General features: G+C 37.1%; 1 non-coding gene across 1 annotated transcript; it reads left to right on the forward strand.

The window, feature by feature from the left end:
* Positions 1-114,993: 114,993 nt before the first annotated feature.
* Positions 114,994-115,100, forward strand: LOC132528319 (U6 spliceosomal RNA). Its single transcript, XR_009543193.1, has one exon. It is a non-coding gene; the product is annotated as a U6 spliceosomal RNA (small nuclear RNA).
* The last annotated feature ends 29,079 nt before the right edge of the window (positions 115,101-144,179 follow it).

The following is a 144,179-nucleotide window of genomic DNA, read 5'->3' on the forward strand; positions in this document are numbered from 1 at the left end:
AGATATCCATTATTAGATTATGAGAGTACCCAAAAAAAATTACAGGTTTCATTATTAACCTTCTAAAATATTAGGTAATTAATTTTAGAATAAATCAGACAAGCATCTGGAAAAGAATGCAACCACATATAGGTCCATTTGACACTTAGTAGTGAGTTTACTATTATTTGGTTAAATAGAAAATAGATCATAATTAAAATCTAATTAAGTTGAATCTTCAGTAGATAGTATTCTAGAAATACTTTTTAAAATGTTTTTTTATTCCACCAGAGGAGGAGGGGAAATAAAACTTGCTTTAAAGGTATTCAGGAATGAGGTATAATCAACCAACCATTCCCTACTACAAGTTAAAGTATGTTTTCTTGATAGGTCCCTCCCACAAGCTATAGTGCTGGGTATTTTTTTGGTTTTTTGATTTTGTTTTGTTTTGTTTCTGTTTTACTTTACTTCATTTATAGGAATTCTCACATTGGTAGCTAAGGCAGAGATTTTAAAAATCAGCATTTTCATGCCAAACAGTAAAATGTTTTAAACGTTTTGCATAGTTTTAAAATATACTGTATTCTCAAACCATTTCCAAGATAAAAGACACTTTTGCAGGGAGAAAGTGATTATCTAATTTGGCAAGACATAGAAATTTCCAGCTGAGGCACATTAAAACATTTTTACAATTGCCTCAAAGGCAGAAAATTTTCACCATTCCTTTGACTATAAAAATCTGTCTCTACTGAACAGAAATGACCAGTTTTCCTGAAAAAATGTTAGAGTACATACATAAATAGTTTTTGTCCATCCAAAGGCTTTATGAAATATCTTCTACCCACTTCTACAATTTGTCTAATGTTGATTCTCTTTATAATTATTATTTAGTTTTTTTTAAGTTTTACTTGTAAATTAATAATTAAAACATGACCTTTAATTATACTACTTTTAAGAAGAAAGAAGTTACAAATAGTATGCACTCAACAAACTTAATTATCCTTTTTGACAGTGCACTTAATTTCAGGTAACTTTCACATGAAACCAAAAATATAAGAATGCCTATGACAAGACAGGAAATTTCACATGGAGCTGAAACATATAACAAGAGAGTCAAATGGGAATGCGAGAAATAAAAATAAATATTAAAAATGAAAGAATCTCTCTTACAGGTTTGCCAATAGGCTGGACAGGGCAAAGGAAAGATTCAGTGAACATACAAATAGGTCAAGAGAAAATATCCAAAATGATGTAAAAAAATGTGAAATAAAAATATAAAGATGAAAGTGAAATAAAAACATATTCATAAAAGTGAGATGAAAATATAGTTTCCCCAAGTGCTCTGGAACAATAGTAAATGGTGTACATGCAAATAATTGGAGTTTCAGGATTGGAGGAGTCAAAACACATGACTGGTATTTCTGGTTTCAGTTCTAACATATAAAAAGCTTGGAAGGCACTATTCCTGTCCTTACAACAAGAAAAGCCTGGAATAACTAAAAATCACCAACTTTTCTTAGATCCATCCCAGAACTAAACAAACAGGGAAAACTGCCATTCCCAAATCAAGAAAGACAGGTGAAGCGGGAGCATCACAGCCAAGATAAGCTTACCTGGGAGAGAAATCACTGGAGTTACAAACAGGTTGGAACAGTTTTATGGTAATTTTTATGAATCATTAGGGACTGAGTTTGGATTCACTTGACAGTGAGAAATTCCTGGTGGCTGCAATTTAGGGGGAGTCCTAAACTCTTTTGTGGTTTTGACCTCAAAGAACTCCACCAAATTCTCACATTAAGAGCCAAGAAAATCACCTTTGGCAGGAGGAGGAAAAGTAAACTTTGTGAACTATGCCCAGAGTGTTCTCCATAACAAAGCTCTACTTGCCAGGGAACATGTCCTTACCTGGACCATATTCCACACGGAGGAAAGGCACTTTGTGATTCCAGTTTCCTCCCTCCTTCTTGTCTCACCTAAGGGAAGAATGGCTAAGGGAGGAATGAGTGATGGTCACAGCCCAGGGACACAGGCCCCCTAAAAGACTGAGGTTTGGTCATCAGGTTAATAGAATGCCCTCTCTCTGCAACGCCTTGCCACCACACCAACAGGGCTTTGGTATAATAACAGGGCATTGCAATGGGAAGAGCTATAAGACAGCTCTGATCTGAGTTGGGAGTACTTACAGCTTTTTCAAGGCAGCGGGAAAGACAACAGGATACTAGCAGACTCTGAAGCATTCATTAAACACAGCCCAACTCCCAGCCAGATTAACATAAAACCTCACACTCAAGCCCTATTTTCCTCAGTTCCTATTACTTGATGAATTATTTCTGACTTTAAATTAAGATTACCAGGCATGTTAAACGTAAGAAAAAAACGTGCTGAAGAGACAAGGCAAGCATCAGAACCAAACCCTGTTTTGACACACATTTTGAATTATCAGAGAAGGAATTTAAAAGAACTATGATTAGTATATTAAGGTTGCTAATGGAAAAGTGGACAACAAGCATAAACAGATGGGTAATGTAGTCAGAAGCAGTAAAAACCTATGAGAATCGAAAGGCAGTGCTAGAAATGAAACCACTATGAAGGAAGAAGGATGTCTTCAGTGAGCTCTGCAGACTGGACATGGCTGAGGAAAGAACCAGTGAGCTTGAACATAGGTCAGTAGAAATTTTACAAACTGAAATGCAAAGAAGAAATAAAATGGAAAAAGAAAAAAACAGAATATAACAGAAAAAAATATGGGAAAATTTCAAAAGATGTAATATATGTATAATTTGAATTCTAGAAACAGAGGAAAGATAGGAGACCAGAAGAAATATGTGAAGTCATAATGGCCAAGAATTGTCCAAAATTGCCAACAGACGCCAAAGCACAGATCCAGGAAGGTCGGCAAGCAACCAACAGACTAAATACCCAAAACCACATCTAGACATATCATATTCAAATTATAAAGAAAAAAAGGCAAAGAGAAAATTGTGAAAGAAGCCTAGGGTTGGGGATGAAACACCTTACCTATAGAGGAACAAGTCAACACCAACAGCAGCAGCAACAACAACAAAAATACAACACACTTCTCAGAAGCCATGCAAGCAAGAAGAGAGTGGAGTGAAACATTTAAGATGTTAAAAGGAAAAAAAACAACAACACATAAATCTAGATTTCTATATCCAGCAAAATTATCCTTCAAAATGAAGGAGAAATAAAGTCTTTCTCAGATAAATAAAACCTGGAGGAATTCAGCAGCAGGAGAACTGTCCTGCAAGAAAAGTGAAAATTAGTGATTCAGGGAGAAGGAAAATGATATAGGTCAAAAACTAAGAGCTCCATAAAGAAAGGAAGCATTGGAGAATGAATAAATGATGCTAAAATAAAATATTTTTTATTCTTGATATAAAGATCACTGTTCAAGTAATAACACTACAATATATTGAGGGATTATGGCAAATGGGTATCAGGTGAGGTTGAAAACCTGTGTTTCAGCCCTGACCATGGTAAATCACAGAGGCTCCCCTGGCAGCCCAGGCAGGGGAAAGTTGCCCTCCCCGCCCCACACCAGACTTGGTGCACAGCCGGTGTGCCACAGACTCTTAAGGGAGTTGCAGCCAAGGACTCAGGCCCCTCTCCCCAGTCATATTTTTGCATATTTGCTTTCCTAGCCCTGGTGCTTTCGTTCCTAGGTCTTTCTCTCAGAGGCCTTGGACAAAGATCTTCTACAGGCACCTTTATGGAGGCCTCCTTATGGGAGAGGAAGGAAGGGGAAACCTTTTACTACTTTGCACGCCTCTGACCCAGTACTTTTCCACTCCTACCCTTGACCCTGACCCCAGGATCCATACTGCCAGAGACCTTTGTTCAAGGCTCTCTTTTTTTTTTTTTTTTTGTGGGGGGCGGCATAGCTCATGTGTTACATTAAGAATATGCAGATTATGACCTGCAGACTAAGGAGGTATACCCCCCCAAAGGGGTCAGCAGGTTGGTCCCTCAGCATCTGAGCTCCCACTCTGGGGAAGAGTAAACCTCAGAGCAGTTTTGATTGAAGGTGCAGTTTTTATACACTCACACAAAGGAAGTAAAGTCACAAGATTGATCACTTAGACATCCCAGAAAAGGGGCGTGGGTGTACAGTGAGCCAGGGGAAGGGCAGTCCTCTATCCCAGGTCACAAGCAAGCAAGAGACATAGCTCAGGGTAGCAAGCACCTGTTACTTATAAGGTGGTTGGGGCAGAGGTCACTAACTTTTCATAGGTGGTTCTGTAAGTGTAAGCAGTTATTTTCGAAAGGTGACTCAGGAAAAGCAAAGCAAGACCTTGTGGCAGGAATCCTAAGCTCAGGTCCTTATCTAAATGTCCAGGCTCTGGGTGTGAGCAGGGCTGTCACACTGTGAAATGCTTAGGCAGTAACTCAGAATGGCTGTTTTTTCATCACATTCCCTTGACAGGAGATGAACCCACATCTGTGCTAGTCCACCTGACCGTCCACTGTTCGCAGTTCCATGGAGAAAAACGGAACAGGGGATGTCAGAGCTATCTCCAGTTGTAGCCTCTTGCTTATACCATCTCAAGTAAGTTATTAAAGGCTTAACTCATTTATCTTGAGCTTGTTGCTTTAATTGGCTACATCTGGCAGCTCAGCTTTCTCCCAGCACAGTTGAGCTCCCGGTGGATGGAAAGGATGGGTATAAAACGAATGACACAAATATCATACAGGGAAAGAGGGATGAATGGGAACATTGTGTTACAAGGTATCTTTACTACAACTGAAGAAGTAGGGTGTTTTTTGAAGTTACAATTAGATTTTACAAACTATAAGGCGGCCACTGAAAGAAATTTTTTAAGAAGTATAATGATATGCTGAGAGAAGATAAAACAATCATATAAAATGATCAATTAAAACCACAGAAAGTATAGTAAAAAGGAAGGAAGAAAAAACAAAAGCAACAAATATAAAAGAGTTACAAACATGGTAGATATTAATTTAACTATATCAACTTTACATGTGAATGATCTAAATGTATCAATTTAAAGACAGAGATAGTCACAATGAATAGAAGAAAAATAAGGACTGAACTATATGCTGTACACCAAAGCAAACAGACCAAAAAAAAAAACATTTCAAATAAAATGACAGATTCAAAGAAAAGGAAATGAGAGAGATATACTATGCTAACACTAACTGAAAGAAAAAAAAACTAAAGAGGAATATTTATTTCATACAAAACAAATTCCAGAGCAAGAAAAATTGTGAGGGATAAATAGATCCATAATGATAAAGATGTCAGTTCCCCCCAAAATAATTCAATTATCTTTAATGTGTATGCACCTAGCAGCAGAACATCAAAATATGTGAGGGAGAGGCTGATGGGACAGAAAAAAGAAATAGAAACATCAACTATTATATTTGGAGACCCTCCTTTTAGCAACTGAGAAATTAAGCAGGCAGAAAATCAGTAAGGATGGTTGACCTGAATAGCACTACCAATCAATGTAACCTAAATGACATTTATAGAATGAACGTTGTAACAGCAGAATACATATTCCTCTCAAGTTTGCATGGAACATTCGCCAAATTAAGCATCCTGAGTGATAAAACACACTTTAGCAAAATTCAACAAACAGAAATCATGCAGAGTATATTTTCAGACCACAAAGGAATTAAAGTAAAAATCGGCAACAGAATGATAATTGGAAAATCCCTAAATATTTGGAGATTGGACAACACCCTTGTAAATAATACACGAGCCAAAGAAGAAATTGCAGGAGAAATTTTAAAATATTTTGAAGTAGGGGCTTCCCTGGTGGTGCAGTGGTTGAGAGTCCGCCTGCCGATGCAGGGGACACGGGTTCATGCCCCAGTCCGGGAAGATCCCACATGCCACGGAGCAGCTGGGCCCGTGAGCCGTGGTCGCTGAGCCTGCACGTCCGGAGCCTGTGCTCCGCAACGGGAGAGGCCACAACAGTGAGAGGCCTGCGTACTACAAAAAAAAAAAAAAATTTTTGAAGTAAATAAAAATACATCTTATAACGTATGGGATGCAAAAATAGCAGTTCATAGAGGGAAATTTATAGTATTGCATGTATTCGTTAGAAAGAGAAAAGACCTGAAATCAATAACCTAAGCTTCTCCCTTAGAGAATAAGAGGAAGAAGAGCAATTAAATTGAAAACAAAAAACAATAGAGAATAGCAATAAAAATAAAAGCTGGTTCTTTGAAAGGACTGATAAATTGGATAAACCTCTAGCCAGGCAAACCAAGAAAAAGAGAAAAAAAGACACAAATTACCAATATGAGAAGTGAAATAAGGTCCAACACTGCTGATCCCAGAGACATAAAAGAATAATAAAGGAATAATATGAACAACTAATCTCAATATTTGGTAAGTTAGATGAGATGGACCAGTACCTTGAAAGACAAAAACTACGAAGTCACAAAGTGAAGTAGATTATCTAAATAGGAGCATACACATTTAAAAAATTGAATCAGTAATTAATAACTCTCTAAAAGAAAGCACCAGGCCCTGATGGTTTCAGTGGAAAATTCTACCAAACATTTAAGGAAGAAATGACAGCAATTCTCTATAATCTCTGAGAAAACACAAGCAGAGGGAACACTTCCTAACACAATCTATGTAGCCAGTAACATCCTAATAGCAAAAACAGAAAAAGATGTCCCCCACAAGGAAAACAAATCAGTTTCTTCCATGACCATAGATGCAAAAATATCAACAAGATATTAACAAATGAAATCCAGCAACATATAAAAATGACAATATACCTTGACCAAGTAAGAGTTATCCCAGGAAGGCAAAGTTGGATTAACACTAATAATTAATATAATACACCACAGTAATAGAATAAAAGGCAAATCCACATGGTGATCAAAATTGATTCAGAAAAATAAGTTGATAGAGACCAAAATCTTTTCATGATAAAAACACGCAAGAAACTGGAAGTGGATAGACCCATCTTTAACCAGATGAAGGGCATCTATACAAACTCACAGCTAACATCGTACTGAATGGTGAAAGACTGAATGCTTTATTCTTAAGATCAGAAACAATAATAAATGTGATACATTGCATTGATAGAAGGAAAGCTAAAAATCACATGATCATCTCAACAGATGCAGAAAAAACATTTGACAAAATTCACCATTGATTCATGATAAAAACTCAACAAACTAGGTAGAGAAAGAACATATTTCAACATTATAGAGTCCATATATGACAAACCCACAGCTAACATCAAACTCAGCGGTGATACCTTGAAAACTTTGCCTCTAAAATCAGTCACAAGAAAAGGGTGCCCACTTTTACCACTCTTATTCAACATAGTACTGGAATTCTTACCCAGGTCAATCAGGTAAGTTAAGTATGAATTTTCCATATGACTCAGAAATTCTTCTTCTGGGCACTTAACCAAGAGAAAGGAAAGCATATGTCTACACAAAAACATGTATGTGAATTGCCAAAGCATCATTATTTGTAACAGCTAGAATTTGGAAACAGCCCAAATGACCATCAACTGGTAAATATATTAAAAAACTGGGGGTATATTCATAAACATGAAATACTATTCCAAAATAAAAAGTAATATGATATTAACATATGTAAAGCATGATTGAATTTCACAAACATGATGCTATGTGAAAGAAGTCAAACGTAAAACATCACATACTATATAATTATCAATACATTGATATGAAGTTCTAGAAAAGGCAAAACTATACAGTGAGAAAGAAGGTAAGTCCTCACCTGGGATCAAGAGTGGAAAAGGGGGATCAAGTGCAAAGGAACAGAGGGAAACTGTAGGGTGAGGGAACTGTTCTATTCCTAATTGTGGTGGCGGTTAAGTTGTTGTACAAATTACCAAAATTCATCAAAATGTACACTTAGAATGTTGAATTTTAATATATATGCAAATGATGCATTAATAAAAAAGTGAATAAATGAAATATAAAATATATAAATATTTTCACATAAATAAATATCTCCCCATTTAATTTCACATAAATAAATATCTCCCCAGTTAATTGCATAAATTAAATATCTCCCCAGTTAATTGCACTTGCCTTCTATGTGATATAGTAGCAGATGGTCTAATTGATGAGAGACATCTCTCTGTCACTGTGTTGTAATGCTCACAGCACCACATATTCTCTTAAAGTTTAGATCTAATGTCACAAAAGAAAGCAAACTCTATCAATTATTTCTACTTCTCATACTTATTTAACTCATAGTCTCAAATTAAGAAGTCCAAGGCCAAGATGTTTATAGTTTTAAACAGCAGTAGCCAATGTAATTGATGCATTAGCAAGATAATGTGGCAGAATTTGTAAGAAATACAAATATTTAACAACTGATCTCTTATCCAAACGATCTGACAATCTACTGCTGGCAAACAGATGTGAGCATTGCTACCTATATATTGTAGTATATAATATGTATGTTAATACAATCAAGATATGGACTAATTTACAACTGTAGGGAAGATTGATGAAGTTTGAATTTTAATTGAGCCTAGAAGTGTTGGTGGGATTTAACCTAGACAAGGAAGATCATTCCAGATAGAGGAAGCATTGTGAGAAAATCCCAAAGGTTTATTTCATAATATTCGCCTAGGCAATGATGTTTTGCTTGGTGTGGGTGAAGCAGAGAAAGACAAAATTAGTACGTATGAGAAGATAGCCTAAAACCTGAAGATAAGCAGAATTTATTGTTATGGTAAGAACTTTAGAACTTTTGATGTAGGCGTTGAAACCATGTAGCTTTGGGAGAAGGGTTGGCATACTCAACATGATCAAATCCGTATTCTCAGAAAAGGAGAAGGTTAGGCATACTCAACATGATCAAGTCCGTATTCTCAGGAAAGGAGAAGGATGAATTGCAGCAAAAAAAACAAAAAAGAAGTTAGAGAAAAGAGTTAGGAGACTTGAATAAGAAGAGCTACCGTGGAAATGGGCAGTTTGGTAACTATGCTGATTAAATCTAAGGGTGCAGGCTAGGAAGAAGTTAATGGATAACACAAATATTTCTAATCTAGGTGAGAATTAATTTATCAGTTAGGACATCTTTGGTCCGATTAAAGAGATAAAGTTTACACATATGAAAAATTAAATAGCAAGGTAAGAAATGAATTTTTAATTGCATCTCATATGATCCTATAGAGTTGTAGCTCCTACCTTTAGACCCAGCTCTGACCTCAGCAAGTTCCTATTAAAATAACAATGTAGTGCCTACTTTACAGAGTGGTAATTTTAATCATTATCTTATTCTAGTAACAACCCCAAGATTAACAAAATCATGAACTTAACAAAATTGAGATACAGTACTTTTAGTTACTTTGCCAATTGATTAGACATGCACTGTGATTAAATATCTGTGATTAAAGATTTTCCTTCAGCAAAAATTATAGACTTTTGTAATAACTTACAAATCCAAAAGTTTTCTCTGTGTACACTTTCAAAATTAGATTTTCCCCTTTATATGAGAAGAATGCTAACAGCATCCTCAAATTTTCTTAAAGGTTTGAGTCCTATGTATTTTCAGATATATACACATTATGTGCTTGTAAAAAAAAAGTTATCTTCTAGAAAGGAAAAAGGATGAGGAAAACCCTCCAGAGAGAAAATTAATAGAGAAATGGTCCCACGAGTTCCAGTGGGCTCCCTCTCTTTTTGCTCTCTGATATACCTCTTAGCAGGGCAATGTTTATTCTTCTGAATCTGTAAATAAACCTATCATGTTAGATCCTGTAATTATATTGCACATTGATTAAATTTACAAAGTCATATATTTATTTCTACGTTAAAGTTTCTAAAGCACTTGTGCACTGTTATACCACTTCATTTATGTGCACACTATTAGTCTTTAAGTGATAAAACTTAGTGATTATATGGCATTGTCGATTTTTTGTATTTTCTAAAATAATCATAAACAACTTTTATAAGTATAATAAATACTATTAAAATTGAATATTTAAATATCAATTTATTAAAATTGAATATTTATTATAAATTTAAATATTTATAATAAGCACAAGTTTTTAATTAAAGCAGACTTACAACCTTTTTAATGTGAATTATTATATTTAATTGAAGCTATATTCAGCAGTTTATAGATAGAAGAAAAAGTTGAAGGAATAAATATATTACTTAACATCCCCAAATAGTAAGGTTCAAAAGAGCCAATTGAGAATGGAGTTTGCCTCTCCGTGTTGTCACAAAAAAAATAAGGAAGGAAGAAGGGAGAAAGGAAGGAAGGGGGGAGAGAGAGAGAAGAGAGAAATCAGAGACAGAAAAGAGACTGAAGAGAGAGGGAGGGAGGAAAAGGAAAGGCAGTAGGAAGAACGAAAAAAATAACTTTGAAGATAATAGTTTAGGGAATAAAAACTGTATAAATAAATAGAAAAATCAATCAGAATGGTGGCTGCAAACATAAAAGAAATCCCATCAAATTTGTAGGATATGAGTACAGTATGAATGAAATAGAAGTCACAACATAAAGAAGTCTGCGTCAGAAGATATCACATGGCAAGAATACTGGGAATCTCCAGTCTTAAAACCAGTAGAAAGAACCAGTGAGCAAGTGTGAGAAATAAGGGTGGAAACAAGAAGGTAATTAAAGGTCTATGTAAGAAAAACTGACCCCCCCCATCCTACAACAGCCCTCACCCATTCACCTACCCTGGTGTACAGAACACAAGAATGGAATTTACTCTCAGACAAGAAATTAGAAGACTCTTCTCTGAAGCTGTTGAACAAACTAAACAGAACTGTCACAGTTAGTGTGGGTGGTGGACATATTTACCACCCGTTCCCCATCTACTCACTAAGTAAAAGCCAGCCACTGGCGAAATGCTGCCCATGTTTACAGAGATCCCAAATCAGCTCTCTTACTGCCTCAATTTAAAACATGAATGGAAAATCAAGGAACTTGTCCCGTAGCAAGAAAGAGAAGGACCAAAATAAATAGAAAAACTAACAAAAATTAAACAAGTCAGAAAAATAAAGTTTTAAATCACTAATTAGTATGATCAGGGAGAGTCAAGAGGATGTTTCATTCATAAATAAAAGTAGGACGCTATCAAAAAGAAACAATAAAAGACAAGATGTTTTTGAAAATAAAATAATAAGTGTCAAAAATTTAAAAATTGAATTCAAGGATTGCAAAATAAAATTGAGAAAATCCCCAGAATATAATGCAAAAGACTAATAAAAGACATTTTGAGAGAAAAGATAAGCCATGGGAAAGGCCAGTATCTGCATAATAAGTCCAGAAATAGAGAATTTAAAAATGGAGAAAAAAAATTATCAAAGAAATAACAGCAAAAAAACCCAAAAAACAGAATTCAGAAGAATAGTAAGTAGAATCCATTGAAATCCACTAGAATTTTTTCACATCCGGGCATGTAGGACTTAGACCCTACTGCATGAACCTCCCCCAACCCCCTTGCAGACAATAACTATAAAACCTGGACTAACAGACAGTGAAGAGAGCAGATATATTCTGGCAGAAAACCCATGCTTACCAGGAGGAGGAAGGCAGAAGGTGGTACAAATAATTACCATCTTTGAGGAGCTATGCTAGTCCTTTGGGCAAACAGCAGTGGCAGGGAATGCACATGGGAAATCCCAAAATCCTTCTGGCCGGGGAAGCAGAACAATGAAACCTGGATACTATGAACATTGAAGAGTGTGGGGGAAACACCAGAAGGGAAAGAGCTGGAGCCAGAATCCCCAAACTCTGTCTTACTCACATTGCTGACTCATATCTGAACTATGCACGCATAGAACAGAATCACAGCACTTTAAACAAAGAAAAAAATGTTTGAACTATGATCTGTGTTCCTGTTCTGAAGGTTGCTATCCTGAATACTTAACATAAGCAGGCAGATTTTGGTGGAGTGGAAACTTGCTTGGAGGTGCACTGATGTGGAGCTTAGTTTCTCTCTTTGCAGTTTTTCCTTGAGGCTAAGAACAGAGAACACACAGCAAAGGCAAGAGCATACATGTGAATATTCTATTCTTCCTGGTCTGATAAACAAGAAAAGAGACGCCAAGAAACGTGAATGCTGAAGAGCGTGAGGAATCTAATAGGAAAAGAGTCGGGGGAAGGATTGCTAAAGCAGTTTAATCTCAGACATAAAAGCTACTTGCTACTATTATATATGGAATGGATAAAAAACAAGGTCCTACTGTAGAGCACAGGGAACTATATTCAATATCCTGTGATAAACCATAATGGAAAAGAATACAAAAAGAATGTATATGTATGTATAACTTAATCACTTCACTGTACAGCAGAAATTAACACAACATTGTAAATCAACAATACTCCAATAAAAAAACAAAAAAGTATTTGCTAAGACAAAAGGAAAAAAATACTTATCACAGAAAAATAACAAAATCCAGTATTCTCTTAATTTAGCATTAATGTGTATGATACAATTCAAAATTACCACAAAGTGAGAGAGTAGCAGGGACATATATACACTACCAAATGTAAACTAGATAGCTAGTGGGAAGCAGCCGCATAGCGCAGGGAGATCAGCTCGGTGATTTGTGACGACCTGGAGGGGTGGGATAGGGAGGGTGGGAGTGAGGCTCAAGAGGGAGGGGTTACAGGGATATATGTATACATACAGCTGATTCACTTTGTTGTACAGCAGAAACTAATACAACATTGTAAAGTAATTATACTCCAATAAAGATATTTAAAAAAAAATTACCCAACATGTGAAGAAATAAGAAAATAGAATACATTCCAAAGAGATAAGAAAATCATTTGAGTCCAACCCAAGATAAACCAGATGTTGCAACAAAAACTTAAAAGCAGCTACTAAAAACCAGTATGGATGTTTCTCAAAAAACTAAAAATAGAACTACCATATGACTCAGCAATTCCACTCCTGGGTATGTATCCAAAAGAAATGAAAACAGTAAGTTGAAAAGATACACCCCAGTGTTCATAGCAGCATTATTTACAATTGCCAAGGTATGGAAGCAACCTAAGTGTCCATCAACAGATGAATGAATAAAGAAGATGTGAAACACACACACACACACACACACATATATACATATATAACGGAATATTACTTAGCCATAAAAATGAATGAAATTTTGCCATTAGCAGCAACATGGATGAACTTGGAGGTCATTATGCTAAGTGAAATAAATCAGAGAGAGAAAGACAAATTCCACTTATATGTGGAATCTAAAAAAATACAACAAACTAGTGAATGCAACAAAAAAGAAGCAGACTTATATGGAGAACAAAGGGGAAGGGGAGGGGGCAATACAAGGATAAGGGTAAGGGGGGAGGGGCAAAAAAGGGTTATAGGATTATATGAAATCATGTGTGTGAAACTTTTGAAAATTGTAAAGCACTATAGAATTTAAAGACTCTTTCATTCAATGAAAGAAAAAAAAAGTATCCTCAAAGATGTAAAATAAAACATGTCTTCCATGCATGCAAATCTCAGTAGTAAGAGGTCTCAGCAGAGAAATAGAAGCAACAATAAAGAACCAAATGAAAATATCAGTAATAAGAAATAAAATTCTGAAAAAATTTACTGGATTAACTTAACGAAATGGATATGACAAAGAAAAGAGTAAGTGAACTTAAGATAGAAAAATAAACATTACCCAGAGTGAAAAAAAGAAGAAAAAAACCCAGAATAACTCAGGGGCCTGCTTGGATAATATCAGATAGTCAGATATATGTGTCATGGGAAATTCAGAAGGAGAAAAGAGAAAGAATAGAGGAAATGTTTCTCAAGAAACAATAGCTGAATATTTATATATTAAGCTGAAGGTCAACGTATTTTTTAAAGTTCTAATAAATCAATTTTTAATTCAATATCAAACAAAATCAGTCAAATCACATTAAATGATATTGCCACAAAAGGAAATAACAAACAGGAGAGTATGTTCATCCTTACTTGCAAAAGTAGAAATGCAAATAAAAACAATACTAAATACTTTTTGAAATATTTTAATATGTAAAATATCTTGGGTTGACAAGAAAAACAGGAAAACCAGCACACTCATATTGGGTTAACTTCTCTCAAGAAAATAAATGCACCATTTATTTTCTTGAGAGAAAGGATAAATAATGTCAGCAGACAATAATAAAGACTCTTTATTATGGCTACACAGCGAAACAGATTAGTTATAACTGGAGGTGGGATGTGGGTTAATTTTTCTCTGTTTAAAAAAATTATGCGATAATTGTATATTTCGTATATTTATACAATATTATGTATTGTATAATTTGTATATTTTTTGTATATAATTTGTATATATATATTTTGTTTATTTTTGTATAAAATTTGGTTTTTTGTCATACAACAAAAACAAGTGTGTTTTTTAAACAGTAAATCAATTAAGAAATCATCTATGTTTATAACATATGTAAGATAAGACGATTAACCCATAGAGATAGCACTCCTCTTGTTTCTTCAACTCACACAGACATACCTTTTGTTTTTTGTTTCTTTCTAAGCCAGTTAGGAACATAGCACGGGAAGGCAAGGGCCCCAAAGAATAGTCCATTGATATTGTAACTGATAACTCTGGAAAGTCACCTAGTACCATCCCTTTCATTAGCTCTCAGAGTCAAAGCATGTTAAACATGTTATCTCTCATGGAAAATGTAGAAACTTATTTGACCTGAAATCCTAGAGTCAGTAACAATTCCAAAAGATGTTTGCTGCTAAGGTGAAGTTAAAGGATGATTTTTGAAAGATGCAGTCTAAGCAATTTTGGAATTAATAAAGGATTAGGCTAAGACTATTTATCTGTAAACATATTTTAAAAAAATTTTATGTCTCATCTTTAATATAAGGCCTATTATTAATCTATTTTGCATTTAAATTTCTTTTAGAATAATAAAAATTATGGCTACTTTTAAAGTAAAAAAATTTGTTTCTATTTTAGATTACTTCTTGAAAACTAGACATTACCTGATTTTAGGCTTATAGACTAAACCTCACCAGGAAGACTCTATGGCTACATTCACTGAATGGTTGCAAAGAGGTTATCAAAGAGAAAGGGTCTTTATGTATCAGGGAAGTGGTTGAAAACATGCACATGAAACAGGAAACCCAAAGTATTGTTGTAGTTAGTAGTCATTCCATAGTCTGGAAAATTCTATTATATAGATAGTTTGTTGTATACGTGATTGATAACATAGTAAGCAAATTATTCATATATATGTGTCATTTTGAAATATCCTAAGATATTATAGTTAAACAAAGTTAAAGGCAAGTATAAATATAGTACTTTCAGGATTGTATACTTGTATATCAAGAAATGTGGGTGAAGGAATACAATGTTAAGAAGGCTAAACTTCTTAAGAATTGTTATCCAGCAATTCCACTTCTGGATATATATCCAAAGGAAATGAAAACAGGATATTGAAGAGATATAAGCAGTCCCATGTTTATTGCAGCATTATTCGCAAGAGCCAAGATAGGAAAACAACCTGTGCCCATCAACAGATGAATGGATGAAGAAGACATGATGTACATATATAATGAAGTATTATCAAGCCATGAGAAAGAAGGAAATCCTGCCATTTTTATCAACATGGGTGGACCTTGAAGGCATTATGCTTAGTGAGGTAAGTCAGTGAAAGACAAATACTTTATGGTATCACTTATGTGTGGAACCTAAAAAAGCCTAACTTGCAAAAACAGAGAGTAGAATGATGGCTGCCAGGGGCTAGGAGGTGGGGAAATTGGGGAAATGCTGTTTAAGGATACAAACTTGCAACCATTAGATAAATAAGTTCTGGAGATCTAATGCACAGCATAGTGATTATAGACAAGTCTATATTGTACAAACAAGTTTGTACTATAAACTTCAAAGTTGCTAAGAGACTAGATCTTAATTGTTCCCACCACAAAAAAGGTAATGACATAATAGAGGCGTGAGTTACCATTACAGTGGTAATTATAGTGCAATATATAAATATAGCAAACCAACACTTTGTACACATCAAACTTACAAAATGCACGTCAATTATGTCTCAATAAAAATAAATGTTAAAAAGTAGGCTATAGATAAATTATGAAATAATTTGCATAAAAATATTGTTCAGGATGCAGCTCAAAATATTTTAGTAAACTCTAAGATAGCTATTAGGATAAAGTATTTAAAAACTTAAATAAAAAAATAAAGATGCTATGTATAATTTATATTTAGAAAATGAGTTCCATATCAATTATTTACTTACAGAGAAACTGCTATCAAACTTCCTTATGAACTAGGCATATATATATGAACCATAGTACATTGGCTTGTTTACCCCAATGATTTTTTTTCTGTGTAATAGGATTATACATTCTCATTCATTGATGTATGACTTGCCAATTCATTCTGCGATAAAAAATATATGTACCCATCTCTTTGAGAATGACGTTACATGCTTTGCTCAATTTGGACGTGAAGTACTAGAGTTGTTTGCTGACTAATACCTAGACAGCCAGGTTCAAATGGAAACAAGTATTTCATTTTCTTATTTCAAACAATTTGGTGGACAGACTCTAAGGAGGGCCTCATGATCCCACCTTCTGGTGTCCGTTCCTTTGTGTAATCCCTCACCCCCTTAAATGTAGGCAGGACCTGTGACATGTAAAAATAAAATACAGCAAAGGTGATAGGATGTCCCTCCTATGATTGCCTTATAAGACTCCATCTTGCTAGCAGATTGGTTCTTGAGACTGTTTCTCTTGCTGGATTTGAAGAAGTTAGTGGCCAGTGTTAGGAGGCTCACGTGTCAAGAAGCCAATGCTTGACACTAATCTCTAAGGGAAGTTTCAAGCTTCCAGCCAGCAAGAGGCGAGTTCCCTCAGACTTATAGTCACAAGGAAATAAATTCCTCTTACATCAGCCTGAGTAGAGTGGAAGCAAACCCTTTCCCCAGTCAAGCTGTGAGATGAGAACTCAGCCCTGGCCAGCACTTTGATTGAAGCCTTGCAGTAGACTCCTCTAAACCATGCCTAGACTCCTGAGGTGATAAATGTGTCTGTGATTATAAGTTTCTAAGTTTGTGGTAATGTGTTATAGTGATAGAAAAATCATACACAAGAGTCAAATCTGAAATAATGTGTATGTGTGTGTGTGTGTGTGTGTGTGTGTGTGTGTGTGTAAATATGGAATATAGTACAATGGACAGGATTTTTCAAAAATTCTGTGAAACATACCTCTGTCTATTCTCTCTCTCCCTATCTACCTAGAAAAACACGCACACACCCAGAGAGAGAGAGAGAGAGAGAGAGAGAGAGAGAGAGAGAGAGAGAGAGATTAAACTTATAATCATTAGTCATTAAGATCAATGGCTTCCCACTTAGGGTTGTAGAATTTTGCAGAGTTCCCTTGGAACCCTGAGCGACTGAGTGTGAGATGGGAAACAGCAATTACAAAGAGACAAGGCTCTTGCTTTCCCCATACTATCTTTTCTGATTGAGTTACTAACAATAAAATTAAACTATTTATTTAAAAGAGTTTTATTATCTAGTATTGTTGTTAGAAAATAGTTCATAATTATAATTTTTAAATTATAAATGATGTGCCAGTAAGTTTCATTTAGATATTTTGCCTATCTTGCATAAAATCTATGTTGTACAACTTGAGATAGTCATAAAGATTTTATAAAGACCATGTACTTATAAGTGAAAACTGCTAAAACTAATCTTACATTTTATCTTATAAATTAATATGACCGTGAAAAGAGCCCTCGATAACTATAGAACAACATCTGCTTATTTGGACAGCATGTAATCATCTCGGTATTTTCACTGTGTAGTCATTGTTTACTGATAACAAAAGTTATACATCAGGAAAGTATCTTTGAAAGTCATTACTAGGGCATTTTAAGAACACACCACATTAAATGCACTTGATTTTCCATGAGTTGATATTTCTGCACTTTAAAATATTGCAGACAATAGTCTTTGATGATTTTAATCACAGAAAATCAGAGATATTTGAAGGACCATTGCTAAGGCGGAAAGGCCAGATCTGTATGTCATTAGTTCAGCCTCTAAAATAGATCAAAGAGGCATCCAAAAATGAACTGCTATTTACTGCTCTGAAGGCAGTCATGGTATTCAGCTGACCACAATGTAAACTTTTCTCCAGCTGCGTGAAATGAACGTTATAGTTACAAACAATTATTGAGTTCTAGTAAGGAAGGAAAATGCGATGAAATTTTAGTGGCACTTATTGTTATCTTTCCAAACGTAACTCTTAAGAATGAAGTCGAATTTCATAAATCAATCACTTAAAAAATAAATTCATTTAAATTTCCTCAGTTCTGTCCTTTAAGAGTGAATTTTTGACTGTTTTCCAAATCCCCCAAAATAACAATAACAACAAAAACAATTAAGGAGTGTTCTATGTTGGCACTGTTTGGTAATCCCATTAGTATCCAAAAAACCAGTGAGGTAATAAAACCACTTCCATTTATTACACTTTCTTAATGCTGTTGATTTTTGTAGGTTGAGCTTATATCTAGCATCTTGATGAACTCATACAGATTCTATACTTATCATTGATTTGTGTGTGGGGGGGTTCCCTACGTAGAAATGTCTGTCAAAAATAACAATTTTTCATTTTCCTTTCCATTCACTATACTTTTTTTTCTTTTTTTCTTTTTTAGTTTCACTGGCTAAGATCTCTAGTAGAATGATCAATGATAGGAGGGATTCGTATTGTGCTTGCCTTTAATATAGATATTTCTCAAATTCTGTCATTAAGAAAAATGATACCTACTGATGTTTACTGAATACATTTTATTCAGATGATGAAAGGTCTCTCTCTGTTTCACTTTATTGGGAGGATATTTTTATGAACAGGTATTGCATTTTATGCTTTTTATTTATTTTCTGCATCTACTGCAACTATTACTGTTGGTTTGCTGTCTTTTTAACCATTGCTGTCATTGTAAGTTGAACCATTTTAACTTTCCTGGTATAATTTCTATTAGGTCACATTTTATTATTTGAAATCACCTCTAGAATTTCCATTGATCTTATAAAATGAGGCATATAGATTTATTTATTTAGTCTATATTCTCAAATAGTCTGAATTAGGGATTGTCTGTGGCTTGAAAACATTGTACAGTTCCTCTGTAAAATCATCTGGTCACTTTTAAGGGTTTATGGGTAGGGTATTTTTCAATAGTCATTTCATTCCTTAAATATACTTGGATATTCAGTTTTTCTTCTTTTATCATTTTGAGACATTTTATTTTTCTAGAAAATTGTCATTTAATTTTTGCTTTCAAATACAATGGCATTAAGTTCTCCATAGTATTATATATATTTTCACTCTCATTTGTAATTATAGCTAATTTTATTTTCATCTTAATATATTTATTTCAACCATGTTTTTCCTTGATCAGTGTTCCCAATTTGTCTGTTTTAAGTTCTTTCAAAGATTTATCTTTTGTATTCTTGATAAGTTTTAGTATATGTTTTATGTTTCTTCTTTAATTATTATTTTACTTTAATATTATTTCAACTTATTTGAATTAATTTATTAATTTGTGCTCTTTTCACGGTTTCTTGGTATAGATGCTAGCATAATAATGTTGTCTTTCTTTGTTTTTTTAATTAAATGCATTAAGGACACAAATTCTCATATAAGTGCTTTTTTGCTTGTCTCCCACAAGTTTTGAGTTATATGCTTTTCCTGTCATTCAGTCTGAAAAATTCTATAATGTATGCAAGTTTTATTCTTAATTGTATAAATTCTTTAGAATGATGTTTTTAGTTTTAAAATATAGGGTTATATTTCAACTACCTTTTTGAAGTTAGTTTCTGAATGAGTTGTATTATGACCAGAAGGGGGATCTACATAATATAAGTCTGATTGACACTTCCTTTGTGGCCAGTCACATGACAATTGTTGTAAATGACTCCATGTGTAGTTGAAAAGGATGATTTTTTTTCTGGATATAAGAGTCTACATAGATCTATTAGAACAGGCTTTTTCAACATGATAATTGAATTTTTAAAGTATATCTCATTTAAGTTTACTTGACTTTCTGAAAGAGAAGTACTAAAATTTATCATTTTGATTAAGACCTTTGCAATTTTCTCCTGTATTTTTGTTAATTAATACTTTATATATTTTTGAGGCTATGTTGTTTGATTTATTTTAATTCCTGTATTGATGTAGTTTGGGGCCACATTTTTCCTTTTATGAGAAGAAAGATTTTCATTGGTTTCTGTATTGTTTTCCTGTAGCTACTGTAACAAATTAGCACACATTTGGTGGCTTAAGACAACAATTTATTCTCTCACAGTTCTGGAGCTCAGAAGTCCAAAATCAGTATCACTGGGTCAAATCAAGGTGTTGGCAGGGCCACACTCCCTTCAGGGGTTCTAGAAGAGAATACTTTCCTTGCAGCTTCTGGTGGCTGCCAGTAGTCCTTGGCTTGTGGCTGAATCACTCCAATCTCTGCTTCTATTTCCCCCTTGCCTCCTCCTTTTCTGTCTGTGTTAAAATCCCCTCTACATGTCTCTTATAAATACGTTCCTGATGGCATTTATGGCTCACCTGGTTAATCTAGGATAATCTCCCCATCTCAAGATCATTAACTTAATCACACAGCAAAGTCTATTTCACTATATAAAATAACATTCACAGGATTCAGGGATTAAGTCCTGGATACCTTTTAGAGAACATTTTTAGCATACTCCAGTTTCTTTTGATTTTTTAAAAAGTTCTGATTTTGTCACTTTAATATTGCTGTACCAATGTTCCTTTGATTTTTTATTTCACCGATACAGCTTTCTCATACCTTTATTTCATATTGTGTCACTTTGTTTTAGTTATAGCTCTTACAAGAGTATTTTCACTTCCGTTTATGTCTCTATATTTTAATTGCTGAGTTTTATCTGTATACATTCATTGTGATTACTATTCTTTTAGATATTTGAGTTATTTTCGTTTCTCTTCCCTCCTCCTCTCACCTCTCATTCTCACCCACTCTGGCTTGATTGATTTTTGTCTGATTTCAATTTTTCCATATTGGTTTGAAACATATATGGTGTATCTTTTTTTTCAGGGTTATATATAAGTGTTTAAACTTTTATCTTCCAATACCTAGAGTTAGTATCTACATCATTCCCAAAATTAAAAATTTCAGCATGCTTTTACTGTCCTTTTCTTATTTTTTTCTTTTTTTCTTTTCTCATTTCCTTCTCTTCTTGTCCCAAATCAGAAATTATAGTTCTAGATTATCATTAAAAAATAGATAATTTTAAAAGTAGGTATTCCACTAATTATTATTCACTATTGCATCTTCTATCTTCTTATTTTCTCCTGGATTGCTTTTCTTCTTCCTGAGAATATATTCTAGTAAACCCTCAGAGATCTGTGGGTGGTAAAGTTTCTAAATTCCTATTAGTGTGAAAATACTATTTTGCCTTTACATTAAAATGATAGTTGTATGAATAAAAATTTTACACCTCAGCTTATTGTGCTTTCTGAGTACTGTATAACTGATTTGGCAGTATTTTATTAGCATGTTTACTTCTATAATCATTCTGGAACATTGACTTTATCTTTGCAGTATGTGTCAGGCTTATGTAGCTATGAATTATGAATTAGGCAGCATTCAATTTCTTATAATTCTCTAAAATATTTAACAATGCATAGTTTATTATTCTGAAAAGATTATGGATAAAATTATTTGTGATACTTTATTCATTGTTTTATATGTTAAGATATTCAACTTTTAGTGTCAGTTTTACTGTCATATTTTCTTAAGTATCTGTGCTACTAAGATTTCAAATATACTAACATAATAATGAATATAATATTCTTAAAATTTTTTCTATATTCTATATCTGGTATACTTTCTTTTATTTTTCTTATAATTTTGAATTGAAGTATAATGTACATATGAACAAAAGCACAAATAGCAAATGCATGCCTCAAAGAATCGTCAAAAGTGAACATAAGCATGAAGTTCCCACTAGGTCACAGAATAAAATACTATCTGCACCTTATCAGGTCCCTTCATGCCAGTGCTAACCATTACTCTCTCCCTCTTCTTCATAGATGAACACTATACTGACTTCAGTCATTATAATTTGCCTGTTTTATTCATACCCATACTCAGAAATTCCATTTATAATTATACACCCAATAGAAAGATTCATTCATATGAAAAAAAGACATGTAAACAAATGGGTTTTTGTTTCTTATTTTGAAATTGTTTATTCCATTCTTTGTAAAGGCATTAAGAAGAGAGTTCATTTCTACAATTTATTTGAAAGCATTTTCTCTTATGTATGTTAGCTCTACTTATTTCTGTTTTCCATTTCTTTAATTAGTATTTTTTATATTTGTTACTTTTATTAGCTCATAGCTGGTTTTGTGGTTCTTTTTCTAATTTTCTCATTACATTTAAATAATAAAACTCTAAGTTTCTCTGTGAAGGTAGTTTTGGTCTTATCTCATTAGCTTTCATAGGTAGCATTTTTAAATTTTTTGTTTATAAATGGTGATTATAATTTTGATGAATTACTATCAGCCATTATAGCTCATAAATTTTCTTCTTTCAGAATTTACAGAGATTTTTATTTCTCCTTTAGTATAGTATTGTCTTTTAAAATGGTTATTTCCTAGTAGATAAAATATTTATTTATTTATTTAAAAAATACTTGCTACAGGACATGATGTTAATTACTAAACAAGATGAGTTATAGCTAAAAGTAGCTAGATAGAAGATAGACATAGGTAGATAGATTTGAATATAAGTATATATATATCTATTGTGATATTCCAAAGTACTTTATTTCCTTGTTTACTTGATTTCTTGAAGGCCCAAGTAGATATGTGATAGTCTCCTATAACTTTGTATTTTCTAATATTCTTTGCTTTATACTGTTTAAATTTGTGATTTTTTCCCTTAATGTTATTAAAGAAATTAAATTTAGCATATTTCAATCTTATCTTTCCTCTACCTTATCTTTGTTAACAGTATATGAATTACTGTGAATGACTTATTTAATAATTATGTATCTTCTTCTTGAGATTTATTTTGGATACTCCCACTTACAATTATTAGAGTTAAGTTTTAATTACCTAGTTGCTTTCCATTGGTCCTTTAAGAGGAAACTCTAGAATTTCTGAGAATCTAAATTATCTTTATTTCTTGATTAGCTGATATCTTTGTTCAAATTACATTTTTTATTTTCAAAATAATATGTATGTGGAATAGTTTCTGGCTCCCTGTGTGCTGAAGTATTTCTTTATGACATTTTTAAAACCATGAAATAAATCATTTCTGGACTTAAAATTGTTAGGGCATTGTCTCTTTTCCTCAAACTTCTGAAATAATTTATTATTTTTTAGCATTCATAGTTGTACAGAAGAATTATAATTCCAGTCTGTTTGTTGCTTTTTACAGGATGGGAGCTTTTTTGTTTATTTTCTTTTTCCTAAATTAAAAACTTCAGAATTTGCTCTTTAATCTTATAATTCAACATTTGTTTGACATAATATCTGCCCAATGTATGTAAATAAACATGGTGAATCTTTCAATTTTCACCTGACATTTTTAGCCCTGTTGATCTTTATTTCCTATTTTTAGGTGAGTGTGTGTCTTGCAAAACTGATATAGTTGGCCTCATCACTTTAATATTTGCCCTTTTTTTTTCATTAAGGAGATTTTCTTAGATTTGTATCTAATAGTATTTGTTTTTCTCTAGTCATTTCTTTTCTCTGCCACCTCCAATGCATATCTTGGTTCTACCATTGCAATTCTGGCTCCCTTTCCATATGTCCATATGGCTCTTCCTGTGTGAGCCCATGCCACCTCTCTTTATAACTTACTCTGTTCTGTCTCTAGCACTGTCTGCTCCAGGTATTTTTTTAAAGACATTTTGAAGAAAACTTCAAAATTTTTTTCTGGTTGATACAGTGAATCCTTTTCACATTTGCTTGTTCTTTGAGACTTTAAAATGCTGATCCCTTTTCTACAGTTTTCATTACTCTAAATTTTTTTCTTTCCAAGATGTATCCTTGCATGACAAAAAAAAACTATCAATATATAAACACATTATGTGCCATACATTCCACATGTGTCTTTTCCTTGGGTTTATTGCAGATTCATGGTGGTTGATTGAATCTTTCACAGATCTTCCACTAGAGGTATGATCGCTGTGAATAATTCCTAGTAAAAGTATCAGGTTTTAGTTCAACATTGTGGATTAGCCTGAGACCTTTTGAAACCACTATCAGGGACCCTGGGACTCTGAGTCAGTGGCTGAAGAAACAAATGACAAATAACCTGCAATCACCTTCACATACTGAGACCAGAACTCCTGTTATCTCGAAATACTCATTTGGTCAATATTTCAATTACAGAGATTAAAACTCCCAGGGGATAATCTTGCCACCTTAAGAACTACTCCTTTTAAAGTTTTCTAACAGTATTTCTCTATTACCACATGCAAAAATGGAGTGGGTTGGGCAATAATTTTCTACCCATCTCAAGAAGTGGTACGCGCGTCCAAAAACGAAAGCTTTTCTCTGTCTTTACCATGCTTTTTACGTAAAAACAGGAGGGGCTCTAGCCTCACTGAATACTTGCAGGCATAATTTCTTTTGCCTCTGAGATTCTGAATATACTGGAAAAACCTCTGTCCACCGTTACATTTACCCAAATAACTCTTAAATGTCTTTCAAATCTTTGCTTAGGTCTTACCATAACCTCCTCCAGGCAATATTTTTGAATTTCCCTTTATCAAATTAAGAAGTCCTTATTTGTTACCGTGGTAATCTATGATTATTCCTACTGTAGTCCTTAGCACAATTCATTAAACATTCCTCAGTAGCTGTCACTTTCGAATTCAGTGAAAGCACCTTAAATAGCACTGCACTACTAACAGCAATAATCTAAATTTGATAAATATGAATTAATTGAATGGATGAAAGAGCTGCTAGCCAGATTCTATTTTAAATCCCAATTTCAACCACAAATTCTCAACCCCCAAGAATGTGGGATATGATGAAGATTAGGAGCTCAGAAATTTACAAAGTCAGTGAGAGGTGGGAGGTGTGAGGGCTGGACGGGAGGATGGGGCGTGTGTGGGTGGGAAGGTCAGCTGCTTCCACTTACATCTCCTCTGTATTGAGGTCTCGCTTGCTCTTCTTTTGTCAAAGCCCCCAGACTCCACCCTTACCTTACATACGATGATAGCAAATCAGGAAAAAAGTCTGAAACTGAAAACCAAGACACCAAGAAACTGAGATAAAGTGCTTTGGGTTCTAAAACCCTGGAAGATACATTTTCCTGGACTAGAAATGAGTTTGAGGCTCCGAGCTACAGGTAAACAGCTAGGCTTCATGAATTACAGGTGTACATACTGTTCCTTAGGGCCCAGAATTTAAATTCATACCACTGAACAGTTTTTAAAGGCTTTAACACATTATTTTGTTTGTATACAAATGAGGGCTGCTAATTTCAAATGAATCCTAACTATTTATTTAAGTAGTCCCAAAGGATCTCTACTTGAAAACAACTTGCTAGCAGTTATTTCAAGTACTAGACACACTCAGAAAATAATAAACTGTGGGTTTTAAATTAATTTAGTAACTTGGGTTACCAATTCCAGTAGATCTCTATAATTAATCTGAATCAGAGTCTACTGCCATTGCAGACTTCTTTTTTTTTAACCTGAATTTAAGATTTTGAAGGGAAAATGAAAATGTCTTAGGCACAAATGTACAAATACGATATTACAGTTAATAAACAGCCTACACTACCTCCTATGAGCCCAACAACAAGTATGTGACAATATACTCAACAAGTGAGGTGTATATTATTAATACACTTATTTGGAAGATGTTTAAGCAATTTGCCCCTTTTGGGAGAGCTGCAGCTTGAACTTGTGACTTAGGGTTTAATCATAATGATGCTAAATGATCTCGTTTGCAGGATTTTGCCACGTTGCATAATTCCAAGTGGTCATCCTTCACATCATGAGGCCATTCAATGATACTGAATGGCTGACCATGTTTAAAACAATTGGAACATTTACTGTCTCCATGTAATGCAATTTGTAACAGCAAAGACCTCAGGATTACTATTCTGGACTTGACCAAGGTCTTTTATATCATTCTCAGCATCCCAAAGTAACAGAATAGTTTTGTTTTCTTTTCCAAAGAGAGGGGGAGACACTGAACCACTGAACGCAATCTCACTGATCCTACCTGGATTCTCAATTTAGGATTTTTGCATTAGAATTATAGAGGTGGAAGAGATTTTAGAGTTCAATTAGCACAATCCCTAATTTTTCATTTAAGGATGTTGAGAGCTAGGTTCCAAAATGACTTGTTAATGTTTGCACAGTTAGGTTGTGGCACAACCAGAACACACACACACACACACACACACACACACACACACACACATACATCTGTTGACTTATCCTAGATTTTTTCCATAACACCCTACTTTAAATACTATTTGCAAAATCATATAAGCGTTTGTAAAATATTTTCCCAAGTTATTACTGGGACAAAGCTCTCTTCAGAGCATTCAGAGCCTACTTAACTTCAGTAAAATAAATGTGGTTTATAGCTAGATGTGGAAAGAGTTATTTTCTGGATAGTGTTTAGCAAACAGCAAGTGTCAATAAAATTTTATTGTTGACATGAAAGAGTAGAAATAATGGTGTAGAAGCATCCAAAATTATATATAAATGGCTTTATTACTACTAAATATTTAATGAAGTAAATGTGTAAAGGAAAAAATTGATATTTATAAAGAAAAAATATATAAAGTCACATGTTGAAAATTCAATGATAAAATCTTTCATGAGGACACCAACTCTATATTATATATGTGGGTTTACCGTCTGATCTAGAACAAAGCAGTAATGTAATTTCAGCTAAATCACTCAACTTGGACATCAGCTTCTTCATTTTCAAGATGTAGGTACTAAAAATACTTATCTCCCAGTATTGCATCGTCTTCTACATCCATCCGATCAGCAACAGTGAAGATAAAGCCCACATAGAAGATCTCAGGGATGTTTTATGGGCCAGACCTAGACGTAGCATAGGTCATTTCTTCCCACATTCCATTGGTCAGGAGTTTCCACGTGACCCCCTGCCTAGATGCAAAGGAGGCTGAAACTAACAGGGTGCACATTTTATGCAAAAGATTTCTTTACTTGTAAATTAGTGAGGGCACATATGCTAACTTCTATAATAGCCAACCCCAAATGTTCAGCATTTAGCATAATTTAATTATGTCTTGCTTAGGGTGGGGAAGGATTGTTTTCTCACTTGTACACTCGCTCAGTCCTTCCAACTACTATCTCCAAGAGCCATGCTGCTTAAACTCTGAAGTGCATCAGAATCACCTGCAGGGCTGGCTAAAGCGGATCATCAGACCACCTCCCTGGGTTTCTGATTCAGTAGGTTTGGGCTGGGGTCTGAGGATTTTCATTTCTAATGGGTTCCCAGATAATGCCGGTGCTGTAATATTGCAAGTTTAGAGATTTGAGATCCTCTGTGTTTACCCTTCTACACCCATCCACCAAGGAGCAGTGAGAGACCAAGCTCACATGGGAGGTCTTGGGGATGATTATGGGCCAGGTCTAGAGGACCTCCTTCTCAAAGTCCATGGCTTAGAAGTCATCGTATGACCCCTACCTACCTAGATGCAAAGGGGGCTAAAAATAACAGGTTGCCAAGGAAGGTGGGAAGCACACAACTATTAGTATTAGCAGTCCTAGCCACACCTGGTGGGTACACATCATTAAACTCTTTATAATAATTACAATTTATGAAGGTTTCCTTTAATATTCATAGAATCGGAAAGTAACTGTAAATTATAGAGCTATTTCACTGTCATTAGAGTTCATTTGTCGTCTATTAGGCATGGGAATCCCAAATTAGAATTGTCATTGACTCCCTGAGGGAGCATGTGGACAGCACTGTAAACTGTGATGTTAACGTTTGTCAATTTAAAAATATTCTTTGACCTAAAAAAAATTTTTTAAAGGAAGGTAAAGAAAAGAAATTGCACTTTTCATAAGTTTCAATAAGAAAATAGTCCAACTCAAATTCAGTAGTTCTCTCAAGTGACTTCCATGACAGGGAAATCCATGTGTGAAATTAAACAGCATGTGTCACTCTGTTGAGGTTTTTTCCATGGGTTTTATTTTCCTAAGTGTAATCTGAGCAGTTTCAAGTCAGTTTTCACCACTCCATTTATAACTTTTCCTATATTTATTTACTCGGAAATATATTATCCTTCATGTCATAGTGCCAAGAAATCTGGTTAGTAAAAATGCCAGATTCTTTTATTTGATTTTATTTGATTTCATTAGGGACCATCAGCCTAGCTGCTTAAGTGCCCGACTACCGTTCGCAGTTAAACATTCATTAAGGAATCCCCAGTGGGTTCATTTGTTTCACTGAGGTCCAATTACAGTGCCACAAAAGCGGTTTTTGTAGCAATTAGCTGATTTTTCCTGTTTATGTTCTGTCTCTTTAGGAAGAGGACTGGCTTGTGGAGGTCAGATTTTTAATTAGGCACGATTTAGGGCCAATAGGAAAACTGATAATTTACTAAATGGCTGTGGTGGACTTAACAGCTCAAAGCAGAGGTAAATAACACAACAGGGACCCCACGACTCTGTTTTCCTGGTGTGCACGGCTCAGAGCCCTGCAGTGTGAGGATAGATTACGTGTTAAGTGGTTGTCATCGATGCTAATGTGCTGTGCAGGGCACCAGTGTCTTAACCTCAGGTGCCATCAGGATTAGTCATCCACAGTGGTTCTGTTCCTGGTAGCATGTCACGAAGGAGAGGAATCTGCTTGTATTTTATTTCTGCAAAGTTGGTCCGAGAAAGAAACCTTTGGTAAAATAGTGCAAGGATATATAATTATGAAAAGGCTAGGTTGTCATCTGCCAAATAACCCCAAATTGATACTAATTGTGAGATTAACATTCAAAGTGTTCTATGTACACTCTTATAAGCTAAATTATGTCCTCTCAGATTTATAAATTGAAGTCCTAATGTCCAATACCTCAGAATGTGACTATATTTGGAGATAAGATCTTTAAAGAAGCAATTAAGGTTAAATGAGGCAATTTGCAGTGGACCCTAATCCAACATGACTAGTGTCCTTATAAAACAGCAATTAGGACACAGATACATACAGAGGAAAGACCACGTGTGGACACAGTGAAAAGACAGCCATTTGCAAGCCAGCCCTTTGCACACCTTGATCTTGACTGTCTGTCTCCAGGACTAGGAGGAAAGAAATTTCTGTTGTTTCATCCACCTGGTCTCTAGTACTTTGTTACAGCAGCCGTAGCAGACTAATACAGACACCCAACAGATGAACATGAGTATGTGTATTTAGACAATAAACATGTATGATTCCACATATTCTCACTAATATTCCAAATCTATGTCAAAACAGGGTAGCTTCAAAAAAAGATAAAATGACCTGTATCCAGTTTTTGCTGTCCAGTCATCTAAGCAAGAGCAAGAGAGTGTTCTCTCAAATGACAAGTCAACTTAAAACAATCATTTCTATGATCTTAGGCAAACCAGCAATGCTGCCTTACATAATCAAAGAAGTTCTGCAAACTGCTGTTGCTTCCACTCCAACCTATGTAAAAGAAACACATTTTTGGAAACTTAAGGAGGAAAAAAAGAATTAGGAAATAGACAGTTGGAAGATTTAGATAGTCATGAACCTGTGAGAAGCCGTATATATTATTAAATACATAAATTTATGAAAATGAAGTAATAAATGCTACCAGTGATATATCTATTAAGTTAGTATTAAGGCTACAATGAGACACATTTTTATTCACCAAAAGTTTTCCTTTCCTATAATTTCAAAAAGATGCTTGCAAATTTGTTTTGCTTGGTCAAGAGAACACGCCTTCTAAGGGATTCTTGTTCAATGTCTAGATATTTATCAAAACGCCTGTTGGCCTTTTTAATTTGGAGTTCTTTTTTCCCATGTCCTGGTTCCCTGATCTGGAGACGAAGACTAGCTTTAATCTTTGGGATGTTGTAGGGAGCTTTTATTTAATTAACTGGGCACAGATGAGTATGTAGTCCTCAAATCTCTTACCAGGCCCATGGTAACCTCGTTCTGGACCTAAGCCTCAAAATGCTCAGCTCCTAACACTACACTCTCCCTACTCCCTCTGCAGACAGCCGGGCTGCATTTCCTCATTGGCCTCTTCCCTGGACTTTGTCACAGACACAAAGAAAAAACAAAATGCATACAGAGCCCCACTTCCATCACACTCTCTCAAGACCTCCCTTTTTACTTATCAATATCTAATAGCTCTTTTATTCTATCACCAGAAGCTTTGACGTAATTCCTGAATACCATGATTAAAATCCAAAAAGAGGACAAATTGGTGCATACCATTACTTCTCTCTCGTATGCTGGAATTCTAAGATGATCTATGTGTGTTTAGTAAGAATGTGTGTTTTTGTGTGTGTCTATCTCCCTTTCTCTCCATTCCTAACAGACAAAAATGTCTCATCTTTTTTCGGTTACTTCTTCCTCTTGTATGTAGGATCTGGTTTTGCTCTTTAAGAATTTTGTCCTGTATCCTCAGGACTAAGTTATGTCATGAGCTCCCTCCTTTACATGGTGCAACCACACTGCAAACTGAAGCCTAATCATCTTCTCCCAAAAAGAGTTAGAGAATTGATCATTATCCAACTGTTACAGAAGAATCTAGAATTCACTTACCTATTTCCTCATTTATTCTATCTATGAATTTTAAGAATTCATAGATGATCTGTTACATCTTTTAAAATATATGTAGAAAGTATAGAAAAGTCTCGGGAAGGGGTGGGTGGGTATTTGACACTCTTTAGAAGTTTTCCTGAGTATAGCAAACCACAGATTTAAACTGGATCTAACTCTTTTACCAAGTGACATTAAAACTAAGGGAATTGTGCCAAGGATACTTGGAAAATTACATAGAACGGTGTTCAAAACTCAATAAATACTTATGGATTGATTTAAATTGTTCAAATAGAAAAGAAGGCTCACCCAGGTCAGACTATTTTGATATAAAGCTAGGTAATGGAGTGACTGCTTTGAGATAGTGCCGCACAAATGGACACTTTATGTGACGTTTTTGAGGCTTACTAAGTTTTCATTTATGAAATAACCCACAACTACTACATTTTTGTTTTAATACTCGTGCCAATTAACTTGTGGGGGGGGCGGGGCCGTAGTTTGTTTGTTTCCCTGGTGGATTGTCAATTGTTACTTCTTATTAAGGAATCCACCCCATTCTACAGATTTGCAACTCACAATCACCAGGCCCTGGGAATCAGATAAAGCAACGGGAAAGTTTATTCAAATTGTATCTGAAATAAGAGAAACCCTATTTTGAATAAAGATTCAAAGTAATCTCTTATACTGTTTAAATCTTAGTTATGTCATCCTTTCTGTATACCATTTTGGGGTGATCTTAAGACTTTGTAAGTTTTCACGGTTCTTGATCATTTCCTAGTTTTCCCAGGACAATTCTAGTTTATACCCATTGACCTGCCGTTATTATGAACAACACCATCTTTAATGTGGAAACATGTGGCTGTTTATACAATAACTCATCAGTCACTGTACTGATAGACAAGTTTCTAGGTAAATGTCCCTCAGGTCAGTAAAATGTTTCCACCCAACAAGGGTTCCATGAGAAAGCCCAGAGGGGCTGTGCGGGTCTTGCCTGGAATGAACAAGGGCCATTATCAGGATCTCCCTATTCAAGTGGGAAGGGCTGAGACACACGTCAATTTCTAAACTCCAGTTCTGTCTGACTTGAAATTCTTTCAGGAGGGTAATTAATAATAATCAGTCGCTGAAGTAACTTTGTACAAACAATGAGTGGCACTAAGTTCCCTACAGGCCAAAAATAAACATATGGCTTTCAGAGAACTCAGCTGACAAAGATGAGTGGTTCTTCCAAAGTCGTATGTAGAATTTGAGACCATAACACTCTCTGCCTCTGTTTCTTTCGTCCAGGGCTTTCACTTGAGTCACTTCTATTAACACAAATATAGTAATTTTAGTTAGCTGGTCTTTGGGGCACAATTTTTGTATCATTTATAAACAAAAGATGTCTTAGAAATAGCAGTTTTAGCAATCTCGGTTTTAAAGAGCATACCTTTGAGCTTCCCAACAATCCTTATTGGAAGTGTAAATATAAACACATTTAGAAACATTTTACTGGTTTATCTAGGATACAAACAATACTCTTTTGAATCCTGGATCAATCTGGCTTGCTTTATTCCTGTAAGAAATGGTCTAATAAATTATATTTCCCAGTAGCAGTCATCCCTAATGGAAATCTCAATAAACTTTCTTTCAACAAGTGTTTAAGTATAACTGAAGTGAAATCTGGCCAGCTGTTAGGTCAGAACATGGGCTGAGGCTACTTATATTAAGTAGTAAGTGAAACCCACACTTAAATTTCTCATAATTTATAATCAGGCTGTGCATTTTGAATACATAAAGTTTTGACAAGCTAGTATTTTTGCCGTTAAGAAAAATTGGACTTATAATTAGAGCTCCTTGTACAGATCTTATTAAACTTGCAAATTAAATACTAACAGGAAACGTATCAAGTCAAAATCAGTTCATGTTTTACTAGAGCTTTTCAACTACCTGAAATCTAATGATGCAAAAATACAGATTTATATAGAAAATGATCCTAATCCTTGTGAAAATATTGAAGCCATATATCAGATTGAACTCAAGAAAAGCAAACAGCCTAATGATTTCATGTTGGTTTAACTTTTTCATTGTTATTTCAGGCCAGACTTTCTTTTTTGTTATAGAAGGAGGAATCCAAGACAGCAAATTACTAATTCTGTTATTTGCATTATACACCATGCCAAATTTAACATGTGTTTTTTTTTCTTTCTTGTACATTTCAAATGGCCTAAATCATGTTCAAGAATGATAGCCATGAATTTTACCTAAAAGAAATAAAATGTTGCATTCAAAATTGGAATAGAAAAATATCACCCATAGCCAAGGTATCGTATTCAGGGCGTCGACACACCAACAACCAGCGCTAGCTGGCTTCTGAGTTTGGGCCAGAGGGAGAGTTGGGGCTGCTTGGGATTCATAATACAGTCTTGTACCACCAACCCCTTAATCTAAGACCCCTCATCGCTGCCTGGGCTACTGAATCTGCCTCAGGGGTCTCCTGGCATCTATTCAGCCCCCTCCACTTCAGGTAAATTTTCTAATTGCTTCCAGAGTGAACTTTTAAAACCTGCTAATTGGTTGAATGCTTTCTATTGTCTTCCCATGTTCCAAGGTCAACCCAAACCTGGACCTGGACTGTAAGGCTCGAACTGGTTGGCTTCTTTCTCATGCCACCTTGGCCTCGTATCTGGTTTTCATCCACACCTACCAGCTTCCAGTTCCTCCACTGAATCAGATTTCCCTGTGCTTCCAGACCTTGGCTCTTCCCTCTAACTGGGTGTTTGAGTAGAGGGCCACAGTTTGAGCAGACGTTGGGGTTTTCTACTGCAGAAAACTTGAAGGTTCTTCCCCAGAGGCTGTGTTATAGAACACGTGTCAAAGGATGTGCAGGGAGGAACACCTCTCTCAGGCTTCCCGGGTTAGCAGCCCAGCTCTGCCACTCCCTATCTAACTAACATTGGGCTAGTTACCTTACCTCTCTATACCTCAGGTTCAACATACATAAAATGGTGATAATTAAAGTACCCAACCCAAAGGTTTGTATAAGTATCAGGGGAGTTAATGGATGTAAAGCCCTCACGTCAATTCCATGCACGTTGTTATTATTACTATCATTATTATAACCCAAGTTCCAACCAAAACATGCATCCCTAAAAGGCTCACAGGCCACAAGGACTGTGCCTGTAGGGTCTCATTTATAAACCACTTCTGATCCTAAAATACAGGCTGACACAGGAAAGGAACAATTTGGAATGTACAGAAGAGGGTGAGCAATGTTTAATTCAAGAAAAGAAATTAATATTGGACAAGAAACAGTAGTAATTCTCTTTGTCACACCTATCTCAGGATTTCCTATTTCATTAGTGAGATGGAATTAATATCAGACTCATACCACACACAGTTTTGATATCATCATAAACATCTTTCTTATTATATCACTTCATAGGTATCCACACCAAGTAAACACTATCTCTTATTCTAGACCAGCCTGGGCAACCTTTTATTTCTGTTTGGGTGTGCTTGATGTTAGCGCTCCCATATTCTGAGCTTTTGAACTAAATACAACTAGCAAGAACTGTTTCCAAATGTTCCCTGCTATTTTGGACTGTATTCCAGGAAAATGATTGCAATAGTTAAAATGGATTCTTCTCCCAAGACCCCGGGTTCTTATCTGGACTGCAGATCTGGCCGCAGTTGTAACAGTGCCAGGAGTCTGAACACACTGGATTGTGTGCCAACCCCGCTGCCTTCCATGATACAGCAAACCATGTTGCTAATCCACGCTGATCTCAAGTTGGAACGTTGTTTTCCTGTCAGCCTTGTGAATCTAGGAAGATAGCTTTTAGCAGCATCTTTATTCCATTTATTTTTTTTAAATGCCCTCAAAAGCCCTCTTCTCTTCCAATTACCTTCTTATGAAGTATGGATTGAGTTTTCAGGCTGTTGTTAGTGCAGCTGCCAAAATGACTGAAGGCAAATAAACCAGAAGTGGAAGATGTACCAGTCCCAATAGTGCCTAGGCTACTGACCAGTGTGGCGCCATTGGAGTGCCTCCTTTTTTCATCTCTTATGGGCTAGAGATTTTAACTAGTAAGTTTTGTGCGGGCATATAATTGTTAGTCTTCTGAACACATTGTGCTTTTTAAGGGCATGCAACACAATTTTAAAAACATACGTGTATAGGAGATAAATGTAATATATACAAGTAAAATGTACTTTGTAAGAAATTTATTAATACTCATATTTAACATGAAGAAGAGTCCCTAAAAGTAGATGTTTAGGGCTATGCCTTTTCTAAGTGTCTTAATTGCTGAAATTCTATTGAAATTCCTTTCAGAACTCACCAGACAAGATGATGGTCATTCTTTGAGATAAAATAAAATTTTTGAAAACACACATATATGAGGCAATATAGTAACTAATTTGGGGGTCTTGAAGTTATTGATATATGTAAATCGTATGTATAAATAAATTTTATATACATATAATTTAAAAGGTACGACTGATGAAATAATAAGGTTTATTTGCTCCTGACTCAGTTACAAATAAAGATAATTCCAAAATTGGAATAGCAAAAAATGTTGTGCATGGTGGTGAAATGGGCCCTTCAAGGGAACTGTTCCATGCAATTTAACAAATAAGCTCATTTCTGAGTTATGTTTTGTATATATGAAGACAACTGACACACGTCCAATTTAGCTGAATGGACATTACTCATTTGAATGTACCAATTCCAGTATATTTGTTTCAGATCAGTATTATGCATATTTGGCATTATAAAAACCAGAGGCAGCACAGTGTAATAGTTAAGAACATGGACTCCAGACTCCGGCAGGCATGGAGCTGTGTCCACAGCCCCCAGCTGCTAGCTCTCTGCCCTTGGGGAATCATCTAACCTCTTTATATCTCACTTCCTTCACGTGTCAAATATGAATATTTGCTTGTAGATGAAGTGAGCTAATGTAAAAAATAGCTTAATAAGGTGTGTGGCACAATAATAAATTTCCATTAAATATGTTATTAGTAATTGTAAAAAATGCTTATCTCACTTGATATTTATTTCCTTTGATCAACAAGAAAATCATTTCAACACATCTAAAAGAATGGAACAAACAAGTCAGTATAGAAAAATCTAACTTAACATTCTACAAAAAATACTTAATTTGCTGTTGACAGGGTCAGTTATTAATATATGTCGTTAGCAAGTGGCCTACCCATGCCAGATAAAAACTGTCTGTCATAATTTGAGTCTTTTAGATTTTTAATTTGCTTTTTTATTTGGTTGAATGTTGACTACTTTGGGTTTAATTGGGAGAGGGGAGACAAGATAAGGGTTTTTTGTTGAAAAAAGAGTGGGTTAAGCCTTTACAGGTTTACAACATAGTGATTCACAATTTTTAAAGGTTCATCTCCATTTATAGTATGATATCAGTTATACGTGGAATCTAAAAAATAAAACAAACTAGTGGGGAAAAAAAGCCTTTGAAGAGATTCCAAAATAGCCACCAAAGGAAGGGTTACAAGTGCTATATTCCAGAATGTTTATTTTTCTTTCTTGCTGGTTTCAAATGGGTCAGCATTATCAGTAAAACAAGAAGTAAACCAAGACCTATCTCAGATTACATCAGCTCCTGGGGCCATCAACAAAGTAAACATCAGTCACCCCATGAAAAATACAACGATTAGCTGTTATTGGACACTTGCAGGCCTGGCTTACCCACCAAGTGGCACAGTTAATGAATCCACTTATTTCTAATACAAATAAACCAGAGAGAGGAAGTGGTCAGCCAAAGCTGAATCTGAAGGCAAGATGGGAAGGTGGTTAATAAAAACGCTCAAGGCTGACATTTCCTTTTTATTTGAAACATGCTTTTCTTGAGAATGACCTGATCTTATTGATACGGTTTAGTACGCCTCAGCTGATGTCAGGTTTTAAGGTCCTTTCAGATGTGTATTCTTTTCTCTAAGTGGAAAAAAACAATTCCAAAGGAAAAATTTTAAAGTCTGTCAGGGTTCCATAGTACAAAGACTAAGTATGATAAAACACAATTACTTTCATCTTTAGTCACTAGTTACTTAAAAACTGTGTTGTTAACAAGGTATATCTTTTCTGCAGAACAATTTGTCAAGATTTGTGAAAAGCCTTAAAATTGTTCATACCCTCTGCTTAAGTAATTCTACTTGTAGAAGTACAGGTTAAGGAAATAATCAGAAGTGTGTTCAAAATATATGCAGATGACATCAGGAACACTTAATTTAATCATTACAAAATAGAATAACCTAAAGGTTTAAGAATAAATCGATTAAATAAATCATAGCATGTTTATATAATGGAATGTTATGATAGTTTCGAAAGCATTAGATGATGTCAGAAAATTCTTACAATATAATGTTAAATGAGAAAGGTAATATATGCTACAATAGAAATGATTTTTATTCTTTTTTATTCTTTTTGTCATCTTTTTAAAACTTTTTATTCATTTTTATTAAAGCACACAAATATATAAATTTGACAAAATATTTGAAGAAATAATAAACATATGATGTTAACATGAATTATCTTAGAGGTATGACAGTAAAGGTGATTTTTTGATTTATGTTTTTTCTGTGCTTTCAAGTTTTGTGTAATGAACATATGTTTTATAAAGTTTCATAGGAAAATATCAGGACCATACATCTTGGCCAGGAAATTATATACTCATAAGAACATAATTTTCCAATCCCCAAGCAAATAGTATCCTTTATAAAAATGAAATCCTTTTCAGTTTTATACTCAGATATTTTCTTGGTGTCTAATCTAAATTCTTCATGATACAGTTTTACATATTTTCTCTTCTCCTTTGCAGACATAAATTAATAGCAGCTAATCACCATCCAACGTTTAAAACCCCATATATTTGAAGTCTTTCAGCCTTCTCTCTCTTCCTTAGGCTGCAAAATGACAGTCTCTTTAATCTTTTCATATTGATCCTCTTTTCTACTCTTTTAATCATTTCTGTATGACTACCAAGAACAATTCTGTAACTGCAAAATTTGAGAAAATCATGGAAAAAGGATTTGCAATACTATAATGCTTAGCTAAGCTATAAAAAGATCCACATTTTCCCTGCATTCTTTTCCTCCCTTCCTTTGAAATAATTAAAAAGGAATCAAGGCACTTATAATTTCATATTTTTCATTTAAATAAATAACATCCCAAATTATTTTTCATAAACAGGCAACTGGAAACTGCTTTTGGTTAAATTAGGAATGTATACATTCTATTAAGCCAGTTCACAAATGTCTCAATAGAATAAGTATTATCACATAGAGTGAATTTCAAAATATATGAACATTTATGGTATATTAATTGCAAATTCTGAAAATTAATTCACCATGTATATTGAATTCATTAATTCAAACATGAATTAAGAGCATCCTTACTGGACACATATTGTGTTAAATAATTACGACTCATAAATGGTAAAATGGCATAAGTATTCCTTCTTGTCACCTACTTTTTTTCTGTTCATTTGCTTTTTCGTATTTTGCTGTTAACTAGTTCATGTTTACTACATTCCAGGGTGTCTTTACGCCTCTTATATAACCTGATGTTTATACCAAAATGAAGTATTAGCCAGTGGTATAAGATGTAAAACATGATTGTGACTGAGTTTACATTTAACTACGTATTTTACATACATAGATACACAATACATTTTAACATATATACACATAATATATCATATTTCATAACATGTATGATATACATGCACATGTCATATATGTGTATACATATAACATACACATGTATGATATATGTGATATATATAATTACATTATATATAATACAACATATTGTATATGTATATATATATCATAGTGCTTATTTAGAAACACTTATACATTCTTTTCCATCACTTTAGAAAGATATGAAGGAAATTCTAAGCTTTAAAGTAAAATAAAATAATGATAATGGCAGTTCTTTGTTGCCACCTGTGTGCTCCCACACTTTCCAAACATAAATTTCTAGTATGATGTAGTCTAATCTGAGTTGATTTTTTTTTTTTTTTTTGTGGTACGCGGGCCTCTCACTATTGCAGTCTCTCCCGTTGCGGAGCACAGGCTCCGGACGCACAGGCTCAGCAGCCATGGCTCACGGGCCCAGCCGCTCCACGGCATGTGGGATCCTCCCAGACCGGGGCACGAACCCGTGTCCCCTGCATTGGCAGGTGGACTCTCAACCACTGTGCCACCAGGGAAGCCCGAGTTGATTATATTTTAAATGTCTACAGGAAGGTTCTTGAATTAGCATTTTTTTAGTTTTCCATTATTACTCTTCCCTTTCCAGAGAGTAATGGACACCTAGCAATTACTTCTGCAAATCTAATTTTTTTGCAACCATAGGTATGGATATTGAGCGCATTAATAATTACTGTTTTCTCTATATATGGTTATGCTTTTATTATAGCTCATCTGAGTCTTACAGGCAGCTCCTGTATCTCTTTAACCTCGTACAGACTAGCTTAAACACTTTAGATTCAGTGAAAGGTGATTCCTTATGCCCGTGCTTACGTTTTTCTCACTGGCTGTCATTCTACTTGCATATAATTTCCTAACATAACCTGTAGAAGGAAAGTCCTTGTGCCCCAGATCCCACTTCATCTTCAGGGCAGTTTTGGGCTTAACTTGAGCTGCCAAAGGTGCAAAGGTTAATCTAATTTAGGGAAATGTTTCTTTCTTTGTTTCTCCCTCACTAAAATTTCAGTCGTGCAGTGTAATAAAAGGAGTCACGGCAGCAAGAAATGGCCGTGCCATGCATATAGTAGCAGTGTCCAAACAGGCAAGTTCTACTAAATTATCAACTTACCCAAAGGATAAAAAAATGGAAAAGTCTGTTCAGAAATGCTTTCTTAATTAGAACATGCTAAATATGCAATTGTCACTCATATACTGAAAAATCCAAACCTACACTCTAAAAACTCAGGACAGTATTTTGGGTTCTGTATATATCCTCTTACCAAGGATTACAGAACTATTACATAAAGTGAAAATGAAAACTAACATGCTTCCTATAATGTAACATTCAACATCATTTTATCCTAACTCTCCAACAGCTTACTGCATAGAGATCTTGGGCTTTGAAGTCAGATCTTGTTCTCAGTCCTGCCTCATGAACATTGAGCACGTTTTTTAATCTATCTGACTCTTAGTTTTCTCATCAGGAAAATTAGTGGTGTTGTGTGTGTGTAGGGGGGTGGTAACACATTACCCACAAGGTTGAATGTGAGTTTTATCAAAGAGTATATATAAAGTGCCTAGCAAAACCATGGTTTTAAAACAAATCTTAGTTCTTTTTTTCCCTCCTTTGGCCTTAACGATCTTCCTGAGGCATTTGTTTTCTTCTTTATCTATTGTCAACGACTATATCAGAAAAAAGGACATTTTCCTCAATTGATAATGAATGCATTAATGTTCAAAACAAGCATAAGCTCCTTTAAACATTAGAATGGAAAACACTTCGGAAATATTACTTATTCTTGTTCAAGATATTTATTCTCAGAATAATTGGAATAGGACCTCATTAACTGTTTACATTTTGTGATGTAATTATGAGGAAAGGCATTTTTGTTACCTTTTTAAGATACAGAGTTAGGTGACATGGAGTTTTTCAAAAAATCAAATTTCTCAACTGTAATATTTTTGTGGGAAAAAAACACAAAAAGAAATGCCTGCTATATTATACATTGTATGTATATCATATAAAACTAAAAAGTGGAAAAGTTAAGAAAAGATGTTGATTGGGGCGGGAGCCAGGCAAATTAAAAGACTATTATTTTACTGAATTTGTTCCATATTTTTAACATTTTCACAAGTTATTTCTGTTTGTAATCACAGTACCTTGATTTCTCTATTGCATGATCAGCTCTCTATAAAATTGACCTCTTAGCAAAAACTGAAGTTGAATACAATGTAGGGAACACTATTTTATGTCAGTCTTCTGTGAAATTTGATTCTGAGAGGGTGTTCTTCCAAGTTTTATTCCAATTTATATATGTAACCTTAAAAATCTCATTCACATTGCACAGGTGGGAATAATCCATTTTATTCAGTCCCTATCTATTGTTACATAAGTCACAACGATAAAAGCTTCCATCCCTGTAAGAACAGGATATAAATTAAACAAACTTGCTGAGTAGCTGAGCTACCATACTGTTGGTGTGATTTCTCTCTGACAGTACCAAGAGATATTTTCCCATAGGCCCCCAAATCTGTTACAAGCAATCATTTAAGGATATGACTGGAGAGAAGAATGCATTCTCAAATATATGAAAGAATGTGAGTTGTTTCTTTCATAAATAAAAAGTTCTCTACTCTCAAAGTAGGGATAATCACGATTCTCGTAGGGAAGCTCTGAGAGAGTAGAAGTACAATTCTCTCTGTCTGAAGACCATATTCTATTTTGAATCCCAAGATGGGAACGAGAAAAAAAATTACATTTTAGACACTTCTCATTTAATTCTTGGCCCATATCACTTTCTTTAATCACATTGCCCAGGTACACACAACCCATATTCTTTCTAAAATCTCATTATCTTCTGGGCAAGGTATCATTTCTTCTATTCTTTTGCCTCCTTTGATTTCTTGGCTCTTTTCTTGAAATCTGATGATAGCCAATGTGAGTTTCAAAAAAGGGAAACTGGCTACATTCAGTTCCAGAGACTGACCAGGGTCCCTTTTTTTCTCTAAAACTTAAATCCATTTGGAAAGGTATTGCATTGGTTCTTTGAATTCCCTTTCAAGATAAGTATTACTAACTCTTCTCTAGATACAATTAAAAGGGCAGAAGAATAATTATATCCTTTCAGTTATAATAGTTGAACAGTAAAACAGAAAGATATTCCTGTCTCCTGGTATTTTAAATTAGTCAATATCTTTACTAGTCCAGAAATTTAGGGTTTTTTTCCATTTCTTATATAAACGTTACCTTCTTTTAAAATGCAGCATAAAACATACATAAGATAACACAAATGTCACACAGGTCAATTAGTTGCACCATTTTACAAGAACTAAATCATTAAATTATAGGAAGGAAAAGCATTCTTACTTTTGCCTGAAATTGTTAAACAGCATGAGTTGGAAATCTTTGGCCTATAACTGAAGGAATATAGTTTTAATTTGCATTTAAATAAAGCAAATCTCCCACTGCAAAGAATTTTCTTTTATTAGTTCCCATAAACAAGGTGGCATTAAAGTGCATAGCCTGCTTAAGTGGGACGGGAGGATAAATCAGAGGGATAAACAAGGCAATATCATGAAGAAAAGGAAAGCCACTCTAGACATACTTAAATAGTTAACATTCTGAAGGCTTGCTATCAGTTAAAGAAATGTTAAGCCCTAAGAGCTTTCTATATACCAAACTATACTTTTAGAAGAGATACAATATTATCCTAATTAATACCTCATTTATTAGCAATTAATAACTACCTAGTCTCCTATGCTATTTTTATCTTATCTACATACTAATTAAGTATAAGCTAACTATCTAGTCCATAACTATTTTCATAAATTTTATTTATGTTTATTAGTCTAGGTAGCCCTAAAAGAAACAATGGGATAGGGATTCCCTGGTGGCGCAGTGGCTGGGAGTCCGCCTGCCGATGCAGCGGACACGGGTTCGTGCCCAGGTCCGGGAGGATCCCACATGCCGCGGAGCAGCTGGGCCTGTGAGCCATGGCCGCTGAGCCTGCGCGTCCGGAGCCTGTGCTCTGCAACGGGAGAGGCCACGGCAGTGAGAGGCCCGCGTACCTCAAAAAAAACCCCAAAACAATGGGATAGGCATAGAAGATATTATTGACACTGTTTTACCCATGAGGCAAATGGGTATCAGCGTCTTGCCCAAGTTCATGGAGCTATATAGCTCAAGGACAATGAAAGGACCACTTGTCCATGTGTAGTGCTATTCCCAATATGACAAGAGCCGCCACTTCCCAACTAGAGTCAACTTAATTCACTTGCTTACACTTTCACTCAACACATATTTTTTGAGTGTCTATTATTTTTAGGAATGTTTCTCTCCTACTTCTGCTACAGGCGATTTCCTTTCCATTCAGACTTTCTAGATAGCCGAGAGAAAGGCCATGAGAATATTTTGTTCTCCATATAGTTGTGTAGGCAAACTTGCCCCAAATGCTAACAAGTGGTAAGTAGACCTGCTCAGTGATAATAAATATAATTATCACCAAATACTTCCAAAAGGAAAGAATCATTAAAGAATGTTCAGAACATATTTTTATGTCAAATAAACATCTGGAAAAATAAAGATGCCAAATTACCCAGTTTGCCTGCAAATAATCACTAATAAAGTATGCCATTCATTTTTCTAAATTCAGGTACTTAAAAATTTTGTAATCAATTTGACCACAGGCAAGATTTATTGCTTCTAATTATCATACCATTCTCTCTCTCTCTCTCTCTCTCTCTCTCTCTCTCTCTCTCTCTCTCTCTGTCTCCCTCTCTGTCTCTCTCTCTGTCTCTCTCTCCCCTGTCTGTCCCACCATCTCTTTCTCTCTTTTCTTCCTGTGGGCTTTTTTCTTATATTTTCCCAAATTATCAACAAAAATACTTAGGGAGTAAGAAAAAGTTAAAGCATTATTTTTTTTCCTTTCTATATTGCAGTTTTTAATGGCTATATGGCATTATGGTTTTTTTTTAACATCTTTATTGGAGTATAATTGCTTTACAATGGTGTGTTAGTTTCTGCTGTATAACAAAGTGAATCAGCTATACATATACATATATCCTCATATCCCCTCCCTCTTGCGTCTCCCTCCCACCCTCCTTATCCCACCCCTCTAGGTGGTCACAAAGCACGGAGCTGATCTCCCTGTGCTATGCGGCTGCTTCCCACTAGCTATCTATTTTACATTTGGTAGTGTATATATGTCCATGCCACTCTCTCACTTTGTCCCAGCTTACCCTTCCCCCTCCCCGTGTCCTCAAGTCCATTCTCTACATCTGCGTCCCTATTCCTGTCCTGCCCCTAGGTTCTTCAGAACCATTTTTTTTTTTTTAGATTCCATATATATGGTTAGCATACGGTATTTGTTTTTCTCTTTCAGACTTACTTCACTCTGTATGACAGACTCTAGGTCCATGCACCTCACTACAAATAACTCAATTTCGTTTCTTTTTATGGCTGAGTAATATTCCATTTTATATATGTGCCACATCTTCTTTATCCATTCATCTGTCGATGGACACTTAGGTTGCTTCTGTGTCCTGGCTATTGTAAATAGTGCTGCAATGAACATTGTGGTACATGACTCTTTTTGAATTATGGTTTTTTCAGGGTATATGCCCAGTAATGGGATTGCTGGGTCATATGGTAATTCTATTTGTAGTTTTTTAAGGAACCTCCATACTGTTCTCCATAGTGGCTGTATCAATTTACATTCCGACCAACAGTGCAAGAGGGTTCCCTTTTCTCCACACCCTCTCCAGCATTTATTGTTTGTAGATTTTTTATGATGGCCATTCTGACCGGTGTGAGGTGATACCTCATTGTAATTTTGATTTGCATTTCTCTTAAAGCATTATTTAAAATAGCCATTTGTTTGATCAAAATGCATTAAACAAAATATTAACAAATATTTATGGATAGTGGTGGTTAAAAAGATAGCTCATGTTCTTTATTTGAACTTCAGTTAGTTACTTAACCTTCTTAAGGCTCAAATAATAAACCTACCTATCTCAAAGGATTATTGTGAGGATTTTTGAGAAGGGTTTAATATTGTGAGATTTAATGTAAGGTAGCACATTATAGTATGGCTTTAACATACAGGAAGCTCTTAATAAATTATACTTATCTACTTCTGAATATGCACTGTGTACCAGCAATGAGGATATAAGGATGAATTAACAGCAACAAAAAAATCTTGGTAGAGAAATCTAGTGTTAAAAAATTTTTACCTTGAATTATGCAGATAATTTTCTCATTTCTGTCATATGTTTTAAAATGTAAATCAAAGTACCTTAAAATTGGACAAATCTATCTATCTATATATATATATTAAACAACTTTAATAACGTCATCTAGGTATTTGGAAAATTGTAAATGTTCACTAAATGTTATTTTTATATTTGTTATATTACAAATATCTTTCAAACAAAAGGAAGTATTTGGCAAGATCAATTAACATCAAAGTCGTAACCAGATTTCCATGATAACCATAGGATACAATTAACTGGCCCAATTGCCTAGACCCTGCTAATGAGGGTATTTTAGGCCCAGTTAGTTTCACTCACCAGTTTGCTTTTCTGTGTTCCTTGTTGATTGACAGTAGCCCAAATCACGGCCAGGATGCAAAGGAAAATGAGGCCAGAGAATTGTCCCCTGAGTAAGTTGGATAAGTAATGAGTATTCTACTGTTAAACCCAAGTGGAAGTCATGTCAATTCAATGCAACTCACATCTCTTGAGCGCTTACTAGGAGCCAAGCACTGTGATCCATACTAAGGATTCAAACGTGAATGAGCTCTGATCTCTTCCCTTGTGGTGTTTATGGTCAATCGGGAGACATACGTATGAATAGATAACCACAGACAGTGTGCAGTAAACAGTATGATGAAGTTCCACACAATATGCTGTGTATGTCTGAAGAGTGTAGAAAAGGGACAAACAAACCAGCCAGGAGTGTGTGGTAGAGATATGTCTGTGGGTGGGAGCAGCGGGCAGGCTATCAGGGAAGACTTCCTGGAGAAGACAAAACTATTATCGAATGTCATACTTTTCTTTCTATAGAAAATGAGATGACAGCATTCATATATGGATAAAGGTCAAACATTATTTGTTCTCCTCCAGTATACTTTCCCAATATTTGAATTTTCTATAGGTAATGCTTACCAATTTACAGAATTTCATGGGTACCACAAGGGGTACCACCAAAAATCAAAATGGAAACTCCATATTCTAAACTGGTAGTTGCCCCGATACATAATAGTACAGCACTCTGCATTTATGGTAGAATGTCTACTAGGTGAGCCTGCACATAGGCAAATATATTTGATTTCCCTTCCCAGAGAGCCTTTCAATGTGGGAGTGCTAACGTGTTTGAACAAACACGTGTTAATGTGTACCCAGACTAGAAAATAAAACCAAAAGACTCCAGCATGATATACCAGTGCCCATCCTTACAGAAAAGAGACTTCTTTGTAAATAATAATGTCATATTTGTCATAACTCACACATTTCATCATCTTAGTTTGACAAGCATTTTTTTTCAGGCACTGTATGTCCTGCATACAGATGATTAAAAGATGAATCAGTTGTGCCCTCTTCTCTCAAGGAGGTCACTGTCCGTCGGGCTGCACACTGAATAAACACACACACACAAAAAAGCACAAAAGCTGTGATATGAGAGGAATCTAGGGACCACCTCACTCACACCCTTCATATCCTCAGGAGGGCACTGAGGGGTTACTGTATACAGAATCCTTGTCCTCCGTTTCTCCACTTGAGCTTGCTGGCCTCTCTTACTAGCCTGTGGTCTGATTAGTGCTCGATTATGGCTGGCCTACATCCGTAAGAGTCCGGCGATGCTCTATTGAGACACCTTTCACTACTAGGAAAAAACAAATCTACACAGGGTGATATCAGGTAATTACAGTACTACAGGTCATGGACAAGTACTGCATGTTGCCCTGTTTCCATCTTTCGACATGTCTTGTTGACTGCAGATAATTATCACAAGTTGTACTCAAAATATAGATAATACAGCTTGTACTAGTATCTTTAAAAGTGTCTAAATATTAGGTTGTTTGTTAAAACAGTCTATTTACTTTATATTAAAAACTCCTGCAAGTTCTAAAAACAGATTTTGTCTCTTAAATACACAGGTATCTATGTAGTTTTTAAATCAGTTGCAAAGATTTAAAAACTGACTTACCCATGTTTGGCTCAGATGAACAGAAAAGGAATTTTGGCTGAACTAGACGAACACGTAGTCTTTAACTGCTCCTAAAACCCCATTAATATGATAAGCAAGTATATGATACGACTCTCACAGATTTCGGCTAGACCATATCAAAGCAATTTCCTTCAAGAACTGCTTTGGCACTCATTTATGTGACCCATTTTTCTCATTAAAATATAAAATGAAATATATGTTTTAACTGACCACAGTTCCTAGAAGTCTATGGGGGCAGCAAACCCAGTGCTTGGAATCTAAGGATTTCCAAGTGTTGAATATTTCCCTCATCTCTGCTTTTCTCTCTGTAGCCATTGTCAAAAATAACTGACTTCTCTTGAGTCACTAAGGACAAATAACGCCCTCAGAAAAAAAGAACAAAGGAGGATGGCAACTATTCAGGTGACCCAAGTAAGTGCATGTGATGAAATGGGTAAAGAGAGCAGTCAGGGAACGAGAGGAAAGGTGTCTGATTCCTGACCCGGGTGACCCCGACGTCAGGAAACCATCAAAGGAGGCTCTTCAACCAGAGTTTGTTTAATACCAACTATCCCAACGTTTTTGACTTTTTCTTTCCTTTTCATACTCAGGGTTAAGTGAGTTTTCTATAAAAATACAAAGGATGAATAACCTTCACATGCTGACAAACTTTAAAAACTAGCTTTCAAAACATATTCTTATGACTCCTTTCTACATTTGGATACAAAAAGGTTTTTGTTTAAAAATCGAAGCTTTTTTGCAGGATGAATTTAGCCTGATATTTTTTTCTCTATTTACTTATTTACCACGTTCCCTCACTAAAATGAAACCTGTGTGAGAAGAGAAACCCTGTCTGTCTTTTTGCTTGATAAAATTCCAGATGGAAGCTCGCTCAGACGAAGGCTCTCAATAAATATTTGTTGAGTGGGCATAAATGAATAAATGAATGAATAAATTCATTCAGCCTTAATTCTGAAGCATGTCTTTCCTCTTCTTAGTAATGTATTCTGCATTGCTCTCCACAGAATATAGAAGGTACTAAAGTACTGATACCAGATTTCCTTGCTGGTATACATTGTAAATGTTCTATGTGCCTTTCTTAATGGATTACTACAGTTAAAGAGATATTGCAAGGCAGCCATAGGATCTCGGAAGTGGGACAGGATGGGAGACTTAATATCCAAATATCTGTTTGGATGGCAGAAAACCAATCCATGAAAAGTCTAAAGAACACTTTATACAGGGGGGTGGAATGTGTAATGGGCCAAATACCCAGAGCTCGTGATTCTATACCTGGTTCTAGAGCCAAATGCCAATCGACTGTGAATGAAACCCAAACATCACGACCGCCCTTATAGTACCCTCTTCCACTTCTCCCTCTTTGGGATCTAGGGTGACAGGAAAGGCCTGCTAATCAACAATTCACTAGGTGGTAACGTTTGACAGTGACGCACACTCCGGAGAACGCTTTGGGTGATCCCGTGATGCTAAGGGAACCATCTCTGAGGAGTTGAGGGCTTTGGTAAAGGTGGGCGTTCTCCCAGATGGTGGCTCAGGAAGAGGGAAAGGGTAGGACTTAAGACAGATAGCGCTGGGTGGCTGAGTTCTGCTGAGTCCACCAGTCAAGGAAAAATTCCCACTTCCAACAGCAGGAGGATATAGTGGCTTAGAAGGTGCTTCTGCTGTCCATTGTTCCTAGTTGTCACTTGCATAAAACTGACATGTCTCCACCATTTGGAAATGGTCCTACCTGGGTTATGCAGGTTTCCAATATCTGACACGGCAACTTTCCTTGAAGATCCCTGCTCATTACCCTGAAGGAGGGCACGTTGCTTTCAGGCATAAGATTTCCTAAACCCCATCCGGATGTTTGGGTTGGTGGTTGTTAGCCAGGTTTCACTTCAGAATTCCCGTGGCGGGTTTACAAACACAGCCACCGCTGAAGATTCTGGCTCGGGGAATTTGAGGAAGGAACTGATGGGGGGGTCACACATGGTTGAGGGTCACACATGGTTGAGGGTCACACATGGTTGAGAAATACTATTTTAAGGTCACACACGTATCATGAAGCATAGCTTCATCTCACAGAAATAATGACCAATATTTCTAGATGAGACCTGTTGAGATAAACAGTGTGATAGTGAACAAGAAGATAGTTTCATTTATATAATGAATTTATAATGATTATTGTTATTCATAGTAATTCTTAGTGTATATTGAGCACCCACTAAGTGTCAAGGACCAAGGCTAGTCATAAACTTATAGTCTCACTTAAATACTATTTTGGGGAGAGGAAGGAGTATTACCTCTATTTCATGTGAGAAGAGGCTAAATGACTTGGCTGGGGGAAAAAAAAATCCTAATAAATGCTGAAAATACATTCAAGGGCAGGTTTGCCTGTGCCTGAAACACACCCTTTTTTCCTCTGTACACATGACCTCCAGTGTCTTTCCCCAAGAGGAACGAGATAAGCAGAGAACAGGCTCATACCAAGGACATATCCGTGCCTCTAGCTGAGTGATACGTTAATTAGTAGGTGTATGTACAGTGGCCATGTTTTCTCAACCAAAAATCGGGCCACTTTTACTGAAAATGGGGCAGAATATTTTAAATCAGACAACTGCAAACATTATAGTGCACATGGTAAACATATGTAAGTACATGATAAATAGCATATGGGAGGAAGAGAGGTCAGTAGATAAAGAGAATATTCTAAGCTGATGGTTATTCAGGACTATGGGAGAGATGGGAGGATGACTGATTTGAAATATCTTAGCATCTCACCATCTCCCAGTATTCTCTAATAGGCTTAAAAACATAGAACAGAATACAGTTTTTTTTTCTTAGAATTCATTAAATCTTTTTTCATATAAAATTCTTTGAGAACATTTAAAGAGGCAAAGTATGACTCAGATATCCTCAGTTTACACTGTGTGAAAATCTAGATTGCTATGCTGAAAGGAATGCTATGCTGAAATTATATTGCTTTAAAATGATGAAATGCCTTTTATAGAAAACAAAGCTTTGCTCGAAAACAATGTAAGAATGTAATCTTATGCTTACGTTGTCTGAGGTATGAACTGATATAGAAAATGGATATCATATAACCTTATTATGTTTATCATTATATAATTATGAAGTAATTTACAATAATGCAGTTACTGATTTAACTTCACCCACGTGCCTTCAAAGGATATTTATACTTTAGGAATGAAATTTAACTAAATTATTGGGTGAAAATTGCCACTAAGTAATCCTAATTAGAAAACAGATGCTGATGTGAAGATCATGTTTTATCTTGGGACTCCTCTGATCCCAATATAGTTGCCTTTTTAATAGATTGATGTTGCTATAACATAACAATTGGGAATAGCTTATATCAATTCTGTTGAGGTGAGCCTCATGCGTCGGCATATGGTAAATAGATAAACATTCCATATTTCCCCCAAAATACTATGATACCCCACAAAACTCAAGAGAAGCAGAGTTCACAGCTAGGCTGCTAAGTTAGAAGTTGTGAGGGCTTGCCTCAATAGTGGATTCACTCAAAACTATATTTGTGACTGAAAAAAATAAAAAGAAGGAAGGAAAGAATGACGAATTAGAGGAAAGGAAGTGAGAAGAAAAGAAACAAAGAAAAGAAAACCTATCGGAAAGCACAAGGTCCGGCATATGTAATCGTATCTCACTTTGAATAATTACAATAAAATAGAGATGATAGTATGGTATTTATTGGATTATTACCACGTGCAAAAGACCTTCCTGTTATGTGCTAATTTATTTACTCTTTGAGAGAGGTATTATTTTCCCTCTTTCACAAATGAGGTGACCAAGACTTAGAGGGATTAAAAATCTAAAGCCAGGATTTGAACCCAGGCAGTCTGGCTGCAGATTCTGTGTTCTTAATCAGTAAGTATTGGTACCTCAGTATGCTTTCATATTTAGTTAATGTTGAAAACAGAAACATGAGTACAAATAAAACTGGAGGGACATAGTGGAAATGACTCCTGAAGTTTGAGGAGGATAGTTGGCAGACAGAACTTGAGCTTTCAGCCCAACTATTCCATGCCCCTCATGTCTTCAATCTGCAATTCTGTCACCAGGTACCCAGTACAGGCATAATGTGCTAATAATCAAAGGCATAATCATTAAAGCAGGCATAACGTTTGACGTAGGGTGTAGCAAATGTATCCATTGTGAAATAACCATAATGATGTCTCTCTTTACAAATTGAAAACAATCAGGCATTAGGAGTTTAACGCTACAGTCTTTTTAACAGATCCCAACAAGCAAAGCTAAAATTTAGGCTAATAAATGTAATAACTTAAAATAGGAACAGTAATGTTACTGGCTCCCTAGAAGTGCCAAACCAAACTTTACCTCTAGGAATATCAATACCAAAGTGAAAGGGTCCAGCCACGTATCGTTCTGAATTTATCTTTCTGAAAGAGTCCAGCCAATATCCTTTCTGATGGCAAATACCAGCGAAGACTTCCCTACAAATGTCCTGTAGTATTTTGTTGTATCTGTGAAAAGCCCATTCCATAAGGTCACATCAGAGCTGCAGGGGACAAGGGTTTTCCTTTCCTCCTCATCATTAAAAAATATAACCCAAAAGGAAGGGGAATAACCATGATTATGATTCATAAATGCATAGGCTTTGAAGTCAGATGACTCAGCAGTTCCACTTGTCAAATATAAGACTTTGGACGAGTTACACAGCCTTGCTAAGCTTCAGTTTATTTAGATCTAAAACAAGGGACCAGAATGACACATAACGTAGAAGATTATGTGAGAAAAAAATAAGATCTGACATTTGAAGCAAGTTTTCAGGTGCTTGACACCTAGGTACTGGATAGATATTGCACTTCTTTTGTTTTCCCTTAAAGCTTAAGGTCACAGAATTTCAGCTTCTCCTTAAACAACCCTTGATGGCAAATACCAGTGAAGACTTCAGTCTTGTTGCGTCATTAAAATCATAGCGCCTTATTCGGTAACAAGTTAGATGTTATCTAGTATGATTGTGCAGCCATTGTGAAACAGATAGCTTTCCTCATCTTGAGAATCATCAGGGGTGGGAGTTCAGTTCCTGTGTGACCATCCACTCCAGTCTGGACTGTCCTGAATTCTTCCTTATGATTTCCATAAGTGTTTCCAAGTTGTACCCTCAAGCAAAAGGTAACAGGCATATATTATCTTCCATATGAGGGTCTTTCAAAGGGCATGAAGATTGCTGCTGCCATTCCTCAAAATATTTCTTTTCTCCATGGTAAAACATATTTTTGTTTGTGTTTTTGTTCATCAAGTAATATGCTTTTCAGGTACATCAACATGTGGTGTACATTCCTCTGGGGATATTCTACTTTATCAATGTTCATTTTATACACAGAGGCTGTGTTCTTCTTTGGGCAATACACTGTACTTCCATTATTATTATTATTATCCAAATAGTCTTTTCAGTAGTTATGTGCTGGATTAAGTTGAATTTACTAATGAATTAATAATTTTTAATATTACACCATTTCTGCCCTACCCTATATGCATCAAATTTAAAAATCCAAAATAAACAAAACATGGAATGTCATATATATGTCAGTTACATTTCATCTTATATTTATGGTTCTTCTTTCCTGTTACAATTTTGCGTTTGTATTCTGTCATCCATAATGTAAGTCTTTTGGTCATTTGTGAATTCAATAGTCATATTATGAAAGGATAAATTGTAAAGGTAATTGCAGACTTTTGACTTTATAGTCTTGTTAGAAAGGTTCAGCAGACTTTGGTCATCACCAGATTTGGATCATGGTCATTGGTGACAGGGCCAGCAATCCAGACAAGTGCCACCACCAGGTGTGAAGAATAATTCCCAAGCATCAGAAACAGAATGACAATGAATACCTCAGGTCAAACCTGCAAAAGAATCAGAGTCAGGCTGCCAAAAGCCAGGGAATATAAAACAAAGAAAAGTAAATTAAAGGGTGCTGAGGGATCAATTGTATTTTCAATCTGGAGTTTATATTTAGGGAAGTGGTAGAAGAAACGCAGTCAGTGTCACTGCTGAAGGGCAGTATAACTAAACTTTCCTTTTTGTTCTTTGAATTCTGAGACCTCTTTGGTGGGATCCATTCCTTTCAGAAGACAGCTACTAACTGCAACAGTAGAGGTGTGAAGAAGCACAGGCAGCATTTTTGACAGAATAGTCAATAATTTGACAGAATAGAGCTCCTGAAAACTACTGACTATTCATATATTGAGTTACTTTTGTTTAGTTTATGTACTACACATAAGACTCCTAGAATTTCTGTTAAGCATTCCATATTTCAGAAAAGAGAAATTGGCAAGATGATCCTGCTTACTATCTCTCAAGGTCACGCCCGGGTAGACACATTATACAGAGTGCTAGCTCCTGATACACTTTCTCAAAAGTTCGTTGAAAATTCCAGTTTCACTCCGACGTGTAAAGAGTTTGGAGGTTGTCACTCCCATCCTCACAACAAGTGAAAAACTGAACAGACTGAAAATAAACAACTCTTCTTAGATCCTTAAAAACAAACACAGACAAGACAGAGGAATTTTCTCTGTAGCGTTTCCAGTTTTCTCTCATCTTTCCCACTCCTCACCAGTTAGGGAAGGGAAAAATGGGAAGAAGTAACTAAGCAGAGATGCCCTTTAGAATACTGATACGGGGGTGGGGCCAGCACTTGCCCAGCTCAGGGGAAGACCTGAAGTTGCTTTTTTTCAGTTTTACTCAAATTGGGGACCTTCAGGGAGGCTTTCACTCCTGAGCCTACCAGGTGGTCTACGACTCCATCCTGCATTTGACGTAATTATATGTTTCTTGAGACATAGAAAAGAGGGTTGTTTTATGGGATAATTTAAGATAATAGTTTTCAAATCTGTTTTATGCAATACATGTTAATCACTAACTCATTCAACAAACTATGAGTAGCCTGAGTAGAGATGGGTCTTGGGAAACAGGGATTCTTTTACCATCTTAACTACTATCCCATAATGTGAATAAATAATGGAGATTAAGTTTGCATAAAAACTCACCCAGACAAGAAAGAACAAGTATTGGTGAGGATGTATAGAAAAGGGAACCCTCATGCACTGTTGGTGGGAATGCAAATTGGTGCAGCTCTTATGGAAAACAGTATAATGGTTCCTTAGAGAACTAAAAATAGAACTCCCATATGACCCAGCAATTCTGCTTCTGGGTGTTTATCCAAAGAAAATGAAAACACCAGTTCAAAAGATATACGTATCCCTATGTTCATTGCAGCACTATTTACAATAACCAAGATATGAAAGCACCCTAAATGTCCATCGATAGATGAATGGATCAAGATGATACGTATATACAATGGAATATTACTCGGCCATAAAAAGAATGACATCTTGCCATTTGTGACAACATGGATGGACCTAGAGGGTATTATGCTAAGTGAAATAAGTCAGACACAGAGTGAAATACTGTACGATTTCACTTGTATGTGGGATCTAAAAAACAAAATAAAACAAACAAAACAGAAACAGACTCACAGAGAACAAACTGGTGGTTTCCAGAGGGGAGGAGAGTGAGGGGCAGGGATGAGTGAAATAGGCGAAGGGGGTTATAAGAGGTCCAAACTCCCAGCTATAAAATGAATGAAAAGTAAAACTCATCCAAGTTCACAGGCAAAAATATCACTAGATACTTATCTCTAGGACTACAGTTGTGACTAAACTAGAGGACTTCGCGATGGCAAGAATTCCTTCCGACCAACGCGCCTAGCTCGTTCTCATCATCACCACTCTGCTGACCAGTGGTGTCCTGGAAAGTTCCCATTTAAATTCAGCCTCCCTTTCTCCACTCCTCACTATCGGTCAGATATTGTCTATCACTCCTTTTTACTGGTTTTCATCATTATACTTACTACAATTTACAGTTATCCACTTATTTATTCACTTCTTCGCTACTGCTTTCATACATTTTAAACTCCCTGAGAGTAAGGACCCTGTGTATTTTATTCACCAAAATATGTATAGTTCTTCACATTACCTGATGCAGAGTGTCATTCAAAGACAACTGCTTATTGATTAATTTAAAGAATAAACAAACTTGCAATGGTGCCATGTCCAGTGTTCTTCATGTTAGAGAACGCATATGTCTCTCAGCTTAGGGCTCAAAGAATTTAAATTATTAATGCCCCACTTACTCTAAGAAGCTGTTAAAGTCCTCTGCTATGCCTTCAATTTGTCTAAGCAATTGTTTTAAATCCACAAGTTACTGTTGGCTGGAAAACTGAAGATCAGAATAAAGTAGTCTTCTGACACATATTGAGGAAAACAAAACTTGGACATAAGTAAAAACTCAAAGAAATATTGATAATTCAGAGTATTCTTTTCCTTGAGTATTTCAAGCATCAAATCTATGATAAAATAAAGCTAAGTTTACTGACTAGGATCCATCCATCCAGCCAACAGATGTTGTGGTAGAGAGAAGTTAATATAATAAAATACAATACAGCTTGATGTAGACGTTAGAGTGGTTGATACATGACTGTGACAAGACACCATTATTAGAAATTGAGTTTCTTAAAATTAAAACAAAACGGTTTGGGATATTCATAATATTTGTAATCAATAGTAAGCAGATAAAAGTTTCATAACAACCTATTAGTCAAGAATTTTCTTTTTCCAAATGACCAATGCATCACGTAGTAAAGAAGTAGTTCTTATGATTAACTGTTGCAGAAACATTTTATCTGAAATTATTTGCTATTATTTAATCCAGAAACCCCTCTGATACAATAAGGGAAAGCTGACAAAGGCAGATAGTTTTGAAAGATTACCTTTAATATTTGGCATAATAGTCTGTAATGGTCCCTCCGGCTCTGATCACTCAAATATTGAATTAAAGAAAAGCAAAGGTGAAGTTGAATCCGCTCATATTGCCTTAATAACAATTAACATTTATGTGGTGCTTTTAACCTGTGATTTCATTTGTCCCTTGGTTTACCTTCTCTTTTTAATTTTTATTGGGGTATAGTTGCTTTACAATGTTGTGTTAGTTTCTAGTCTACAGCAGAATGAATCAGCTATACGTATACAGATATCCCCTCTTTTTTTGTATTTCCTTCCCATTTAGGTCACCACAGAGCACTGAGTAGTACTCCCTGAGCTATACAGTAGATTTTCATTAGTTACCTATTTTATACATAGTATCAATAGTGTATATATGTCAATCCCAATCTCCCAATTCATCCCACCACCCTCCTTGGTGTCCATACGTTTGTTCTCTATGTCTGTGTCTCTATTTCTGTTTTGCAAATAAGATCATCTATACCCCTTGGTTTATCTTTTGAAATGTTCCCAATTGTTTTTCAGGTCACTGAAATACCGTAGTTATCATTTTGGATGAATGTATCCTAACTTGTGTTAAAATAGAACCCCCTGAGATAATGAAAACACTTTTAGCTTTAGCAGTCAACCAGGAAATGAACTTGTGGAAAGGAAGGGCATGGAGAGGGGGTGCAAGGGGCAGCTGTGATTGGCATGGAACTATGAGAAAAGCTCAAAGGCAGAATTAGTGTGTTCTTTGGGTGGGTATTAAGAAAATAGGAGTAAATGAACTGAGGGCAGCAGTAGAGAATGAATTAGGAGAAAGACTTAAAAAGATCACTAATAACTAGTACTCCAATAATAAACATCTCTACATAGCATGTTAACAGTTTAAATGTACCATATAGAGATCCAATTTCAGTAAGAAGGTAGTCTAGGTGTTTTGCCCAGCCCTCTTACTGAAAGAAAAAAAAAAAAGAAAAAATGATAGATAAAATATTTGGAAAATATATGGTGGGACAAGATGTTCCTGGCTCATTTTTCCCTGTGCCTCCCCTGTAAATACATCCTTATACACCAGAAATAATTGAGCAGGTGAACTTAAAATGACTGTAAAAGACAGAACAAAGAAGCTGGACTGGCTAGGAATCTCAAGACAGGAGGAAAGATGGCAAATTGAGTTCCTGGATTTTCTTTTGCCCTCCCATATATGCAAGACTGGATTGAGGAGAGGTCTGCAACCTAGAACTGCCAAAAGGCATAAAAAAAAAAAAAAAAAAAGTAAAGCCTACTATTTCTGGCCAAAGGACTGGCAAATGAGCAGTCCAGCAAAGACCTAACAGGGAGGTCCACCCCTGCCCAGCACCAGGACCAGAAGGGCCTATGCAGGAATCCATCCTCTCTCTTCCCAGTGGAGTCTCAGGAGAAGCATCGGTGAGGTCAGCCCCACACCTTGGGCAGTAGCAGGCCTGATCTGCCACTGTCAGCGCCCCCAGAGCTCCTGCCCCACCCAGGGCAGTGGTGACAGCATCTGCCACAGCAGCAGTGACTAAGGTCCACTGTTTCCTGAACCTCCCACACAGTGGCAATGTGAAAGGCAGGTGGTACTTGCAAGGATCAATCAAGAACCCCAGAAAAGCATAACAATAAAACTGACCAGAATAGCATTGCAAAGTCTCTAAAAACTAAGTTGTCATCAGAACTACAGCTCATAAAAATAATCCAGGACTTACATGTGAAACCTGCTCAGAGTTACTGATGACTGAAAAAGAAGATCTAAAAAGGATGAAGAGTCTCCTAATATTATATGCAAAACATTGAGGATACATGCAGAAAAGTCACTCGTTATACCAAGAATTGTTTAAAAAACACTTCAGTGAGAAAAGACAAGACAACCAGCCAACACTGAGATGAATCAGTTGTTGGAATTATCTGATAGTATTTTAAAGCAGCTCTCGTCTAGAGACTTCAACAATTACAAATTCTCTTGAAAAAATGAAAAAAAGAAAACATTAGTAAAGAAATGGAAGTTATAAAAATGAACCAAATAGAAATTATATAACTGGAAAATAGAATAATTGCAACAATAACTTTCTGGGTAGGCTCAGTAGTAGAGTAGAGATGACGCCCTCCAGCAACCTACACGCAGAGGCGGGGCCAAATCCAAAGCTGAACCCCGGGAGCTGTGAGAACAAAGAAGAGAAAGGGAAACCTCTCCCAGCAGCCTCAGGAGCAGGGGATTAAATCTCCACAATCAACTTCATGTACCCTGCATCTGTGGAATACCTGAATAGACAATGAATCATCCCAAATTGAGGAGGTGGACTTTGGGAGCAACGATATATATATATATTTTCCCCTTTTTCTCTTTTTGTGAGTGTGTATGTGTATGCTTCTGTGTGTGATTTTGTCTGTATAGCTTTGCTTTTACCATTTGTCCTAGTGTTCTGTCTGTCCTTTATTTTTTTTAAATTTTTTCTTAATAATTATTTTTTATTTTAATAACTTTATTTTATTTTACTTTATTTTATTTTATTTTATCTATTTTCTTTCTTTCTTTCTATTTGTTTCTCCCTTTTATTCTGAGCCGTGTGGATGAAAGGCTCTTGGTGCTCCAGCCAGGCGTTAGGGCTATGCCTCTGAGGTGGGAGAGCCAACTTCAGGACACTGGTCCACAAGAGACCTCCCAGCTCCACGTAATATCAAATGGCAAAAATCTCCCAGAGATCTCCATCTCAACACCAAGACCCAGCCTCACTCAACGACCAGCAAGCTACAGTGCTGGACACCATATGCCAAACAACTAGCAAGACAGGAACACAACCCCATCCATTAACAGATGGGCTGCCAAAAATCATAATAAGGCCACAGACACCCCAAACACACCACCAGACCTAGACCTGCCCACCAGAAAGACAAGATCCAGCCTCATCCACCAGAACACAGGCACTAGTCCCCTCCACCAGGAAGCCTACACAACCACAACCCACTGAACCAACCTTAGCCACTGGGGACAGACACTAAAAACAACAGGAACTACAAACTTGCAGCCTGCAAAAAGGAGACCCCAATCACAGTAAGTTAAGCAAAATGAGAAGACAGAAAAACACACAGCAGATGAAGGAGCAGGGCAAAAACCGACCAGACCTAAAAAATGAAGAGGAAATAGGCAGTCTACCTGAAAAAGAATTCAGAATAATGATAGTAAACATGATGCAAAATCTTGGAAATAGAATGGAGAAAATACAAGAAACGTTTAACAAGGACCTAGAAGAACTAAAAAGCAAACAAACAGTGATGAACAACACAATAAATGAAATTAGAAATTCTCTAGAAGGGATCAATAGCAGAATAACTGAGGCAGAAGAATGGATAAGTGACCTGGAAGATAAAATAGCAGAAATAACAACTGCAGGGCAGAATAAAGAAAAAAGAATGAAAAGAATTGAGGACAGTCTCAGAGACCTCTGGGACAACATTAAATGCACCAACATTCGAATTATAGGGGTCCCAGAAGAAGAAGAGAAAAAGAAAGGGACTGAGAAAATATTTGAAGAGATTATAGTTGAAAACTTCCCTAATATGAGAAAGGAAATAGTTAATCAAGTCCAGGAAGCACAGAGAGTCCCATACAGTCCAAGGAGAAACACACTAAGACACATATTAATCAAACTATCAAAAATTAAATACAAAGAAAACATATTAAAAGCAGCAACGGAAAAACAACAAATAACACACAAGGGAATCCCCATAAGGTTAACAGCTGATCTTTCACCAGAAACTCTGCAAGCCAGAAGGGAGTGGCAGGACATATTTAAAGTGATGAAGGAGAAAAACCTGCATCCAAGATTACTCTACCCAGCAAGGATCTCATTCAGATTTGATGGAGAAATTGAAACCTTTACAGACAAGCAAAAGCTAAGAGAGTTCAGCACCACCAGGCCAGCTTTATAACAAATGCTAAAGGAACTTCTCTAGGCAGGAAACACAAGAGAAGGAAAAGACCTACAATAACAAACACAAAACAATTAAGAAAATGGTAATAGGAACATACATATTGATAATTACCTTAAATGTAAATGCATTAAATGCTCCAACCAAAAGACATAAACTGGCTGAATAGATACAAAAACAAGACCCGTATATATGCTGTCTACAAGAGACCCACTTCAGACTAGGGACACATACAGACTGAAAGTGAGTGGATGGAAAAAGATATTCCATGCAAATGGAAATCAAAAGAAAGCTGGAGTAGCAATTTTCATATCAGACAAAATAGACTTCAAATAAAGACTATTACAAGAGACAAAGAAGGACACTACATAATGATCAAGAGATTGATCCGAGAAGAAGATATAGCAACTGTAAATATTTATGCACCCAACATAGGAGCACCTCAATACATAAGGCAAATGCTAACAGCCATAAAAGGGGATATTGACAGTAACACAATAGCAGCAGGGGACTTTAACACCCCACTTTCACCAATGGATAGATCAACCAAAACGAAAATAAATAAGGAAACACAGGCTTTAAATGATACATTACCCAAGATGGACTTAATTGATATTTATAGGATATTCCATCCAAAAACAACAGAATACACTTTCTTCTCAAGTGCTCATGGAACATTCTCCAGGATAGATCATATCTTGGTTCACAAAGCAAGCCTTGGTAAATTTAAGAACTGAAATCATATCAAGTTTCTCTTCTGACCACAATGCTATGAGACTAGTTATCAATAAAAGGAAAAAAACTGTAAAAAACACAAACACATGGAGGCTAAACAACACACTACTAAATAACCAAGAAATCACTGAAAAAATCAAAGAGGAAATCAAAAAATACCTAGAAACAAATGAAAAGGAAAACACGATGACCCAAAACCTATGGGATTCAGCAAAAGCAGTTCTAAGAGGGAAGTTTATAGCAATACAAGCCCACCTTAAGAAACAAGAAAAATCTCAAATAAACAACCTAACCTTACACCTAAAGCAATTACAGAAAGAAGGACCAAAAAACCCCAGTTAGCAGAAGGAAAGAAATCATAAAGATCAGATCAGAAATAAAGGAAAAAGAAATGAAGGAAACGGTAGCAAAGATCAATAAAACTAAAAGCTGGTTATTTGAGAAGATAAACAAAGTTGATAAACCATTAGCCAGACTCATCAAGGAAAAAAAGGGAAATGACTCAATACAATTAGAAATGAAAAAGGAGAAGTAACAACTGACACTGCAGAACTACAAAGGATCATGAGAGATTACTACAAGCAACTCTATGCCAATAAAATGGACAACCTGGAAGAAATGGACAAATTCCTAGAAATGCACAACCTTCCGAGACTGAACCAGGAAGAAATATAAAATACGAACAGACCAATCACAATCACTGAAATTGAAACTGTGATTAAAAATCTTCCAACAAACAAAAGCCCAGGACCAGATGGCTTCAAAGGCGAATTCTATCAAACATTTAGAGAAGAGCTAACCCCTATCCTTCTCAAACTCTTCCAAAATATAGCAGAGGGAGGAACACTCCCAAACGCATTCTACAAGGCCACCATCACCCTGATACCAAAACCAGACAAAGATGTCACAAAGAAAGAAAACTACAGGCCAATATCACTGATGAACATAGATGCAAAAATCCTCAACAAAATACTAGCAAACAGAATCCAGCCGCACATTAAAAGGATCATACACCATGATCAAGTGGGGTTTATCCCAGGAATACAAGGATTCTTCAATATACACAAATCAATCAATGTGATACATATTAACAAATTGAAGGAGAAAAACCATATGATCATCTCAATAGATGCAGAGAACGCTTTCGACAAAATTCAACACCCATTTATGACAAAAACCCTCCAGAAAGTAGGCATAGAGGGAACTTTCCTCAACATAATAAAGGCCATATATGACAAACCCACAGCCAACATCCTCCTCAATGGTGAAAAACTGAAACCATTTCCACTAAGATCAGGAACAAGACAAGGTTGCCCACTCTCACCACTATTATTCAACATAATTTTGGAATTTTTAGCCACAGCAATCAGAGAAGAAAAAGAAATAAAAGGAATCCAAATCGGAAAAGAAGAAGTAAAGCTGTCACTGTTTGCAGATGACATGATACTCTACATAGGGAATCCTAAAGATGCTACCAGAAAACTACTAGAGCTAATCAATGAATTTGGTAAAGTAGCAGGATACAAAATTAATGCACAGAAATCTCTGGCATTTCTATATACTAGTGATGAAAAATCTGAAAGAGAAATTAAGGGAACACTCCCATTTACCATTGCAAGAAAAAGAATAAAATATCTAGGAATAAACCTTCCTAAGGAGACAAAAGACCTGTATGCAGAAAATTATAAGACACTGATGAAAGAAATTAAAGATGATACAAACAGATGGAGAGATATACCATGTTCTTGGATTGGAAGAATCAACCCTGTGAAAAAGACTCTACCACCCAAAGCAATCTACAGATTCAATGCAATCCCTATCAAACTGCCAATGGCATTTTTCACAGATCTAGAACAAAAAATTTCACAATTTTTATGGAAACAAAAAAGACCCCAAATAACCAAAGCAATCTTGATAAAGAAAAACAGAGCTGGAGGAATCAGGTTCCCTGACTTCAGACTATACTACAAAGCTACAGTAATCAAGACAGTATGGTACTGCACAAAAACAGAAATATAGATCAATGGAACAGGATAGAAAGCCCAGAGATAAACCCATGAACATATGGTCACCTTATCTTTGATAAAGGAGGCAAGAATATACAGTGGAGAAAAGACAGTCTCTTCAATACGTGGTGCTGGGAAAACTGGACAGGTACATGTAAAAGTATGAAATTAGAACACTCCCTAATACCATACACAAAAATAAACTCAAGATGGATTAATGACCTACATATAAGGCCAGACACTATAAAACTCTTAGAGAAAGACATAGGCAGAACACTCTATGACATAAATCACAGAAAGATCCTTTTTGACCCACCTCCTAGAGAAATGGAAATAAAAACATAAATAAACAAATGAGACCTAATGAAACTTAAAAGCTTTTGCACAGCAAAGGAAACCATAAACAAGATGAAAAGACAACCCTCAGAATGGGAGAAAATATTTGCAAATGAAACAACTGACAAAGGATTAATCTCCAAAATTTACAAGTAGCTCATGCAGCTCAATATCAAAAAAAAAAACCAACCCAATCCAAAAATGGGCAGAAGACCTAAAATGACATTTCTCCAAAAAAGATATACAGATTGCCGACAAACACATAAAAGAATGCTCAACATCATTATTCATTAGAGAATGCAAATCAAAACTACAGTGAGATATCATCTCACACCAGAGTGGCCATCATCAAAAAATCTACAAACAATAAATGCTGGAGAGGGTGTGGAGAAAAGGGAACACTCTTGCACTGCTGGTGGGAATGTGAATTGGTACAGCCACTATGGAGAACAGTATGGAGGTTCCTTAAAAAACTAAAAATAGAGCTACCATACGACCCAGCAATCCCACTGCTGGGCATATACCCTGAGAAAACCATAATTCAAAAAGAGTCATGTACCAAAATGTTCATTGCAACTCTAATTACAATAGCCAGGACATGAAAACAACCTAAATGTCCATCATCGGATGACTGGGTAAAGAAGATGTGGCACATAGATACAATGGAATATTACTCAGCCATAAAAAGAAACGAAATTGAGCTATCTGTAATGAGGTGGATAGACCTAGAGTCTGTCATACAGAGTGAAGTAAGTCCGAATGAGAAAGACAAATACTGTATGCTAACACATATATATGGAATTTAAGGGGAAAAAAATGTCACGAAGAACCTAGGGGTAAGACAGGAATAAAGACACAGACCTACTAGAGAATGGACTTGAGGATATGGGGAGGGGGAAGGGGAAGCTGTGACAAAGCAAGAGAGAGGCATGGACATATATACTAGTGGGAAGCAGCCGCATAGCACAGGGAGATCAGCTCGGTGCTTTGTGACCACCTAGAGGGGTGGGATAGGGAGGGTGGGAGGGAGGGAGACGCAAGAGGGAAGAGATATTGGAACATATATATATGTATAACTGATTCACTTTGCTATAAAGCAGAAACTAACACACCATTGTAAAGGAATTTTACTCCAATAATGATGTTAAAGTAAATAAATAAATTTAAAAAAGAAAGATACAGTAGCTGAAACTTCCCAAATTTAGTGAAAAACATAATCCTAGAGACTCAAGCTGAATGTACCCCGAATAAGATAAATTTTTAAAAGTCATACCAAGACTCAACATAATTAACTACTTTAACTACTTAAACTGAAAACTAAAAAGAAAGAAAAAAATAAGAAACAGCCAGAGAGAAATGGCGCATTAACTTATAAGGAAACATTAGTTCACACAACAGTGAATTTCTCATCTGAAACTACAGAAGCCAGAAAGAAGCATCAAATCATCTTTCAAGTGCTGAAAGAAAAGGACTGTGAACCCAGAACTCCGTATCCAGTGAAACTGTCCTTCAGAAATGCAGGCAAACTGAAGACATTCTCAGTAGAAAGAAAAGTAATGGAATTAACACCAGTAGATCAACCCTTGAAGAAGAGCTAAAGGAATCACAACACATAAAAGGAAACAAAGTGATAAACTGGACTTCGTCAAATTTACAAACTTTTACTCTGCAAAACACCCTGCTAAGAAAATAAAAAGACAAATTGTAATATATTTAACAGTATACACCTGCTGGAATGTTTCAAATAAAAAACTGTGATAACATCAAATGCTGGTGAGTATGCAGAGAAACGGGATTTCTATCTATGAGTACACATAACTGGTGAGTGTACATAAGTATACATGACAAGTGTACATCACTGAATATACATTACACATTATGAGTATAAGTATACATCACGAGTACTCATGAGTATAAGCATACATTATGAGTATACATAACTGGTGGGATGATATGGTACAGTCACTGGTAGAATGGTACAGTTACTCTGAAAAGTAGTTTGGTAGTTTTTTCAAAACTACAAAAAGTCTTACCGTACAGCTAGCAATGGCACTCCTGGGCATTTATCCCAGAGAAATAAAAAACTTATTTTCATACAGAAACTTGTACATGGATGTTTATAGCAGCTTTATTTGTGACAGCCCCAAATTGGAAACTACCCAGATGAGTGAGTGTTTAAATAAACTGTGATACAACTATACCACAGAACGATACTTAGTTTATTTGATTTAAATTTCATACTAATATTTTAGGTTACTTACATGAAAATTTTACCAATTTTTTGAAAATTCAACTTGAAACCAATTGTGCTAATCCCCCTCTCTCCCTTCACACATGTCTTCTTAAATATTATAAATCCAATAGAGTTGTGTTCTCTTGTCAGCTAATTCAATATCTGACCAGTAATGCTTACCCAAAATTTCTCTGGGACAGAGTTACAAAGCATGGATGAATACTGTCACATGACTGGAAAACTCAAGCATCAGGATCCCAATGGGATAAATTAACTTAGAAATTGTAATTTGCTTTTAAAACATATACACATATATTTGAAGTATTGATTTAAAGATCACGCTGCCTATATCTGAATTATTTGATCCAATCAAATACAAAATTTGGTAAAATTCGTTGTACAGATAAGTATCAAGAATGTATTAGTTTTGTGTTTCAATATCCATACTTATCTTCATTGTTTTACAAGTAGAGAGAAAAATCAGCCTGCTTATTACCATCTTGACATGATCAAAGCAGGACTGTTCATAAATAATGGGTATGACTCAAGAGACCCCAGTACTCTCAAAATCCTTCTCTCACCAAAAACATCATAGTCTGCCTGAAATTCTCATCAGGTTTTTTTCTCTTGCTTTGGGTTAAGTCACAGTGGGTGCTAAGTTAAAGCATATATACATTGTTTAGAAGGGTCCAAATGGTAGAGTAAAAGTATTACTCAACCAGATAGCTCTAGCCTTACTTCTGCCACAATTGAGTTACGTGAACTTGGAAAAAATGCCACTTCATTAAATTCCCTTTGTGACAGTGATATGAACCAAATTAGTGGTTTGCAACCTGTTTCGTTGGCCAGGGAGCATTTTGTTCTGCTAAAAACTTATGAGAATATGAGAGTTAGAAGTGAAGTTTAGGGAGGGAGTGGCGTCAGAGGCCAGGAACTCAGCTTTTCCCTCTCCCTCCACTGGCCCTGTAACAACGTCTATGGTTCCTCAGAGCCCAGTTTAAAGGCCTCTGGATCAGATGTTTGTTAAAAATCCTCAACAGTTTCAAATTGCATGGGTGACTCTTTAGAAAATAGAGTGATTCTGAAGGAATTCTGCAGGCACCTCGCTGCTAGAGATGAGAACAAGGAAATGATGGGGAGGGCTGGGCCATCGTGTTCTGGCTCCTCTGTGGCCTGGACCAGTTGTTGACTGGGGTTGTGTGACATCATCCATGGAGAGTGACCTACATCCAGCACTTTGAGGAGCAGCAGGTCTGGCAGAAGGAAGGCTACAGACACAGACAAGCAGATGCGAGGGATGACCTTCCTCTACCTGTACACTCCATGGAAAATCCCCCAAGCGGGGATCAGAGTGCTAATAAGAAAGGCACACCAGAATGCAGAGCCAAAAGAAAAAGAAAAAAAAGGTTGCTACAGCCATTACCTAAATATTGCCAGATGCGCTGGGGAAGAGAGCAGAGGGCAAGCCTGTTCTTGATCAACTTTCCCACTGTAATGGTGCTGACTGTAAGAAGACCCTTCTGCATCTTTCCAAACTAGAAGCCTTTGAGCCTTGTCTGTAGGGGACAGTAACAACCAGCTGGCGTTTAAAGCGGAAGATGATCTTGGCAATTTCATTTAATTCCAACTCAAACTGAAGTAAGATTTATTATCTAGCAGATATAACTGTGATGTCAGAAATTTGGTAGTTTTTGATTTTGACAATAAGACAACAAGACGGTAGAGAACTGCAGTGGCAACTGGATTATTCAATTCTTCTGAAAGAATATTTCTATTGCATGAGGAGCTTCTCATCAAGAAAGATAAAAAACAGGGTTTGTGGGCAAATTCTTATTTAGGAGAGGAAGGACTAAAGATCAATGAGGAGAACATATTTCGTGGCGAAAATGGTCATACTTTTAAACTTTATTGGCAAGAATAAATACACGTATGACTGTATAATTATTTCATATTCAAAAGTAGCCTTTGTATATTGGATTTCAAAAGATGACAATTTGCAAAATGTGTTTGAAGAAATGTTTACAAGTCCGAAAGCTTCTGATGATGGCTATCAAACTGTGGAAAATTTTCAGTCTCACTATTGGTATCATGTGGCCAAGAAAATTTGCAAAAAAGAAAAGAATCCTAGTATGGATGGGTAGAGTGAAAATTAAAGCAGAGTATAAGATGCATGGTATTTACATAGATGAATCATAGAAATGATCTCTGACCAGGAGCTTTTTTAGACAAGAATGCTGTTCCCATGCTATAAAAAATAACATCTACTTTATGAAAGATGATTTTGTAACTTCTCCAAATCTTGACCTTGTGAAATCTTCTATTGTGGTTGCTCTTCTGTCAAAGTAGTTTTTCTTTAAAATTTCTGATAAGAAGTGACAGAACAGCACTGGAGCTGTGTGTCACTTAGGGTTAGGTTTGGTTACATCAAATGAAAATCAAACAAAACCAGTATCTTAAACAAGAAAGAAGTTTGTTTCTCTCTCATAGAAAAAATGTCTGCTAGTCGACAGCCTAGGACTAATACGATGGCACTAAGACCTGCAAAAATGCAAGCCTGTTTATCCTGTGTCTCTGCCCCCCTGAGCGTGAGGCTTCCACTTCACAGTCCAAGATGTTTACTTGGACTCCGGGCGTCACATCTTTTTAACCAAGCCCTTAGGAAGAATGAGGAGAGTTCAAAGAATGTGTCTTCCTACTTTAAAGATACTTTCTAAAGTTGCACACAGTGTATCTCCTTACATGTCATTGGCTAAAATGTAACGACAAGAGCACACCTTGCGAAATGTCATCCTTCTACTGGGTGACTATTTACTCAGAAAAAAATTGAGGATCCTCTTAGCAGAGAAAATCAGAGAACAGATATCAGTGTAGCAACTAGTAGTTTTAGTCACAAGGTAATCGAAACGTAGGCTTTATTTTAAAATTTATTTCAGAAGTACCAGAAATTGAATTTTACATTGTCTCTCTCCATATATATGTATACAGAATCCATTTTCCGGGTCTTCATCAGTTCTAGATTTTACCCTTTAAATTAAAATTTAAATCAGTACTTTTAAATATGTTTTAACTTTATACGTCACATTACAGAAGTCAGCTTCCCCAAGGATAGTTGACTTAACTGTCATCTTTGATCATGGACAATAGAATCTCAAAAACTATACAAAAAAATTTATAGGGATACAAATTAGTATTTAACTCTTTAATCAGCTATTTTTAAATGGGCATTAACAGTGCGTCACCTTATCTAAAATATTTTGAAGGAGCCAGTATAATGATTAAACTCTTATTTCATGCTATTAATAACCAGCATCCTGTTAGTATGATTTTTATTTCTTTCCAAATTATTGACAGAAACCCTACTAGTCCCAGGAAAAAATGCATTCAGTATAATATGTTGTGGAAAACAACAGGTAATTCTTTTTTTTTCTGCTATATTTTCATCAGTTTTATTTGCTCAGCTTGTATTTCTCTAGTGGCTTGGAAGTTATAATTACATTTTTTTCTATTAGTGATTATCCTTTTGTTATTAAAAGCATCTTGAAATATTTTTATCTCTATCAAGGTCAAGAGTGTAATTATCTATTAATTATCTGTGGAAAACAAGAAATCTTGCAGACTTTTACTGTCCTACTGTCTCTTCCCACTTCAAAATTTTGATTGATGTAATCTGGGATTTAGATCTAAATTATTATTATTTCACTGTATTAATTTTTCTTTGGAGACTTATTTTTGAATTTTTTGTTTGTTTTGTAACCACATTAATGGCAGTTCTCAAGACTTTATTTTAGGTTTAACTCATTTCTATTGCTTCCTATCATCTCTTTTTATGTTGACACTCTTATTCTTGAATTCTTTATCATAATCTATCCCTAGGTTGGATGGATTGTATCCCTAAACTGTATTGCAACACTTTCTGAGCACTGGCTTTTAGGAGAATACTGGTCTTTCCTACAAATGACCTCTTGAATAAGTACATCATTCTTTTCCTCCCCCCACCCACATCCTTTGGCCGCCAGTCTTCCTCTGCTGCTCTTCAGCTCTCTGGAGGAGAAGTCTATGGAAGTTTATGGTTTTTCTTTCTTTGGGTAGTGGTTCTCAACCCTGGCTGCACATTCAAATCACTGGGGGAGATTTTTTAAAATGGAATGCCTAGGCTCCATCCTAAAATAATTAAAGCAGGGTCTATGAGGATGGAGCCCAAACCCTAATATTTTTTAAAGGGTCACCCAATGATTTTCGTGTATAACCAGGGGCAAGAACCACTGCTTAAGAAATGTTCCTTTTCTTGCCTAGATGTTTTTAGAAGTTTTTTTTTTTCCTCTTTAAATCTTTCCTTTTTTACTGAAGTATAAATGGCATAACATATTAACTTCAGATGTACAACATAATGGTATGATATTTGTGTATATTATATAAGATCTCCAATCACTACAATAAGTCCAGTTAACATCCATCAACATACAGTTACAAAATTTTTTTCTTGTGATGAGAACTTTTAAGATCTACTCTCTTAAAAGCTTTCAAACATGTGATACAGTATTATTAATGATAGCCACCATGCTATACCTTACATTCACCTGACTTATTTACTTTATAACTGGAAGCTTGTATCTTTTGACCCCCTTTACCCACTTCCCTAAGCCTCCACCGCCACCTCTGGCAACCACCAATCTGTTCTCTGTGTCTATGAGTTCATTTTTTTCCCCCAGATTCCTCATATGTGTGAGATCATATGGTATTTGTCTTTCTCTGTCTGACTTACCTCACTTGGCATAATGCCCTCAGGGTCCATCCATGTTGTTTCAAGTGGCAAGATTTCCTTCTTTTTATGGCTGAATAATATTCCATTATATATATATATAAAAAATGTGTTATATATATAATTATATATACAATATATAGCTCATTTGCTTTATCCATTCATCCATCTATGGAGGCTTAGGTTGTTTCCATATTTCCATATCTTGGGTATTCTAAACAGTGCTGCAGTGAACATAGGGTGCATATGTCTTTTCAAGTTAGTATTTTCATTTTCTTCAGATAAATGTACAGAAGTGAAATTGCTAGATCATATAGTAGCTCTATTTTTAAGTTTTTGAGGGACCTCCATACTGTTTTCCATAGTGGAAGCAGCACTGATTTGAATTCCCACCAACCGTGAAGCACGGTTCCCTTTTCTCCACATGCTGGCCAAACACTCTTGTCTTTTTTATAATATGAGAGGTGTGAGGTGATATTGTGGATTTGATTTGCATTTCTCTGATGATAAGTGATGTTGAGCAACTTTTCCTGTACCCATTAGCCATTTGTACATCTTTTTTGGAAAACTCTATTCAGATCTTCCGCCCATTTTTCAATCAGATTGTTTGGGTTTTTGCTATTGAGTTTTATGTGTTCTTTATATGTTTTGGATATTAACCCCTTATCAGATATATGATTTGCAACTGTTTTCTCACATTCAGTAGATTGACTTTTCATTTTGTTGTTGTTTCCTTTGCTGTGCAGAATCCTTTTAGTTTGATGTAGTCCCACTTATATATATTTGCTTTTGTTGCTATCACTTTTGGTATCAAATCCAAAGAAATTATCGCCAAGACTGAAGTCCAAGGAGCTTACTGCTTTTCCACTAGGAGTTTTAAGGTTTCAGGTCTTATGTTCAAGTCTTTAGCCCATTTTGAGTTGATTTTTGTGTGTGGTGTAAAATGATGGTCCAGTTTCATTCTTTTGCATATGACTGTCCAGTTTTCCCAACACCATTAATTGAAGAGACTGTCCTTTCCCCACTATATATTCTTGGTTCATTTGTCATACAATAATTGACTATATATTTCTGGGTTTATTTCTTGGCTCTCTCTTTTGTTCCATTGATCATCTATGTGTCTGTTTTTATGCCAATATCATACCATTTTGATTTTTGCTTTTGTTACCTTTGCTTTTGAGTAATTCTTAACCATTTATTTTGTAAATGTAAAATGAAATGAACACATTTTATTTATCTTTGCTTTAGTAGTAGTGATTTAGATAATAAATAAATTATGTGAAACACATGTTAGTTTTAGAGTTTATCTGGTATTTTGTTGAAGCTACTAAAAACGTATAGATTGTGGTAGTAATAGAAACTGATATTAATTTTTGAACTGTACAAGATTTACATTTTTAGTTTTAGGAAAATAAGGTGGGCAAAAATCTTAGCTTCATAAGTTTTTATATTTTTCTATAAATTGGTAACAGATAATAAACAGGAATTTTCTGAATATAACTTAAACATCAATGCTTTGTTCAAATTCCTTGTGATTACCACACATGATGAAACATTATGTTACTGACTGGTATTACAGATTCTGTATTCTCACCGTTCAATCTAGACAGCTTAAGTATTTCTCTTATTACCTTTCTTTTGAAATGTAATATATCATAGACCACTAAAATATGATGATGGCAGATTGAAATCTTCTTTCTCTGTAGTCAGATTGTGTATATTTTCTAACTATAGGTTAAATATTTTCTTTATTTTCAGTGCAAAAGAAATCCAAAATCCAAATCAAAAACAAATGTATGATAGCTGTGATTGTTATAGAATTGTAAAATCAAAATATATAAAATATATAAATGATTCAAATAGAAAGAAATTCTGTCTCATATAGATTCATTCCTTAAGAAGCTTCTATCCATTCAATTCTTTGGTGAACTTGTACGTCTGTGGCTTGCTATTTCGTTTAGTTTTTTGTAAAACAGGAACATGAGAATACTTCCAATATTCTCATGGTCTAAACTGAACCAATGTTATAGATATTTGCTATAAGAAGCTAATCTAATAATCGAATAAATAGTGTATAAAAATTAGTGTGATAGTTTCATAATATTTAAAGTGACTTTTATGCCAAAAGAATACGCAGTGAAGTTTTTAAGATATAGAAATACAGAAAAATGTAAAGAAAACAAAAATCCCCTATCCCTTTATCTATATATTATATAGGCAATAAATGTGAACTCATTATTATTACTGGTGATCCTGCTTTTAGATTAGTAGCTCTTATTAATTTTCTGTACATTGCTCATTTATTTGGATTTTGCCATATACTTAAAAATTTTTAATGTTAGTTTGATAATCTCTAGATGACCTTAATCACCTCTGTCGCTGCCTTCTTCTTGGTGCATCTCTGCGCATGCGCGGCAGGCTGGCCCGGCAGGAGTCAGCGCCCTCCGAATGCAGCCTTAGCTAAGAACTGGCAGCAGTCGGTGTACAACCTCACGGCCCTCGGGTAAGGTAACTCTCAGGAATGTGTTTTACACCGATTTCCAGAGTTTCCTCTCCAAATAACCTCCAGTCTCCCACCACGTCCTTTACTGAGTGCGTTCTCTTTTCTGCATCCCTCCTCATCGACCCCTACCTACTGAGGTTTCCTGCAGTTCCCAAGTCAACTACTTGCTCTCTAAGCCTCGGCTCAGAGTCTATTTCATGGGGAATCCTAACAGAGACAAAATTTCTAAAACCAACATATACCGCGTAACCATATCATAATCCAAAAAGCTTTTGATTTGGTAATTTCACATTAATATATTTGTGAAAATCACAAACTTAGGACTATTTTGTAATATTACTTTATGTGGAATTTCAATCAAGAACTTAGGATTAACAAAGCCGTGTCACAAATTATGTGGTAAAATGCCAATATAAACACCACCAAGTTTGAGGAAAGCATGGCGGCCATCAATAGCAGAGGATAAACAATATTTCTGATGGTACTGTCTCCTTACTGGGCATGTGTGGAAGGGCAAACATGCACATCGTGCTTTGTAACCTTCCAGAAAGACATGGAATTACAGACTATGCAAGGTAGTTATTATAAGAAGAATTTACAATCCTCTGTAGTTTTATGACTGCTTTCCCCAAAATGCATTCCCAAAGGTTATGAAAAAGACCAAGACAGATGGTTCAAAAGATTATTCACAAAATTAATGCACAGAAATCTCTGGCATTCCTATTTACTAATGATGAAAAATCTGAAAGTGAAATCAAGAAAACACTCCCATTTACCATTGCAACAAAAAGAATAAAATATCTAGGAATAAACCTACCTAAGGAGACAAAAGACCTGTATGCAGAAAATTATAAGACACTGATGAAAGAAATTAAAGATGATATAAATAGATGGAGAGATATACCATGTTCTTGGATTGGAAGAATCAACATTGTGAAAATGACTCTACTACCCAAAGCAATCTATAGATTCAATGCAATCCCTATCAAACTACCACTGGCATTTTTCACAGAACTAGAACAAAAAATTTCACAATTTGTATGGAAACACAAAAGACCCCGAATAGCCAAAGCAATCTTGAGAACGAAAGAAGGAACTGGAGGAATCAGGCTCCCTGACTTCAGACTATACTACAAAGCTACAGTCATCAAGACGGTATGGTACTGGCACAAAAACAGAAAGATAGATCAATGGAACAGGATAGAAAGCCCAGAGATAAACCCATGCACATATGGACACCTTATCTTTGATAAAGGTGGCAGTAATGTACAATGGAGAAAGGACAGCCTCTTCAATAAGTGGTGCTGGTAAAACTGGACAGGTACATGTAAAAGTATGAGATTAGATCACTCCCTAACACCATACACAAAAATAAGCTCAAAATGGATTAAAGACCTAAATGTAAGGCCAGAAACTATCAAACTCTTAGAGGAAAACATAGGCAGAACACTCTATGACATAAATCAAAGCAAGATCCTTTCTGACCCACCTCCTAGAGTAATGGGAATAAAAACAAAAATAAACAAATGGGACCTAATGAAACTTCAAAGCTTTTGCACAGCAAAGGAAACCATAAACAAGACCAAAAGACAACCCTCAGAATGGGAGAAAATATTTGCAAATGAAGCAACCGACAAAGGATTAATCTCCAAAATTTACAAGCAGCTCATGCAGCTCAATAACAAGAAAACAAACAACCCAATCCAAAAATGGGCAGAAGACCTAAATAGACATTTCTCCAAAGAAGATATACAGACTGCCAACAAACACATGAAAGAATGCTCAACATCACTAATCATTAGAGAAATGCAAATCAAAACTACAATGAGATATCATCTCACACCAGTCAGAATGGCCATCATCAAAAAATCTAGAAACAATAAATGCTGGAGAGGGTGTGGAGAAAAGGGAACCCTCTTACACTGTTGGTGGGAATGTAAATTGATACAGCCACTGTGGAGAACAGTATGGAGGTTCCTTAAAAAGCTACAAATAGAACTACCATATGACCCAGCAATCCCACTACTGGGCATATACCCTGAGAAAACCATAATTCAAAAAGAGACATGTACCAAAATGTTCATTGCAGCTCTATTTACAATAGCCCGGAGATGGAAACAACCTAAATGCCCGTCATCGGATGAATGGATAAAGAAGATGTGGCACATATATACAATGGAATATTACTCAGCCATAAAAAGAAACGAAATTGAGCTATTTGTAATGAGGTGGATAGACCTAGAGTCTGTCATACCGAGTGAAGTAAGTCAGAAAGAGAGAGACAAATACCGTATGCTAACACATATATATGGAATTTAAGGAAAAAAATGTCATGAAAAACCTAGGGGTAAAGCAGGAATAAAGACGCAGACCTCTTAGAGAACGGACTTGAGGTTATGGGGAGGGGGAAGGGTGAGCTGTGACAGGGCGAGAGAGAGTCATGGGCATATACACACTAACAAACGCAGTAAGGTAGATAGCTAGTGGGAAGCAGCCGCATGGCACAGGGATATTGGCTCGGTGCTTTGTGACAGCCTGGAGGGGTGGGATGGGGAGGGTGGGAGGGAGGGAGACGCAACAGGGAAGACATATGGGAACATATGTTTATGTATGACTGATTCACTTTGTTATAAAGCAGAAACTAACACACCATTGTAAAGCAATTATACCCCAATAAAGATGTAAAAAAAACAACAAAAAAAAAAAAGATTATTCACTTCTTCTTTTGAGATGTGTGTTCTCTTAGCATTTGTCACTAAGCATTATTTTATTTTGTTATTAAGTCTGTCTGGATTTCTCTCTGAGGTTAATTTTTTCTTCCTTTTAAAAGCCCCTTCCTTCCGCATCACAAATGGATCAGGAAACCATCATTTCTTAAGTTGTACATGAGCCTTTTTCAAACACTCTAAAGATTTATCCCTAGCTTAATTTTATCAAGTCAAGAAAACATTTATTTCAATAAGATATAATAAAAAGACAGAGTTTTAGGAGATTTTCCTATTTGAACAAAATAGTTTTTAGGTGTTACTTGTTTCTATCTTTTCCAGAATTTTAGATCTATCAGATCAACTTCATAAATAACTTGTTTGTACTTGAGATTTTCTTATCAGAAAATACAGTTCAAATAAATTATGTAAAAAAATCCTGAAATTTGAAAAATAAGGTTTTGGTTTACATTTGATCATGCAGTGAGGACCTCAGAGATGATGAAAAGGTTAAAAATTGCTGGCTGTCTTTCACAAAAGCTCCCCCACTAATGCTAACATCTGGATTAGAGGCTGCATTTTCTGGGCTCCTTTCCCCTTCCTCCCTCCCCCCTGATCAGTTTTGTATTAGACCTTTATGTTTTCATTATAACCTGGCAGCAAGAGCTCCCTTAAATAGAAAGAGTGAATGAAGGCAACTTTTTCCATTAACAATATATTTCCCTTTGGGGTCTCTGGCACATTATTGTTCTTCTTTTTTAAAAGGAGCAAAAAACCCCAAGAAAACTGTCTTCAGTTGTGAAGCATTATTATAGATCCTATCTGAAAGCCTTGGGTTTTGTTTTCCTCTTACGAAAACATCCTAAAATATTCACATAAGCGAGTACAGTTCAGAGCAAACATCTCTACATATTTGAGCAAGTGTTGTGCTAAAAACACACATTTTTTAAAGAGCACATTTTCCCAAGTAGTTGATACGGAAAATCTGGAAGAACTGAAGTTTCAAAGTAAGGTAAAATATTACTTAAACACACTTTTGGAAAAATTACATTCTTTCTTGGAAACCACAAAGTATAATATACAATAGCCCAGGTGTATCTATTTTATTGGATTTTTTGACAGTACTCTGTAATGCCTTAAGACATATATACACACCCACACACATACACACATATATATAATATAAATATGCATATATACAATAGATCAATAGTCCTAAGGCTGTGTATATTATGATATATACATGATAGTGTATGGTATGTTACTATTAGCATATAATAATATATTACATATCATATAACAGTATAAATAATAGTCTTAAAACATTAATCTATTTTACAACTCAATAACGTGTTTTAATACTCTTATCTACATAAAAGTGAAACTTAGTCTGTCAATCAATTTATTTCCTTAAATATCACAACTTCTTGATTCCAGTGTCCTTTGGGAAGAGATGGTGAAGCTACAAGTGAAAGAGGGAAACCATTTTTAATGTTGCACTTAAAATCCACAAGGTTATTCCACATGGATTCTTTATTTAGCCCTCTAAATAATCCTGATTGGGAGATGGAATTGTTCCTGTATCCATTGTGGTGGTTTTGGCTACAAGTAATATAAACCCACCTAAAACTATCATGTAAACAATACTTAATTTTATTTGGCTCATGGAGCTATAAGTGGGAGTGGAGTTCAGGGGAGACCTGATCAAGGCTCCATCTCCTTTTCTCTATGATACACTCAGGTCTGATCTTGATTAATTTCAGCTTTGTCTTCTGGCTGTCTTCCTTCAAAGGTCACAAGATGGCTAGGTTAGCACCTGGGGCAACATGCTTCCAGATTTATATACAAATGAGAAGAGAGCTTGGCTTCTGGTAACTTTCTCTTAAGAACTGGAACTCTCTTAGGAACTTACAGAAAATGTTTTATTGTATCTCATTGACAAGAATTAGGTCACATACCCATTACAGAAAAATTATCGCCCTGAAAGAGAAAGGCTAACTCTTTTGGCAATCAGATTCTCCCCTCACCTTACATCAAGTCCCCAAACTGTATTACTCTTCACCCATAGGGCCAGAATGCAGTACATTCTCGGCTGTCATCTACAGTGTCAACTGCGAATCCTACTCTACAGAAGAAAAGCTGTGATTCTGGATTTTGATGTAATTTACCCACAGTCACAGAGTAAGAAATCACTGGAGACTGGGTTTGTACCAGTAGCTCTTCTCCCAAATCCATTATTTTTTCCAGTATATCATGTGAAAATATGCTACCATATTTTCTGTTGTTTTTTTAAAAAATCCATTAGATCCAGTCATAAGTATGAAATCGAAATGTGAAACATGAAAAACAGCAGTATTTTAAGCCATTATTACATATACTACTGCAGTTTCTTTTAGAAAGTAAAATATGGGTAGGAAAATAATCTCTCAAAACACTTCACGCGCAAAAGGTCCCCTTCACAACATGGGAATACTAGTGTGAACTTCTTATGGATAGTCCCACTTAAAATCAACAGTGGGTAAACATTTAAGAAATGCCCATTTGCATTCAGAAGACCTGGTGGGTAACAGCAACATAGATGGATAATGTTATATGGATAAACTGTTACTGTAAAGAAAAGGCCGATTCCTTTTCCCCTATTTTATTTTACTTTTTAAATTCTCTTGACAAGTCAGAAACGTATTATTTACTGTGATGAAGGAATAAAGAAAAGGGGGATAAAGGAGCAACTCTCAATATCACACTTAGTTTAAAATGAAAGTAATTGACACATTGATTCCATTGGATGTGTACTTAGCTCATTGGTAATTCTGAGCAAGAAAAATACAAAACGAAAACTATAACTACATAAATGAAAAGCACTCTGTAAAGCTTTTGATTTCTCTGTCAAATCTGAATGAGAGCCTTGCTGGGTAGAGTATTCTTGATTGTAGCTTTTTCCCTTTCATCACTATATGTATATGTATAACTAATTCACTTTGCTGTACACCTGAAACTAACACAACATTGTATATCAACTGTATTCCAATAAAAATTTAAGAAGCAAAAACAACAACAAAAAAAGCACTCTGCATCTTACTAGGGATCTCAAGAGAAAACTGTCCCAGCTCAGCTTTTCCTGACCCTCTCACTTCCTGCTCAGCCAGGGTCTGTCAGCTCATCTAGGGACAGCCTGCAGACACAGAGGTAAATGCTCAGAAGTAAACACATTCCAGTAAAGGTTACTTAATGGCTTTCCATAGATTTCAAAATCACTTTCCAACAATGACGGGGCAAAAAAAACATTCTGATAATTTATGTTACCCAGATGTTAGAAAATCCAACAGCTTTCACTACTCATAAATTTAACAGCATTAAACACCTGCTGGCTCCAAGCAACAACTGCCAAGAAGGAAGGAAAGAGCTTTGTGATCCACTAATAGGCTCCTTCCCTTGCCATTCCAGCTGAGTTCAGGTCCCAGTCCTGTAGCTTCACACCCTCCCTGGCCTCCCACAGAGACATTCTCAGGCTCCACACACCAAGAGCAGCAGCAACTTTGCCAATTCCACCCTGGATGCAGGAAGTGGGAATCAGTTGAGATATGGCTATTTCTAAATCTCAAGGAACTCTAGCTGTTGGCCAAATTAGTAAACAAGAGCGGCATCAGAGTGAACTTAGAATAGCAAAAGACTAAAACTTGGAAAGTATTGATAGAATCACATAGTAAAGGTTAATTTTCATCTTCTCTTATTGTGAGAGCCTTTAAACAAATGCAAAACTTTTTAAACTATTTAGTCCAGAGTTTTACCTTTCTCCTCTGCCAAACCCATTAAGATATGTTAAAATTGTTGGATTTAGGTTGCACTTTTTTTAAATTTTCCATTTCCTTTCTTTTGATGAAGAACATCAGAATGGCAGTAGAGTGGGCATCTTGGATCTGAAACATATTAAAGACCAGAGATAGGGGTAACTGATTCTCATGGATCTAGAAAAGGACCAAGCCCACAACAAGGAAGGTGTAGATCTATAATCATGCAGATCTGTAGACCTTTCATTCATATACTGTCCGACCTAAGCCTCCTTTCTGTTACACTAGCAAGTCCGACCCAAGACTCCACTGGATTTACCTGATGAGCTTGCACTTCCTGTGGCAGCTCAGAATCTTAGCCACAGGGTTGGAAGGGAACTATTAGTGGCCACTGTGTACCTGCTCCATTTCAGAAAGCGCCAGTTGGATGGATCCATTTCCCGAGTGAAGATATACTTATTTCATGAAGGAGTCTCACCATCTGATAGAGTAGCTTCCAGGAGTAATTACTGTTAAGGGCAAGATCTTCAACTTCTATTCCCTGTGCACACCATTCCCTAACCTCTTTCCCTTTACTCTATGCATGACTCCCTTTCTTATGTTCAGAGAAATTAATCTTAGCGCACATACCGTTTACCAACTAAGAGTGTTCACACCCTTGACAGGCTCAACCCCATGTACTCAGTCCACCGAGAGCATCTTTCCTTTTGATTTTGTCACTCATGATTAGAGCCTACTTACTCTTTTTTTATTTTTTTTCCTCTACACAGAAAAGGCGGTAGCTTTAAGTAGTTTTTATTTATTTATTTTATATACTTTTAACATCTTTATTGGCGTATAATTGTTTTACAATGGTGTGTTAGTTTCTGCTGTATAACAAAGTGTATCAGCTATACATATACATATATTCCCACTTCTCCTCCCTCTTGCGTCTCCCTCCCACCCTCCCTATCCCACCCCTCTATGTGCTAGGTGGACACAAAGCACCAAGCTGATCTGCCTGTGCCATGTGGGTGCTTCCCATTAGCTATCTGTTTTATATTTTGGAGTGTATAAATGTCCATGCTACTCTCTCACTTCGTCCCAGCTTACCCTTCCCCCTCTCCATGTCTTTAAGTCCATTCTCTACATCTGCATCTTTATTCCTGTCCTGCCCCTAGGTTCTTCAGAACCTTTTCTTTTTTTAGAATCCATATATATGTGTTAGCATACACTATTTGTTTTTCTCTGTCTGACTTACTTCACTCTGTATGACAGTCTCGAGGTACATCCACCTCACTGCAAATAACTCAATTTCGTTTCTTTTTATGGTTGAGTAATATTCCATTGTTTATATGTGCCACATCTTCCTTATCCGTTCATCTGTCGATGGACATTTTGGTTGCTTCCGTGTCCTGGCTATTGTAAATAGCACTGCAATGAACATTGTAGTACATGACTCTTTTTGAATTATGGTTTTCTCAAGGTATATGCCCAGTAGTGGGATTGCTGGGTCATATGGTAGTTCTATTTTTACTTTTTTAAGGAACCTCCATACTGTTCTTCATAGTGGCTGTATCAATTTACATTCCACCAACAGTGCAAGAGGGTTCCCTTTTCTGCACACCCTCTCCAGCATTTATTGTTTCTAGATTTTTTGATGATGGCCATTCTGACCAGTGTGAGATGATATCTCATTGTAGTTTTGATTTGCATTTCTCTAATGATTAGTGATGTTGAGCATCCTTTCATGTGTTTGTTGGCAATCTGTATATCTTCTTTGGAGAAATGTCTATTTAGGTCTTCTGCCCATTTTTGGATTGGGTTGTTTGTTTTTTTGATATTGAGCTGCTTATATATTTTGGAGATAAAGCCTTTGTCAGTTGCTTCATTTGCAAATATTTTCTCTCATTCTGAGGGTTGTCTTTTCATCTTGTTTATGGTTCCCTTTGCTGTGCAAAAGCTTTTAAGTTTCATTAGGTCCTATTTGTTTATTTTTGTTTTTATTTCCATTTCTCTAGGAGGTGGGTCAAAAGGATCTTGCTGTGATTTATGTCATAGAGTGTTCTGCTTATGTTTTCCTCTAAGAGTTTTACAGTGTCTGGCCTTACATTTAGATCGTTAATACATTTTGAGTTTATTTTTTTGTGTGGTGTTAGGGAGTGTTCTAATTTCATTCTTTTACATGTAGCTGTCCAGTTTTCCCAGCACCACTTATTGAAGAGGCTGTCTTTTCTCCATTATATATTCTTGCCTCCTTTATCAAAGATAAGATGACCATATGTGTGTGGGTTTATCTCTGGGCTTTCTATCCTGTTCCATTGATCTATAGTTCTGTTTTTGTGCCAGTACCATACTGTCGTGATTACTGTAGGTTTGTAATATAGTCTGAAGTCAGGGAGTCTGATTCCTCTGGTCTTTTGTGTTTCCATACAAATTGTGAATTTTTTTGTTCTAGTTCAGTGAAAAATGCCATTGGTAATTTGATAGGGATTGCATTGAATGTGTAGATTGCTTTGTGTAGTATAATTATCTTCACAATGTTGATTCTTCCAATCCAAGAACATGATATATCTCTCCATCTGTTTGTATCATCTTTAATTTATTTCATCAGTGTCTTATAGTTTTCTGCATACAGGTCTTTTGTCTCCTTAGGTAGGTTTATTCCTAGGTATTCTATTCTTTTTGTTGCATTGGTAAATGGGAGTGTTTCCTTAATTTCTCTTTCAGATTGTTCATCATTAGTGTATAGGAATGCAAGAGATTTCTGTGCATTAATTTGTATCCTGCTACTTTACCAAATTCATTGATTAGCTCTAGTAGTTTCCTACTTATTCTTGAAGTGCTTCTTTGTTACTTACGAGTATCCTTTTCCTCATAGAAGGTTAGACAGATTCTACCTCCTAAACATTTAAATGAATTTGTAAACATATTTTTCTTAGAGATCAAACTATATATGTATATATATATATATATATAAATATAAAATTTGAGATCCTGTTTTTCTTAGGGATCAAACTATATCCCCATTGTGCTGTGCCACTATCATTTGTTCATTGATGGGTACAATATGCAGTGTTCCTACTAATCAGACTGGGGGATAAAGGTGACAACTTCTGGCTTCCTGGATCTAAAAGCATAGTTGGGGAAGCACAAAAAATAACTTTATACACACAGTTTGAGTGTAGTAAGAGCTATTCTAGAGGTAAAAACAAAATACAATGAGGTAACAAGAACTAAAAATATGCAATCACTTTTGGGAGGAAATAGATACAATAATTTTCCTCTGAGAGATTGCCAGTTGATTCGTGGATCATAAAAACTAATATTTTTGAAATCTTACAATATGCTGAGTCTATACTAAATGCTTCATATGCATCATATTTTTTAAGTCCTTGTGCCAACACTATGAGAAAACAGGGTCTGAAAAGTTAAATAGTTTTCCCAAGAGCATATCATTGAATTGGGATCTGAACCCAGTCTGCTGGCTCTAGAAAGAAAACTTTTAATGACTACTTAACACTGCCACTGTGAATAAGAATAAAGTAGTCCACACCCATATCTATTACAATACTTTCTTTTAACTATTCCATTTCTTCAGAGATGCAACTTTGAAGATTTACAACTGGTTAAGGTATCAGCATTTATTGTAAGTATTGCTCTCCACTGTAATGAGATATGGGGTTGTACTGGCAATGTTATTATTTAGTGTGATTTTCAGTAAAAGATTCTGTACAAATTGTCATCATTAATCATTCATGGAAAAATAAGCACTGAGTGGATGAAGTGTTTTGAGGAAACCTTATCTTAGGTTATTACAATGTAAGTAGATTTGTATGCACAGGAATTACAGGGGTGGGGGAAGGAAGTGTAAACTTAAGCAGAAAATGAAATCCAAGTTAAATGAGTACTTCTAGTACAGCCTGGAAAAGAGTTGAATATTCAATTTTAAATAGACTCTGACAGGCTATGAATTTTAAAGATTAACCAAGAAAGAAGTTTAACAAAAGTGATAGGAAAACATGGGCCCAATTAATAATAATAAAGAGTACTTCAGCCCAGACATATTCACTATCTCATCTAACACATTATCACACATTAAGATAGATCATTACATGTATAAAGCCCCAAAAGCTTACAGTGAAAAGAAAGAAGGAAAATTAGGTAGAATTCTTAAAAGTTAGAAATATATATGCAAAAAGGTCAATAGAGTAAGTTGAGGATATATGCAAGACATGAAATAATTAAAAACTAATTCTGTGAAAATGTGAGAGAAATGGACATAAATTTATCAGTCAAGAAGTTCAATATTCCTATAAAATAGTTACCAGAAAGAGAGTAGATAGACATTGAGGTGATAGAAATAATCAAAGAAATAATAGAAGAAAATTTCCCAGATCTGAAGACAACTATGAATCAGTCTTAAGAGAAAAAAAGTTCTCTGAGTACCCAGCAGGATAAATCAAAACAGGTCTATGCCTTGAAATATTCCAGTGAAATATTCAAACACCAACAGTATATATATTTAAAATTCTTAAAACTTTTAAAAAGTAAATATAATTTACCTACAGAGGACTAGGTTTCACATTGTCATTCGATTTTTCAACAGTGACCAATGACCAGTGACACTAATTACTGGAAAGTAATGCCTTCAAAGTTTTAGGAAAATAAAATGAATTTTTTTTCATAACTCCATAGCCAGGAGAATTAACAATCAAATGCAATATTAAAATAAAGACTTTTTTCCAAAGTATAAGAACTCAGAATTTTATCTCTTATTATTATTATTTTTTTTTTTTTGAGGTTCGTGGGCCTCTCATTGTTGTGGCCTCTCCCGTTGCAGAGCACAGGCTCCAGACGTGCAGGCTCAGCGACCATGGCTCACGGGCCCAGCCGCCCTGTGGCACGTGGGATCCTCCCGGACCAGGGCATGAACCCGCATCCCCTGCATTGGCAGGCGGACTCTCAACCACTGCCCCACCAGGGAAGCCCTCTTATTATTCTTTTTTAAAGAAATTAATTGAGGAGGTTCTCCAGCAAAATGGGCAAGGATTTTTGATTGATTATTTAATTATTTTGCATGTTTTACTTCTATAATAATTAAAAAGGACTAGTGAGGGAAGAGAGAAATTAGGTAAATCATGGTCACAAAACTAGGACATGTAAGAGCCTGATGTAAACCATGTGTGCCAATCTGGGTCCTTTAGGAAGCAGATGCCAATATAAAGCAAAAGTGTGAGAGATTTATTTGGGGTGACGCTTATGAAAGGTAAAGAGAGAGGAAGCAGGAGTAGCTGGGGAGAGTCTTCAGAAAGTGGTACCATTCTGATACCTGTGTAAGAATCTCAGACTATGATATAATTGAGGGAAGGTCACATTCAGGCCACTAGAGCTCCAGACAAAGGTGGCTCATGGAATGGCCAGGTTCCAGTGTGCTGCCATGCTTAGTCATTGGCTGAAAGCTGCCCAGGGAGAGCATAGCCTGAGCTTAAATGGGCTGCAGATGCCAAAAGCACTGTAGCTGGGGCCTGTCAGCTAAGTGCATGCCTTGCAGGAGGTTCTGTGGGAGAGGGTCTGAGCAGCATGCTTCCAAGGCCACCCCACTGCGGCGCACCTGCTCTAGAGCCCAGATTCTCAACCACTGTCCTGTGTTTTCTGCTTGAGCCTATGGGTAATCATTCAAGATGGAGTAATTAGAGAGTCAGTATGTGGTGAATGAGGATTAAATGTACTTTCTGTACTGATGCTGGAATTTTAAAATTTCTCCATTAGAGATGAGGTAATATAATATCTTAACCTAGAAAAGATTATGAGTAGCCTGCAAAGTATATACCACATACCCACAAACATATAGAGGTGAGGGAAGAGAGCGGGTAAGAGAGAGAGAGAGAGAGAAGTAGAAATGAACAAAGCCAGCTACAAAATTGTGATTATAGCATGCTACAATTAGTGTGAAAAAGGGGACAACATAACTATTTCTATATGTATCAGTCATGTCTAGAAGCACACATTAAAACAAAATTCCTAACAATATTTGCCTAAGGAGAAGGAAACTGTGAGACTGGGACATAGGGGTGAAAGAGATATTTTCAACATAAGTTAGCTGAATTCCGGACCAATGAAGGTGAGACTATGTTACGTATTTTAACAACTTTCTGATAAATGACTGTACAACATTTCTGTCTGTTAGTAGTGGCATTTTGTTCGGAATTACTACCAAAGCTACTGGAAAAGAAATTTTCCTTCTTACTACCCATCTTTCAGGTCCAAAGTTCAAAACACAATTCATCACTTTTGCCAAATATGCCTTTTCTATCTGTGGTATCAGCTTTATTCCGTTCTCAGAGGCTGGAATGTGTAAACACTTTTTTTCTCCTTCAGGTCCTGGTATAACTTGTTACTGAATCCTGCCCTTTCTCCCTTGTTATCCCCATGGCTACTTGGGTGCCCATTTCTAATGTTGATGCTAGGATCTCTCTCTCTCTCTCATTCTCAGTGTGAGAACATGTGACATAATGTCATACCTTGTACCTTCTTTTATATGTTTCCTTTCTCTAAAGCAGATATGTATAAGTATGTATAGAAAGAATTAGCCTCTACATGAATCCTGTTGTACATTCATTACTCTGAGTTTCTCTATTTGCAAGTAGAGACAGATTAGTATTCACATATACCTCATAAAGACATCAGTGTGTAAAATTCTATTGTTTTATATTGGAGTATAGTTGATTTACAATGTTTCAGGTATACAGCAAAGTGATTCAGTTGTATATATATATAATGTATATATATACATTATATATATATATATATATTCTTTTCAGATTTTCTTCCATTACAGGTTATTACAAGACATTGAATATAGTTCCCTGTGCTGTACAGTAGGTCCTTGTTGTTTATCTGTTTTACATAGAGTAGTGTGTACTGTTAATCCCAAATTCCCAATTTATCCCCCTTTCCCCTTTGGTGACCATAAATTTGTTCTCTATGTCTATGGGTCTATTTCTGTTTAAATAAGTTTATTTGTATCATATTTTACATTTCACATATAAGTGATATCATATGATATTTGTCTTGTAAAATTCTATTTTTAATGCGACTTTGTAAGCATGATATGAGAAAGCATGGATTGCCTTGGTTTTATGACATGGACAGGCTAGGTTTCTAAAATTAAGCTGGTGCCAAAGAAAGCTTGTTTATACTGAAAAACTGTAACTTGACATCCTGGGGTTTAAGTTATCATGGTTAAGTCGGTAAAAAAGTTTACCAAAACTGAAAAGGGGACCGAACTTGGACAAAGGAAAACATGTTATAATTCCTGAAGCTTTATGAATGATGGGAAACATCATTTAACTGTAGTAGTGACTGTATTGTAAATATTAATGATTTATTTTATTGTTGTTTTGAGTCTTTCAATTCCCTTCATTATATCACAAAAAAAAATGTCTAGTATTGAAAAATGTCCCTTAAATCCCTGAACCGAATTAAGGAAAAAAAAGAATATTACTGGAATTTCAGGTACTAGAACCAGGAGGCAATTCCAATTATGATAAGTGCTGTCTGAAGGAACTCTTAATTCCCTAATAATCATTCAAATTTTGATTTCCATACTTTAAGCTTTTCAATCCACTTGTAGACTTAAATAATAATCCTTGAGAAAGTTGCACTTTCTCTGCGTCCCCTTATACGGAAAGAAAGGAACCCAGAGAATCATCAGGAGTATATTCAGCCCTGATCATATGACCTATCTCATTTAATTGTTCTTTGGGTAAGACTTTTTTTCTATGTTCACTCACCTGCTTTGTTCCCCCAACAATTAATTCGTTCTCCCAAACCATCGATATGAGTATCATAAAATAGAATTTATGAGTTCATCCTCATATGGGGAAATAGACAAAGCATTCCTTTAAAGAACCTGAGATTTCCCTTGCTGAATTTTTAATTAATAACAAATCTACAGCAGGAGCTTAAGGGCCTTTAGTGTCATAGCTCTGCTCTAGTTTGCCTTCAGATTGGAGCAGAGACATCTGGCGAATGCCTGGCTGAGATGGTGTTTTGCTTTCCCTTTTCAAATACGTCTAGAAGTTTAAGACGATTTTTTTTTTACTCTGATCTGAACTACTTTGTCAGGGCACACATCCAGCTGCGCCTAGATGGTCTCCAAATATTGCCATCAAAGCAGAAACGACCCGATGCGTGGGACGATCTGATGAACAGATGTTGTGAACTCTCAGAGCTTGTGATGCTGAGCATCTGCGTGGGAAGCATGGTGTAGTTTACAGGCAGAGCCCCGTCAGGTGTCAGCTTTGGGGGAAAGACCCTCTGCTCTAGCGTGGAATGCCCAGCCTGTTGGAGCAATAAAACCAGTATTGGAAAGCAAGCCATTCCTCACGCTCTTTCCTCTGCTCCCCAGTTCACAACCCCAGAGATCTCAACTGTTATGAGATGCTTCAAGAATTTCCCAAAGCACTGGAAGCAGCAGGCAACCAGGTTGCTAGGGATTATGCCCCTCAAGAGCTAGGCCAGCCACTCCATGGGTCCCTTTAACTACAGGATCCTGGAAAGCACTGTGCTTTTTGGATTTGAGAGTCAAAAATGTAACACAACCATTATGGGAATTTCCACTGTGATCCTGAACTTTTCAGGTTTGCTTAGGCACTAAAGATGCTATACCCAAGCCAGTTCCAACTATCAGGAAGCTTGGTTTCCAAATGGAAAAAACCCACAGATGCACATAACTACATACACACACACACACACACACACACACACACACACACACACATATATACATACGCACACATACACACATGAAGGTTTTTTTTCACACAGTCCTTCAGAAAAGAAAGAATAAAATATCTGGGGAAAATTCTTGGTAGAAAAAGAAGATCAACATTTTAATTTCAAAATGCAACAATATCTCCTAAGTTTTCCAATGTAAGCCAAAGAGCTAACTTATTTACAAATAAGAACTGGTGAAATTGGCACTTCTATAAAGCCTCTGTTTTATTTTTCTTTTTTAAAAAGTACTACCAGTTTACTCCCCATATTACACAGGGTTTATGTGAAACACAAAAGAAAGTCATATTTGGATTGTGTGTTTCTAAATTTGCATTTAGAATTTCTTTTTCCAGTGGGGTTTCCAAAACATTACAGCATATATTTTTTAACAGAGAACACCCATCTTCATATATTTTCACCCTGAAAAGCCAACAAAATGCAAGCAATAAAGCTAATTTGAAGCCAATTAGTAAGTCAACTGAACGGGGAAAAAAAGATGTGAGCAATATAAACTCTGGCTATTCAAACTGATAGCAAAGTCCATTATTGACGGTGTTCTGTTTGCAACGTGAGTCAGAGACTCCCTGACTTTTTACCAGAATTAGGAATGAGCATCTCTGTGTGTGTGTATGTGTGTGTGTGTGTGTGTGCAGAGAGAACAGAGAGAACCGAGAGGGTGGGAGGGAGGGAGAGAGAAAGGAGAGAGGGAGAAATTATGCTGTTTTATTTAGTGTTCTATCAGATTTCGGTTTCTTAGAAGATATGCCTTCCTACACAATTGATGCCGAGTTCTTTAAGCCAAACTCAGCTGAAAGTTCAGATATGCATTTATCATAACACTTGAAATCCAATCTCCGTTCCTTTTCCTTTTTCTTTGTAAAAAGTCATTACCAAACATATTGACTTTGAACCCTAGGGACTGAGAACCAGCAAAATTTGGAACAAGGATAATAGATAACAGGTTTTTGTGCGTTTGCCTCCCTCTTAGTAATAAAGAAAATGAAGAGAATGAGATTAAAAAAGAGAAATAAAAAGTGAGCAAAAGCCCAAGACCAATGACCTCATCATTCCACAAATTAGTCCAGCAAACCCTCTTATGCGGAAAACATCTTAGCATTTCTGGAGACAACTGTATCTTCTTTTATGCAGGAAACATTCATCATTCGTGGCAGAGGGTATTTTTTTTTTAATGTGTGATGCTTTGCACTAGACAAAATAACAACCTTGTCCGCGATGGGAGTTGGTAAATGATAGGTAATGATTTTTATTTGAGAAATGGAGACTAATATCACTTAACTGATCACTAAAGAGAACTTGGTCAGTTTGGCTGCATTCCTCATTCTGACTGCTGCTCTAGGATTGTTTTAGCATTGGCATTGCCAGAAAGCCCAGCATGTTTCATGCCCCACTGATTATTTCTGGCCTATTAAGATACAATTCATCAGTCATTTCCAAGGAGTATTAGCTTTCTGTTTTGGACAGCATTGGTCTGTACTCTTCCTGAGGGAAATAGAATAGAGGGGTGCAAGAGTGACAAATATTCCAGAAAGTAAAACTGAATAAGGGACTTCAAAGATAGGCATCAGAAACTAGCCCAGCATAGTCAGTGAGAGACACACAATGACCCCACCCCATTCACTGTTGACATTTCTGGGTTTCTGCATCATGGGATATTTTGGCTTCTAGTAATAAGTATTATCTTCAGGGTCACCATGCACCTTTTGGGGGCAATTTAGCTATTCACGTAGGCTGGGAGAAATGTTTATGCAGTGACATTTGAAGTGCAAACCAAAAGTTTCATAATCAAATATTTTACTCCTAAGAGACACTCAAATTTGATCAGTCGGAGATAAATGCTGAGAAAGCCATGTTTAAACATCATTCTTAGCTTGCCAGTAGAATATAATCTTTTTTAAAGGCTCATTGTAACGCTGGGAAAAATATTCCCCATCTCCCATAAACACAACAGCTGCATATAAATCAGGTAAACCCGTCTAATCTAAATGAATTGTATGGCATGACATTGGAAGAAAAAGAGATAAGATTTAAAATAAGGGAAAACAGTTCTTTGTTTTGATTTAAACATTGTTATTCTGTATCGCTTTTACCCCATACCTTCAAGTTCTCAAACCTTATGCATGCTTTATCATTTTATACCAAGTACAACATACATCTGCAGTGAACTCAGATAGATATGGCATTCATTAGGTGAAAACTCATGCATCTAAAATATTTTTTAAATCTTGAGGGTGTTTTGTTATTTTAACACATTTTCTATGAAAACACCCGAGGATGTTTCCACTTGTTATTTGTTTCCTGCTGCTCTAAATTAAGACACCAAAGAATGTTTTACTGTCTTAATGAAGGTGGCTTGATTGGTTTTCAAGATGTTCTTCCAAATCATCCAACTTCTTGTATTATACTTGGGCATAATCTTTAATTCCCTTGGTAGCCAGGTCTATTTCATTTAACTACATGCAATAATAAAGTAAAATTTCCTAGAGCCAAAGCAGTAGAAATTATATCGATATAATTTACTGAATTATTTCTAAAATTAATGATTCTCTAGGTAGGAAGTAAGGAAATAAGGAAGGAAGGAAATGCACACTCATTAAAGGAAAAGCTACTCGATGTGTTTGAGGTGAAGAAGCCTCGTTTTAGCCAATAGGAAGCAAACTTCCTGCATTTAAAAAAATTATATGTGAAGAGGTTTTTTTTTTTTTAGCTTCTTAAAATTAGCGTGCTACTAGAAAGCTAACTTTAGAAAAAATAGAAAATATGGAATTTAGCACGTGTCTTCCTATGATATATGTTTCTATTATCCATATTTCTGGCTGGCAGTAAAAGACTTTTTCTTTCTCAGAGAAAACATGATTTTTAAAACTTTTACTGAAGTCTTAAGGTTACTTTAACCTCAATTAAACTAAGTCATTATTAATTATCCCAGAATCTAAAATCGTAATGCATACTCTTCTTCTGTTTGTTTATGAACGCTTGTCTTGAGTGCCTCAAATATTAAAACAATAAGTCATTAAGACTTAATGACCTGCCTACAATAAACAGTTTATACTTGAAAATAAATAGAGGCTGTTTGCATGTGTAGTATTTTAGAATAGAAATTTTGCTCTCCATTAAGGTGTATAAGAGGCCACCTGCACCATTTACTGCCTGAAGTGAAAGAACGAGGTACAGTTGCACTCAGCATAAATTAAGATGTCTTGAGCACATGAGCTTTAGGTAATACATTAAATTAAGGTTCTCAGATGTGCATTTAATTAAGATATTTAATTTGAAATGTCTGTGCTCTTCTTTAATTCCAATTGATCAGTAAGAATAGATTTCTTTAGGATACTAAAAAGATGAGTAGAGAAAGATATGCAGTAGGTGACTTCAAAAGTGTATTCAGGACAAGGCGATTGTCACACAAATGCAGTGTCTGTCCTGCTCCACCCAGCCTGCTCTTCATGTGACCTGGTGCTGCCATTCACATGACAGATTCGTGTCAACATGAGCCAAACTGAAAATGCTCCTTTAACTGACTAAAGAATATCCTCCCTCAGATTGTCCGGCTTAGTTTCCTATTACTTTTGCTTCCGTCTGATGAAATCATTTGTAATATTGCTGGGACCATGCATCAGAACCCTTTTTTGTGTCCCAAACAGTAAATACTCATTGAGAGCCTACTGTCTGGAAAGAACTACATATACTTAGTGTATATACACTAAGAATTGAAGAAAATGATTTGAAAACATTCCACTCTCAAGTAGTTTACAATCCAAGAAAATATGCACACACACACACACACACACACACACACACACACACACACACTGCCTTCACTAGATAACCACACAAGACATAAATGCCAAATAACTTATGGGAAATTTGAGGAATTTAGAAGTGCAGGTAAGTTGATGAGCTGTCAAGGATATCCTTTCAAATGAAGGGATTTTTGTCTTAGACTTTGAAAGAAGACCAAAGATAATAATAGAAGCAAATGTTTGTTGACCCTCTACACTGGAATGCTTCCAAGTGCTGTCTATGAATTGTCTTTTCATCCTCAAAATGACACTCAGAGGTTACATTGTTTCTACACTCATTCTATAGATGGGGAAACAGAGGTCCATGGTGGTTAGGTTTCTTTGCTCCAGTCCCACAGCCAGGTGGTGCGGAGCCCAAGTGAGAACCTCGGAAACCAGGTTCCAGAGCCCTCCCTTACCTACCTCACAGGCTCCCGTATACTCAGAGCAGCAAAGAGACCACCACGGGGAAGCATATAGATGTATTTGGGGGAGATCTCAGTGGTGAAATAAATGGTCCAGTACAAACCATGTTCCAAGGAATGGATTGGAAGATAGTTATAAATGTGCTCCAGGACCAAGGTGAAGACTTCAAAAGGCACGTTAAGGTGATTGGGCTTTTGTCCTAACGTGGTGGGGAGTCACTGAGGACTCTCTAGTCCAGTGATGACAGGATGAAATCAGTCACTTCCAAGGCTTGTTCTGACAGGCAGGCGGGGCGATTAGATTGTGTACGGAATGCTAACATCATAAATTATTTACTTCTGGCACTCCCTTTACCTTGATACTCTTTTCTACTATCAATGAAACCAGGATTTTACTTGTTTTTTCCTTGATTTGTTATTTTTCTCTTTATCTTTTGAGTGATACCCTTAAACCTTATTTTGGTTGTTTTTTGTCTGAAACAGAGAGGCAATGTTGGGTCCTGGAAAATTGTGGAGACCCGGGTTTAAATCTGGATATTGGTACTTACTAAGTGTAGGAATTTGTATGAATTAGTTAACGCTTTTTTTTATTATTCCAATATAGTTGATTTACAATGTTGTATTACTTTCGGGTATACAGCAGAGTGATTCAGTTATACATATATATACATTCTTGTTTATATTCTTTTCCATTATGGTTTATCACAGGATGTTGACTATAGTTAGTTCCCTGTGCTGTACAGTAGAACCTGGTTTATCCATTCTATAAATAATAGTTTCCATCCATCCTATAAATAATAGTGTCCATCCCAAAGTCCCAATTCATCCCTCCTCCACCCACCTACCCATTGGCAACACTTAACCCTTCTTTGCTTCAGTTTCCTTTTTCAAAAGTCAGGAAAAAAATAAAAGGATATCCTAATGACTAAATGAAAAGATACAAGTGACGGTTTGAACAGGGTGAAGACCTGTAAAATAGTAACAGCCAGCACTGGTTTGCTGCCCACAGTGACGGGCACTGTGCTGAGTACAAGACGCAACTGAGAATATCCATCCATCCCTTCCCTAAGGATGCACAGGCACGGATGGCAGGGAGGGTCAAGGGGCCTCAGAGAGTAAGCAAAGGGTAGAGCAGGGATTTGACTTCACTTCGGTCTAATTATGAAGACCAGCATCTTATCTACTGTAGCCGACGGCCTCTCAACTACTTGCTAGTTGTTATTATTATGCTCCCCAAACAGCCTAGTCTTTCAGAGAGACTCCCTGCATCTTCTACACATTTTCCTAACACAACCACCCTGCATCTTACTACCTCCCACCCCGCATCTCACTATCTCTAACAGTTTTCCCTCCACTATACACTTCATCTGACTCGAGATCATTCTTCCTAAATTGCTGCATTGATCATCTCATTCCACTGCTCAAGGTGTTTAACAGCTTCCACCTTCCCATGACGTATAGAATAGCACAAAAATCCCTTCACATGAAAGGCAAGAACCTCAAATAGACCCTAAGTAGATTCGTCCACCTTCATAACTTTAGCCCCTTTTTAGCCCCCGTGGGCACAGACCTCCTCCATATCCAATCAGCTTGCTATTCCACTGCTGCAACATGCCTTGAACTTTCTTATGGGTCAGTCTTGACCCATACACTCCCCCAGGTGTATCCTCCATCCTTGGCCATTTCTACCAAATTCCCGAGGGACGTAGGCACCAAATGCATTAAGTCCTTTCATGAAACTTATCAAGGCATTCCCGGTACGCTAGAAGAACCATCGAGGCAGTGGCTAAGTTTGTCCTGGTCACCTAACCTACATTCCCAGTATTCTGGCGCACAGTAAGACATATATACACACACATACACACATACACACGTACACTCACACATACACAGTAAATGAATGAATGAACAACCTAGAGTTATGATACCTACCTTAACTTACTTTAGGATTTATTATTTCTTTTTTTTTCCTTTTGAACCCAAAGCCATTAAACATAACATTTTTAGGAGAGGAATTTATGAAGAAGCTGGTAATGTTTACCAATTTTTTAATCACCATTAATACATGTCTGCATTTTTCTTAGCACTGAAGATTTTCCTTACACTTTGTTCCTTCTGCCAAGAGCAGCAAAAAAGGCTTTCTAGACTCCATAAGCCTTTTTTTCCACCACTTTTACATGTCCTTTATTTTGTTCTAATTCTCAACCATTTTCCTTGCGAATCTTAAGGGACTTCGGGCAATTCATCCAAAGTATTGATACATAGAAGCATATCCCCAAATGAAAATTTCTTACCAGGCATATTTGAAATTCCTTTAAAATACTGGTAGCAATAGACTTTTGTTATTTTTAAAACTGCTACTTGAGTTTGATGTTTATTTCCATTTCAAAACTAAATGCACCTGAGATTACACAGGTATTATTTAGATAAACTTTGGACACTGACCACCTTATTTCTTTATCCAGGAATTATTTCTGACCCTCAGAAGGGCCCCACAAAGCAAGGGATTTGGTTTGCAAATACAGACTCTGATCATCAGAGAACCTTACTCAAGGTCACTCAGCTATCCTGTAAATGCTCCCCAGGTCTGTCTGTCTCGAAAGCTATTCATACTCTCTGCAGTCTGTCTGCTATGTCTTCCCACAATGGCTGTGTCAGCCTGTAGGATTCTCCTTTCTCAACCTCGGTTTCCACGTACTTAAATAGCTTTCATAGACTTGAGGTCTTACAGGTGGCCTCCTATGTTAACACTTGATGATACTGTATGTCTGTGGAATCCAGAGGTGACCTCTTAAAGCCAAGACCCTTATACAAGATCAAAGGCACTGAATTCACACACACACACACACACACACACACACACACACACACACACGAACTTTATTTTGTACATCCTCATTTACCTAATTACATGCCTGAAAATGGAAAACAAGGTTTCTTCCACTTTCTTTGTTATCACAGCTACTCTTCTAATTCACCCACACCCAATAGGAAGTCCATAACAGCCGTCACTCTGAAGGTACCAAGTCAATAGCCCAGGAGCACATAACTCCCTTTACTAATTTAATCTTTTCAGCTTTTAGAGACCCCCTGGAATACAAAGCCAGGCCCGATTGCGTGAAGCTAGGGAATGGCTTGATACCTTGGGAGATTAAGATATGAAGCAATGATTCTTTCTCTTTCTCTTCTCAGTGACAAACTGAGGACTCATAACCTGCTAGGAACACAAGCGCCTGTTAGGGTCCCTTTGATGAACCTGATATTGACCTTAGGCTGTGGGCGTGTGGTTTGGGGATACAAGCAGGTTTTAATCAAATAAAGAAAAAACTAACTTTGAAATGATGGAGACCATACAAAATGGTTCAAGAAGCAGGTTCATCAGGTAGACGCAAATCAGAAAGTCTGAGCCCAGAAAGCCTCAGCGAGTGCAGCAGTGCAACAAGTGGGTCAGCCCAGATATAAACAGCTGACTGTCCCCACAGCAGAGGCCACTGAGTGTCTGACAAAGATGCTGATATTTTTGTACAACAAAAATCCATTAAGGACACTGGAAAAGAGAAAGAAAAAAAAAGGAGGAGGGCGGCTCACAGGCAGGCACAAACATAATTGCAGCTATTACGTTTTTTTCCTAAAGTAGTTACATTTGGTGCCTCCAAACTCTAATGTGTTTTTATGTTGCAGCCCGTTGTGATGGGGGTAGGCTGCTTGACATTTGCAAGGCTCCATTGCTATTAAAAAGAAGGATGTTACCAAGAGGCAAGCGAGGCCACAAAGCAAAATTAATTAACGCCACCATCTAACAAAGCAAAATAAATTAAATGATGGTTGACTTGCATTGTGTACGTCTAAGTGGTGAATGAGGGAAAACCAAAGCTTTTAACCCCCTCTGCTCTGAGCCCAGCACCATGGCGGAGTGGCCTCCGGTGCAAAGGAAGGACACCGCTCCGTGCTTGCACACAGGCAAGCAAACGAGCAAGTTATTCTCATCTGTCAATAGTAAAACTGCTGCCTTTGCCTTCCACATAGAGGGCAGCAGAGGGAACACGGTGGGGAATGTTTTCCCTAAGCCTGTATGGCCTCCCAGCACACTTAAAAGATATTAGTTTTGCCACACGTGAAACACAAATGAGGACAAAGCAGCTGGTAAATTTGAAGCCAGTTGGAGTCCACTATGCCCTCAGATTCCTTGGGTTCTGTAACCGTGATGGTCTGTCACTCTGAACACAGCAGGGTACCAGTCACAGAACAAGTTGCATGAAGCTACCACAAAAAAGGTGGCTTTCAAGAAAGACCTGGATGGCATAGAAATGACATTCTTTAAATGGGACTTTATTGAGTGTGTGCTCTGTAACCAGAACTGTGCTACCTATGTTGAGGGACATAAGAAAAATATAAGCCACAGCCCATGGAAACTTTATAATCTGTGAGATCTGGGCAGGTGCAGCAAACAGAGCAATATAGTCATATGTTACACACCACTGTATGTAAAATAGATAATCAGCAAGGACCTAGTGTATAGCATAGGGAACGCTACTCAATATTCTGTAATAAACTATATGGGAGAAGAATCTGAAAAAGAACACTATATGTATAACTGAATCACTTTGCTCTATACCTGAAACTAACACAACATTGTAAATCAACTATACTCCAATATAACATTTAAAATTTTTTTAAAGTTATACTAATATGTTAAAATGTGAGAAAAAAGATTTGATTCTCTACAATTCTCAGACTTTGTAAACTTATCATTTTTAAGTAATTGTTTAGCTTATGAAAATCGCGTTTACTGAAAGCTATGATGCTCACCTTTTTTTCTCTTCCATTTAAAAATAAATTGAGATCACACCCCCAAAAAAAGGTAGTCGTATGTATAAGTACATATGCATAGATAGACAGATATTTAGATAGATTAATAGAATTTTATTGATGTACCTGTATAGAGAGATAAACAGCTGCACTGCTACATCTAATAGAGTGTTGAAGTTGGGGAGAACTCACCCACTGCTTCATGTTTCTAAAATATTTTGCATTTTTTTCAAAGCACTTAGAGCATTTGATCATCACAACATGGCTGAATAAGTGAATGAAAGAATTAGTTGATAGGACAACCATTAATACCTCCATCTTATGGAAGGCTAGGCATAGGCAGAGTGAGGTTAAGCTACATATGAGATCAAAAGACTAGCAAGGGGTTATAGTAGGACACATGTTGCTGATTTTCCATAAGATTTAAGTATCAGTGAGAAGAGAGAGATTGCTTTGGGCTGAGAATGTCAGGATATTTTGCAGAGGAGAGAGATGCCAAGTAGAGACAGGGTACTCTAGGCAGGGAACACAGACTAAAGGTAAGTTCTTTCCTTGGGGACCATCCTTAAGGAAACCGATCTGATCAGATATTGCCCTCTGCTCCTTACTGTAGGTGGTGTTTTTAAACATTCCAAGGAGTGTAACAGGTGCTTGGGGTTTTTTTTTTATCAGTAACGAAATAGTGGTGATTGCTTATTACGTCCATATAAAATTCATAGTTTCCAAGCAAAAATGTACCTGTATTTGCACATTAATAAGAATGAGCTTCTCTTAGAGCCCAGACAGTGACCTCGAACTAAACATCCATGAGGTTTCCATTTCTCAGGAAATTTCAGTGGCAGAAGCTCAGTTAGTCCCTGTACCTATTGCCAAAGTAACACTACCTTTTAGAGGAACTTATTTTCAAAGGCCATCATGCAAGGAAACAAGATGTAGAGTTTCTATTGCCCTCGGGAAATTTGTAGAGTTTATTTATAAGAAATAGGCTTCTTATGCTTATTGCAACAATGGAAAAATAGACACATAATATTGTACCTTCAAGTGTCTAGGTGTTTACTGATAGCCAATAAGTCATTCGTTGTTCAAAGAGAACAGAGATAAGAAAATATGAACATTGGGATGCTGGTTATCGTTACTAGGTGGCACTCATTAAGCTCAACACCCCTGACCCCTGACAGTATATTTTAGGAGTTATACATTTAAACCTAGGCCATCCTTTCCAGAAACTTGTTTTCTAAAGCAAGTATATATATATATATTATATTATATATATATTATATATATTACATATATATTATATATGTAATATATATTATATATAATATATATTATATATAATATATATGTGTAATATATAATATATGTGTAATATATTTATATATGTAATATATTATATATAGTATCTTTGTATCCTCATCTTCATATATATATGTGTACATAAAATATAAATTGTCTTTTTATTTCTTCAAATATATTTTTATCTTCATATCTTATTTTTTCTTCCTCTAGCAGAAATTATTTGTGCTAAAAATGTATTAGGCTTACCCAGTAATTAAAATTGTGCTTTAAGGAGATACAATGATTCTGAAGTATCCTTCTTTGTCAAGTAAGTCTCTCAATGTGGTACCAAGGTTAAAGTCAGAAGATAAATGTGACATAGTTTCGACACTTTTAATTCCTAATTTAGAAATTAAAGTGCCTTAGTTGCACTACCTATAAAATGGAAATAAGTATTCTAAAGAATTCCATAATGGTTTATATGATGAAACATTTATAAATTATCACAGGCAAATGTAAAATAATAATAATAACAAAGTATTTGCCACTCTGATGCCAGTTAAGTGTCTCTGATTTTTTCCATCTTCTCAAATAGGAAATAGTACAAATTTGTCTTTATTTTATGTTTATTTCTATTTTTATTAGATTGAGAATATTATTTGGTATTCCAAAAATTATTTAATTTTATAATTACATTTTTCTTAGCCAGTGTTTAAAAATCCACTTGTTTTATTTGAATATAGAGAAAGTACCTGAAAAACTGTTGTTCATTGTCAGAAGAGATTGCCCTGGAAGTTAAAATACTTTTACTTTAACCCACCCACCAAATTGAGAGCTGGCTTGAGTTTAGCTCTGCTTTACTCCTATACAGGTAACTCAGCATTCCCTCATCCATGAACTCATTCAGGTATACATGTGTTTATAAACTCCACTGTGGTACATTGTGTAATTACACTCATTCATTCATCATTCACTTACTCACACATTCATTTAACAAGTTTTAATTGAGCACCTAACTTGAACTGAGAATTGCACGATGTATTAGTTTCCCAGGACTGCTGTAACAAACTACCTAAAACAAGAGAAATTTATTCACTCACAGCCCTACAGGCTATAAATCCAAAATCAAGATGTCAGCAGAGCTGTGCTCCCTCTGAGACTCTGGGTGGAATCCTTCCCTGCCTTATCCTAGCTTCTGGTAGTGGCCATCAATCCTTGGTGTTTCTTGGTTTATAGATAGGTCACTCCAATATCTGCCTCTGTTGTTACATGGTATTATGGCTGTGTGTCTCTGTCAAGGATGTCCGGGTACAGAAAGATGAGGTAGTTGATTACTCCAGGTTCTTTTTAGTTCAAGTATTCACTGATTTTAAAGTAAAACAGAAGTAGGAATTTTACTATCACTAAGGAATGCTTAACCACAGGAGAAATAAAAATGCGCAATGCAGTATAGTTGTAGAGAGTGGAGATAGTGTGGATTTTACGTTAATAAAGAAACAATGCTAGCATTAAAAATACTGAGTTTAAAATATTTTGGATCCCCTGTATTTGTGTATTTGAGGGAATGAGGAAAGAGACATAGTGTTGGTGAAGAAATTACAATTTCTGATTTGTGAGGGCGAGGAAGTTTAATTTACACATGAAGATGATTCTGGGAGTAATGTCACATTTGAGTGTTACGTTCTCCATGTGGGGTCTGTGACCTGAAGAGAGGTGCAGAATCCACTATGGCTGACTTGTATAGCAATAGAAGCCATTAACGATGTTAGGAATCCTATAAATTAAGGTGATTTGTCCCAAGTTTGGGACTAGTAGCAGAGCAAACTCTTGTTCATAAAGAAATTCATGCCATCTTTTCCTACTTTTGAAAGTAAATATCAATGCCAGGTTCTCAAAGCCTGGATTGCGTGTTTGTACTATCACAATACTGAAAGCCTTCAATGGTTCCTGTATATTTGCAAGCTTTTTTTTTTTTTTCCTTAAGAGTTACAGGTAGGACAGTTGATTCTAAATGAATATATTTCTAAATGTAACCTATTGACTAGTTGAGAGTTTGATTATGTCCACCCCAGATTTCCTGCCTGGATAAATGCAGATCTGGTGTAACTGTCATTGTTTCCAAGAACTATTACTAAATATAGACTGTGATCATGTATATTTGAAAACTATAGAGCATTATGCATATTTCCATTAGTATTATCTTGGCCCCTTGCTTTCATGTTTGTGTAACCTTCCATCTTAAATAGAAATCAGATTATACCATTACTACTGTCTTTAAAATTCCTCAGTAAAATAATTTGATGTTATTCGTTCGTGAATGCTTCTACCCAAAGCTTTCTTTTTAATTGCACCCAAGGATTTTTTTAAACTCTCTTGAAAATGCAGATAACAGATATGTTACATTAATCGGCACCTCACTTAATTCAGCTCCATCTCATACTTCAATTTCCAGTTTGCTTTTTTAAAATTTTACTTTCGGGGGGAACTAATTATTGGCTTTTCCCGTATAAACTGTTTTCTAATGAGAGCATCATTTGGACATGAAGGATGCTCATCTTCCGAGAAAACATATCTGTTCCTGGGACCGACTTAGGAAAATAAGGTTTCAAGCTTGGCTGAGACAAGTTTTGGAAGGCCTCTTTTGTTGATTGATTTTGAGAGGTCTATTTGATTTATAGTTTAGTCCTCTGTATTTTGAGAGAAGACTCCACCCTTCAAAACGCACGTTCACAGCTACCCTGTAGTGAGTTAGTGAGTTAGTGAAAGGCGTCCACTTATACACAGCAGAAAAGGGATGTAATGAATCAGAAAGAGATGTGTTTTATGCAGTAAGCACTTTCTCACACCCTTTCCTGCACCACTACATTTATGCTGAAATGGTCCATTTATTTTCATCCTAAATAGGGTCCCTAGACAAGAGCTGAGAATGGAAGGAAAGGGAAAGGAAAAAGAAAAGGATTTCTATTTCAGAACAAACTTAATTCAGAATAAGGAAAAAACCACAACACTCATTTAGCCCTTGGTAAAATCGAATGTTTACGACACCTACTGTTGCCCACTCTAGGGATTTGCTGTCAGAGCTTCCTCCTTCCTCTCGGATCTTGACAGGCCAGCAACTGAATAAATCATCCCCTCTCTCCCCACCTGCAGGTTTCCACCGCAGTCCTGTGTCTTGGAAGAACGATGGAAGGTCAAGTTAAAACCACATGTTAGAGGTACAGACCTTCATTTTGGGGTTCTAAAGTGAGGGTGTCAGTAGCCCATACAAAATGATCTTACATTCACCCCACTGGGGACCGTGTACAGAGTTAAGAAGACAACCTTCCACACTTGCCCATAAACCAGCCCAAATCAGAGTCAGAAGAGGAAGATTAATCAAGATAGACATTCAGACAGTTAGCACTGTCAGGCACCAGCCCTCTCGATACTGTCCGGGAAGGTTAAAAAACTCACCAAATTAATATAAGTAGACAGTGGCAGAACACAGAGTGCATTCAGGACCTGGGAGTACCTAACTGCAATGATTAGGTAGACATACTCGCAGCAAAGTTACAATAAATTACCTCCAGCTACTCGGTGATTAACTGCTAAAATGCAGCACTTGTTGCAGTCAGTTTGGAAGTAATGTAACTAATCTCCCTTACCTTTATAATGGCATTTGTGCATGTAGTGGACCTTTGTCATTTTGGGCTTCCCAGCTTATAAACTCATTCCTATTTTGGAGGAATCTCCATGGTGACAGTATTTGTGGAAGGAAATCATATTTTCTTATATAAATGAACAAGGAGAGGAAACACTCCATTTCTTCACCTCTGAGAGTTAAGGTGCAGGTGTATGACATAGAATAGAATAATTGGACGCTTCCAACGAAAGCTTTGCTTGAATATAATATACTCAGATGCAGTGAGAATTAGAATCCATGAGTCGTATCAGCATGTAGTGGGGAAAGTGCTGGTACACTTGCGTGGTGGTAGCTGGAATCTCCAGAACTAGCAGTGGAGTAAGTGCCAACAGTAGCCCCCTTACAAGGTCGTTTCTTTGGTAGAACACTTTTGTTTCTACCACTAAGCTTTCCTTGGTTTCTGCTCATTTTAATGGGCCTCTGCTTGTTTCTGTGAGCTACTAAATAATGTTCCAGCAAGTTAGTTTTCAGGTTAGCTTAGTATAGTCGTGTTCTGTTGCTTACATTCACGTACCCAGGGCATGGGCTGTAGAAAACAACCTCAGCAAACCATGAGGGGTAAGACACTTGCAAAGGCAGTCAAAGTCTTATCAATATTCTCATAATATGAAAGCCCATGACACACAGTGTTTTTTAAAAAAAGGAACTTGAAATCAAATTTCCTATAGACAAATCCTTGCAAAACCACATAATAATGGCAAAAGAGTAGTAAGCTCTTCCTCTTCTCTTCTATAGCATTTTGGTCACATTCAGAAGTGGCCCAAGAGGATTGTGGAGAAGGACATATATTGAGTAGAACCTAAATGGTTACATCTCATCCACTTTACCTGCAGAGAGAGATTATCTGGGGTAAGGATCTGAATTGACGCATTGGCAGTAACTGATGTTTTCACCAGGCGTTCTAGAACAAGACTGGAGAATTTGCACCAAGGACCTAAGAGTAATGATATGTGAGTGGACCTCTCAGAATGGACACAGAGTTTGAAAATATTTGTACCTCCTGTAAGTACTCACAAAAAGTCCCCTAAAGTAAAGGGACTTTTAATAAACATGCGGGCAAGATAACCTACCCTATGAGCACCTTGTTAACTTCCTTCCTTGACCACTCCAGTGTTTATCTCATGAACAATGGGACGTCATGGCATTGTTAGAGGCTAGGCATAGGCTCAATGATGTGGATTATAAACCTGACCAAGATGGTTACCCAATGTGCAATTAGCAACAATCATATTAAACCCAGAACTCCCTCTTTTTTATCACACCTCAAGGGCATCAGTAGCACATTGATTTTATTTGATCCCATTCTCTCATGAAGGGGTTAATAACTTGTCCTTACAGGAATATAGGCATTGTGGATTTAAATTTGTCTTCCCCATGCAAATAACATTGCCCATGAATGTGCTGAGCCCTTGTACATAATCATGAAACAGAATTCCATGCAGGAACTCACTTTCCAGTTAAAGAATGAACTAAAGCAATGGGATGATGCCCATGGAATTCAGGGTCTTAAAACACATCATCAACCAGCTGCAGATGGCCTTATAGAATGGTGGTGTGCTCTATATAGGACTTAGAGTCTCGGCAGGGAGAGAACTCCTTCTTAGTTTGGGATGTGGTCTTATAAAATGCAATATATATGCTGACATGGAAAGCAATATGTGGTACTATTTCTCCATAGGTAGAATATAGGTTTCCAGGATCCAAGGGATAGAAGTGTGGATGTTCACTCTCATGGAGATTTACCCATTTACAATTTTTGTTTTCATTTGGATTCCTCAGTTCAGCTCTTCCAGGTTTAGGGGTTTTAGTAATAAGGCAAGAACTTCTTCCACTGATTCAAGACAATGCTTTTATTAAGTTAGAATCTAAGACTGCTACTCAGACATCTCAGGCACCTTAAACTCATGGGTGTACCAGCTAAAACATAATAGTAGTTTTATTGTTGCCTTCTTTCTGTTATTGACACTGACGACCAGGGAGAGTTAGGATTCCTGTGTACAGAGCAGAGGGGCATGGAAATGGAATCAGAGGAGTCTTAAATGTGTCTCAGCATATTACCCTGCCCAGCAGCAAAAGATATTGGAACATAGAGAGGGTCACCAAAATTTGGGTTTCTACACTGGGTAAGAAGCCTGATCAAATGAGGTGCTAGGTAGAGGCAAAGGGAGTATAAATTGGTTTGGAGAAGGAAAAGACCAAATACTAGCTATGCTTCATTGCCTGAAATCTGTAAGTTCAGCAGTTTTTATCCACAAATTCTCTTTTTGTTGTGCATGTGTGCTTTTATATATCTCAATTTCCCTTTTTGTTTCATTCCTCTTCCCCACAGCTGTACACAGAAAGCGTTGGCTGTGGCTAACTTTACAACTTGTTCCATAGGCTTCAGAATATCTAACCAGGATCATGGCAGGCTAAGGCAAGGAATGACCTTGCCCCAGAAGGCCGTAACTTGGAGCCATAAGCAGATACTAATGAGAATTTGAATGATCTCTCTTTGGGAAGGGGAAGGGGATCTTTTCAGTTGCCCATGGAGTGGCATTATATTGGGAGACATATTGTTTTGATATAATTGTGAGAAGAAATATGTATTTGGAGATTGGATTACTAAGTAGGTTGACTGTGATGAACATCGGCTGCCCAGTATGGAAACCCCGTTCCCTTTGCAGGGAACTCCCCCAAGGTGAGTCCATTCACAGGTGCAACATCCAGCAGCAAAGGTGCTGACCAATCATGGAGCATCAGCTTCTAGCCATGAGGGCATAGTGCTTGCAGGCTTACCCCAACCAGAGTGTAACTGCAGGGTGGCCTCAGCTGTGGTCCCAAGTGTCTAATCTCTCTGCATTCCTGTCTATTTTCTGAACCCAATTCTTCAATAACTCATTATTTCTAGGGATCACTTGATGTACCTCCAATAATCCATTATTTCTATGGGTTATCTTAAATTTATTTTCTGTTTATATTAATAAGAGTTGGTTTCCATAGTCTGTATCTAAAACTCCTCACAAGTACATAGATATGCTATATGGGGTCCAGCATTCTTGTGTCTGCAGTGGTATAAATTGGAAGGAAAAATATCTAGTGCTATGATTAGGAGAAGGAAAGATGAAAATCTTGTGTGCGTGTGTGTGTGTCTGTGTTACTATATATATAAAAAAAAATGAGTAGTGGTTACCAGAGGGGAAGGGGGATGGGGGGAGAGCAAAATGGGTAAAGGAAGTCAGCTGTGTGGATGGATGGTAACAAAGTTTTTGGTGGTGAGCACACTATATTGTATATAGAAGTCGAAATATAATGTACACATGACATATAATGTTATAAACCAGTGTTACCTCAAAAAAAATAAATCTTAGAAAAAGGAAAATGAATTCCAATTCTAAAAAAAAGAGCCAGTGTTTTTTTGAAGACACTTAAAAGATATAATCAGTTAAATTATTATTAGTGGATGTCATTAGTGTATGTTTAACGAAATAATGAACAGCGCAAAGCAACACTGTACAACTCCCCTTCCCAAGTTGCTGGCTACCTGAGTATCTGTTTTCTTTTTTTTTTTTTCAAAGAAGATGTTGGGGGTAGGAGTTTATTAATTTATTTATTTTTGCTGTGTTGGATCTTCGTTTCTGTGCGAGGGCTTTCTCTAGTTGTGGCAAGTGGGGACCACTCTTCATTGCGGTGCGCGGGCCTCTCACTATCGTGGCCTCTCTTGTTGCGGAGCACAGGCTCCAGACGCGCAGGCTCAGTACTTGTGGCTCACGGGCCTAGTTGTTCCGTGGTATGTGGGATCTTCCCAGACCAGGACTCGAACCCGTGTCCCCTGCATTAGCAGGCAGATTCTCAACCACCGTGCCACCAGGGTAGCCCAGTATCTGTTTTCTTAACAAACTCCTCCAGCAACTTCCCCAAGAAGGAAACTGGAAAAGGAAATGTCTAATTATGTCTCCTGAGTGTTGCCTTAAGAAACACTTCTGTCCCACTATTCACAGGATAACTAGTCTCCGCTCACACCTCTCCTTCCCTCTCTCTCTTTCTCTCTCTCTATCTCTCCTCTCTCTCTCGTGGCAGATCTCTGTCAGAACCCATGACTTTCTGCCTTGGAATCCTGAGTGCACTCTTGGCAGGAGGTGATGCTTGTTGCTGAGATTCTGTAATGCTCTTGCCTGTACCTGGTGGTTTGGATTTTACTCTTCCTCTGAAACGCCATGTGCTTCCAGACTCCCTTCTTCAGAAGTACCCCTGGGCCCCTCTGCTGGTTCCACGACTGCACTGTCAGCGAAGAATAAAGTGGCAATCCCTCTTGTCTCACGCCTCCTCCACTAAAACACGTACTGACTTCTATGGAAGAAACCTTCCGATGTAGACCCCAAAACTGCCTCAGTGGGTTATTTCTCTCTTGGACAGAGGAAGTACCTTATCCCAGTATCTTATCTGCACTAACTCAACACTGGTAGAATCCAGTGATTTTCCAGTTTTCCTTTGCCCTATCTTTCCTCGCTTGTCACCCCACTGTCTCTCACCTCAACCCCTTTCTCAATGAGTCTTTAATACTAAAGCTTTTATTTCCCATCTTTTGATATCTTGGATGGATTGCCCAAAAATAGACTCTGAGAGGAAAATTTAGGTGTAGGAGGCTTAATGGGGAGTGTTCTCATGTACGCCATCCAAAAGGAAATGAGGGAAGCAAAATTTGGCAGAGAGAGTAAGTGAATTGTGGTGCATTTGCAGCAGAGAACTCACAGGGTCGCACCATCTAACTGGTGCACTCTGAGCTGGGGTGGTCCTTCAGAATCATCTCAAGTTGAAGCAAGAGAGCTGGGAGGGCTTTGAACCCTCTCTACGCTGAACAGTCATTAGAAGCAGACTATCCCCAGGGAGAGAGGCTAACCTTGATTAAAGCAACTCCCTTCAGCTAAAAATAATTCCAAGAGAAGGATTTGGCTATGAGACATCAGAAGCCAACACCCTCAGTTTCTTAATGAATGAACGTCCCAGTCCTGAAGGGGGAATCCGAGTAGCACAACACAGCATCCACTACACTGGGATGTGTAGTCCCAATACCCTGATGAGGAGGTACTAGTTCTACAGCCAACTAGTCTCAAGAGTGAGACAGATTCCTTCCCAGCCCTTTTTCCTAAGCACGCCTCTTATTGGAATGATTCTTCTTTTCCACTGAAAATTGCTCACTTCTCCTAATGTTGGATGTTCTGGTCAGTTTTCTTCAAGCAGCTCTTGGTTACTTTGCCCAAGCTTCTGAAAATACCCAGCCAAGGTATGTCACAGCGGTGGGACCTTAAAAATCACCTTGCCCAGTCCCTTCATTTTCAGACGCCCAGAGAGATGAAACGTCTTACCCAAGGCCGTGTATCTACTGAGCCCAAGAATCAGAACCATAATCCTAGTTAAGTGTTCTTTGTTCTCCCAGCAAACGATGCTCTGATGCTGATGCCTAATGAAGAACTCATTAAGCTCAGAGGTAGATATCCTGCTCCTCAAGGAAGCTGCAAACAGACATTTCTTAAACCTTTTACAGAAAGACATGCAAAAAAAATGGGATAAATAGTGAAAACTCATTCCTGCTAAGACTTTCACTCAACCACCGAATAGAGTTAAACATTAATGTGTTTCCCCGTTCTTTCATACTGCTCACTGGTGATTTTCTGGCTATAAATTATAACAAAGTTTATCATTCAAATGGCCCCCTAAAGTGCAAGTTATCTTAGAGGAATAGTGTCTCCTATGTCTGTTTTTCTGGGAAAAGAGAGAAAAAAGAAAACTGAATAATAAGAAAAAGAAACAGGAGGAAAAATTAAAAACACAAGTAGCAGTGGTTTTAGCCCCAGTGGAAAACATACATTTATTGGGAAGAATTCTCAGCAGGAGCAGTGGAAATCTTACGTTTTCTAGTTCAATTACAACATCAGGATCTTAGATATTGGTAAGAGGCTTGTTTCCAAGAACTTTGATACTGAATCAATACGGTCCTAAGTGATGCATTAAAAGTACTGCAGAAAATGTCCTACCATTATTAATAAATCGTTCCATGGCTTCGATGTATCTTTTTCTTACACATTTAGTCATTGTTTAAATTACTGTTTCACTGAAATGAAATCATGAATGTTGGGGATTTAGGAAAAATAATGTTGCAATTTGTAAGCCAACCAGCCTGGCCGTTCAGTCTACAGATTTCCGCAGAGGCGTGAGTTGAACCATCAATTTATGATACACAATGGATTCTCCCAGAAGATTCTCAGATCAGCAATTTGTTATTGAAATGCACTGTGCTGTCCTTTGAATTCAACTTTTAGAGTAGTGTCCAGATATTAGCATGGATATCAGAATGCGTTTCTTTATGGCTTTTACTGGGATTGCGCTGTGCCGGGCAACACTCTCCCGTGTTGAATGCTGTTTGGCCTTCGGCAAAGGAATGAATCTATTCTGTGTAATACCCAGCATATTAGGAAATGTCCCTTAGTCCTTCCCAGATGACAGCCATCTCTTTATTATGAAATGAGGCTGTTCACTCCATAATCACAAAAGGCTTAGAATTCAATACCTTGGAGAGCAAAATCTAGTGACTGGAACCTTTCATGATACCTTTGAAGTAACACGGAGAAATGACCCAGCCCACTCTGAGCTTTGAGCAGAGACAAAATATGTGAAGTGCTTTGACACAACATCTTGTATATACAGTAGTAGGTAGTAAATAAAGTTTTCTTTAATTAAAGATTAGACTATAGATAGGTGTATTGATGTTGATTGAAGATCTGTACTTGAAAAGTATTGTTCAAGGGAAAGATGTCACTGAGTAGGAACTCTAGTGACATGTCACAGGAAATCTACACATATTCAAACATCATCGTTTTGATTTCTGACAGAATATATTTTGAAAGGGTCCACGACGGACCATTTAGCCATTATTCTGTCTTCTACCAGCCTTTCACAGACATATACTAGGAATATTACCCTGTCACACAAATTTAACCTTAAAAAGAAAAGTTAACATGTTGGATACATACACGGAGAGTCTGGGAAAGTTAATCCTATGGTTAGTTTGGTTTGGAGGAAGTGAGGGATATTAGAATGTTTTGCCTAGAATCCACAAAAAAATGGCAAAATGTATTTTACCCTTTTCAGAAAAGTTAGATCAGAGCTCTTCTTGATCTCAGAGAAATTCACAAATCTAATTGAATCTCCATTCCATTAACACAATCAGTATTTAATTTATGGACTCATGGAAAAGAACTCCTTAGAGGTCATGTGTTCCAACCCTGCCATTTCACAGATGATAAACTGAGGTTCAGACTTACCAAAGGTCACACATCAGCCTAAGTGGGCACAAATACGTTTATAATCTCACGTTACGCAAATTCATACCTACAATATCACCCAAGCCACCCTCTTAAAAGGAAGGCCTCTTTCTACTAGAGGCTGACAATTAACTAAGAGTAAACAAACCAATTCTGAATTTTCGGTTGAGAGCATACAACTTTACCTTATACCTTGTATTTTATTTATACATTATAAACGCTGTATAATTACATAAGTATTTTAAATTTGCATTGTTTATGCCAATGTTCAGAAACAGGAGACCATAGAATAAATATTCTGGGCGTCAGTGCTATTGGAGATAAAAGTGAGACCACTTAATGTCATCTACAATGAGTAGGAAGCAAAAGAGAATGGGTCATGAAGGATCCCAAGTAGAAAGAACAATGACGTCTTGCTTGATTCTACCCCATTTAGACCTTCAGTTTCCTGCCAAAGTAATTTTCCAGCTTACTTATGTGTCAGTAAATTAGAAGACATTATTATCTCCATTTTACAGAGAGTAGACTGAGGCATTAAACAGCAACAGCATTTGCCTGTGGGGAGACATTCCTCAGGAAAGGTCAGCAGAACACACGACTGAAATAGGAGGAATGGTAAATGCTTACTTGACTATAACGAGCCTACCCAAAAGGTTTCCTGGCAAGGGTGATGTGATCTTAAAAGTTACTTGCTGCCTGAAGTCCAAGAAGGGGAGTTTTCTAGCTTCACAAAGGAGACACGGACTCTTAGTGTGCTTGGAGAGTAATCTGATAGAAGTGTTGTTTGGGAATAAGATCCTTTGAAGAAAATTTTATGAGTGAAAGAGATGCTTGCCTTGGGGTTGCTAGCAATTTAAGATGATGAGATCTCAGAACTGCAACTTTTAATAATGCTTGTGGATGTCAATTTTGTCACTTCTTTTGGACCTTATTTATAGGAAATTATTTCCTATCCCAATTCAATTCATCGAACTTCTCTTGGCACCTTCATTGTCCCATGAATGCTGGAGATTCAAATATGTAAAGATCTCAGGAAACCTCGGGCTTTGACATACACCCAGCCTAGACCTTCAAAATAGGGTACAAGATTCCCATAAACGATTTATGTTTAAATTTCTAAAACTGGAAAAGTTCTACCTGAGCTTTAGAAAAATAAGAATGACCCCATCTAAGGATGCAAAATAATGCATTTCAAAAGCACCCTGGTGAATTGGCAAGGGCAAATGAAATCTTTCATGAGAAAAGAAGAGACAGACGAATAAGGCATCCGGTTGATGGTAAAGGATGGTGGATCCTTCTTCTCATGAGAAAGGTGTTCAGAGACCAGCTCCCCTGGCTCTCAGGGAGGCTGTGAGCTCCGTGTTGCCCTGTAATTTCATATCGACATGCCCCGCTCTTCTGAGCCGGAAGCCACTTGCACATTTACCAATTACTTTGCAACATGAGGTAAATGTACCCCTTTCAGGATGACAGGCAGAGTTTGCAAATCTTTTTTCCTTCTTGCTTAATCCCTGGATTTTACCTATACTCTGAATGCAAGTGATGCCCATTAGTCAATTAATAGGCTGTTAAATGACAACAGTTCTGGGCAATTTAATTACTGTTGGTAAAATAAGAAATGAATGATTGCATGTCAGTAACCAACTCCAGTTCCTTTCCTTGGAACAGATTAACTTTGAATCATGATAGTTTCTCTGAAAAAAAAAATTGATTGTTTCTGTGAACAAGTTAGTGGCTGTTTCTGGGTTAACAGAAATTTAAGTTTTTGTGTGGTATTTCTCATCGAGGATAGATGTGGGAAAGTTCCAACAATAACATTTACTTTCAAATAAAAGAACACTAGCTATTTTTAAATAAACTAGAATTGGTGGTAGAAAAGCTAAGTCAAGAATGAGAGGTTTTTTTGACTTTCTGTTCATTGTCAATGTCTTCTCAAGCACCTGTCATCAATTCCGTACCATTCATTTTTTTAAATTAATTGAGTAAAATCAAGAGAAATATCAAAGGGTAATAATTTTAGTTTTAGTGATTATTTCATCTATTTTGAGTCCATTTGACTTAGAATAAAAGCCAAAACCTTTAACATGGTCTGTCTGTGTGATCTTTGCTCCAGTATTTTTCCATGTTTGATCTCTTGAGTATCAGGTTTCTCCACCCTAGTCCAAGTCTAAAGACAGCAGTGACTTTATCTGTTTGGCTCACTCAACAGATAGTGCTTAACTGAAGCACTATACTGGTGCCTGGCCCAAAGTAGGTACTCAACAAATACATATTTGTTGAATAAATTAGTTGAGTGGCAGAAAATAGAACTAAGGACAAGGCATCAGTGGTTACTTATGACTTTAAAAGTGAGCTCTGAATGCGTGTACAATAGAGAAGAGTGAAAATCTAAAAGTAAAATACAGGGAAAAAAAGGAAAATTATACACTCTACTAATGAAATGGAGGTTTGAGTTGCACTCCATCAGCTATCTATTGATAAAAGATAAGTTGGAAATAAAAGAGTAGGAGACATGAAAAAGCTGAATTAGAGGCAATAAAACTGTCAGTCTTCTGTCCCTTCCCAACCGAAGGATAGAAAAGCCATTGCTTGCATTTTATTTGATCATCTCAGTTGATAAATGCTTTTTAGCAGCAATTAGGTGTGTTAATACCTGTGTCTGCAGATGCTTTCTTTAGAGCAATTAAGATTTTTTGAAATATAGCCTTCCTTGGCAATCCCCTATTATTAAATATTTATTGCAAAGCAAAGAAGATTTGCAGTTACATTTAGAAAGGATTATAGGGTTTATAGTTTACTGGGACAAAACTCCATAACACGCATTTTTGATGATTGGATCATCTTGCCTTACAATTAATTGCTTTATTGCACCTGGAGGTAGAATTCTTGGATCAAGTGCCAACAAACACACATACATTCCCATCCATCTTGACATCCCTTTCAAGTAACATCCACTTCCTGAAAGACCCCTTGCGCAGTAGGTGTACTGCTGGAATACTACACAGGCAGGCAGGGGCCACCCTGCCCTGTGTGGACTGGGTCACTGCAGAAATCCCCTAATTGCCTACAACACAACCCTCCACCAGCGTATCCTCCAATTTCAGAGAGCTATCTTTCTAAAATGGAGATCTGATTCTTTCATTCATTGCTTCAGATCCTTCTGGGATTTCTCACAGTTTACAAATTAAAATCCAAATAATCATCACAGCAGAGAACGTCTTACACAGCCTACCTCTCCAGGCTCATGTCCAGACACCCCCAACTCTCTCCTCACACCTAGCTATGTGCTAGCTCATGTGCTAGCCCTTGGCTGTAGTACCAGTCCTCATTTCTAACCAGGAAGCCTTTTATTTAACTAGAATAGTCTAGTGGTGAAAGGCATAGATTCTGAAGCCTGGGACCAAATCCTAGCTCAGCTGCATAATAGTTGTGTAATTTGGGGCAAGTTACTTGAACTTGGTTCTGTTTTTCCTCATCTGTAAAATGAGAATAATAGTAGTGTCTTTCATATCAAATGAGTTAACACTGGTAAAACTCTTACAGTAGTCCCTGGCACACAGTAGGAATTCAGCAGATGTCAGCTGCTAGCATTCCCCTTTAAGTCCTATCTCCAGCATCATTGCCTCTATGGAGTCTCTTCTGCTCTCACACCTCTCCTCTCGACCTTCTCCTCCACCTTAAGTAGGCTTGGTCTGCAATCTGAGCCACCTCTGCCGCTGTTGCATGTATCACCTTGCCTTGAAATTCAATCTTGATAGATCTGTCTCCCCACAAACTGTGCGATTGTGGTCAGGGGTCTGCTGTGTTTCTATTGGTATTCTGAGAAACCAACTCAACATTCAACATGGTAACATAGAAGAAGCTCCACAAATACTTTTGAATAAACAAATGAACAAAGAAGAAAAATGTAAACTGAAAACACTCAAGGGCAGGCACCTGACGTCCTGCCAATGGTACATGCTTTTTAGTCTCACTGCCGTGGACGAAATCCAGACTAGAGCTGACTATGATCACGCAGGGTCTTCTCAGGTCAGAAGGAGTCCAGCAAGACCTCCAAATTTCTGGCTTCATTCTGTCCTAGCTGATGAGAGATGCTGGGGTGGGAGTATAGTCCCACATATGGCGTTTTAAATTTTGGTCACTTGCTTCTCCTGGAAGGGATCTCTAATTTTCCTTTTGGGTTATCTTCTCATGTCTTATAGCATTTCCTGGGACCAGGCAGAGCTGCTATTCTGATAAGGGTTGGTAATACCATGGATTAAGCTCTGACTAGGCACCTGCCACTGGCATTGGCACCATACACACTTCATTTATCGACACTGTAGAGTTAACCGTTCTTCCTGAACTTGAATCCATCCCAACTCCCCTAGTAAGTAGCTCTGTTCTTAGGTGAGTTACCTAGCCTCCCACTGCCCTAGATTCCCAGATATAAAATGAGGATAATACTAATAATTATACCCACCTTACCCATGGCACTGGTGTAAGGATAAAATAAGACAACACATGTAAAGCCTTTAGAATAATGCCTACTACTTACTAAGTGCTCAGAAAACATTCGCTGTTGTTACTGTCCTTATCCCCATTTTACAGATGACGAAACTGAGGCTTTGAAAGATTAAATCACCTGCCAAAGGTCATAAGCTGACAGAACTGGGAAACAAAGCCATCTTTTCTAATATTGATCACTGCCCCACACCAACATATTTTAAAATCCCCTTCTGTCTCCTGGTTCACCACCTTTCCCAGACAATGCTGAGACATTAGTCCCAGCGTGAAATAGGCACACCTACCTATTGCAAAATCCATGAAATCTGCCCATGTAACATTTGGGGCACACTTAAAATAAAAAATTATTTCCTCTTCATCTTAAGTTCAAATCTAACTGACTAGGTGCCCTGTATTTATATATTCGTTAAATCTGGCGACCCTACTAGGCGTGCTTGCGTGTCTACGTGTGTGTGTGTGTGTGTGTGTGTGTGTGTGTGTATGGTGTGTCAAGTCTGTTAGGCTATAAAAGCTATAACTCTTGGGGAGAGAATTTTCTCTGCAGTCACCTCATTGCTGGTGCTGTGGGGACCCCACTTCAAAGAACAGAAAGACAGAACACAAAGCACCTATCCTACATCTTCCTTCTCTTGTGAGATGCTCAGAGGTATCAGTGAGCATCATGGATGCTAAATGAGAATACATCAGGAGATACGGAAGCAGACTTGCTGAAGATGGTTCATCAAACCCATTAAATGAGAGAAGAGGGATCTGATTTCTTCAGAGTGGCTCACGACCAACCTCAGCTCCACATGTGTCAGGGAGCTTCACGAGGTTTCTTTCCTATTGCTGAATATTTTAGTAAAGTTTATTTTTCCCCTTGACTGTAGAGATTTAACGTTCATGCTTGCAAGTTGAGAAGAATGTGGTAACATCTTAAAGCTGCCCATCCAAATCATTTTCCCTGATGTCTTGGTCGGGGCTCGGTCAAGTGAAAGGTGATGCCCTCCTAAAGTGCTCTAGGGCCTCCAATCCATGAACATTCTAGGCAACTCAGAATTCTCCCAGCCATCACATGAAGCATCCACACCACTCTTCCTGCAGAAGTCTCATCAAGAACTTTGTCTGTACTGAGTGGTCATCCAGATACCCCACTGCTAGGTTCCAGAAACAGACTCAAGGAGATACTGGAAGATGTTATTACATATGTCATATGCAGGTCAAAGAGTAATCTGCTTTTAAGACTTTGGACATAGTTCTGTAGGCTATTAAACATGATGATTTCTTCAGAGTTCTCCCTACTTTCCAACACCTTGTTCTCAATCAGGTCAAGGACTCTCCTTCTTACTCTGAGCCTTGCTAGGGACTTTGCCTCTGTCATGGTATTCAGTGTGTGGCTGGCTTCCTGAATAGAGGAAAAGAAAAAGGATGGTGTCAGGCAAAGAAAAGTAGAACAAATTCGACTTGAAAAATTGGAAGAAATATGTCTGAGGCATACTTTTCTAAGTGCCTGAATTCAGAATTGCTCAAGTCTTTCTATAAAGCAGATCTAATTATTTCACTCTCCTGCTTAAAGATCTCTTTTAGGTCTTTGTTTTTTGTAGAAGAATGTCTAAAGGCCTTTGCATGATGAGAAAGCACTTCAAAATCTAGCTCAGGCTACTTCTATGGGTGTGTCTATTTCAGTCTCTCCCAGTTCTCCCTAATCCTACTAGGCATTTTTTTTTCACAGCCACATGGAAGTCACCACTTTCCAGTTAAACCTTGAAATGGTTGGTCCCATTTTATGCATTTGAAATGCTGTTTTTTCAATTATGTATATATACCTCATGGCCCTGTTGATGTTAAGTGCACCTCTCTGTGCCTTTCACAATAACAGACATCAGTGTATGCCATTCCAATCTGTTTCCACGTCATTGCCCCTTGTAGACTGGGCTCTTAAGAACAAGGAGTGGTGCTTGCTTCGGCAGCACATATACTAAAATTGGAACGATACAGAGAAGATTAGCATGGCCCCTGCGCAAGGATGACACGCAAATTCGTGAAGCGTTCCATATTTTTGAAAGAAATTAAAGATGATATAAATAGATGGAGAGATATACCATGTTCTTGGATTGGAAGAATCAACATTGTGAAAATGACTCTACTACCCAAAGCAATCTATAGATTCAATGCAATCCCTATCAAACTACCACTGGCATTTTTCACAGAACTAGAACAAAAAATTTCACAATTTGTATGGAAACACAAAAGACCCCGAATAGCCAAAGCAATCTTGAGAACGAAAGAAGGAACTGGAGGAATCAGGCTCCCTGACTTCAGACTATACTACAAAGCTACAGTCATCAAGACGGTATGGTACTGGCACAAAAACAGAAAGATAGATCAATGGAACAGGATAGAAAGCCCAGAGATAAACCCATGCACATATGGACACCTTATCTTTGATAAAGGTGGCAGTAATGTACAATGGAGAAAGGACAGCCTCTTCAATAAGTGGTGCTGGGAAAACTGGACAGGTACATGTAAAAGTATGAGATTAGATCACTCCCTAACACCATACACAAAAATAAGCTCAAAATGGATTAAAGACCTAAATGTAAGGCCAGAAACTATCAAACTCTTAGAGGAAAACATAGGCAGAACACTCTATGACATGAATCAAAGCAAGATCCTTTCTGACCCACCTCCTAGAGTAATGGGAATAAAAACAAAAATAAACAAATGGGACCTAATGAAACTTCAAAGCTTTTGCACAGCAAAGGAAACCATAAACAAGACCAAAAGACAACCCTCAGAATGGGAGAAAATATTTGCAAATGAAGCAACCGACAAAGGATTAATCTCCAAAATTTACAAGCAGCTCATGCAGCTCAATAACAAGAAAACAAACAACCCAATCCAAAAATGGGCAGAAGACCTAAATAGACATTTCTCCAAAGAAGATATACAGACTGCCAACAAACACATGAAAGAATGCTCAACATCACTAATCATTAGAGAAATGCAAATCAAAACTACAATGAGATATCATCTCACACCAGTCAGAATGGCCATCATCAAAAAATCTAGAAACAATAAATGCTGGAGAGGGTGTGGAGAAAAGGGAACCCTCTTACACTGTTGGTGGGAATGTAAATTGATACAGCCACTGTGGAGAACAGTATGGAGGTTCCTTAAAAAGCTACAAATAGAACTACCATATGACCCAGCAATCCCACTACTGGGCATATACCCTGAGAAAACCATAATTCAAAAAGAGACATGTACCAAAATGTTCATTGCAGCTCTATTTACAATAGCCCGGAGATGGAAACAACCTAAGTGCCCGTCATCGGATGAATGGATAAAGAAGATGTGGCACATATATACAATGGAATATTACTCAGCCATAAAAAGAAACGAAATTGAGCTATTTGTAATGAGGTGGATAGACCTAGAGTCTGTCATACAGAGTGAAGTAAGTCAGAAAGAGAGAGACAAATACCGTATGCTAACACATATATATGGAATTTAAGAAAAAAAAAATGTCATGAAAAACCTAGGGGTAAAGCAGGAATAAAGACGCAGACCTCTTAGAGAACGGACTTGAGGTTATGGGGAGGGGGAAGGGTGAGCTGTGACAGGGCGAGAGAGAGTCATGGGCATATACACACTAACAAACGCAGTAAGGTAGATAGCTAGTGGGAAGCAGCCGCATGGCACAGGGATATTGGCTCGGTGCTTTGTGACAGCCTGGAGGGGTGGGATGGGGAGGGTGGGAGGGAGGGAGACGCAACAGGGAAGACATATGGGAACATATGTTTATGTATGACTGATTCACTTTGTTATAAAGCAGAAACTAACACACCATTGTAAAGCAATTATACCCCAATAAAGATGTAAAAAAAATAAAAATAAAAAATAAATAAATAAAAAAAAAAGAACAAGGAGTGGGTGTCTCCAATGATGTTGGTGCATCCAACATCAAAGGAAGTTCTGCCATCATTACAACTAAGAAACACATCGCCACATCCATCCCTGCCATGTTTTTAATTTGAATTCTGATATCCTCATAACTAGACCTGACCATGCCCATTCTCAGCTGTCCATCAGGGCAGAACATGATCTTTCATTAGACTGAGATCTTGCAGGAGCCTTCATGATGGCTTCTGAAAATGTGTCCTTGTAGACCATGCTGTATTTCCCGGTTGTTCTGGTTGGTTTTCCTCCCTCCTCTCCACTTCTCCAGCAACCATTGATAAGGCTCACCTACTTTGCCAACTGGGCCACATTTGGTAGTTTATTTTAGAGGATAGAAGCAGTACATTTTGAATTCAGATTTTCAAAAAAGATAAAATTAATTTTATATAAGTTCATTCACAAAATTACATTTTTATTTTCACTCTTCTTTAACCGAAAGTTAGAATTCCCATCGATTATGAAAGTAGGCAACAAATGGCAATAGTATTAGCAATACTGTGACTTTGCCGCCAGTAGAAACCAGAGGGAGAGTATTCCATTAGTTATTGAAATTATCATAAAATATTGCTTGCATTCATCACTGCTTTGAAATTATATTTATTAGACTTCTCCCATATTCTTATTGCATGCATTAATGAAGAAGCATACATATAACTATAAAATAATTTATAAATATTTTGTTAACTATTTCAATGTAATTGATTTCCTTGGTAATCCTATGTATTTTGTTTTATACATTTAACATATTATTTTGAGAAAGGCTTCAAGGGCCTCATCAGACTACCTAAGGGGGTCATGCATAAAATTGATTAAAGTTCCCCAACTTAGGTCCGTCTATGAGGGTACATACCTCATACAGTGATTGTGGGGATTAGTAAGCTAATATATATCTAGTAGTCTGAATAGTTGCTTAAGACCTACCTAGCTCCTTACAACAATTGATATTATTCTTCTTATCATCTCAAGGAAAAATAAAGTCCTGAGGTACCCAGTGCTACTCTTTGAAAGACATAAATATTGACTAAAATTCTCCATCTTCCTTAGAAATAAAACTTAAAAGTTCTTTGATACGATGGCAGTCAGCTGATATGTGAAAATACTTAAATGATGACCAGGGGATGGTTTTCCATGCATCTTTGAAAAAGAAATCAGTTTCTTAATCAATTTGCTCTAAACAAACCCTTAAGATTGCACCTACTAGTGACAAAGCCTGTCAGACAAAGCCAAGTAATTAAAAAAAAAAATGTACATGCAATCATGAAAAGTAAGCATGCAATTTCTTTTATTTACCTATTGTTTTTCTAAAATCAAGTTAAGCTGTTTTTTTTTCACTCATCTTTGTTGTCATAGCTGAGAAATTTAGCATTGAGCCTAAAATGTTTCGCATGATGAATTATTAAAAACCTTTAACTGTCGGACAACCTTCTTGTGGTAGAAGGGTGTTTTGTTTTGTTTTGTTCCTTAAAAAAATGACCCCGTGTTTTGCTGTGAGGGGAGACAGCTGATGAAAAATAGCCCAGAATTATTGTGAAACAATTGTCTGTAGTGTAATCAAGTCTGTTTCTGCCCTGCAACTACTCCAGGATATAATGATACATGTATCATTAAGCAGCTGCTCTGGATGCCCGAGAGAACTGGTAGAAATTTGTACCTATTGTTTTCCTTTCTCCAGCCTCTTTCCCCTGCATTACCCATATTCTCTCATCTCCCTCATGCTTTTCGGAATATGACTGCAAAAATTTTGTGAATTTTCACATGATTGTGAAATACAATCATGTACCCTCACACATATAAATTTATGAATACACACACACACAGATATGGAGACATTCTTCCCTTTTCAAAAAACAGCAATACAATAAAACATTGCATTCTTCAGGGAACTTTTTGTATTTATGAAATGCATGAAGTAAGATTTTTAGGATGGTGATTTTTAACACAGGAAGCAGAGGTCAAAGGTGAGGGTATGACTAATGTTTAGTTAGAACAAGCTTTTAAAATAAAGCAATTATTTGTTGAATGGCTGCTAAATTTTATGTAGCAGAAGGGCTCAAGTTTGATCTCTCTCCACTGGACTCTCTTCCTGTGTATGTGTGTGTGTGTGTGTGTGTGTGTGTGTGTGATCAGGCAACTTAAATTGGGGTTCAGACTAGCATTCTTAGCACCACAGTCCTCCAACCCAGAGTCAGACAGAGTAGGACAGATTTGCCAACACCCATCCTCATGAAATTAGAAAATAACATCATTGGGTTTACAAGTGTCCACATTTATTTTTCATTTTCTGCAATGGTTCCTCTAATACCAAGCATTGCAAAAAGAAGCAACATGGGAAGAAGGACATAAAACAAATCCATTTGTAATAGATTCCCCTTTAATTGGACATAGCATAAAATTTATACATCACAAGATTTTCCATTGAATGCTTTATATTTGCTTATATTTTCAGTGTCCTGATAGGTCCTGGATTAATCAGGTATATTGCATGTAACTAACATACATCTAAAATATTTTATTCATTGTGCCATAACCTTAATATAAGCATTTAAATATATAAGCAACTAAAAGCAGTCATTTTAGCTTAGTGGATTAACGATGTGACGTGTTTTTAATAACAACGTTAAGATGACCCTGCCAGTGGACAGCAGTCAATGTGATCCTTGTACGTGAATATATTGGGGGAAAATTAGAATTCTCCTGGGGAAGATTTACCTCGTGCCCTTTATATTTGTGTTTTGTGTCTACAGCAAAAGCACACCTATTATGTATCTACGAGTGCCTTTTTGCTTCTAGAAATATAGAAGCAAAATATATGTCTAAACCAACACAATTTGTCTTTCAACCTTTTAAATGGTAGCCCATTTAAACAAGGCATTTAGAACTCTGCAGTAATACACACTGGAGACAATATGGGAAATAAGCAAGCTTTTCAGTGATTTGTACCCTACCTGGTGATTTTCAAACCTCTAGGTGGACAAATGGAAATCTTCCCCAAATGTAATTTAATTTTAATGCAGAATTCAATGTAGAGGGTAAAGAGGAAGCAGTGTTTTTCAGTGACAGCCAGCTGAACTACAATTACATCCTCACTTAGGGTCTCATTTAAGAGAATGTGTTAGAACATGTTCACACGTTCAAGTTTCAAAAATTATGACAAGAAATACTATTACACTATTATTATTTTAAAAATAATGATATTCAGTAATAAGAAATTATGAGGCCATTAACCCAACCAAATAAAGTAAATATTTAGACTTTTAATACACATGAGTGAGAAAATCAGCTTTAATGCTTTTGGAAAGTAGAGTGGTAAAGCATAAGGGACATTCTTTAAATTGTAGTATGAAAACCAGAAAAGGAGGGGAGAGAGATTGGGATGGAAAATGCTACCGAAAATGTCTCTCTTCCAAAGGCATACTGCTCATGGCCAAAGGAAGGTATCTGTCTTTGGAGGAGATTCAGCGTACCCTTCCATCACCCTCCATTTATTCCAGAGAGCAAATAAGCCCCCAGTTCTGGTCAGCCATGCTCGGAACTTGATGTTCAGAGCGCCAGACTGCTCTAAGTAGCTAAATGTCTTTGCTGCCATTTCTCTTGTGGAGCTCTGACGGTTTCTCATATGTATACCTTCCCTGACTGACATTCAAAGAAGCACTAAACACCCTCCAAGAGCAGGAGGAAAAGAGATGCTGAGGTACCACCCACTGATTTTTTTAGGTAAGTCTCTTTCCCTCTTATTTCAAAGTGTATCATCTCGTTATCAGAACTCATTATCACTTGCTTTGAAATGTGCATGGGTATCTAGGTCTCTGAGAAAACCTAAACGTGCTGTATAATTAGAAGGCTTAAGAATACTACCATATGTGAAGTAAGTCACTAGTGAACTTAGACCATAGGATATATAGTACCTATAGTTGTCATACCTCAATATTTTTTGGAAGTCAGGTCTTCCAATAAAACTGTTATACAAAGTTGAAACTTCAGGAAAAGTCTGTACCTTAGCTGAACTGTGCCAAAGGGATGGTTTAAGGATCGAGTTTCATAGACATTTTAGGAGAATCAAACCCAAAATTTGTGGCAAAACTTGATTCATCTGGAGAATCAAGGGGCTCATCATATCTCAGTATGTTTATTGATGTAGAGAAGGCTTTGATACATGTGACTCAAATATCATAAATTATAAAAAAGATGAGGGGAGAAGAATCAATCTCCCAATATCCTCACTGATTGTGTTTGGCCATCATGTCCAACACATAGAAGAGAGTACAGTGCCGAGAATGACCTCACCCATGAGCCCTCACCACATTAGTAGTTTAGTATTATAACTGAATTCAAGTATTTACTACAACAATAAATTTTGAGAGAAAGAAAAATAGCAAAGTGTACTAGTTGAAATGTATCCATGTATTTTCTAAAATTATTGAATAGTAGCAGAAATGGACTATGTGCCCTGAACCTACCCTGATCCAATCCTCTCTTTCATTCACCCAAAATCTAGGGCCAAAGTATAAAAGTGAAATAATTAAGGGCAGGCTTTAATGGCCTCCTTCTTCCCGCAAGCCTACTGAAAGAAGGGGGAGCCCTGTGTCAAATTAGCTAGAATGCCATTCAGATGTTAGTAGAAAGATCTTAATGCTAAGATACATGAACATTCACTTTTGTGGTCTGTGGGAATGGAAAAACAAACACCAAATAAGTCCTGGTATTTGGACCACAGCAGTGGGGGACATTTAGAAAATTCTCCCAAGAAGGCAGTTTGGCAAAGACCAAAGAGCTCAAAGAAGCTATAGCCTGGGAACCTGGTATACTTGCGGCAGAAATCACCATCAGAAAGACTTTGCTCTCATCGTGGAATTCATTGCACGTGGTCCCGAACGAAAAGCTGTATCTGTAGACAAATGGTACATTTCAGAGAAATTACATCTGCTACAGCTATGCAAGAGTTTCAATCTAACCCCCCTAAGAAATCATGAATTTTAGTATTTTTTCACACAATCAATAAAAATTGTAGGAAGTGGAACTTGGGACTGCATATTAGTCTTGCATCCAGCTCCTTGCTAGCTTTCAACAGCAACTATTCATCTTGTGGAACTTATAGGAGTGATTTGTTTCATCTGTACCCTCCATGTACAGCTAAATATAAAATCAACTTCTATTTAACCAAGCGGACTAACAGCATGAGGCCTGTATCAGGATAGCCTGCGACCTTGGTGTAACATTGCGAATGCCCGCGTCGTGTCAGGGCTGCAGCCCAACCATTAGAATGTTGCTTAATAATGAACCCTGATTGATAGGTTGACTAATAGGAATTTTCCATCTTAAATTGCTGACAGATCTGGCTCTGGTTACTTTTCCAAATGCTATAACAAATATTCTGCCTTGTGCCGAAGTGCTTCAATTACTTAATCCACTTATTGGAAATCGAGTTAAAATTATCCATTAGGCAAATGACTCATTCTTATTCAGCTAAATGAGGAGTGTAAATGGACTTCACCTTTTACAATAAGTGAAGGCTGCCATGGTACGTGTTGTACAAGTCTTCATCCATCCTGCTGTTACTGCCTTCAATAATGGAGCTTAGACCCTTGGCAAGTACGAAAATAGGTTGAGACGTTGGATGCCTCCCTCAAAGGGTCTATTTAACTTGAAATAGATATTATTTGCTACTTTCAACCCTGGAGCAGCCATGGAGAGGAAGAGTAGGTCACAACCATTGTCACCTCTCCAAAAACCATCTGGGCTTTTTAAATCCACCGTGTCTCTCATAGCCTCCATAGCGTAATCACCCACTTTCACATGCAAACTCATGCCCAAAGAGTTAAAAATCTCAAAGTCAGCTCTTGACCCTCAACTCACACACCAAAAACCTGTGGGAGTTTCTGTAGGTGTTTAGATTTAATATGCTATATTTAAAAGAAAGACAGGGTTGAGGGAGAATTAGTTGAGTAGGCTCTTTATACAGAAAATAATATGATAAAAGCAGTACTTGATAAAAATGGCAAATTTGACCCTCTTCGGCTGGTTTTCCTAAAGAAGAGAAAATACCAGAAGCAAGGAGGTCATCTTGACAGCGATCTAGATGTCCCTTCTTGAGAGGAATACTCATCATTTCATCTCTTCTGCTCACGTCATTCCGTACTGAGTGACTGCCATGGACAGTGAAAGAACTCATTAGTGAATAGCTGCTTTCATGGGTGCTTACAGCCCAGCAGGGGAGCTAGAACGTAAGTCAGCAAAGGAAGAAAACAAATAAAAATGATGATAGGAGGCTCCAGAGGAAATAAACATGACGGTATGACAGAGGAAGCATCTAAGGAGATGCCAGTGAACTGAGTCCCAAAGGCAGAGAATGAATCAGCTATGGCAAGAGATGGAAAAAGAATTTTCCAAGCAGTGGAAAGAGCCGAGTCAGGAAAATAACTGTTGTGTTCCAGCAACAGTAGGGAAATTCACGGGGATGGCACAGAGCAAGGAGAAGGGTGGTCAAGAATGAAGTTTGGAGAAATAAGGCAAGATCTTGTAGACCTAACAGCAGTGGAAGGCTATTGGATGGGTTTGAGCAGAGGACTCCTGTGACCTCCCTTGTGCCGGAAAAGGATTTTTCTGGCTGCTGTGTAGAGAAGCTCAAAGAGGAAAGCAGAGCAGCAGTCCAGACAAGATATGGAATAAGCATATGGCAGAAAACTTCAGCAGCTCAAGCCAGAGCAAGACTTCAGAGGTCTAGAGAAGTGGGGCGAGGGGTGAATATAGTAAGAGTTCAGGGCTGCAGCAAGTCTGGACAATGCTAATGGGTTGTCAGAAATTCCCTAAGGTCGAACAGCCAGGGAGGCAGGGAAATGAGCTACAAGCTGTCCATGGGAGAAGATTCATGGGCCATACACACTACGAAAGCTGTTGCTCCAAGCACATGAAAAACAAGCATTTAATATTTTACAGCACTTTCCAATTTACGTACGTATGGCCTCCTTGAATCCTCACAACAGCTCTTCCGAGTAGATATGATGGTTATGCCTGCTTATAGGTGAAAAAAATAACTGATTTAACAAAGTATGTTGTCCAAGACGGTGAAAGGAGTAGCCCAACTACAGCACCATGGAAAGGTAGCTGTGTCCTATTTCTCTTGCTAGATCATCGAGGACTGGAGACACGTCTTATTCCTGTAGATAAGATAGACTTACTGCCTTTAATACAATACAATACAATACAATATGTTACCAACCAGTAGCTGTTGGTGATGGACTGAAATGAGTATAGTCCTTGATGGTTTAATGAGGGGATTGAATTGCAGTAACTCCTTTCCACTCTCTGGAAAGTCCAGCAGTTCTCAAAGTGCTGTCCCCAGACTAGCAGCAGAAGCATCGCCTGGGAACTTGCTAGAAATGCAAGTTCTCGGGTCCTAGCCCAGACCTACTGAATCAGAAGCTCTGGGTGTGAGAACCAGCAATATGGGTTTTAACCAGTCCTTCAGGGGATTCTGACACTGGCTCCCATTTGAGAACCATTGTTCAAGTCCAGTATTATTTCTCTTGACAAAGAGAAGGGAGAGATAAGAGTGTCGGGAGTTGAAAAATGAATGGAAACTAGCAGGCTAGAAATGCAGAGATATCAGCACACAGGGATACTATCTTTTTTGAATATATAAAAAATAAGAGAAAAGAAAGCCCTTCGGGAGGAGAGAGGAGCCCCTTCTTAGTGCCTCCGTGGACCTCGGTGGTCTTCAGGTCCTGTCAGCAGCATTTGTGATTAGGCAACATGCAAATGTCTTGACCACACTGGTTGCCTCGTGGAACAGGCATCAGCAACCTTTAAAAGAAAAAAGAAAGGAAGCAAGATAAAAGCTCCTGTAGCCAGATTTGTCCTACGTGGTCCTGCTTCTCCCATCCTTGCATACTTGGCTTGAACCTTGAACTAGACCAATCAAGTTCTATCTCCCAGAGCATAAGGTTGGACTGGAGGCAAAGAAATAGTAGATGGTCTTTCTGCTCCCTTGAACTAAGAGACCTAGTAAACTTGGTACCACAGCAGCGACATGAATGCTGTGTGCAGATGCATTCAAGAAAACAGCTCCCCCGTGGAGGGAGCAAAAAGAGCCCAACACACATTTAGAAATCAGAGATGTTGGCAGTTGTGTTGTTCCTGTAACATCCCTGTTTCTGGTTCCACCTCCTATCCTTGGATTCTGTGAGCTCTTCCTGTAGAGTTCCAACAAATTCTCCATTTTCGCTTGTTAGAATAGTTTTCTACTCCTTAATGCCAAAGGATTCCTGTTACCTGGGGGCCAAATACCTAAAGTTTTACACCCACATCAACATGTATTTTAAAAGTCATCATATTGAAGCCTGCCTTGATGAAGAAGAGGGAGACCCATGTCACTTTGCCAAACAGAAAGGAAGAGTCCTGACACCTTTGTCTCAGCACCTACCTTTATGTTCAGTTTTACATCACTCCTAAAAACAATAGTTGTAAAAAAAATTTTTTTAATTAAAAAAAGAAGAAAAAATAGATTCTAGTAACTTTTCTCCATCTCTTATTCACGTGAGAGTTGAAAACGGCCTAAGCTAATAATAAAGCTTCCAAATTTCCATTTCTTCAGCAGAGCTTGAATGCACCTGGAGCTCTCTTTCAAGTTAATAGGAGCCCTAAATGTAAGCTGGCTACACAAAGCGGCACAGAAACCTGGCACCCCATCACAAGTGTTCTCCGTATGCGAGCCCTTGGAAGGTGTGGTAGAGCAAGGATAAGGTGTTAATGCTTCATGTTCAATTTCCTTCCTCAGTAGACTCAAACTGTACCCATATGGTCTCATAAAAGGCTTAATTCACATTTCTCTGAAATTGCAAAGGCAGGATCCTTAATTATCTGACATATGGAAAAACCTGTATAAAACCAAAGCAAATTGTATTTTAGAAGTGGGGATAATGGATTAGGAAGGTCGAGATTAGCATTTTTTAACTGAACACTTATTTAGGAAAATGTATCCTGATGGTTTCCTTTTCTAAAAATCTTACAAGAGCCCTTGATGCTTTTCTGCTTCTAGAATCCTGACACATTTGTCACGCATACAGCCACCTACTCGTGTATACTGGTCCCATCAACAATAGCTTTCCTTTTCATTGAACTGCAAAGTTTCCTTGTGGGTAGAATTCTAACTTCACATTCAAAAGCAGGTGGATCACTCAAAATTGGAAACATTCCATAAACTTTAAAATGCATCCCTACAAGTATCACCATAGTTATCCTTTATTCAATATATTTCATGATATCTGTATTAAACATCCGTCATCTGCCAAGTATAGAGCTCATGGATCACTTTACGACCAAAGAGGAGACGAAGAAAAATGAAAGAGTGCTTAGGAGTGTAAAAATGAGCCGTGGCAGCACAGAGGGGCAGCAGTGCAAGAACCCGTTCATGGGACTTAAAATGAGGAAGAGTTTGTGCATTTTCATTACCGAATCCCTGTTAACCTTTGAGACTCTGGGTGCATTCAAGTGGCTGAGCGTCCACGGATGCCTCAGGAACTCATGCACGCTGGTCCGCTTAACAGTGTTTGGTTCATCGTTTCGGTTTGGTCAATATTCTCAAGAAAACAAATGTCAAAGGATAGAAAATATCCTATTTGGTAATTAGGATAGTATTTATTTTTAAATGGGTGGGTAACAGTAAATCTTTTAAGTAGAAGAAATGAAATGAGCAGACATCATATCACTATTCTGAAAAAAAGTCAAACAACTTTTTCATTAGTGACCATAGAAATTAGTATAGTGTACGTGTGTGTGTGTGTGAGAGAGAGAGAGAGAGAGAGGGAGGGAGAGATGGACATAAGAGGCCGGTTAAACAAATCACCCCAAACAGCCTGTGTCAAGTGTTCAATGTCTCAAGCCTCCTATTCTGAGACTTAATGAGCAGACAGGGGGGAGGTTTGTGTAGAGTGGTCAAGGGAACAGCGATGGCAACAGTGGAAGGGACCAAAGGTCCCCTGGGCCAATGTGTGTAGTTCTGGCAGTCAAGTGAGAGAGCTTCGTTTTCAAGGCTACGTCTGTGCATTTTGTGCAGAGCAGGAGAGGAGAGTGCAGGGGAGCAGTCTATGCAGCTACAGGATAAACAAGGCACTATTTCTGGGAGCATTGATATTCCCCAAGGATTTGGAGATTTCTACTGTGACCCACTTAGCCTGATTCAGGTAAAATTTGAGACTTAAAGACATTGAACACTTGACACAGGTTCTTCGGGGTGATTTGTTTAACCGGCTACCCACCTCCATACACACACACACACACACACACACACACACACACACGCACATGCACACATGCACAATACTAGTCTAATTTCTATAGCCACTAAGGAAAGAGTTGTTTCTTTGTTTTTCTTGCAGAATAATGGCATAATCAATGGGATATCTTGAGAATATTAATCTGACTACTCAGCAGTAAGATTAATGAAAGGTGAATGAGACTAGAAACAGAGAATGTGTAGGAAAATTTTCAGTAGTCTAGATATGAGATGAAACAGACATCTATGTGAAAGGTGCTTATAGCAAAGGAATATCCACAGGACTTGGATTTAGATACCAAGGGAGAGGCAGAAGGACGTTGAAAGGAGTTCTGGGATTGGGGGCTTTGTTGCTCAAACTTTGCTCCACTCTTGGAAGTCTGCCATGTTCCCAAATTTGCTTGCAAAACTGTATTCCATTTCTGTTCCACTTCTTTTAGCTGTTGGACTTGTGCTCAGGGATCTGCCTAGAAAAGTTGCATATGCTTTGTTCACTGAGATAAATCTTGAAAGGTTGTCATGAAAGATCAGAACTTTGTTTCCAAGTCTGAGGAACAGATCTTCCCGAACCTCCGTAGATTTCATGCCTTCCTCTTCCAGCATCCTTGGTTCAAAGAGCAAGAATTGAGCTGTTTTGTTTTGTTTCTCACTATGACATGAGAAGCTATTGGAGCACTAAAAGGAAACATCATTAAGGCTCTTTGTGACCCAGATTATGAGATTTTAGATCACTCAGTTGCCCAGAGACTCTGAGAAAAAGCCTCAGCTCTGGACTGTTGAAGCTTTCCAGCAGTGTGCAGCAATTTTACTTTCCCTAAAACTTCCAAAGGTGAAACTTACCCTGTGCTATTCAAGTTGTCTTTGAGGGTGTAAATTCTATGCATAACACAAGTTAAAAATGCAGCTCCCGGTAATAAATGAAGTAACAAGGTCGAAAGAGAGAAGAAAATGGGAGGAGACGGGGATAACCTGAGAGAAGATAAGCTCATATTCCCACATGTTAATTTAGTAAGATTTCTTTTGTAGTTGGAGGTCGCTAAACCTTCCATACCTGCAACATTTTCTTCCTACCAACAAATTTAGCATTGGTCTCTTGAAGTGTTTTCCACAGAGTGGTGGGAAGCCACTTAATCCAAAGGCATGGTGAGCTATTGCAACATGAGACAGCTATTTGGGCTTCTTGGTGAAGGATGGGTGATATAATTAGGATCCACCTGGCACAGCAGGCCAGGAGCAGAGGGCACTTTTCCGAGTGGGGAGAGGAAAAGCCAAAGGCAACTATTAGAAGAGACTATTCTACAATTTTGAGCTAACGTATGGAATCAATAGCCAACACGAGCAGCTGTGCTCGGCTGTGGAAAAGCCTGAAATAAGGTAGTTGCATTGTAACCAATAAAACGAATTATTGACTAAAAGAGAAAGCGTGTGTGTGGAGAGAGGGGGCTCCAAAGCAGGATTAAGGGATGCATTTACCCTCAAGGAATAGAGGACCAGGAAACAAACTGGGTCATGGTTTTCTTCTTGATTGACAGTAGAAACGTAGGAGAGCCAGCACTGGAGAAAAGGTCTGGAACCAGGGTGATGTGGTTAATTTCAGACTTCCGGCTCACTGGCTGCGCAGAAAACTCCCCCGCCCGAAATCAGAACGAAGCAGAGGCTTTGCTAAGACATCACGAAATATCCCAAAGTTATGCATGATGGGGAAAGAAAATCCAAAATAAGAGGAAGGACTTATATTATCTAAAAACAGAGTCATCTGTTTCCTATGAACTCAGATTTGACCACTGACACATTTCACTACTGACAAAGAGAAAAATACTGTTATGGATGTTGCCAAAATAGAACATTAGTTTTGTGTGTTTTATTTATTCACGTGAACATTCATTTGGGAATCAAGTAGCTTTCATGTATAGTCTGATCCCAAAAAGCTTACTCAAGTCCTCCATGTTGCCATCTGGAAAACAGTTAAAATACCTGTAAATAACCGGGCAAATTTACTAGGGCAGCAAACACAAATATAGGAGGCTTTGTAAAGTATTATAAATTTCGTAGACGGGAACTAAATACACGTTTCAAATATCAAGTGTATTATTTCTAGGAATAATGATGCATGTATATACCAGTCTTCGATTTTTTTAAAAAAAATAGTGTTTTTTTTCTTTATTAGAGTGTTAAATAACTTTTTAAAAAATAGTGTTTTTTTCCTTGAGTGTTCAGAATAATTTGCATTATTTCATGGTAAACCCCACTCCTGTCTTAGCTGATGGACAAATCATTTGCATGACTCATGACTGCTCAGTGGGCTAAGCTGTGACTTAATAGTTACTTTCTGTGCCTTTTGAGCAAGGCTCATGGCCACGTCAAGCCAAGGACTCTCCCTCCAATGAGAACAGTATTTTTTTTTTTAACCAAATGGGGTACTTTCCTCGCTCAAACAAGCAGAAAGCTCTGCACCTGTGTTTAAAAACTCCATAAAAACTCAGAGGTTGTCATCACACTCCTGAGTAAGAGAATATTGCCCATGTATCAGGGCATCCTCGATCCTCCCCATCAATTTTCTGTTGGTTTCTTGCCTGAAGCCATCAATGAGGAACGTCATAAGCCCGAAAAATACTCAACACCAGAGCATCGGTAAACAGGTTGTTAAAAAATAATTGAAACTCCCATTTCCACTGCCCATTCAGCAACTTCGCTTGCATATAATTACTCTTCATTGTGCCCCTCTGAGGCATAGACAAGGAGCCGCACAATTTTATAGGCAATTAAAACATGGCCATCAAATCATAAGTTACTTAGCGTTAAAGGCATGAGTAGTCCAGGTCATAGAAGGATTGTAATCGACAACTTCAGATTGTGATTCTTGTCCTGGAAATACACTGTGCCTAGCTCTTCAGGGCCCCTGTGAGATGCTCAATACTGTTCACCTTTACTGTTAGAGCAACGGACGCATTTGCTAGGTCGAACAGTATTCGATCCCTTATTATGGCAAAACATCTGTGTGCTCTGGTGCCCATGAGGAGAAGGTCCTGAGAATAAGGCCCATCTAAAGAGTTCTGGCCTGGGAGTTTGGAACAAAACAGCCCAAGGATAGGATTATAACACCCCGACAAGAGGACCAGGTCATATTACTTATCTCTGTCTTTGCTATGAAAATAGCTTATTATTACTTGAACAAGAGATGTGGGGGGAAGGCTTAAGCTTTAGTAACTATTTACTCTGTGGGTCATTTTGCATTGAGTTTATAAAACTCCTAAATGCTGTATATTCCCCTGTCCAACTTCACGCCGTTTTCTATGGGTCCTCAGTTCATTTTGGACTCTCAGAGAAGAACAATTAATCGTAAAAAATACTTTACAGCTACATAAACACCTAGTTCTATAGACTGAATATTTTTGTACCCCCTCAAATTCATGTGTTGAAACTTAACCGCCTATCTAATGGTATTAGGAGGGAGGGTCTTTGGGAGGCGATTAAGTCATGAGGGTGGAGCCCTCATGAATGGGACTAGTGATCTTACAAAAGGATCTCCAGAGAGACCCTGTGCCCCTTCTGCCCTGTGATGACACAAGGAAAAGACTGCTGTCTCTGAACCAGAAAGGGGGCCCTCACCAGACACTGAAACTGCCAGTGCCTGGACCATGGACTTCCCAGCCTCCAGAATTGTGAGAAATAAATTTCTTTCATTTATAAACCACCCAATTTCTGGTTTTCTGTGACAGCAGCCTGAATGGACTGGGACAGCTAGTACAGCATTATGCATACAATAAGATTTCATTCATTCATTCATATCAGTTGAGATCATGGAGGGGCCACCAGATAACAGGCTGTGTGCTGGAACAAAAGAACAAGAAGTATAGACACCATCTTTGCCTTTAAGGAGTTTAGAGTCAAGTTGGGCTTGATCAGTGTCTGAGATGACCCTGACTATATCATATTTGATTGATTTGTCTTGTTTTGTGTTTTTCATCCCATAGCACAGTTTCTGAGTAAGATGCCTTTTGAATATATCCTTTAAGCAGTTAACATAAAATACTAGGTTTTGGTGGGGAGGTGGTTTACTTGTTTTTTGAAGAGTAGACTTTGAACGCTTGATAAATATCTCAACTAATATATTTTCTGTAAGTGCCTTTGATGCCCAGAGGGATTGGGAATGGTTAACTCGACTGCCACGAGTCTGTGTCTCCTGAAAGTCTTCTCAGCACTTTCCGTACCTCTTGGCTGCACTCACTTTCTAGAGGATTCCTCGCTGGTTTTCCTACTTAGATTCCAAATCTCCTGAAGTCAGAAACTCATTTGTTGATTTAACAAATATTTATGTGAGTACTTCCTCTGTGTCCTGTGCTGTGCTCGGTTTGGGGGAAATAGAAACGGGCAAGACAGCACTCTACAAGAAGAAGTTCCCGATTTATAATTTTCTGCAGTTTTTGTAATGTTAGCACAGATTAGCGTTTAATAACCCTCAATAAACTGAGTTGCAGTTAAGGAAAAACCTTTGTAATTCCAGACTCGTGATAAAGACGGTGGGGCGGGGGCGGGGGCAGGGGAGATAGTGAGACTTCTAAGGGAAAAAGTGATCTAGAAAATGTTCAGCAACTGATAAACAACAACAACATAAAAAGGATTTTGTTTTAACTCTTGCCAGTCTTGGGGTTCTAAGATCAAAGAGTTATCCTGTTTGAAGCCTGTATGTTATACTTTCCTAATGCTGTTAAAAAACATAATAAAAGGGGAAAGCCCTATATTTTAAGAATAATACGTTTTTAAAGATTTTAACTGTTCTCAGCGAAAACTGGATGCATCCTAATGATAAAGTGTCATCGTTTTACTGAGCATTAAAGCATCTTGTGAACATATATAAAAGTAAATAAGTTCCATCTTAAAACTATATTTAAAAAATGAAAAGAGAAACTAGGCTGAACGTCTTTTTAAGGGTACACCTTATGTGCTTACCTGTCTTTTTTCACTTATCGATTTAGCAATGAAAGTATCTCTAAGGAGATAAAAATTGCTTATTTCAAAGTACAGTTTTGTGTATTTTAAAAGTTTACATGTAAAGATAGTACAACTGTTCTATATAGATTAGAAGGATGTCGTAAAAACACAAGGACATTGAAATGACATCAATAATTTCTTTGCTGTTTGTTCCACTTTTATTTCAACAGCAACAAGAATAAACCATGAGAGCTGATCATTGTGGACCTTCCTAATCCCAGGCAACTGGGAAAGTCATTATAGAAAGATTATCATAACTTACTCCACACTATTCTTGAATTGGGACTTTTTAAATGTATTCAGTCCTCTTAAATGTGCTATATTGGGGTCCCTCTCTGTGTGGTTTCTGTTACAGAACTAAATATATCTTAAGCTCTGTGAAAGATCACCCAGGGACTATGGAAATGGATTATACTAGTGATCACAAGACACATATGTACCAATTTTTTCCTTCAGCAAATGGGTGCACATGAAGTGATAGGAATAAAAACATGAATCAGAGCTGGTTGCTTATCTAAAAAGCTCAAAAATTAGTGGGCAACTAGTGTGTAAATCGATAATTACTATGCAAGATGTTAATCCACATGGGAGGTCTACAAATAAAGAGTCTCATTGTATAATATTGGATGTTAAAAGCTATTCTTTTTTTAATTTAAATTGTTACAAAGCCTGGTAATTACTAATTTAATTTTAAAAACTTGATTGTTTTGGGGCTTCCCTGGTGGCTCAGTAGTTGAGAGTCCGCCTGCCGATGCAGGGGATACGGGTTCGTGCCCCGGTCTGGGAAGATCCCACAGGCCACGGAGTTGCTGGGCCCGTGAGCCATGGCCGCTGAGCCTGCGCGTCCGGAGCCTGTGCTCCGCAACGGGAGACGCCACAACAGTAAGAGGCCCGCGTACCTCAAACCAAACAAACAAACAAACAAAAAAAAACCACAACTTGATTGTTTTGAAAGAGGCAATTTATTTGAGGATAGAGAATTTTCAATGATCTGTCATCCTAATCAGATTTTCCTCTTGTATAATAGTATGCTAGGTGTTTCGTTCATACAAAACAATATGTATTTAAGAGATACATGTATTATCTTGAGAAACTTTATTTTACCTCATTTAATTAATTAATTTAATTTTATCATTGGCCAAACTATTATAGACTGAGACTCTGAATATTTATAGAATTTCACTTAATGCATTCAGCATTTATTGAGCACTTACTATGTACATGTCTCTATGTTTAAAGCTGTGACAGATACATTGATACAAAAAAGGGGACATTCTCTCTGTCCTTAAGAATTATTTTAACTGTAAGAAGAAATAAGACATATTCACAGGCTTACACTTAAAGGTGAGTGATTGAACTTGCACATTTAATCTTGCTCCCTCATGAAAACTCACTATAATTTTAGTCAAGGAATTATTTTTTGAAAGGACAGGAAGAATAGGAGGGAACCTAGAGGGGAAAAAATGGAAGCTGGAAAGCAGATGATGAGGTGATGAGTAATTTGACTTAGCTGAATCTTAAGCCAGCAAAGAAGAAAGCCAAGTACTAATAACATTTACAACACAGAATATCCAAATGTTTCATGGGGTTTTGGTACCAAGTACCTCTGAAAATGAGGGTAGAGATTGTTCTAAAATAAGAAGAAATGACTCAATGCTGCTTACAGAGCAATTCCAGCCCCCAATACTACTCTCCTGCCAAATTTTTGTTAGAATTCTCTACCCCTCTCAGCACAGCAGAACAAATTCTTCTCCCTGAAAGCTATTGTTAATGCTGCCAGAAAGATTCAAAAAAACAAACAAAACAAACAAACAAAAATATATATATACACATATGGCAAGTAGGAAACCAGAACAGAATACTATTTAAAAGGGACAACAAGGAAAAAAATTTTTAAAGAGCCCCACAAATTTTACATGACCATACAAAATTAGTCAAAATAAAAAAATCCAATAAAAGAGTTATAAGATAGTTAATTTCTACAAAGTATAAAAGAAAGACAAAAGGTGGAAAAATAGGAGAATAAAAGGTAAGAATATTAGAGAACCAGCTCAGGAAATCCAATAACTCAAAAACTAAAGCTTCCAAATATATAGAACAGAAAAAAATGGAAGGAGAAAATTATCAGCATAGCAATTAAATAATGTTTTCCAGAAGTGAATGGCACAAAGTTTCTAGTTAAAAAAGTTTACAAGGGCTCCAAGACAAAGAATATAAAAGAACAAACAATTGGTGGATTGCCATGAAATTGTGGTAGTAATGGGGTAAAACAAAATACCAAAAACTTCCCGGGAGGAAAAAATAAAGTCACCCAGAAAAGGTTCAGAAATCAGAATAGCCTTGCAATTGTCTTGATGGCAATATAGAAACTAGAAAACAACAAAACACCACACTTTCAAAACTCTGAAGCAGAATAGTTTCCAACCTAGAATTCTATACCCAGGAAAACTATCCATCATGTGTAGGGCAAATAAAAGTTAGTTTCATGCATGGAAGCTCAATAACTTACCTGGCATGCCCCCTTTCCGAAGAAACTACTAGAGCTTGTAATCTACCCAAACAGAGCAACTAAATCAAGAAAGAGGGGCAGCATGGTGGATGGGTCATAACATGAGATGGGAATTAGACAGTTTGCTCCCTGCTAAATTACAAACTTGGGCAAATTGCTTTATGTCTATAAACCTAGGTTTCCATTTCTGTGAAACAAAGATAATAATAAATAACACAATGTGATCTTCGTGAGGATAAAGCAAGATAATAGACAGTGCTCCTTACTCCTTAATTAAGTTGATATTTTCTTAATATTGATGATGTTAGCCCACCTCTATTTCTTTTCATAAACTTCTCTTTTTTAAGGTCCTTTGATGATTATTAATTTATCAGGAAAATTCCTCTAGTAAGCATTATACCCATTTATGCCTCAAAATCTGGTTTCAAATTGAAATTATATCTCAACTTATTATGCAGATAGCATTCAAAGATGCATATATATATATATATATATATATATATATATATGGGAATCTCTTGAAAGTATGTTTCTTTTTTTTTTTTTTTTTTTTTTTTATTGCGGTTCGCAGGCCTCTCACTGTTGTGGCCTCTCCCGTTGCGGAGCACAGGCTCTGGACGCGCAGGCCCAGCGGCCATGGCTCACAGGCCCAGCTGCTTCGCGGCATGTGGGATCCTCCCAGACCGGGGCACGAACCCATGTCCCCTGCATCGGCAGGCGGACTCTCAACCACTGCGCCACCAGGGAAGCCCGAAAGTATGTTTCTTTAATTAGGAGAGTCATTTATGTTTTAAAAATATTATAGATGAAATTTTATATTTTAACCAGTGTTGTTTTATTTTTGCTATAGTGTTCCAGATTCTTCTTGTTTTCAAGGACAAAGTTCCCAATCCATATTGCACAGCAAGCACTCCTACCAGCTTAATTTTTTTTCAATGTCTCTTATTTACTGAAAATATTATGAAACAACATCGTGCTCAGAGCTGAATACATGTTTCCGTTACCCTTCCTTCCTTTTTAATTTTTTTTCTGGAGCCTACTTTGATATGGGAAATGAAAATTTAATAAAAAGTATGCAAAAGCCAATTGGTTTTTCAAGGAAATTTAATCTGTATGTTCTGATTCATTTCTATTTAAATCATCAAACTGTTACTTTATGGGAACCATTTGAAATCTAAGGAGACTCCTGTGCCATTTAAGCTTTATTTTATTTTTATTAGAAAGTGCACTCTCTTTTGCCTAATATAAATTTGCCCTGAAGTTTGGGATAACCCTCATTCTGCTGCCCAAATGGGTTCTAAACTGGGGATGGAGTGCCTGTTCCTTCCTCATGTGATTGCAGACCCCAGTTTGCAATTCACGATGGTACGAATTTCCCTTGGTGAGCAGCTTCATCTCACTTGATGAGTGAAGGCCTCTTTCAAACATAGGAAGTAAGCTAATAGTGAACTCCTTCTTTTGTCTTTGTTTTGCCAGATGCTTGAACACGGACACATCTTTCATTCTCTGATGAGACACTCAGTGTCACTCACTCCCTCTCGGGAGGTTGGAGCACAGTTGCTGGTGCAGTGAGGGACTCAGGCGTTCCTTAGGACACCAACAGGGATGCTTAGCTACTGTGAATGCTGCAGAACTCTCATGTCTAACCAGATACACCTTCCTCTGGTCCTCAGGGTCCTGGTTTTAGAACACCCCACTACTCTGCTTCTTACTGCTCTACCATCCCAGGGGCTCAGGAAGAGGGACTGGTTTCTCCAAAGTTATTTGTAAATAAAGCAAAATTCAGAATCACATGCACTCCAGTAGACCAACAGATTCTACCTTTAGATGTGGGAACAATCGAAACACTGAACCATAGGGATTAGAGCATAGAGCTGCAAAGGGTTCCTTGGCTTCAACTCTAACTAGAATCATTTCTCCTCACTGCCTCAGTTTGCCTCTTAGTAAAAAGCCTTCTTATTCTTTTTGTCTCATTTTAAATGCTTTTATTATATCTTTAAAATAATAGTAGTACTATTTTTATGCTGCTTAATGATTCCTTTTAAAACAAACTCCTATATTTATTATTACCCTGTTCTTTAGGAGAATCTGAAGAACTGTGTGTTTCCAATATAAGCTGGCCTAGTCAGCTTATTATACCTATTGAATATCTCCAAGTTACACTTTTTTTTTTTTTTTTTTTTTGCGTTACGCGGGCCTCTCTCTGTTGTGGCCTCTCCCGTTGCGGAGCACAGGCTCCAGACGCGCAGGCTCAGCAGCCATGGCTCACGGACCCAGCCGCTCCGCGGCATGTGGGATCTTCCCGGACCGGGGCACGAACCCGTGTCCCCTGCATCGGCAGGCGGACTCTCAACCACCGCGCCACCAGGGAAGCCCCTACACTTTTTAATATGTGACACACAGTGATAAATGAGGAATTCCAAATATCCTCTGCATCACCAAATTTTTCTAATATATTCAGTTCAGTGTTACAGTCAGTGTATTTTATTATGTGCTAATTCTTTGACAATTGGAAACCACAGAGGCTCCATGTAGTAATTCTCGTATTAAATAGAAATTGGGATTAGGTAAATCGTTCTGTTTTTCTATTACTATTATTACTGTGCTGCCTTAACAACAACAGCAATAATGATGGCGATGCTAACATTTGTGAAATACTTTACATCTCCAAGGACCTATGCTGAGGTGTCCTCACACGTCGGTCACAACACGCTGTGATGGCTACTATTTTTAAATTTTCTTTCACAGAAGACAAAAACAAGTCCTGCAGTAGTTAAGCAATCCAACAGTTTAAATTACTGTTCGGCAAATATTTTCAACACCTGCCTGTAATGGACAGAATATATTTCCTCTGCACACTGAAGTTGAACTTGGTCCCAGAACTTGCTTTGCATCAGGGAAAGCTAGGTGTGGAATGTGCTGTCACAGGGGACCTTGTTGTCCTCTTGGGTATCTGCCATTGCAAAAGGCCAGAACTCAAACCCAGGCATGTGTCTGTACATCTCGCACACTTACTATACACTGTTGAGACAGTGCATTCACAGCACTTTACATACGACAACCCCATTATAGAGATGGGGAAACTGAGGCTTAGTAGGTTAAATAACTCACCAGTTTATATAGCTATTAAGGGTGGAGCTGGCCTTTGTCCCTGAGAGTCTGGCTTCAGAGTACACCCATTAACCACTTTGTTGCTGCCCTTAGCTTGTTTTCTCAATAAACAAAAAGTCCTATGTAAGAAAACTAAGAGTTACTTTAAAAACAGGATCAGAGTATAATGAGTTCAAACCTGAATCTGATCCTTTTTAGATGGAAGTCAGTCTGAACTTCAACCGTCTCATCAGTAAAATGGTGATAGTACACAGCACTGAGGGAGGTTTAGAAAAATAATTGAGATTAGGCAAAAAAAAAAAAAAAAAATGTCCAGCACTTACAAAATAGCTTAACTGTTAATATTGTATCAGTGTGATTTACTAGAGTAAAATCCTAGTGCAGAGTGCCCTGCTAATCCAGAGACTTGATTATGCTACAGGGCAAATTCTCCTCCCTCCCAAATGAAGGACAGAGATATCATTTTGTGCCCTAGTCTGAGATATACAAGGGGGCTTAAGTCTGTTAGGAGCCATTGAGAAATCCGACTGTGAATTTCCATTCTTTCTTTGACTGAGTCGGCTCCCTTGGCCGTGTTATCTGTGCTTTCAGCAACCCATTAAAGACCAGCCAGTGCATCTGAAAGTTCCTTGACTCAATCAATGGGCTTGTTGCCATGGCAGGCTAACACGAGGTGCCATTGATGATGACTTGATTTCCTCTCGCATCTGAAGTGGAAAAGGGAGAAGACAGACTAAATGAAATCCCATCCATCTTAATGAAATACAATTATATTCTCCTTATTAATCATTTAAGAATCAATATGTCTCTTCTTGGTGAACCTCACCAGAATTTGTCATTCCACGCCAGGCCTCAATACATCTTGTCTTGTAGTGATTTTTATAAGTTCAGTCACCTGTGTCCCAGGGTAAATAACAGTGTTTTCTTGTACTGCAGGGAGAGGGCAGGAGCTGCAATGACAGGGCGGATCACAGAAATCCCCTCTGAATCTTAAGCATCCAGCCGAATATTGCCTCCGCGTGCATAATGTAAAAACGTACCTTGCTTTATTTTTAAAATAGCGTGAAGGGAAATAGATTACCTTAGAAAAGGGCTTATTCTAGTACCATCAAGTGGGAAAAACTCTTGGGTAGTCTTACCTATTGAATGCTATCATCCTGCATAGGTTTATCAACATATTATATGTGTATAGCTGCATATATAGATAGATATAGAGATAGAGAGAAATGAGAAAGAATTCTTAGAATACAATTTACGGTCTGTCTCACTCTTCATGTAATGCATCAATTTAGCATTTTACTTTACAATATTCACCTATAAAAATTGCTATTGTTTCTGTCTTCGGAATATGAATTGTGAAGCTAGCATTGAACTTCATGCGTTCTGTAGCTACCTAACTCTTGTTTAATTAATGAGAACCAAGAAAAAGAGAAGTGGAGAAAAAATCCATAAAGAGAAAGAAGCGAAGACAGGAATTCAGGCCAGCACAAGAGAGAAACAAGTGAAGAGAAATAGACTATTAGAAAGATTAAATTGGTTTCATGAGTGAGACATAAGTGGTTCTATCTCACCAGGAGATTTTTCTTACGCATGCTTATTTCAAGTGTTCCTGAACCTTCCTTAATGAGGAATTGTATAATCTGAATGATTTGCAGAAAAGCTGGGCAGTGTCTGGGTTTATATGTATGTGAACAGGTTAATAGGGCTTGGATAGCTTTCACAGTTAGGTCCCTACTTGCTACAGATCTAGTTTTATCTACATCTTTATCTTTATAGCAATATAATGGTCTTAACAGGACTAAATTCCTTTTTTATGATAAAAAAAAACTACAGTAAAATAATCTCTTCTGTTTTCAAACTTGGAGTTTTCCATGAAAAAGAAAGATCTGAAAATGAGCACCTCACGAAGAAGCGTCCTTCTGTGTAGCTGAGCGGTTCCTCAGAATGGCCCTCCTTGACCAAGTAAATGCAGCCGCTGAAGCGTGAGGCCAGTGCACCCGAAGTCTATAAACTTCCAGGTCAGTGATTTCAAAAAGTAGCTGAAAAACCCAAAAGGATTGGTGCTGTTGGTTTAGTTATAGCCTTGACTCTAACAGGTGACTTTTATAGGTTCCATACTGGTGACTCAGAGGCTCTGTGAAATGCTTGTCCCCGCTTCTCTGCCAATAGTCTCTGTTCCAATAGCATCAAAACTGGACGCACACCGGCCCTAAGCTGGACACCCCAAATCGGTCTGGTCAAGTAACTAAATTATATGATGGGTCCAGTAGTGTCCAGATCAAGGGTGAAATCCGAGAAATACGTGAAGAAAATAACACAATGCCTTCGACCTTCCAACCACCTGCTGTACCACATTCCCCCTTTCCTACAAATCTGAGGGTTTCCATCCTTCCCTGGTTTTCCTGACTACAGCTCCTAGCCTCGAAAATTCTCCTCTTCCACAGCTCCCTCTCAAGTCCACGCTTATAATAGGAAATCCAGTCACTTAGGTGGGTATGAAGAACAAATTTCATTTGCGCAAAAGAAAGGAAATGCACGAAAGAAGAAAAGGTTTTGGGAGCGGCATCTAAAATCTGTGCTCCTGTCTGTATTTTTAATGGATCCCTCACTCTCCTCCCGGAAGCTTTCATGGGTTCCTTCGAACAAAAAAGATACTAAAAACCCAAGTTCACCACAGCCTTCCTGTGGACAGTCTAGAGACATCTTTACAGAAGAGACTTGGAAGAACTTACAAAGGGAGACAGAATTGTCTTTGGATTTAGTGATCCCAAGAACACAACTGGAATAACCCTGGATTCCAGCAGACCTTATAGTGAATGCTTGCAGGTACAGACAGTTGAATAAAACCCTGTTAGTAGAGAGTGAAATGCAAAGTTATCAATAAATAAAATGCAATTCTTACAAAATATGTATTTATTTATTTATTTTAATTGAAGTGTAGTTGCTGTACCATATTATATAAGTTACAGGTGTATAATATAGTGACTCACAACTTTTGAAGGTTATATTCCACGTATAGTTATTACAACTTATCGGCTGTATTCCCCATGTTGTACGATATATCCTTACAGCTTATTTTATACCTCAGAGTTTGTACCTCTTTCCTCCCCTACCCCTTTATGACCCCTTCCTACTGCCCTCCCCACACTGGTAACCACTAGCTTGTTCTCTAGATCAGTGAGTCTGCTTCTTTTGTTGTTGTTGTTATGTTCACTAGTTTGTTGTATTTTTCAGATTCCACGTGTAAGTGATATCATACCGTGTTTGTCTTTTCTCTGTCTGAGACTTATTTTGCTTTGCTAAGTGAAACAAAATATTTTTTAACAACAAAAAAGTACTCACTGTGTGTTATTCTCTTCAGTGGCTAATTTATCCTGCCTTCCATCATATAAGAATCCCTCAATCATGTCATGAGAAGAGAATGTACCACCATCTGTGTAATATCATGCTTAGGAGGAAGGGTCTTCCAAACACCTTCTCCTACTCAGCCTATAAGGAAATCCTTTCCTGGTTGTTGTCTTTGTGATGGTGATTAGTTTGTTTTCTCCCACCAGTTCTAGGAGGTCAGCGATGGTGATTTGTTTATCTCTATCATCCCCCCCCCACCCCGCCACCAGCACATAACATGCCACCCAGTTAATAGCAGATGCTGTTACGTTAATAAACAAATATACAGCAGCCCACTCCATGTAAGGCATTAACCAGTATATACTTTTTTTTTGTAATAGTCGCAATCGGTGCAGAGTGGACACATCCTCTAAAGTGAGACATCCCATGCATTAATTTTATTTCATTTCAGATATAGACAAAGAGTTGGTCATGAAGTATTAACACAACTCTAGATCGCCATTCTCAATGAAAAACAAAAAAAGGTAATGACGCTCCAAACCTCCAGTATCCACGGAAAATCCAAGCAACCTCTCTTTCATTCTCCATAACCACAGACCTTTGAACTATTTTCAGGGTTATAAGGCTACAGCAGGGATCACGTCGCCCCCTATGTGGTACCTGTCATGACAACTAAAGAGCGTAAGTTTCATCTACAAGCAAATGTAGTGCTGTTTTCTGATTGTCCCAGCAATAAAGGAGCTTTTGCAATGGCAAATGGTTTAATATGTTCAAACAGTTCCTTGCCCACCCTCAGTCCCCTTTACTCTCATGTTTCAGTTCACATGCAAGTCTTCTGCATCCAGAGCTCCGAAATCAAGATTGCTGGGGAGAAAATCCAATTGTTTAGGGTCAAAATAAAGACGTTTTTTAAATGCCAAAGAAAGAGAGCTGGGTTGTTCTACTTTGATGTTAATACCATTGCTTTTGTAGTTTTCCTGTTTGTTTGTTTTCGTCTTCTACTGTCAACAGGGCACCAGATTTTATAGGCAGCTTAACAGAGAGCAGATGCTGATTAAAAGAGATGTGGTTTTGAGTGTGACATTAAAAAAATATTCTCTCTTGTCTAAATGCTATAGTCCTAATGGGCTTAATTTTTTATTAACTGATATATAAAAGAACAATAAGCATACACTTTGTCTTAACTGAACCATACACAGCTCAATAGCAGAGCCATGAATAAGGCAAGAAATGTTCACAGTTTAATATTAAAAAAAAAAAAGAAGAAGAAATTTTCTGCTTTGTGCAAATAGCCTGTGTTTCCAGGCCAAGACTCCCTGCATTTTCGTCTGCTTTATAAATATAACTGCTTTAGCCATGGTAAAAATAATACTGAATGCATTTTTTAGATTCATCTCTAAAGATATTCTTAAATGGGCTATTTCTTCTATTTTAATCAAAGATGGCATAGCCAGAGCAACATTTGCAAGCAATAAATCTGGAATAAGTGGGACAAAGATAAAAGTATAGTTGGGACCTTGAAAGGGAAGAAAACAAATAAAAAGTCTCCAGTGACTTTACAGACACCTTCGTGCAAGAATTAAGTAGAAGCTGCGCTTGGCAGAGTTGGCCACTCGGGTGCTAGAGGCGTTTCCAACTGACTGAGGCAAGAAAATAATGCATCCCTACTTTTGCTGATACAGGCTTGAAAGCCTTGATGGGTAGATGAGGCGAGATACCTGACCTCAATGGTCCATGACACCAAAATAAATGGATGCGGAAAGCAAATTTTGCCCACTTGGAACCAGAAACCCCATAAGAGCCACAGCAAGGTGCCTGTGTGATCAACGTACCTGTTATGCCTGAAACTAGACCGTATGCCACAAACCTGGAAACGTTCTTTGAACTCAGATCAGAAAAGAACATAGCCATTATTGTTTGCTGCTAGTGGTGGTCTTGTCTGAAGCTCTAGAGATGTTCTACCTACAAGTTTAGTGTTTTCCTAAGTTAGCTTTGTCCAGGTCCCTATATGGCCATGAATCGGCCAGCTGAAGGCCACTAAGTGCTAATAACCAGTATTGATAACATTGACCTCATCCTTTCTGTGTGTCACCAAACCACAGCACACCTAGGGGTTTTAGGAGATTTGTTGGGTAGAGGGTACCTTATCTATTTGGAAAATGAAAAAAAGTTGCAATTCACAAGATTCTAGTGTAATTCCTTTCATTTGCCTCATCTATAATGCAGTTACTTTATTTTAAAATGAAGAGAAGGAAAGACAATCTGTAATATTAATCTAAAAGCAATAAACTCTGGTAATTGGTACACTTGGGCACATAATCTCACATTTCAAGGTTGGCTCCAAAAGTTCTAGATCCTTCAAAAGGAACTGATGGTAATATGCACAGGAAGCTCACATTTCAAAGGGCCCTGCGGACTACGTAAATGTGTTTACACACACACACACACAAACACACACCTACACACAAAAACACACATACACAAAAATGCCCACATACAAGCATACACACACAAACACACACAAACACACATTTTTTACTCAGGGGAAAAATATACTCCCTTTAAATTATTTTGGACATAGTCTTCAAATTCTTAGATTTTTTAAGCACTTCGGAGATAAATTACAATCACTATATATTTGGTTTTCACTTATTAAAAAAAGATTTTCCTTTCAAAATAATATTGAAACGACAAAAATAAAACAACTTTTTCTGTGTGTCAAACTCTATGAAGAAATGCAAAAACACCACTACAAATATTCTATTGCCATTAGTGTGGCATGATTAAAATGATAGGGGACCAAAGAATGAAACTAACCACAGGCTAGGAGAAAATATTTGCAAAAGATGTATCTGATAAAAGACTGTTCTCCAAAATATGCCACTTTAGAAGACAGCTTGTCAGTTTCTTACAAAACTAAACATACCCTCAGCAGTCACACTCATTG

Source organism: Lagenorhynchus albirostris, chromosome 10, assembly GCF_949774975.1.
Source record: "Lagenorhynchus albirostris chromosome 10, mLagAlb1.1, whole genome shotgun sequence".
Classification (NCBI taxonomy): Eukaryota; Metazoa; Chordata; class Mammalia; order Artiodactyla; family Delphinidae; genus Lagenorhynchus; species Lagenorhynchus albirostris.